This window comes from Pyrgilauda ruficollis, unplaced genomic scaffold (genome assembly GCF_017590135.1).
Source record: "Pyrgilauda ruficollis isolate IOZ18807 unplaced genomic scaffold, ASM1759013v1 scaffold39, whole genome shotgun sequence".
NCBI lineage: Eukaryota > Metazoa > Chordata > Aves > Passeriformes > Passeridae > Pyrgilauda > Pyrgilauda ruficollis.
The window spans coordinates 5,499,898-5,639,389 of NW_024525378.1; the positions used below are offsets into that span (position 1 = coordinate 5,499,898).

Here is a 139,492-nt window from a genome sequence, read left to right on the forward strand (position 1 = left end):
GTGCGTTTCTGGGACTGGGACCCTGGGCAGCTGCTTTGAGAGCCGCGTGGTGGTGGTGTGTGAGAAGATGATGAGTCGTGCGTGCTGGGCAAAGTCCAAACACTTGATCCACTCGAAGACTTTCCGAGGAATGACACTGCTCCATCTGGCTGCTGCCCAGGGCTATGCTACTCTCATCCAGACCCTCATCAAGTGGCGGTAAGACCCAGCCTGCTGGACTCTGGGCTGTCAGCACAGGCTTGGCAGGAGCATGTATAAACTCTGCTCAGTCCACACTGCTTGTACAAAGAGCCAAGTCCCTGGACTTGCTCCCATGCCCTGATCTGATGGGACCTGTCTCTTGAGAGCGAGTCCAGCTGCTGGATGTATCAAGCTCTTCATGTCTGTAGTGGGGGCACTGTCTGTAGTAAATACCTGTGTTGTGGGCATGTGTGTGGCCTCTTCTCTGTGGTACAGTGCTTTGGATAAATCTGTGCTTAGACAATGGTCCTGACATGGTTACAGAGCATCATTCCTTCTCTTGTTTCCCCTGCAGCACCAAACATGCAGACAGCATTGATCTGGAGCTGGAAGTTGACCCTTTGAATGTGGATCATTTCTCCTGCACTCCTCTGGTAAGAGCAGGGTCTGAAACTTCTGAGTCTTTGGGGAGTTGTTTCCGATGTGTCATTTTCCTAAAGTGTTTCACTCTCTGGAGAGTGCATGTTCCTGCTGCATACATGGTAAGATATGGTACTGTCAGCTTCCTGGCATTTTGTTGAGAGAGAGCAGATAGAACAAAAGTTTGTCATTGAGAAACATGAGGAAAGGGGACAGACAGATAGTTCTGGTTAGTGTCTAGTCCCCACAGAATCTAGTCTCCACTATCATGGTGTGAAAAGGACATTACATGCCTTCTTTCTCATTGTCCTCTGTGACTGTTTAACTGTAAATGTTGTAAAGTTATAAACTGTCTTGGTCACTGGAGTCATAAAATCATGACTGAGGACTTAGACAAGCAAAAAGCCAAAACAGATGGAGCCAGAACTGCCAGTTTACCACTCACAATGTATTGATTTTATGGTTTCCAACCTTTGGTCCTGTCTGCATATTTCTGACGTCAGAGATTCCTTTGTGTATGAAGCTGTTCTGTCTCTGCAGTGATGTCAATGTCACTAAAAAACCCGAAAACAGAAGAAACCAAACTTTCAGCTTTGTTTGTCAGTTGGAGGTTTCTCTGTTGTAGGAGAGAATAGCATGTATTCAGTCCCCTATGTTGGGTTGGGATGGTTTTCTTGGGTTAGGACATTTATAAATGTGATCTGTTTGCCTTGAGCATATCATGGTTTTGTTTATCAGAAGAGATTTTCCTTGAGCTGGGAGCAGATTCCACTGCATTAACAAAAAAGGAGAAGGCAGGTCTCCCAGTGGGTCAGTTACCTTTTCTTCTTTAGATGTGGGCCTGTGCCCTGGGCCACATGGATGCAGCTGTTGTGCTGTACAAGTGGGACCGCCGAGCCATCTCCATTCCGGACTCCCTCGGGAGATTGCCGCTGGCCATCGCTCGCTCTCGGGGCCACGTGAAGTTGGCAGAGTGCTTGGAGCAGCTACAGCGAGATGAGCAAACTCAACTTGGGCAAAACCCCAGGATTCAGTGCCCCTCGAGCACAGACTCCAACACAGAGAGCTGGGTGTCCCAGTGGCACAGTGAGCTTGTTGCCTCTCAGGAGCCTCAGAAGGGAGTCACAGTGATTTCCAGTACAAACACAGGTAAAGCGTCCTGGAGGGTGTGCTCTGCTTTGCTGACATTTAACATGTGAAAATGTGGGGGCGAGGAGCTCACCTGGGCAGCAGGTTCCACCTGTAGCCTTGCTGTCCATACTTAATTCTTTTCTTGTGCTAAGTACACTTGCCATAAGCATCAGGAAGAGGAGTGAATGCCTGCTTTGGAAAGACTTGTGTATCTTAGGTGTGGTTGAGACAGTATCCTCCCTGGGTGGTTGTTACTCCCTTTGCACATCCTGTCACGTGTCCACAGCCCAAACTTTGGCCTGAGGCAGAAGCTGTTGATGTTCCTGTAGCAGTTGTGAGCTGCATGTTTCGTTTTGACCATTGATCTGTTTGTTTACAGAGCTGAGGCGGCCAAGATCAGAACCTTCCAGCTATTACAGCAGTGAGACTCAGAAAGATTACCCTGCACCCAAAAAGCATAAGCTGAGCCCTGAGTATTTTCAAGCCCGGCAAGAGAAGCTGCTTTCCACTGCACTGAGCCTGGAACAGCCAAGCATTAGGAAGCAGAACTCCAGCTCCAAGCAATCCTCCACTGAGACAATCAGCCCCACTGAAGGGCTGAGGGACTATGGCCGGGAGCTCTCCCAGCACATCCCAGAAGTTACTGGGTACCGGGGCTCTGGCAGCCAAGCAGGCATCAAATGGAACCCAAAAGACATTTATATTGGTGTGTCTGCAGTGCAGGTGGCAGGGAGCCAGAAGGGCACTGCCCTGGGGAAGGAGGCTGTGGCCCATCGGCTCCGCCAGCGGGAGCAGATGAATGTGTTGATGATGGCCGACAGGGAGATGGTGGATGCAGAACTCTTGTCCTACAGGGACAGCGCAGGGGATGAGGACTGTTTACACCACATGGATGAGCTGCAGGTAAACACACCCACAGCACCAAGATCAGGATCCTGCACAGAGGATCCTGACCATGAAAAACTCCCATGGAGGCCTCTAGAGACTCTGAATTGTGCTTTGGGGAAGGAGGTGGTCACACAGTCAGTGTGTGACCCTTTCTTCCAATTTCAATGCAGATATAAAGGCTAATGGTTAGCATTTAGGGTTGTACACTTCAACAGCATACAGAATGCACAGAATTGTTTGCAGTTGTGCAAGGAAAAAGGAAAAAGCAGAGCCTGATCACAGCAGTGCATGTGACTCAGGTGGCCCAATAGTCCTGTGGGAACTGGGCAGCAGTCCCTGCAAAAACAGTGTGAGAGAGGTAGTGCTGTGGTTGCAGGCCAGGCCTCTGCACTTCAGAGGGAAGGAGGTAGGAAAGAGTGGAGAATGGAAGAGACAGTGGCTTTGGGGAAGGAAGAATCCCACTAGGTATGGAATAGAAGAAATAAAAATATAACAGAAGCAAGAGAGACATATGAAAAGTTATTACTCTGAAAAAGATACAGTGGTTGTCTGAGCAAATGGGTAATGGGAACACAGCCTTACCTGTTCTGCCTTGGCATCTCTGAATGTTCTCTGGCTGGTGTAACATGGGTGAAGCAGACCACTGCAAAACAAGAAGAGTTTTCTGTTCCCTGAGTTGAAAATTCCTGTGAAACTTGCTGAGCTCTGTGGTATACCATTCAGAAGGATTCCTGACAATGTTTTGTCCCAAGATTTTTAACTTCTCTTGATGTACCTTTATTGTCCTGTCGTGCTCTACTGCACGTCTCAGCAAAAGAGTGGCCAAGTCACTTTTCCTTTGGAAATAACATACTAGTGACAGCTGTAGAGGGAAGGCCCAGATACCTTTCTCCAGATCTCTTGGGCTCCCCATAAAGGGAAAAAAGAGGTCCAGGGAATATGAAACCCTGCCATGCTTGGTCTGAAGAATCAGAAAATCAAATGAGCACTTGTTAATGGGTTTCACTCCACTGTTGAAACAAACAGTAGACTCCACCTTACACAGGCTTGGGCAAAATGGGGAATTCTGTCTAAAGCTGGGCTGTAACGTGGAAGCACAAGGCACCTTTTTCCAGGCAGCTAAAGTTTGCTGTTGATTCCCCCTTGGCAGGTGAACATGATGACACTTGCAGAGCACATTATTGAAGCTACGCCTGACAGGATCAAGCGAGAGAATTTTGTGCCAATGGAGTCGCTGCTGGTGGAGAGGACAGACAGTGCTGCCATGAGCACCACCATGAGCTGGCTGGCCAGTTACCTTGCTGATGTCGATCACTTGCCCAGTGCTGCACAGATCAGGTCAGTGAGAGCTGTGAAGTTGCTCTGGGTTTTGGTGTGGTGTGAGTGCTGGGCAGCATGTTCTGACTCTTCAGCCTGCAGGTGCCAGTTCTCAGTGAGACTCAGTTCTGGTCTTGCTGTCCCAGGCACACTCTTGTGCTCAGATGTATTGTTTCCAGCACAGCCACAAATTCATGGAATGGGGTTTTCACTCCAGCACCACATCTGTGCAGTGCAGGACAGGCAGGCTCAGGGGTGTGGGATGTTGCTTGCAGTGAGAGACAGGAGCATAAACTTCTCTCTTGAACTCAGAAGTGTTGTTGTCCTTATCTGTGATGCCAGCCCAAGTGCTTTGTAAGCCAATAATTCCTACTGTGATTGGTATTTCAGAAGTCTGTATAGTGAACCCCTGACCCCTTCTTCGAACACCAGCTTGAGCCCTGCAGGCTCACCAATCAGTGAAATAGCTTTTGAGAAACCCAGCCTTCCCTCGGCAGCAGACTGGTCTGAATTTCTGAGTGCATCCACCAGCGAGAAGGTAGAAAATGAGTTTGCACAGTTAACTCTGTCTGATCATGAGCAGAGAGAACTCTATGAAGCTGCCAAACTCGTCCAGACAGTATTCAGGAAATACAAGGTATGTGGCTCAAATGTCCAGTGTCTTCCTTAATGGGTGTGTGAGCGAGAGTATAATTTGTTACAGACTGAAATGTGGGTAATATACACTCCAGGGACAAAAATATAGTTTCTATCATAACCTTTTCAATGCTTCTGACATGTGCTTGTTGATGTTTGCCCAACAAGTACTGTATAGGAAGTGCATGCCGTGCCATGCAGCACTCACAAAGCACATCCTCAAAATGTTCCCCAGAGGTTCTGCTTAGTTGCCCATTTGGTATAAAGATGCATTTTGAAGGTTTGTTCCTTTTGTGAGTTGACAGCAGAGGCATCTCCAGGAAATGCCTAGGCCTGAGTTGGACCAGGCAGCATTGACAGGAGAGGTTTGCCCTGCAAGCAGCTGAGAGCCAGGTCACCTGTCCTGGGTTTGGGTGCACGCTGCCTGATGCTGCTCCTTCCTTTGTCCACACAGGGTCGTCCTCTCCGGGAACAGCAGGAGGTGGCTGCTGCTGTTATTCAGCGTTGCTACCGAAAGTACAAACAGGTAATCAAGAAAGTGAAATTTCATGAAGCACATGTGAGTGCCATGAATGCAGCCTGTTGTAGTGGGCATTGTCCCACTGTTCCTCTCCTGTGCTTTTCAGCATGCAGTAGTGAAATACCTTGCTCAGGCAAAATTGAAAAGGGAAGAAGATTTGTGTTCTGAATCTTAGTTTTGGAGGGAATCCCTGCAATTAGTTTGTGATAATGCCTGTGGTTTTGCTGTGAGATGGAGGGCTGTGATGTATTCCATATTGGCCTTTATGCATGCTACAGCCTGAGGATTCTCTAACTAGTTGCTTGCCAAATTTCATTGTGAAATTGAAGTTGGTTTTGCCTTTGATTAAGGTGAAGATGAAAAATAGGTTGTTTTATTTTCCACATACTAAACTTCTAAACTATGGGAAGTCACATGTTATAGGTTGATGCAAGTTTTTCCAGGACTGAGACTGTTCTCCAGACTCTGGTTGGAGACATGTTTTCAGGCTGAGTTCTCAACCCCAGAAAAAGAAGATACCTTTCCTTTTATTTTTGGTTAGGTTTTTGTTGTTGTTGTTTTTTGGTGGTCTTTCATTTGGTTGGTTTGGATTTTTTTTGTTTTGTTTCATTTTGGGTTTTTTTTTTTGTTTGGTTTTGGGGTTTTTTTGGTGAGGACTAGAGCCCACATTCCTCTTCACACTTTACCCAGCTAGACACAGTCTGTCTAATGCCTGGCAGCATGGTAACAGAAAGTGAGGCAAGGCATCCATGCTCTTTTACAACCCTCAAAAACATTTATTTGGGAAGTCTTTCTAGTGTTAGGTGACTGCATTGTGGTTCACATCCAACCCATCACATGGCTTTCATTCTGGAGTGATGCTTCCTGTAGTAGGGAAGCTCAATTCCATTCAAAAATTGCTTGAAAACTGCTTTGCCTTGGATCCTGGAATCGCTTCTTTTTGAAAGAAGATTGTTTGGGTCTTTTGTTTTGTTTTGCATTCTTTATTTGCAGAACTAACATTAACTCTGTATTTTTCTGTTTCTTCCCAAGCTTACTTGGATAGCCTTGAAGGTAATACAAATACAAACACTATTTTGGAAACAGTTCCCTACGGGTCACTAATTTTCACACTCAGTATGAACAAGGAGAACTGGCATTTTGGAGAAACGTTTTAGTAGTATCCACTAATAAATGCCTGTGGTTGAGAAATCAGTGACAAACCAGACCTTCTGGGAGTTGTGTAGGGACTGCTGTGCCACAGTTGCCTCAGCTCCCATGAGCAGGGATGGGCTGAGCTGCTGGGAGGGTTTTGCAGCCAGTTTCCAGAGGACTGGCTTTAATGCTTCTGATCAGCTGTCACTTGGTGACCTTTGCCTTGGCATTTGGGGAGCACAGAACATTTATCCCACCTGTGAGCCAATGTCCTCTGCATTCTGCTTGCCTGCTGAAGTGTTTTGACTTTGAAGTATGTTCATCTTTGAAATACCTGTGTGCTGAGTTCCTAAGACCAACATCTCAGTACGTTGCTGCTCATGCTGGAGGCACAACTGTTGGTGCCACTCTTGAACTGTTCACAGTCAGTAATTCTCTGCTGGAAAGATGGGTTTCCCAGCTGTGCAACATCTTGATCTCATCAGATTCTAGAATTAGCTGAGCTTTTCTCAGGGCTATCGGGAGGCAAGGTGTGCTTTTCCTGGAGAGAATGTGTCCTTGGGGTGATATTCCATCCACAGCTTCCCCCTGCCCTGTGGTTTTGGGTTTTCAGGCTGGGAACTGTTCTGTCACTGCAGGTGGGCTGAGCTCTGGGACACTGAGCTCACCAAGGCTTTCCTCTTTGGGGAGGAGTTCAGGTGACATCTCCGCTTGATCCCCTTTCCAGAAATAAGAAAGGAACAAGAGGAGGACAGGCTGCAGCCACTCAGGTCTTAGAGCTGCATACAGACACAGTGGGGTCTGGTCTGTGCAGTGACTGCTAATTTCTCTTTCACATGCCTTATTCCTCTGATCTGTTACTGCACTGATCAGAGAAGGTTTGTGACTGGATTGGAACAGTCACAGCTCATGGCATGGTTTTGTATTTGAACCCTTCTGTTCAGGGGTTTGTAACTCAGCCACAGAAGTCCCATCTGGGCTAAAACTTTGAAGGAAAACCATTACTAGCTCATGAGTGGACTTGTTTAAAACAACAAATTTAAAATCACAATCTGATCCATTAATTTAAAAATGTTAAAAAAAAGAAGGAAACAAAAAAAACAATAGAAATTAATAATGGTAAAATATAACTGCTCCTAATGACTGCTTCAATTCCAAAAAGTGAAATTTGGTAAATGGTGGTCTGTGATGATATTGGAGGATCTTTTGCTTTGGGGTTATGTTGGGTGAGTTGTTTGTTTGCTTTTGGGGTTTTTGTTCCCAGTAGAGTGGAAAATACTGAGAAATGTTAGGACACTACCCTGTATGGGGCAGTAGCTGCTACTCATCTGTCTGATAAAGTGAGCAGAAAGCTGATAAAATATCCAGGAACAATAGACACATCAGTTTTGAAAGTATTAAAACTATTACAGCTTAGCAAAATGAGATCAGCAGACGCTGAAAACCTCTGTTATACTAGTATAAATGCAATTTCTATACGTTATTCTGTATTTCCATCTTAGAAAGGACTTAAAATATTCATGAATGCACATGGTTTCTGTTAATTGATCATCACCTTGCATGCTGTCAGAGGAAAAGGATGTAGAATAAAGATCTGATTTTTAAGAGTGTACACCTGCTTTACTGGGAATCACAGGACTAGAAATAATACAGTGCTAGATGGAATTTGGGAAGTGTGTGACTGCTCATGCAAATTTGTGAGTTCATTGGATGCTTGTTACAGATTTCTAATGAGATTTCATTTTGCCTGTGTCTTAGGCTCAGTATTAGACTTACAACTATTGTGGTTTTGGGGGTTTGTTAGGGTTTGGTTTTTAAGAAAGATGGGGACAGACTTTTGTTGCAATAGGACAAGTGGTAATGGTTTCAGACTAAAATAGAGTGAATTCAGATTAGATACAAGGAAGATTTTATAATGGGGCTGGTGAGTCACTGGCACAGATTGCCCAGAGATGTGGCAGATGCCCTATCGCTGGAAACATTCAAGAGCAGTCTGGATGGGGCTCTGAGCAGCCTCATCTCCTTGAGATGTCCCTCTTCATGCTGGGGGGGTTGGACTAGATGACCTTTAAAAATTCCTGCCAATGCAAACTATTTTATGATTCTATTAATCCAGTCAAACTATTCCACAGGCAGAAAAACAGATAGCCTGCATCAAGAAAACTGCTAAGTTCTGCCCCTAATCTTACAGTTGTTCCAGTTTGCTGTCACCATTTTCTTACACCATTCCCAGTCAGGGAATAGAGACTTCATTTACTTCTCATCACATCTTAGTGGCTCAGGAGTCTTTCACTGTAAGAACCTGCTTCTTACTGGTCCTACTGGGATGCCTCAGCTTCTCTTTGTTTCTGTTGTAGTATGCACTTTATAAAAAGATGACGCAAGCTGCCATTCTTATCCAGAGCAAATTCCGAAGTTACTATGAGCAGAAAAAATTCCAGCAGAGCCGGCGAGCCGCGATGCTGATCCAGCAGTACTACCGCAGCTACAAGGAGTGTGGCAAGAGGAGGCAAAACCGCCGGGCAGCCACCATCGTGCAGCAGAAACTCAGGTGAGCCCAGGCTGCTGGTGCTCTTGGGATCTTCATTTATGGTTTTTATGCTCTTCAAGGCTGTGCTGTGCTTCACAGACAAAGGCCAGTGGGAAAAGGACTGTGGTTCGTAGGATAATTATTCTTGCATTTAGTAGTATTCTCCCCAGTTTTGCCTGCACTTCAGTGTTGGGGTTTTTTGTGTTTAGAAGCAGTCTGCTTACCAAGAAGCAGGATCAAGCTGCTCGCAAGATTATGCGGTTTTTACGACGCTGCCGCCACAGGTATGACACTATCTTTTGGTATCTGCCCTTCCTTAGAGCAATGTGACAATATCCAGGTGTGTCTGCAATGAGTGCATTGTAAATATAATAGAACCAGCTGACTACAGATCTTTTAATCAAAGAGCAAAGCTGAGCTGTGTCCATGATGTGCTGTCAAAAATGAAATCTTTGATTTAGGACTGTTGCTGGAAGAGAATTGTGTACAGTTCCATTGCTTATAATGTAGAACAGCCCAGGTTGTTTGACTTTAAAAGCTGGACTTGAGGAAGTCTAAAAAAAAGCTTGTTAAATCATAACTACAGCTTCTGAGTGCCGCCCAAAGCATTCATGGTACATGGGAAAGTGCAAAAAGTGATGACAGCTGGTGTGTGCTGGAAATGCCTTTAGCTGGACACAGAATCATTTGGTTGGTTCTCCTCAAGTGTGTGTTCTCTTCAGTGTGGGTAGGTGGGATGTGTCAGAAGAGCAGCACAGGCTAGTTCATGTCAGCCACTCCACAGACATGAAGATGAAGCAGTGTGGGAACAGCACAGGCTTGCCAGAGTGCTCCCCTGTGGCAGCCAGCACTGCCGTACCAGCAGGGTGTTTGCTGTGGTTTTCAGCTGAAAGGATCCCCTATATGACCAAGTTGCAAACTGGGACTTTGCCTAGACAGTGGTGAATCCTGAATTTCTGACTCTGCCCCCTCCATCCTCACTGCCCATGCATTTCATCCACTCAGGAGCTGGTCACACCTGATGCATTTTGAAGCATGTTTAGTTCAGTCCAGTGACATTTAACAAGGAGAGCTCTTAGAGGCATGTGATAGACTCCTGATTTAAGAAACAGACTCAGTCCTTATTGCAGGATTTCAAAGCTTCACTTTGTAGGTCAGTGTGGCTCATGCTGTGGAAGTAGATGTTACCTGCAGGTTCAGTGGGAAGTAACATGTGTGGACAAGAAAGAGGGCTTTGTAGTTCCCAGGCTGATTCCAAGTGCTCTTGAAACAGCCACAGTCATTGATGAAGAGGCAGAAGTGGCTTCCCTCTTTCAGCAGGGCATAAGGAAGAGACCAAAGTTGTTGTTTTGTTGTGTTTGCTGTGCAGCATGTCCTGGAGGTTCAGAACTTCTGTGTCCTCTCAGATCTGCTTGAGATCCAGGCAGTCCCTGGGGGAAGCACGTGCCAAGTTTCCATCCATGGGGTCTCTGGGGTCAGCCTGAGAGGCTCTTAGAGCCAACTCAGACACAGGCCCAGGGAATGCCTCTGGTCTGGCTGTGTCCCTGGGTTCCCACCAACACCCAGGATGTGCCATGCACTCCAAACAGGGCTCAGTTAAGACTCCAGCTGTTGAGTAACACAGACTGTGCAGGGCTTAAATTGCCCACGATTCCGACAGTTCCTGACTTCAGCTTGTTGCCTTCCTCTTCCTCAGTGTCTCCTCTTCCCTTTGCAGAGAGACCCCGCTCATCTGCACCACTGAGGTTTGCAGGCCAGACCCAGGGTCAGTCTCCTCTCTCCAGCAGCACAGTCGCTGTTCTGGGCATCCCTGCAGGAGGGGTTTAGCTCTTGGGGAGTTCCAGACACAAATTCAGCAGCAGGGGGGATTCTCTGGCTCACATCACCTGTGCAGTGCTGGACCTTCTGCAGCAGTGCAATCCTGACCCATGTCCATGTTTATTACCCGTTGTGGTTGCTCAGGAATTCAGTCATGGCTCTTGGCTGGGATGCAACAAAAGGAAAAAGTGACTTGCCTTCACTGAAGATGTTAACAGTGCTTCAAAACTGCCTTGTTCTACCTTCTGCAATAGAAATGGTCACAGGGTTAGGGTTGTGTATTTTCTCCAAGCAATCATAAGATTTTAAAATTGTGTTAATGTAACTGTTATTAGTAATTGACAGATTTGAACAGGAGCATTGTGGCATTGGTAAATGCTAAAAGGGAAAGCAAGACTTAGCAAAATAACAAAACCAGCATTCAGAATCTGCTTGAAAAATACATAAATTTAGCAGATTCATAGAACTGCTTAGAAATGTGACGGGTTTGATTCTCATTCCCCATTTTCCTCCTGCTTGCTAAAAAATTCCAGCAGGCAGAAAGGCATTTTCCAACAGTGGGCACTTCATGCTCTGTACACTTGGGCTGCTTCTGTGTTCCTTTAGTGTCTCACAGACCCTCGGGCTCCTGTGGCTGCTGGACCCACACAGGAATCTGGTGCCTCTGCTCTCTGCAGTCGGTGACAAACACTGTGCAAATCAGGTTCTTAGAGCTTTATTACCACACAGGATTTTGAAGACAAATTAGAAGCCTTTTGCTTGTATAAACAACTGTAAAGGAAAATATAATCCTGGAAATTACACAGGTCGTCTATTCAATAGAACAGAGCTTCACTTGCTGCAGTATCTCAGCTGACTCAGACTGACCTGTTCATTTCTTTGCTCCCTGAGGGGCACATCCCAGCCCTTACCTGGCACAGCCATATCCTGGTGAGGGCACCCACCTCCATTCCTTCCCAAACCTGGCTCTGTAACCCTCTTTCTTAGCTGCCTTGTGGTGCAGGTACACTGGGGTACCAGGTGGAATTGCTTCCTTCTCACCTGCTCTTCCTCAAGCTTTCTGAATTTTCTTTGTGTCTCAGTAAGGACATTGTTCCTCTCTCCTTGGCTTTCCTTGCTTACCTCTTCCTAAGGAGAGAGCAATAAAGCTTAGGATGCTAAGTAAGTTTCAGATCACCTCTATGTAAGCTTCCTAATTATATCCCTTCAGTCTGCCATGTGACACTCAGGGTACAGCTGCTGAGGAAGGGGCTGGTGCTTGGGCTGAGCCCACACACTCTTTCTGCTTGTTGAAATCTCATTGCAATCTCCTCCTGTATTATTCCAAATTAGCACACTGCTGCTATAAACAAGAATTTAAGAAAGCCCCAGTCTTCAGAAAGAAACGCTTCAGCCATCCAAGCTCCTGAACATCCAGGGGTGAGCCATAACAGCTAGTACCTAATGTTAGCTAATGCTCTGTGGTTTAAAAATGGCACTGTGAAGCTACTTTTTAAACCACAGTGCCTTGTCAGTGCAAGGGATAGAAATGGCAACTATTTTTGGAAAATCTGAAGGAGTGAGAGAAAAGAGAGCATGCACAGGAATGTCAAACAAACAGGATCTTGTAACAGATTTCTGCTAGTTGATAGATCTGGGGGAAGAGGCTGCAAAAGCCAGTTGCAGTCTGTTGTAAGAGAGTGAGCTGAGTGAGAAGGCAGTAAATGCCTAAAGTTCAGAAATTCAACCTTTGAAAAATTGAATGGTGTAACCTAGGCTTTGGCCATGAGCAAATTCTGTTGCTGAGCCAAAAAAGTACTCTCAAGGAGTGAGATTTATTCAGGGTTTCCCCAGGCAACTGTCTGCTTGGTGGGTTTTTTTTCCTGTTTAAAGTTGATCAAAGTCTACTTTAAGCCAATTTTAAGAACTGTTTGTCTGTTTGCATTCAGAGCAGCTTAAATGGTCATCTTGTCCTATTTTGTTTAATAACTTTCTGGCACAAAGGCTTAATATCTCAAATGTGATTTTGATCCTCACCTTGAGGATCTGATCTCCTGTTTGTTGCCTAACCAGAAGGTATTTCAGGTGTTTTGGGAGAGTTAATGAGAGGTTCTGCAGTTGGAGCTCTTAGTAGAGGATGCATAGATGTTGATGGAAATCAGAAAATACATGAAAAATACATGAAAATCAGTAAGTTTTAGTTGAAAATATTCTTAGAGAAGATACTGGAGCTCTAGTAGCTGAATGTCATGGTGACAAAAGGGATCATTCATCAGCAGGAGTCATTCTGACCGTCAGACATGTATTGCTTCCTTTTGACTTTGAACAAAACTCCCCATATTTATCCATCTGTTGTCATATTCTCAAAAATCTGGTGGAAAACATGCATCAGCATAACATGGTATCAACATGATCTGTCACAGAAATGTTGTTTATTGAGAATGAAACAGAAACTTCCTGGCCTCCCAGGAGAGCTTCACCCATCTTCCCATGCCCAAGCCCAAAGCTTGCCCCTGACACCTCCTGTGAGCTGAGCTGCCTCCAGGCTCGCTGTCCTGAGGCAGAACCAAAGCTTTGCATAGTTAATAATTTTGGAAAGACTCCACCTACTTAGTGGTCCCCAGATGTGACACATCTAGAGCTGCAAGGAAATCCAGGAGCTCCGAATGGGTTTGGATTTGCTGAGCTCAATTCCTGTGTGGTACAGCCAGCTTGCACTGGGAAGGTAACCTCTATTTCCTGTTCTTTTTCTGATTTGTAGGAAAGTTTTACCCTTCTGGGGGATATCTAAGCCATTGCTGAGATGGAATTGTGATCTGCAGTGTTTTCTATGGAGTAGCATTTGGAGTGGGGTAGAAAAGAGGTGATGGCTGCCAGGGAAGGCAGGATGCAGCTAGAAATGCCACGGGAATGACAGTGTTGGGTTTTTTCTACTTGCTTATAACTTTCTGCCCTAAAGCACCTAAACACAGGACTGCCCTTCCCTGGTAAAGAGGAGTCCCTAGGCAGGAGTGGGAAGGGTTCTTTCTCTCCAGCCAAGCAGAAGTGCTGTCTCCTCCTCCCTGAAGTGGAGCTCTGGGTAAGGTACGGTTGTTGCCATGTGTGTCTAATGGCTCTTTGGTATTGTTTTGCACTCTAAAGCCCTCTGGTGGACCATAGGCTGTACAAAAGGGTGAGTGTAGCTGCCTGCTAGCCAGTTCCTCTCTTCCATTTTAAATATATTTGCTTTCTGCTTGCTTGCATGGGGCTGCGGCCGAGATATGCCAGTAAGTTTCACCTCCATTAATGATATGAAAGAATCTTTAATAAACTAACCCTACTGCAATGACTAACACTGCTGCTTTTGTACCAGGACAGAGCTCTGCAGTAGATGTTACCAGTGCATGAATGTGTGAAAAAGGACATGTATATTCATCATGGGCATGCTTAGATGGCATTGTTGGTGGGGTATTTTTTCAGTATCCAAAGTGGCTGTGAGTAGATGTTGGAATTTGACAGGGTCTGCACTCACACTCTCAGTGAACTCCATTGCCATGGACTGCAGCAGCATTCAGGGTAGATCATAGGAAGGTAGATCACCTGCACTGCAGGTGCAGCCTACTCTAAATGGGTATTAATTTCTGCCTGAGCCAGATGGAAGCAGAAGAGCTCCTCACACTGCTCTTTACTCCCAAAGGTGGTTAAACACCAGTGTTTATCTTCTATAAGTTGGTCTTTGGTAAGCTGCACGTCTGGTTGCGTTATAGGGCCAGCTTTTTGACAGCTGTTTACCTCATTTATTAATCCACATATTGGGAAGGAAAACGAAAAATGAAATGAAGATTCTGTAACTGTGTTATAGTAAGTGCCAAGAGAGCATCTGTTGGGAGTCTCATTCTCAGCATGAAGAGCCCACTCACCTGTGTGCTCAGTCATGTTAGTGGCTGGTTGGGTGTGAGACAGCAGGCTGGCAACAGGGGGGCTTGCCTGGAATCAAAAGAAAACTTTCCAAACAATATTAAGGGCTAATATATTAGAGAGCAGTTTTTAATGAAAGCATTCAAGTGCTGAAAACATAGGTAAGAGCATCTGTGGTATAGGATTTGTACAATTTTTATAAGGTTGATTAATTAGTGTAGTTAGCAGGTAAATCCAATAGTTTCACCCTTGGGCCTGCCCCTTGGAGTGTCTCCAGGAGGTTCTTTGCCTTGTATTTTGTTTTGACTCTCAAATGCTGGTGCAAAACAAGATGACCTTGTTCTTTTCTTGAAAATAAGACTAAATAGAATTTCAAGAGTGTGACATAATGTATTAAAAAGGGCTAGCTATTGAACAGCTAAGAAGGTGCTAGAAACTATAAAACTATATATTAGAAACCTACAAAGCAACAAATACGTGAAAAAGCTACAAATCTTTAGGTATCAGTGGGAGAATTCCTGTGACAGGTCTCTCAAGGCGTGTGCCTCAGCTGCCAGCAGGCTGCTCTGTTCCATCTCACACCTGAGAGGTTGTTAGGGCAGCAGGGTTTTTTGTAAAAAAAACTGCTGCCAGAAACTTCACCATTTGGGTGCTTATAGCTCCTGTTTTCAGTAAGAGAGGGGTGTCCTGGACCTTGCTTCCATGTAGTGTTGTAAAAAGAAAACTGCATTGTTGATGACGAAGTTTTATTGACTAGGAATTGCAAAGTTCATTTTCAAGACTCAAGAGTGAGAGCATGAATTGGGCCTGAGCCTGCTGGAGACACCATTATTTGTTTTACTATTTGGGCTAACAAAGGAGCAGCAGCTAATGACATTTGTTTCCAAATTATGACTTCTGTGCTGCCATTTTTTGTTGTATGTCCTTGTTTTTTTACAAGTTAAAATTTGGAGCTTTTATTAATAACAGGTGAAGTTGGAATTGGGTGAAGAGGGCAAAGGCCCAGATGTGCCCTGAGGGAAGGCTCTGCTGTCAGGTAATAACAGGTGAAGTTGGAATTGGGTGAAATGAGGGCAAAGGCCCAGATGAGCCCTGAGGGAAGCTCTGCTGTCAGCAGAGGCCAGTTGTCAGTGTTGGAGGAGAAATTATGCACTTTTAAGGCTTTGTGTATGTGACAGCATTTGAGAAATGTGCAGGAAGCAGATTCTGGATGTTAGGTAGCATTTGCAGGTTTTTTTTGCATCCCAGGCCTGGGATGACCAATGATGTGTGATGGATGGGGAAATGGGGCAGCTCTCTGTCTGGAAAAAGTGAACTGTGAGCTGTGTACTCAGTACATACTGGCTGGTGTTCTGCCAAAATAAGTCTGTCATGGCAAAATGTGCTGCTTTGCATTCTGATGACACCCTGTGTGTGTGCTCTGGAGTGCACAAACACCAGGAGTGTTCCCAGGCCTGCTGGTGTGCACAGGCTGGCACAGCCCCTCGTGCTCAGGGAGTGCCTGCAGAATGTCTGTAATTCACAAATTGGGTGTTTCCTGTCCACGTGCTGTTGGAGTGTGCAGAGAAATGATTGCAGCATTTGCTCCTGGGTTTCAGTTTTAAAATCTTTCCAAATTTAGTGATGTTTTCTGGATTTATTTGGGTGACATTACACTAGGATCAGTAAAGAGGAAGAGGCAGGAGATTTTACTGGATGACTCTTGTGAGATGAGACTCGGTATCCTTCTGCAGCAGAAATTAAAATACCTTTTAGGGGAAAAAAACCCCATCCAGTTGCTGTTGCCTTTAAGTAACAGTTTTCATCTCAAGGAAACTTGCTTCAGTAGAGGGATTTCAGCTGCTCACCATGCCCCCCTACACAAATGTTTGCCTTCATATTGGTCAGACCATCCTCTGTAGCCTCCTGCAAAGGAGAGCCTTGCTCCCAGTCCAGGTGTAGAGGTGAACAAACTGCACAGCTGCCTGCAGTGTGACCCTCTCTGCCCCACCCTTGGCAGGAGATGATCTGGGAGATATCACAAGGACTGAGTCTTTCCCATCTCAAGGGGATGACGAGTCAGGCACCTTCTGCCTGCAGCAAAACTTCTGTCCTCTCTGGGGCAGAACAAGTGCACTTGTTACCCATGATCATGAGTGATAAAAACTGCCTTCATTCAGCTTTAATGTACAAATAAGCCCCCTGACCCCACCATGTTCTCACAGTTTGATTAAATGCTGCTCTCCAGTTCTGGGGAGTTAAGTGTGTAGTATCTGAAGTAATTTCTCTGGTAAGTACAGCTGCATTTCATACCTGAATAAACAACATCTGCTGTGTTTTGTTGTTCTCTGCATACTCTTCCCTCTTTTGGCATTTTAGCAACAAACCTTTTCCTACTCCTCTGCATCTAGGACTTGTATTTTTAACATGGTTTTAATCTGTGCTGTGCAGCAGATATTGCATTGAGGTACCTGGTTTCTTGCCTCTCTTAGTAAGATAGAGAACAGGGTAAAATTTCAAGGGGTAGGAAAGTCCTGTTTGAGTTCAGGACAAAGTGTGAAAATGTCATACCGGGATATGCGTCACTGTACCTGCAACAAAAGTTTTCAAAGTAATTTCTTTTTTCATTTACCTCTTGCAGGGGCTGAATGTGTTTGGAGCTCAGATGTGTGTATTAAATTGCAGACTGCGTGCTCTGGGGTGTCGTTCTTATTGGGCCTTTCTGTCTTTTTTGTTTTGCTGCCTAAATGAGGTATCTGGAAAAAGGCAAGATCTCCCTTGTCTTAAATATCCCACAGGCCAGTTCAGCTCTCAGAGCAACAGGTAACTCGCCAGCCAGCCTTCTCTGGCTCTTGCACCCTGTCCTGTAAACTGATCTTCAGCATTTGGACTCATTCAGCATTTCCCTGGCTGGGCATTCCGGAGTCACTCTGGTGGAGCAGCTTTGTGTTATGCTTTACCCATGAAGCCATTGTTTGCTGTGACCTTTTCTGAGTAGGGCTGGTTCATCTGCTGACAGCTGTACAGGACTGGGGAGGGCTTGGGGAGAGGAGCTGCCACTCGCTGGGGCTGTTGCTTACTACATTGCTTCAGCACATACTGATGCACCCCCTGTACTCTGTCCAAGTGAGCAGCAAGGTGTGAGGGGCAGAAACTTTGACTGGCTGGAGCAGTTTGGGAGCCAGGATGTATCTCCCAAGAGTCAGGGTTCAAAGCTCATGTTTGAAATCATCTTCTCTTCCCTCTGTGTATGTCAGCATCACGGCTGTGATTTCAGACACCTTAGCAGTGGTCATCTCTATTGCACGTGCTTTTTCCTTCCATCTGCTCTTCAGCACTTGCAGAGGGAATAACTTTGTGCCTTAGAAGCGCTTACTGTCTGGAGAATATGTTATTTGGGGAGGTGTTTGTTCAAGGCTTCACCAGTGCAAAATCAGATGTACAATACTTGCAGTTTTGTGCATGGTTCCAGAGCTGTTGGCATAGGATGGTGCTTTTTGTTTGGAGACCTGCAAAAGTCAGGGCCTGTTTCCCATTCTGGGGTGCTCCACTCGCAGCTGGGCATCACTTGAGCTGTCCTCACTCCAGCCCTCATTCAGCTCAGGGAGGCACTCCCAGAAGTGATCCAAGCCAATGTGACAGTGCTTGTAGACTCCTGGAGAGGTTGCACACCATCCAGCAGCACCTGGCCTGCTGCTGTCACTTTCATTGCCCTCATTTCCTCTGTTGTTTAAAAAAAAAGTCTCCCTGCAAGTCTACCAAACTGGGTTGAAACATCTTCTCTAAGAACATTCTTTCTGCTGTTCAATTCTATAAATCCCAGTAGTGTTCTTTTCCTTGCAACAGTTTGTTAATGCTTGTAACTGCAAATGCTACACTTTGGTTCTCTTCCCTGCTCAGTTTAAGGCTGGAAAAACGTCAACCAAAGAAGATTGCCTTACAGCATGAAGGCAGTGCTATACTGTTCACTTAAAATCTCTCCTAGCAGCACTTACTCAAGGGATTTCTATTCTCAAGGGTCCTGATTTGTCCAAAATTCTTCCCTGGTCAACCTGTATTTTTTAACTGCAGTTGAAAATGTTGAGGGTTTATTACACTAAGTATTAATGAAGAGGAAATACCAGTCCCTGCCACTGTTGTAACCAAACCAAGTGCCACTGAGTGAGAAACTCAAGAAGAGTTAAGAAAGGACTGAAAGGACTTCTAAGACACAGCCTGCAGTGCAGGCTATCCAAGAAAGAAAAGCATTGGTTGAAGACAATTATTTTTAGGTTCTCTTGACAAAGCATTTCAGATAATGATTACCTTGGTGCATGCACTGGTTCTGGCACCTCCTGCTCATCATGGTTTGAGGAAGCAGCATGGGGTTCACAATAACACCTCAGAGCTTCCCCAGTGACACTCTGGCCTTGGGCTGGTTCCATTTTTGGTAACATTTGGAGGTATTTCAGTTCACTTGGCTGTGCCTGCTGCAGAGCCCGTGGTGAGCAGGGCTGCCCTGTACCAGCTGCCAAGGAGAAGGAAGAACTTCCCTGGCATCCCAGGGCCAGCTCTGGAGAGAGGAGGAGAGACTGACAGCTGCAGACTGCAAGTTTCCAAATCTACCAGGCAGTGTGTTAATGGAATAAAGGACTCACAGTACCTACCTGCACTCCCAGCTGCAGTGGGACACACACACTATTGCATTGAACAGAGACTGGTTAATAAAGAAAATATGGTAGCTTAGTGAATTTGGGTGGTTATCATCTTGAGGCCTAAGTGTGTAAATGCTGTGGAATGCAGGGTTTGTTTTAAGCCATTATATACTAAATAGCATCTTTCAGTAATGCACCTGTGGCAGATTTCAGTTCATACCCTTAGGGAAGTTCTGTACTCTTTTGTGTCTTTGTTATTAGTAGTAGTAGTAGTTATTACACCTGCATGTAAATGATGTTAATCCCACCTGACCAAGGAAAGCGTTGCAAATGCAAAGTGTTTGACACTGTCCTGTATGACATCCTTGTCTCTAAATTGGAGGGACGTGGTTTTGAGGATGGGTGGATGAAGAACTGGCTGGTTGGCCACATGCAAAGAGCTGTGGTCAGTGGTTTATGGTCCACGTGGAGGCCAGTGATGAGTGGGGTCAGCAGTGGGGCTGCTACTGTTCAACATCATGGGCAGGGGGATTGAGGGCACCCTCAGTGAGTTTGCTGACCTCACTGAGCTGTGTGGGAGGGAAGGGGTGGATCCAGAGGGACCTGCACAGGCTGGAGAGGTGGGACTGTGCAAACCTCAGGGACAAAGTAAAGTGCAAGGTCCTACACCTGGGTCTGGGGAATCCACATACACAGACAGGTTGGGTGGAGAAGTGATGGAAAACAGCCCCGTGGAGAAAAACTTGGGTTGTGGTTGATGAAAAACGCCCCATGAGCTGGCACTGAGTGCTCCCAGCCCAGAAACCAGTTGTGTCCTGGGCTGCATCCAGAGGAGCATGGCCAGCTGGGAAGGAGGGGATTCTCACCCTCTGCTCTTGTCAGTCCTGCACACAGTTCTGGTGTCCCCAGCAAAAGAAGGACATGGAACTGTTGGAGCAAGTCCAAAGGATGCCATGAAGTTGATAGGAGAGGACTGGAGCACCTCCCCTGCAAAGACAGGCTGAGAAAGTTGGGGCTGCTCAGCCTGGAGAAGAAGAGCTTGTGTGGAGACCTCACAGCACTTTCAGTGTGTGGAGGGTGCTACAGGGAACCTAGAAGGGACTTTTCATCCAGAACTGTAGTGATAGGGTGAGAGGTAATTTATACAAAATGAAAAAGGGGGATTTTAGTTTAGATATTAAGAAGAAATTTTTTTCTGTGAGGATTATGAGACACTGGAATAAGTTACCAGAGGAGCTGTGGCTGCCCCATCCCTGGAAATGTTCAAGGGCAGGTTGGATATGGCCTTGAGCACCCTGGCATAGTGGAAGGTGTCCCTGCCCATGGCAGGGGAGCTGGGGCTAGAAGATCTTCTAGGTCCCTTCCAACCCTTTATGTTCTATGATTCTGTGATTCTCTGTTTCTGAACCAGGACCTGTTTCAGTGCAAATGCTAAGTGCTGCAGTAATTAACTCCTGTTGGCATGTGTGTTCCAGGCAAACAGATGCAATAGTTGTGCACCAGTACAGATATTGCATGCTGTAGGTTGAAGTTTGCAGCAAAGCATGTCTTGCATTCTTCCAGTGAAAGTGCTTCGTTAGTGTAGCCCTTGCATGTGAAGTGCTAAAGTAAGGAATAGCATGTCTCAGTGAAAGAGCCACCAGCTTATTTAATGTGCATGTTCTCAGTGAGAGATCTGTAATAACAGGTTAATTTTACATTACAGTACTGAAGTGCAACAGAAAACACTTGGAAGTTGCACTGCAAATCATGCGTTAATTGATGGTACCTTAAACACAGCTAACCTAAGCTTTAAAATTTGTCCATTGCACAGAGGCACAACATCTTTTCTAGCACAGCACCAGGGATTCTGGCTCTCCTGCTTCTAAATGGTGCACTACTAGAAATGCTAATTAAAAATTCAAGGGAGAGGCTGCTTTTCTTCACCAAGAAAATAAAAGTAGATATACTGGATATGAGTAACTTGTCATTTGTCACTGTTTTGGCTTACTGTGTCAGCCCTCCTGTGTTTCCTGCAATGAAAAGGGGATCTGGCTGTACCCAGCATGAAGAACCCCAGTGAACTTAGAACTCTTAGAGAACAAACTTAGAGGCTTGTTGCTGCCTTCTGCGCCGTGCTGAAGCCTCCACTCTCTTGATGTCAACAGGCTCTTTTAGACACCAGCTTGTGTAGAGCCAAAATGTTCCTGTAGAAGATTCTCTGTAAAGCTGTAGCAGCAGTCAGGCTCAGCATGGCACTGTCCAGGCAGGAACTGAGAACCCCTGGTGCTGTTGGCTCCTTGTCCCTTCCTCAGCCTGGGACCAGAGCGCTGCTTGGCACCTGGGAGAGCCTGCTGGGCTCGGATTTCAGCAATGTCAGTGCCCTCAGACTCTGAACACACCGTGTGCACTTGGCTAGCAGAGCCCCCTGTCTTTCCATACATTATATTCTCCAGGATATTGAAATTAGGATAATTAACAAAGGTCTACCCTGCATACAGGTTAGTCTGATTTGGTCCCTGTTGGCCACATTTCACAAATACTGAGAATGCATTTGAGTGCTGGAGCCTTTGAGTCAGCTAAAACAAAAGTCAAAGCAGACAGCTCCCTTTTCACTGTGGTTCTGACTAATAGTACATGCAGAAAAATGAATAAATAAAATGGTGAAATGGAGGTGTATTTATAGAGATCCATTTATAGCCTTCATTCTGTCCTTACATTAGCAGGCTGGTGCAAGAGCCAAAAGATGTGTGGGTGTAAGTCTGTGCACAGTAGCTACAAACTGTCACTGCTGCTGCTCAGCTCTCCTGACATGTTTTCTTACTTTTATTTACTTGGGCTTTGTTACATTCTTTCACTTGTAGCTGGTTGCATTACGCAGACTTGCATCTCTGACACTATTTATTTTTTGTACTATACCTTTGTTACTTGTCATTTCAAGTTTTTGCAGCATCACATGAGCACTTGAGCTTATACACGCTTAGCTAAATCACTTTTTTTTTTTGCTGTAATCTGCTCCTTTTACAGGGGACTTCCCCTTGCAGGAGCAGAGGGAAGACACATGGAGGCAGGTGGGAAAGGGGTCTCACTGCAGAGGAACTCCCTGCAAGCGGAGGCAGAGCCAGCCCCAAGCACAGCTGGGCAGCACAGGAATGCCTTTGGATTTGGTCTGGCTCCTTTGCACTGCACACAGCCAGGTTCTCAGCCTGAGTACAAGGTTTCCTGCTGCCCCAGCTCCAGTGCAGAGCTCTGTTTCATTTGATGGGATTGAAATTATTCCCTTCTTTTCACCCTTTAATTTAATTTTTAACTCTTTCAGCTTTCAGTGATGGTTTAGTTCTTGAGTTGATGAGTTAGAGGAGGTAATGTATGGCGTGCCTTTTGGAAAGTTGAGAACTGGCCACATCTAGGAAGAGTGACTTCCACACTGTAGGTTCATCTCCCTTGGCACACAGCATCCAGCATCCTGCACTGCTGGGATGACACCAAACCTGCTGCCAACAGCATGATAAAACACAGGGGCACAGCAGCTGGAGTGCTCGTGAAACAAAGCGCCTTTCTTCACACCCATACCAGTTCTTGTGCTTGTACATAAACACTTTCTTCTGTGAGGCTCTCAATAAACTCCAGGCTTCCTTTCCAAGCTGGACAGGCTGATTTTCCCCCACTGTGCTGTCACTCCCTGAGCACTGTGTGGAGAAAAGGGTCAGCGCTGAGCAGCCCCTTTGGTGTGAGCAGCTGCAGGGTCAGGAGGGGACCAGCAGTCCAGGGAACCCCAAGCACTCAGGCTGACACCAGAAGGAAGCCCAGCTGTAGTTGCCAGTACTGGGAAAAGCAGTGGAACCAAGTGTGTCTCTCCAAAGGTGTTTGTCTGGGATCTCCAGTGGCCCGTTCTTGCGCTTCCAACTGTTTATGGTGTTGGGAAGGTGTTGCCTTCCTGTCGTGTCTCTGGGAGCTGCCTCTTCTGCACGGGAGGCTGGAGTGATGAATCCTTTTGATTGTTCTGTCTTCAAGAGATGTGGTGTAGAAGTGTTACATAGCTCCTCTTTGTTTTTTCAGAGTGAAAGAATTGAAAAAGGCCAAGGAACTTGAAGATACGCAGCAGCATCCCGTAGCAATGTGACATTGCTTTTCAGACTGTTTTCATTTTCTGTTTTTAGCAGAGACATGCAACAACAACAAAAATACCCACTGCAGTTCTGGAAATACCAGCTGCAGGATTTTAACAGTAATGTTTTGGTCATTGCATTTGCACTTTCATGGACAACTTTTAATTTGTTCAGCAAGACATCTTGGAACTCAATCTTCTGTTGGATCGTGGGGAAAACAAGACACCAGGAGGAAATTGTGAGTTGCTTCATTCTCCGAGGAGGAAGGAAGAAGCGATTAATTATCCTTTTCATATAGGGCTGTATTAAACAACATGTGGAACTGTACAAATATTATACCAAAAATATTGTTCAGAAAAGGTGGGAATGCACAAGCAACACAAGAATGCTGTTCCTGCACCTGTCAGTCATCTCCAAGAAACTGAAGCTTTGAGAGTCTCAGTGGAGGGGCTTAGATCAGTACATCTTTATTGGGTCCATGCATCCTCATTTCCTTCGCACTCCTGTCCTTTGTGTTTTATTTAAACCTCTACAGCACACTTAATGCAACTTTTTAAATCTGCAGGTTTTTAATACATCCCGTGGGAACTTACAGGAGGGGTTTGGTGTATGAGAGACACGGGTATTGCATGAGGAATGGAGAGAGCAGCTTAAGCAAGTTTTACACTTTTTTTTTTTTTGTATTTTTACTAGAACCTGCAAACATATCAACTGTCATGTACTTTCTCTCATATTCAGCACTTTATTTTCTAGCCTTACCTTCATGTACTATTGTTTTAATTAAGTTCTCAAATAATTTGTAAAACATGTAGCTTTTTCTCTTATGTACTTGTCAAACCTCTTGTCATTTTGCAGTCACGAACATATGTTGCCTGGACATTTTATGCCACCTAAAGATCAGTGGTGCTGCATTCTGGCCAGTAAATTTCTTATTTTGGCTACTTCATCAAAATCTGGGCAGTTTCTGTATATATAGAAGGTAGAAATGGAAAATGAGAAAAAAATATTTGAAAGGGAATATATTGATTAATTACTAAATATTTTATTCACAAAGGGTCAATAACTTGGCAAGATAAAATTATTATTTGTATAGTTTTGTCTGAATGAACGAGAAGAGTGTGGATGTATTGTTTGTACATATTGTATATATTAAAGAGATATGTGCATGAACTCAAGAAAAAGAAATGAACAAAGCAAAGCATTAGTGGCTATGGTCTGTAAAATGAAACAAAAACTTTATTTCACTATAAGAAACTTTATTTTAAATGTTCTTTAGAAGAACATTTTTGCTAAAGCATGACTAAATGGCAAAAAAGAGCTACTGTATTTAGACTTAGGAAAAAAAAGGCAGAGCAACATTACTTTAAAAAAAAAAAAAAAAAAAAGAAAAAAAGGATATGTTTACATTTGATTTTGGCTACCAGGAGTTTGGTTCAGTTGGGTTTAATTTATAAATTCCTTCCTTCTTTTTTTTTTACCCCCGTCTTTTTTTTTTTTTCTTTTTTTTTTTTTTGCCAATGGTGCCAAGTAATGTGAATGCTAATATTGCTTAAGAAAATTAAGTTACTTTTGCAAAGCAGATAATCATAAGAGTACAAAAACCGTATCTAGCTTAACACCATACACTCACTCCAATAAAGAACACTTAGAATGAACATAAAATGAAAAAAAATAAATAAATAGTACGAAAGTAGAAAATATGTTTCACATTTTCATATCTCCTGCTGGAAGTCAGAAAATGTAATAAAAATTGCACAAAAAATTTTAAAAAATTAAGTAAAACTTAAAAAAAAAAAAAAGATGCAAACTGATCCTGTAGGGGTGTCATGGTATATTGCTATTTCCACATAGTGAGGAGCCAAAGAAATTAGATTTTTTTAAAATTGAGCTACTAATTTAAAACTGTCACAGATTCTCAACAATGGGAACCAGTTCTGATCTTCATTACACAGGAATGTAAGGGAAGAAACTCCTGAAGTCCGTGTCATTACTTGTGGGTCACGTACATGTGTCTGAGATCAGAAACTGCTCCTGTCTGTTTGTCTCGCTCGTGGCAGTTTAAAATTTCTGAATGAACTTGTGTAAATTTGAGATTGTTAGTTTTGGAATAGTTGTTCTTGCTTGATCCCGGCCACCAACTGCAATGTTTAAACGCAAGGCTTGTTGTGAAGCCAAAAAATATTCACACATAGGAAGCTTTGAAACTGGTGTCTTTAAAAGAAGAGTAAAAACAAAGATTGTGGCAAAAAAACTGGGGTCAGTGCTCTTGGTGCCTTTTCTATAATTGTACCTGTTTTTAATTACTTCTTTTCACTGCCAGCATTGAATTACAGTAGATGTGCTATAGCTCATTATCAGAATTCTCTTGTACATTTCTGAACTGCTGCTTTATGACCTGATTCAATTTTAAAAAAAGGGAAAAAAAGCAAAACAAATGGCCTGGCGCTCGCACTGTGCCTGTGGGCAGCCTCGTAGCCTGATTTTCTGTCTGCAATTGGAACCTTGACCATTAGATTTTCCTCTCACGCCAAAACAGAACAGGAGACGCTGAAGAATCTCCTTTGGAACGAATTGGAAATGCTCTGTATTAGTACTGGAAGAACTCTTGACATTTTGAAACTGAAATATTGCACCCATTAACCAATACGTGACAATATAGAATTGATCTGTTCCTAACAAGAGTAGTGACCTCAGTGGAAACGTTTTAACTCCTTGTCTTTACAGCAAACGATTCAGTAATATACAGAGCTATTTCAAATTACTCTTCCAGATCCATGGGCCTGGTGGTGTATCTACTAATCCAGATCCTGCTTCAGCCAAACGTTTAAGGCTGTGCTGGCTGTGAAGCGTGCGGGCAGTTGTGCAGCACCGCTGCAGGACTCCTGGCACGCCTGCAGCCAGGGCAGCTCCCAAGTGCTTTGTTGTGTCGGGCCGTAACCCTTCAGTGTGTCCCTGCGGAGGGAGCAGCACTCCCCCGCAGTGAAGTGATTCTTCGAACCCTCTTCTTGGTTGTGGAACTTAACATTTTCACCTAAGATAAGTAAGTGCAGCTTTCTAGGAAAATTCAAATTCCCAAGTGCCAGGAGCCAGATCTTCTGTCTTCTGAGAATAGAATCGCTCCTTTGTGAAACACATTCGACAGCAGTAATACTGTGTGAAAGAAATACAGAATATAACATGAACCCCCTCTCTGGTTGCACGCTTATGGCAGTTCCACACAATAGCTGGTGCCCAATGGGGGGTCCCCAAGACTTGCATGTAAAACTAGTATAGATGTCTTCTCTTTTGTAAGTTTTATTTTTGTAACTGTGCATGTAAAGCATCACTGAATCAATGGATCTGTTGAAGAACTCAGCTGCTGGAACCATGCAAAATGTTTTGAATTGCCCTTAAAATATGGAAAATGTTTTCTGAATGCTTTATATTCTTTCTGCTGTAAATTAAAAAAGAAAATTTCCCCATACAAAGTGTCTGCCTTCTTCTGAACACGTCTCTCCTGAACACATCTCTTCCATCCTACTTTGAGAGCAAAGTAGTCCTTTAGTTACTCTAAGAAATCACAAAAAAAAGTTTCTACACAACCTGCTGGTAAGAATTCTGCATCTGATTTCTTAGGGGTTACGATGTGACAGTCCCCAGCCTGCCCGAGCAGGTGCAGCCCCCAGAGCTTTGTTTGCAGTTCCTCTTCAATGGGCAATCACTTCCAGGGTTTTTGGTGAGAAACCATATAGAGCTGGAATCAAAATGCTTAATCCTGCAGTGTACACGAGGCAGAGTCAAACGGCGGAATTCAAGAGGGCTGCTGATGCAGAAAACTCAGGTCACATTTGGTGATACAATTAACTGAGACACAGTAACTACTGCACTAATCAAATATGGCACTTACATGAGCTGGTCCTCGAGAACAAATCTTGGACCAGACTACATGGCCAGCCCAGCAGGCAAAACCTGAAAGCAGGTTTAATAATTAATAAATTAATCTGGTTATCAGAGACCGTGTTAGTGCCATTATGAGTAAGCTCTTCCGAAACCCAGCTCCACAACTGAGGACGAGATTTCAATAAGAGAGTTTCTTCTTGCAGAGAAAGTTAAATTATGTTTCTGTTTTAGAATAAATCAGCATTTAACTCTGCAAATTGCTCCCATTTTTCCATCTTACGTGGCTGTTAATTGCTGGGTCCTTCCCCGTCGTGGCAGGTTGACCCGGTGCTGAAGGAAGGCACCTCCTCCCTTATCCCGGGGCCTGGCGGGAGAGAACTGGAAGACCAAACATGAGGGGGAAAATGCCCGGGGTGAGATAAAGTTTAATAAGGGGGGAAAAGAAAAGATAACGCAGAGCACGTGGTGCAAAGGCCGCCGGTGCCTCCCTACCCCCGGTGCCCCGCCGGGGCCGGTGTTCCCTGGCGGAGCAGCCCCGGGCTCCTGCGGGTGACCGGCAGAGCGGCTGCTCCGGTCACCGACAGCACCGTGCGGCCGCCGGGGAGCAGCGAGCGGCTCCGGCCCCGCCGGGACCGGGCAGCGGGAGCGGGGATCCCGCCGGGCACCCCGGGAGCCAGGGCGGGAACAAGGACAAGGATAAACACAAGGACAATGACAAGGGCAATGCCAAGGACAAGGATAAAGACAAAGAGACAAGGACAATGATAAGGACAAGGACAAGCACACTCCCGCCCCCGTGCGCTGCACGGAGCGCGGGGACACGAGTGACAGCGCGACGGAATGCACGTGGCTGTGGCTGTGGCTGTGTGTGCGAGACTGCCCACGTCTGTCTGTCCGTGTGCGTGAGTCTCCGTGAGCCCGGGTGTCCGTGCCCGTGTCAGCGTGTCTGTCTGTCCGTATGTCTGTGTCCCCGTGTCTGTGTCCCCATGTCTGTGTCCGTGTGTCCGTGTGTCCGTGCTCGGCCGCTCTCTCCGTTCCCGTTCCCGGGCAGGGCCGACACAGCGCCCCCCAGCGGCCGCAGCCCCCGACCGCCGCCTGCGGGGGCACGGCCATGGCCCGGCCCCGCCCCAGGTCCCGCGCCGCGGCCCCGCTCTCGTCCCTCCGCCAGGATGTGAGTGCGGGCCGGGCGCGGGGATCTGGGGAGCGGGGCGGGCGCGGCGGCGGGAGCAGGGCCCGGCCCGGCCCGGCCCGTGGGGCCGCCCCGCCTGAGCCGCTGCTCGGGCCGGGAGCGGGCGCCGGCCGGGGCTGCGCAGGCCTGGCTGTCCCGCCAGCCCCGGGCGCGGCTCCGAGCGGGGCCCGCCCTGCCGGGACAGCCCTGCCGGGCACCGGGGCGTTGCTCCGTTTGGAAGCTCGCAGGAAGCGCTGTCATTTCCGAGGCTTTCACCTGGGACTGGCACTGAAGCGGCTCCGAAGGGTGGCGGCAGCGCCGAAACGGACACTGAGCCGTGCGGGGCCGGCTCTGAGCCTTGCCCTGGCTCCCGCCGTGTGCCTGTACTCGTTACGTGCAAGTTAGAATCCAATGTGTAAATGTGTACACACAGGAAACAGTCGGAGCTGGCTGTTTGGAGTGCCAGGATGCAAAAAACAAGCATCTGATGTGAAAGAAGCAAGAACATGGAAGAGGAAATTGAGTGCTGATAGTTCTAGAGATACACATTAAAAACTGGCTGGATGGTGAAAAGGTAGTGAGGAGTATTTACAGAAGCTGTTGTGTCCATTTTAAAAATGCAGAGTAGCTGATAAAAAGAACTCTGTTACAAATTCAAAGCTGACCAAAGGTAATACTTTTTCCTTCTGGTGCTTTCTCTTGGTCCATATCAACCATTTCAAAAGAATAGAGAAGCATCGCTGGAAAATCACATAGTTAGAATAAGTATTAATATTTTTATTTATTTTTTTGTAAACTACTGATCCCACACTGCTCACTCCTTGAGGCCTCTGGAGCACTGTTGGAGCTGGCCCTGCCTCATTGCCAGGCGTGGTGTTAGCAAGCCACTGCTGCCTCTTAGCACAGCAGCAATTTGTTGACAAGATGTTTGGGACACTGCATGACTTGCACCCACTGTCAGCTGCTAAAACACAATTTCTCCCATAAGAAACTGCCCTGTGTTTATTACAAGGATACAAGTTCCCAGTTTTCAGATGTGTAATGATGCCTTTCTTTCCTGCAGGTCGGCCAATGTCCCTGGAAGCTCAAACATGGCTGCTGGCAGCAACCGCCGGCTTCAGCAAACTCAGCACCAAGTAGATGAGGTAAAAGTCTGGTCTGGTAGTAGTGTCAACCTCTTCTTGCAGGAAACCTGTGCAGTTAGAAGGGATATTTTTTTCCAAAGCAGTTTTCCCTTCATTATGTGAAGGGGAAGCAAAGAGAGGTTGCCAGTATCCAAACATGAGCTGCAGTCTTGGTGCTTGAGGAGTAGGCATAAGTAAAGACAAAAACCTTTGTTTACAGAGAATAAGCTTTTTTCTCATCAGTAGCCATGAGAGCTGGCTACCAAATGTGATTTTTGTGGAATCCAAAAGCCAGGGTGGCTGGCAAGTATTTCTTGGCGTCATGTTTATATTCCTCAACTCCTTCTGAAACAAGTCAGGAATTATTTCCCAGGCTTGAAGGCATGCCAGCACTACTGACTTTTTAAAGTAGCCATTCAGGGCTTCTAGCCACAGGTGGATCTCATAGTTTTCTTTAAGCTTATGGCTGGATGTACTAAAAGGCAATAGCTCCTGCTTCTGAGAAAACGTGGAGTACCTTGTGGAGCTGTGTGCTGTCTGTGGTCGTGTTGCACTGTGTGGTCACTTACTGTGAGCACTGAATGCTGCAGGTTGTTGACATCATGAGGGTGAACGTGGACAAGGTCCTGGAGCGGGATCAGAAGCTGTCAGAGCTGGATGACCGAGCTGATGCCCTGCAAGCAGGGGCTTCCCAGTTCGAGACCAGCGCGGCCAAGCTGAAGAGGAAGTACTGGTGGAAGAACTGCAAGGTAACCTTGGCTTGTGTGCTTGCACTGTGCCTGGGACACTGTCACAGTTTGTGTCTCAGAAGGCAGAAAGCGTTTAGCCAATGGTTTTTAAGTCACAGCATCTAGTTTTTAAAGCATGGCGTCACTTTTTGAAGTAACAAGCAGCTGTGTTACTGGCCGTGCTGCCCCAGGCAGGATCTTATCTGATGATGGCCAGAGGGGAAGCATGTCAGTAATCTGAGGCTTTGAGAAACAAGAGGAAAAGGCTAAAAATGCATAGCTTGAATTAATGTGTGGGAAGCACTAGAAAGTGGAAGAAGCTCACCCAGACTCCTGTACTTGTAGCTGTTGCCAAAGGTTGGAATCATCTTTGGTGAGTAACAGAACAGCTTGTGCATTCACTTGGGACAGGCTTTATGGGGAGAAAACCATATTGCTGTGTTTGCCTGTGTGCATGGCCTGCCATCTCTGAGTGCTAGCAGTGGATTGAGCTTGCTGACTGAAGAACCTTTGCTTGCCACGTTAGATCTGACACACAGAGCTCAAAGTCCCTTGCAGGGGCTGTTTTCCTGTACCCTGAGGGGCACTTGGTGCTGTTGCATGGTGTGGAGTAAGTGTTGTATGCCTTCTTTTCACAGATGTGGGCAATATTGATAGGTGTTGTTGTCATTATCATCATCATCATTATTGGTAAGTTGGACCAAAACGGGGATTTCTGCTAGATTTGGAATTGACAGTGTTAATCTGCTGATTAATACAGTTTCAGCAAAGGCAGGGTGCTCAGATGGAAGTATATCCAACATGAATTTGAAACAGCAGTGATGGATTTAACAGCAATTGCATGCAGTGAGTGGCAGACTGTGATAACGTGGGAGCTCCAGTACTGGCATCTCCACCAGCAGTGAGGGTGACAAAGGTGAAAGTGAAAATAGCAAGGGCTTGGAAACCAGGAGCAGACCTGGGTTTATTTACAGCTGCCTGCTGCGGAAGTGTAACATGAGATTCCACACACTGTCCTTGTCTGAGAACTGTTATCGTCTGCCTTCTTCCTGCTTTTTTGTGGCAGTTAGGAGTGCACTGCCCTGCCCGGGAGGCTTTGAGCAGAGGTTTGGCTGCCGGGTGAAATGAGACTAACGTTGGATTAGGATAGAGAGCCAGGTGTGGGATGGCTCAGTCTTTGAGTCCTCAGGTAATGGCCAAGGGTTTAAGGGGAAGACAAAGTTTTTAAGTATGTGTTGTAACAGTAACAAACAGCAGTAACCAGTGACATCTGAGACACAGTCCTGGTGTGCAAGCACAAGGGAAAATACAACTAAGAACACCAACATGGGCAAATTCTTAGATTTAAGGCATTTAAGAGGGATTTATCTCTATTATCTCAAATTCCTAAAAGGCAGGATTGTTATGGTGAGGGGCTGAAGGACATCGTCCAACCTTTTTCTTCTTTTTGTAGTCTGGAGAGCATATTCATGAATTACAAGAAGAAACTCAATTCAACTGAAGGTGCCTTTGAGAATCTTCTTCAGCCTCTCCACTTCAAACCTGCTGCCTTCTCAGCCCGTTTACTGCTGTTTAAAGCAAACCTATTTTGATTATCGAGACGTTAACTAACTTTACTGGTCGCCTTAAGACACTCCTGTCATTAATTACTAACCAGCAGAGCTCTCCGCTCGCACGGTGCCTCCACGGCCCGGCCCGGGCCCCGCCCACTCGGCCCCGCCCCTCGCCCGACCACGCCCAGAGGCGTGGCCGGCGCCGCACGTGGCGGCGGGGCATGCGCGCGCACGGGGGCCGCGTGCATCGCCGCGTGAGGGGCGGGGCGGCGCCTCCGCCCGCGCGGGCCCCGCCCCCCGCGCGCGGTTTCCTCCAATAAAGCGGCTCCGACTCCGCCTCCGCCTCCTCCTCTGTCCGCGGGGCGCGGCGCACGTGGCGCGGGTGTGTGGGAGCGGGGCCGCCGCGTGCGCCGCGTTACGTAACGGCGCGGGGCGGGGGCGCGGCCCCTCAGGGCGCTCCCGGCCCGGAGCGGGGACAGCCTGGGGTCGGCGGGAGAGGCGCGGCCTCGGAGGGGCGGGAAGGCCGAGCGGAGGCCGCGGGGCCCTTTCGCGCTGGGCGGCTGCGAGCTGAGGGGGCGCGCGGCGGGGAGCGGCGCGGGAGCGCCCCGGTGCCCGCTCGGCTCGGTGGAAAGGGGGGGCACCGCTCCTCCCACCGTCCCGTGAGGCGGCGCGTGCTCTCCCTGCAGCACCGGCGCTCGTAGCGCAGGCCGAGGGTCCGGCCGTGCCCAGGTGCCGTGGCAGCCGATGCCCCCCGTGCTGCGGCGCTCAGCGGATCCGGGATGGACGCGAGCGAGCGCCGAGGCGGCAGCGCGGAGCACGGCGCGGCTCGGGCCTGGGCCGGGGCCGGGCGGGAGGCGGCGGCGGCGCCCGGGGGGGCTGCGGGCGCTCGGTGCGCGGCGTGCGCGGGAAGCGGCCCCGGCGGGACAGAGCTGCACAGCCCCGAGTCCGGCGGCGGCCCGGTCGCCGAAAAAGCCAACAGGTACTCGGGCAGCGGGCGGGATGCGCTCGGTGGGGAGCGGGCAGCCGGGGCGCCGCTCGGGCCCGGCCGCCGCGGGGCTCCGCGGTCACGGGCCGCGGCGGGTGCGGGTGCGGTGAGCTCCGGGGAGCTGTGCCTCCTCCTGAGAGCGGCTGAGCCGGGCGCGCCAGCGACCCTCGGGTAGCTGAGATGGGTGCTTCAGCTAAAGACTGTTTAGCAGTACCAAAACAGAAATTACCGAAATAACGTTTTTCGTGAGATTCGGAAATTTGCTAATTTATTTTTTTAATCTAATGAAGAGTTAAAGGGCTCTAATGTATGCAGCGTTGGACAGGCTTGTGAAGTTACCACGCAATACTTACACTTATGTAATGATTTATATAGTAAGAGTACGTTACTAATGACACTGTCGACTGGAAAAGTTACTAAGAAAATGGGGCTCATATTTCATCTGTAGGATTAGAATCTGTGATTTGAGGATATTGACTGCTTATTTTTCAGTCCGTGAAATAAGCAAATGTGAGGAGAGGGAGATTTTATCTGTTAACCGTTCTGCTGCTGTTGAAGTCAACAGCTAAAAAGTATGACGAGGACTCTGAAGTCACGAGGCATGACATCTTTGCATCAGGTGTATTTTGAGGACCTCATGGTTCCCTGAGATGCTTATAACCAGGTACAGCCTTCAAGGCTAGAAAACCTTAGCGAGATCCAGAATAAGCATTTATTAATTATTTTAATACCTGTGTTATTTAGCAAATCTAGAGTAAACATCATCTTATGTTTAGTTGCTAGGCATCTTAGCAAGCTGAGTGGTTTCAATATGACTTTGCCATCCATGACATGGAGTTGGGAAGGGGGAAGGTAGAGAAGAAGAACTTCAATTGCAAAGAAGTGAGAAAGATACAACAGGAAATTTAGTGAATGAGTATTAGGACATACCTGGATATTACATGACTCTGCAGCCATTCCCATAAAATGTTAGTTTAGGGAGTAATTTTAATTCGGTAGTAATAAAAAAAATGGACACCAGAATTCTCTGGTGAAGTTTAACCTCTGTTTTACAGTGAGCAGCTGAATTGGAGCCAGTCACACAGAGATATGATGATGATGATCCAAGAAATGAAAAGGTGTTTGCCTGAAGAGAAAAGGATTTCTAACAAGCCCAGTACCATCAGTGCTCTCAACTATGCCTTGCAGTGTGTCCAGCAGGTCCAAGGTACGTGTGGAGAAAGCCTGGCACAACAGCACGGTGTGCATAGATGTGTCTGGCAACAAGTAGCATTAAAAGAATGCATTCCAGTTACCCTGCAGAGTTGACTTTCTGAAGCACTGTAGTTTTGTTGCCAGTTTTGTTGTTAAACAACAGTGTTATCTCTTCTGTTGAGATACCCCCTACTGCTTCTCTTTTCTTCAGTCCCATAACTAAGAGGTGCCCAATAGTAACTTTATATTTTAAAAATGGTATTCCCATGCCACTTTGAAAAATTATTGGTTAGTTTGTGTTTTCCCACAGAACTAAGTAGCTAAAATTGTACTACTTGTTCATGCTTGTATTCTGTAACAAAATGGGATTACTCCAGTAGTATAATCAGTATTCCTTTTCCCTTTGTCACTACACAGACCTTCTCAACTCACCTTGGACTTCACCAAAAAGATGACAAAAGTACAAGGGCTGTAAGAAATATTTTCCAAGTAGTCTCCTTACTGACTTCCTTGTGTTTGTTTTGCTTTTTCTGTTTTGTTTTTTTTTTTTTTCAATTAGCAAACAATGACTTTTTCCAGGCTCTGAATGACCGAAGAGTGTTTCAGGCAGATGTGGTGACATACAGCATAGAAGAGTTGGTGGCAGTTGCATCTGAACACACTCCAAAAAACACTGTAAGAATTCAGGCACACTCAAGGAGTTCATTCAATTTCACTAAATTTAGCCTTCTGACATTGTTTTGTGGAAATAAAATGTGTAAAATTGAAAGGCCTTTAAATTTTAGCTAGACAGACCTTCAGGTTTTTAAAGATAAATCAAGATTACATCTTATCTGTGCTGTGTCAGTACCCAATGATAGTGAGTGAAGAAATACTAACTTTTTTATATTTTTTTTGGCCAGAAACAACAAGTACCTCTTTGAGAATTCATTTACAGCAGAGTAATGTCTTGAGATAGCAGCAAGTTTTTAAAACCAATCAGATTCACAGTTGTGAGGGACTTATGGTTTCTATTTGTACTCTGCATTTAATTTTTTTCATGTTTTGCAATAGATGTTATGCTTTCTGACTCTGCTTTAAAGAAGTGTTTCTTGAAATTCAGTACTGTTGGGTGCTGTGTCAAAAATATTGCTAATGTTGAAAAAGTACAAAAAATATTGGAAAGCTCTCAGAACGTTTCTGTGCATGGAATTGTGATGAATCCTCTGAAATTTGTGGAGGAGTGTGTGGAGTGATAACCAGTCATTCAGAGCAAAGACAAGCATTAATCTGTTTTGAGAAGACTAATGCAGTCTTACTAGCATTTGTAAATCTCGAGTACACTGCTGCAGCGCTGGAGAGAGTAGTAGATCACACACTACCCAAGACATTTTTGAACCTCAGTCTGAGGTTGTGGTGGTTTGGGGTTGGTAGGTTTGTTTTGGCGTTGTTTTCCTTTTTATCTTTACGTTATCACTGCCTTGTTTCAGGCAATGATTGCCTTTCATGTTTGTTTTCCAGGACACGTTTGTGGCTGTATTTTCTTTGCTGTCTGGACGCATAGTGCATATTTCTGAGCAGGCAGCATCTATTCTGAACTGTAAGAAGAAAGTGTTGGACTCCTCCCGGTTTGTGGAGTTGCTGGTCCCTCAGGATGTGAGTGTGTTCTACACACACACTGATCAGTCTCACCTGCCCCTTTGGAACATGGAAAGTCAGACAGGTGCGACATGGCAATGCTTCTAAATGCTCTGTGTGTCTTTCCTTGCAGAATGAGGACAGAGTAGTAGTTCATTTTAGATGCAATGTGCATCAGCCTCATTTGTTCCTTTCCACTTTGAAAACTGGAGTGGCTGTGGGACCAGTCCTAGCTAATCTCCTAAAGGCTTAACTCTTACTTGGGGTAAATAAAAGGCACATACTTCATAGTTTCATGTATCATCTTACTCATTCCAAATACTGCTGCTTTTTTGAAAAGAAAGTAAGTCTGATTGTGAGCTTGAAGTTGTTTAATCTACACCTTATGGTTGCTTAGGTGCTTTGTCTTTGTGGCCCCCTCACTGCCTGCTGTGAGCACAGCTCATGAAACCCAAGTTTTAAGCTGATTTGCTATTTAGTGCTGGATGTGTCTGAACTGAGACTTTTGAGTCCTGTGTTATTTGTGAGCAGCTCACGCGTAGCTTGCAGTCCAAGGCTGTGTCTTTTGCCCACCTTGACATGGGGCTGTTCTGGCATCAGTTCTGAGAAGTCCAAAGTCCTTAGTATCAAAGGATATGAGACATCTGGAGGTTTTGAATGCCAGGGATTCCACAACTTGGATGCCAGTGATGTGCCTACCCAGCAGAGCAGTGGCACCCCAGTGGAGTTGTGGTTTTCTTGTCTGTATAGAGTTTTTAGTACTTGGCTCATAAAGCCAGGAAATATTACCTTTCCTTTTCACAGTGGTGCACTGGAGGAAGTTTTTTTGGAACATTGATTGGTTGGTTGATTTGTTTGTTTCCTTTTTTTTTTTTTCTTATGCATTTCCTTTGAATTTAGTTCCAGGTCAGCAATTTCTCTAAGAGAGTGGACTCTCACTTTGAGAGAAAGGAGAGATAACATTTGAGGTGGGATCAGACTGTTGAACAGACAATTCAGTAGCTAATAAAGAGTAGGTTGTGAAACTTCAGTTTTGCTCAGAAAGTTTGGAGAACTGAAAGAGCAGAGTTTAACAGTTCTGATAGGTGTGACCTTTTGAAGGATATTAACTGATACTTTCAATGTGCTCATCTTATTAGCTTCTCCATATGAATATGCCCAGGTGAAATCCTTTTTCTGCAGGATCAGGTAAGTGCATTATTACAGCTTTATTTTTGTGAAGGCTGACAAGGGGTACAGTACTAGCAGAAACTGTTCTGTTGTTATAGCTGACCAGTGTGAGCTCATGAAACTCCATTACAAAATGGCCTTTCTGTGATTAATGCTGTCATCCAGTAGCACATTTTGAACATCTTGCCCAGAGTGATGCATAAGCTTGCACTGGGACAGAAGGAAAACTGTTTATATATTTTCCTCTTGGATCTTTGTTTTCCTTAAGTACTGTCATGTGGGAGAGTGATCTTGTGAAAAATTGCTGCTCCCCCTTTTACTGTTTGAGAGTGGAGGCAGAGAGTGTTTTGATTGAGATTGCTTGAGAGATTGGAGCAGAAGCCTTAGTGGAAACTCAAGTCACCTAAGTCCCATTGTGAAACCTGACTCCTGAGGCTTCTGAAGTCTGACTTGCTACTGCTGTAAATGCTGTTTGTTGCTTAGTACCTGACTAATCTTAGAGCTAAAAGAGGAAAAAAATTGAGACTGGCTTTCAACCTTCAGTGCGGTTCTGTCCCAGCCTCAGGTGATCTCTGGATTTCAGTAAGAACTGTTTGCTTCTGAGCAGATAGGACACTTACTCCATCTTTCAGTTGATCATTGATTCATTCATGTGTTTCAACAACCTTAGCTCTTAAACCACCTTTGTCTCTTGAATTGTGTAAGGGCACCTGAAGTGAATATAGAGCACAGATAGCAGTGTTAGGTTGGGGGTACTGTTCTTTGGATACATAAACATTTTGTAACGGTTCTTCTCCGTATTTTTGTACAACATCTGTCTCTGCTTCCCTTATGTAACAGGTCTTTTGATTATGTTTGCTTTATAAATAAAAATATTTTTTCACAAGCACACACTCTAGGCTTAAGTAAGAAAATAGTTTTTCATGAGTTAGACTTCTGCTGTATCTAGTTTCCATTTGTATCTTTTGTTTTCCCAAAGACAAACCTCAGAACTAGTTTTTATGACACTTGCTTCTCTCTAGAAACATTTTACAAAACTAAGTGTGTAATAAGAAAGTAACTTTTAGTGTAAATTATAATCTTAAAAAATGTAACTCACTTCTTTCTGTAAAAGCTGGGTACTACACTGAAATTATAACAGGTGGAAAAGCACTTGCAATAGAAAGTGCAAATTTTTACCACAGCTGTTGCAAAGCTGTGGTTAAGATGTCATCAAGAATGTTGTATGCTGCTACAGTTCAAAAACATTCTAGGAAGACAAATTCTTATGGAAGATAGTCAAAGAACAATAGTGCACCAAGTCTGGAGCAGTTTTTCTTACATGGGTTTGTGAAAACTAACCTTGAGGGAGACAGATATTTTAATTTTTTTTTTTCCCTAAAAATGGTACAGAATAAACAACAAGCAGAAAAGGAACTGTTTAGCTTGAAGGAAAGCACAAAACTGAATGAGTGGGTTTTGTGGATAGACCTGGACTGAGAATTAGAAGGTAGTCTTTAACCATTAGAGTAGGAGTATTTCTAAACAGTCTCTGAATGTAAGTGGTGGAGACAAAACATCTACTTGACTTCAGCAGGAGGGAGGTCAGTGTTGCTGAGTGTGTTGACCTTGCATCCCAAAGGACTGTGCATAGGACCTGATTATTTGGGTTTGTGCTCAGCATAACTTCTCTGGGCAGGGCTCTCGGCCCTGGCACACAGTATGTGAGCCTTGAAACCGTGGTGTTAATCCCTTTTGCTTTTCCTCAGGGGTGGGAAAGATCAAGAACAAGAAGCACGTTGTTACCCCTTCCGAATCACCCCATACTTGGTCCATGTGTGCACTTCTGTCCATGTGGATGCAGAGTCCTGCTGCTTAGCTTTGGCTGAGAAAATCCACTCTGGATATGAAGGCAAGTCAGGAGGTTCCAGTGGAAAAATATCCAAGCCAATAGAAAAATGCTGTGTATGAAAGTCTTCCTTTGTTTAGAACCTGTGCTTGGGTAGTCTCAGCTGTGTAAGTTGCAGCTTGTGTGTGTGTGCATGCATGCAAATCCAGAATATCTGTGCTGCCTTTGCCAGGCCTCAAAGCATTTGACCTCTACTTGTTGTTTTTATTTTTTAGAGAAGTCTGTAGTACCTAAAAATATGTAACGTTTCTCTGAGTTACTGGTTAGAAAGCAGCAAACAATTATAAAGTTTAGGAACCAGTAAATATCACGAGCAAAAGTAATGCCCAAGTTTTCTGTCTTAGTGCATATTTTGTTTCTATTAGCTCCTCGAATTCCTATGGATAAAAGAATATTCACCACCACACACACCCCTGGATGTGTTTTTCTGGACATAGATGACAGGTGAGAGATTTGAGTTTTTAAGACCTGTGAGGGATGTATGGAGAGGTAGAAAAAAATAATTTAGTGATGCAGCTGGAGACCCAAGTAAAGTGGCTGAACTGTGTGATTGGCAGTATGTAATGAAACAAAACAGTTTAGTGTAAGTCCTCTCATGGAAAACATCTCACACTACACAAATGTAATCTCTTTTGTTGATTTAAAACACATGTTAAACAGAACTGCAGTCAGTTTTCCTTATCCAGGGCAATAGGGAGCTGTGGTAGCATCAACAGTGGAAAACGAGCATAATTACTGATATTGTGCCCATGACCCATTGTCTTCAAGATACATTTTTTTTCTTCCCTTTACATGTAAACAAGCACAAAACTGCCTGAAAATGTGAATATCTGTTAAATCTCCAGGCACAGAAATGTTTGTCATGGGTATTTATGTGTCAGTATTACAGTGCAGGATTATGAGATAGGTTGGGAAATGTTCTGTTGCTTTAGTTAATTTCACTGTAGATTGTGCATGGGCACTTCACTGATCAGCACAGGGTTAAGGATGGAAATAGTCAAAATTATATTATAACCTGTGATAACATGTTTGGGTTTCAGAGCAGTGCCTTTGTTGGGTTACTTACCTCAGGATTTAATTGGAACATCCATACTGATGTATTTGCACCCGGAAGATCGTCCTTTGATGATCACTATTCACCGGAAAAGTAAGAGCTGCTTTTAGAGGAATTTCTGTTGGTTTTATGATTCTTTATCATCCCTTTATCATATTGCTTGACATGTGACTCATCTGCAATCTAGACAAAAATTAACTAATTAACTCATGCAGTCAGTTTGAGATCAAAGTAAATTCAGTCCCAAAGTTCTAAGAACCCCAGTCATTAGTATTTTTCCTTGCACTACTGTCACAATGTAACCTAAACCTTGTTTCTTGATTGTTTTTCTTCCAGTACTGAAATTTGCTGGCCAACCCCCTTTCGAACATTTACCTATTAGATTTTGTACTCAGAATGGGGATTATGTCATTCTGGACACCAGCTGGTCCAGTTTTGTGAATCCTTGGAGCAGGAAAGTTGTGTTCATCATTGGCCGACACAAAGTCCGGACGTAAGTCAGTGTGGAATTGATCAAATAAAGAGCTTTTCATTGATTACTCTGCAAAACAAAACAATCTAAGTACTGAACTAGGAACATAATTTGCTCTTGCTGATGTGACAACAGCCTAGCATCTGTCTTCAGACCATTCCTTCAGAACAGCATTAGTCTTGTTTACTAAGTGTGAAAATAAGTGAATTACTTTGGAGTAAAAGACAAAGCCAGCTTTTTATTTTAGCAGGTTTTTGCATATAGTTGATGTCCAAATCAAAGTACCAGTTTTAGATGAGCAAAAGCTAAAAAGCAGCATAAAATTAATCACTTGAACAAATAATTACCTAAAATTCATTCGTGCTCACCAGAAAAACCCAATAATTGACCTTCTTTTGGTATATTTACTTGATACAGCATTTAAATATTTACCAAGAGAAAGTCTTTTTAAAATGCAGTTAGTATTGAACACACAAATTAATTTTTCCAACGTTTCTCCTTAGTTTTCAAGAAATTTGAAAATATGATTGACTGCCTTTTTACCTGGTGTCTCTTAGAGAAAACAGCTTTTGTGAATGGCCTTCTGACTTTGCAAAAAGTGAACTTTTATATGAGATTTTGTCAGGTATGAGTTTGCCTTCTGAGTGAAGGAGACAGAGGGGTAGGTGCTTGTCAGCCTTACCTGGTGTCTCTGCTGGTGTATTGACTTCCTTGGAGCTTCCCTGCTCTCAGAGCAGCTCTGGGGACAGATGACATTCCTCTGTGTTGACTCAGCAGAACAGTCAAAATAATCAAAATCAATTAAGAATCTGTTCTAAGTGTTTGTAGCTATCTTTTCTTCATCAAATAAAAATGAACAGTGAAATACTGTTGGCTCTCTCCAGAAGCCCTCTGAATGAAGATGTCTTTGCCCCAAGAAGTAAAGAAACGAGCAGCGTGGAGAAAGAGATAAGAGAGTTACAAGGACAAATTTACAAACTGCTTCTGCAGGTAAAGAAGGCAAAAGAATTTCAGAACACAGGCTGGCCTTCTTAGTGAAGGCTAAAGAAACTTGGGTCTGATTAGTGGGCTCTTTTGAGGATGGTCTTTTAAAAGGTCTGAAAGGAAATTTCTACATGGATACAGGCCCACCTCATTACCCAAAAAGCCTCCAAAACTGCTTGACTTTTTTGCCAAGTCTTTATGTTGAAAGGTAAATCTGCATCTTGAAACAGTTTGAAGCACGGTAGAGAATTCTTCATAAGCAAGTGGTAGAGCCCAGACAAATACTGACTTTTCACTTGATTGTCTTTGTTTATTTGAAGTTCTGTGTTGCAAAGTATGTTGTTTCCTTCACTTTGTTCTCTCAGAGGATGATTTTTTTTTTTCCCTCTCATACAGCCGGTTCACAGCAATGTTTCCAGTGGTTATGGAAGCCTTGGAAGCAGTGGCTCTTATGAGCACTACATCAGCATAGCATCTTCAAGTGACTCCAATGGGAACTGTGCAGAGGAAACACAGGAACCAGTAAGTCTATAAATGTGTCACTGCCTGCAGAGTAGTGAAAATACACCTGTAAAAATGAAAATGTGTACTGTGTACATATGTGCTTCTCATCATGAATTTTACTGAAATGGGAAGAGTAAAGCCATGTCCAGGCTAAATTGGTTAATTACAGAATACTGGCTTTTGGTTTTTGCTCTTAATTTTGCTGACTGCTATAGAAGAGAGTGGAAGTAGTGCCGTCCTAAAACAAGCATTGCAAATACCTTATTTCCTTGTGAGGCTCTTAAGTCATCAGCTTATTCTCACTTTCAGTGTTTGGCATGAGTATGAAAACATTCAAATGCTGAGCTTTATTGTAGTTAATTTACTTAAGTTAACCATGATAATTGGATTAATTAAGTTTACAAATACCAGTAGATACCAGGCTTAGGCTGATGGTCTGCTCCCTTTCATTTGGAAGAATACAAGCACGCAAGTCAGCTCCTATGGCCTCTTTGTGCTCATTTTATTCTGACTTTGCATTTTTTGTGTGTCTCAAGATGACCTTGCAACAAGTTTGTGCAGATGTCAACCGAATAAAGAACCTGGGGCAGCAGCTGTACATTGCATCGAGGAGCAAGGCACAGAATGCAAGTGAGCAGGGTGTGAGCTCAGAAGCTTTGGGAGGTAAGTTAATGTAGTTATGATCCTTAAGGTAACATGAACTCCTGTAGATCTGTAGCCATGAGTTTGGCTACCTGGTGTTACACTGGAGAACTTTAGATAGCATTTTTTAGCGTGGCTTAGACATGAGAAGTGGTTTTGTTTAAAACTCAAACAAGTTCCCCACCTTGCCCCCAGTTCATCCCTAAAAATAACCTCAGCAGGTGAGAACTTTTTAACTCCTCCTTGAAATACGGAGGAACCTATCTGTCTCTAGGTTAACTAACTTCTCCTTTTTTGTACTCTAACATCTTCTGGTGAAAATGCACACATGCTTGTAGCAGGTAGTGTGGAAGCTCCCCTTGGTTATTTATATGTGAGCTCCTACAAATGATCATAGGCTGGACAGTATGGCCCTACTTCCCACTGAAGTAGGGGTTTAGTTACTGAGTGTGTAATGTTATATTAATGCATATAATTTGCAGTTTGTATGTAGCACAAATGTATGGAGAAACCTGGATGTATGGATGCTCCCTCAAATATCATAGGAATCTGTATTAAAACATTTTGCTCTGTAATGTTAACTGCTGGTGTCCTAGAGCACTGTGGTGTCAATATTGATAGGACTTCTGCCAGTGTATCCATGGTATACAAAACTGTGAATTACTGTTAAATAATGAGTTGGATTCTGTGGTGTATAAATTGAAAGAAGAATAATATTAATTGCAGCTTTATTTGCAACTTAAATGCAGGGGGTTTTATATGCTGTTTCCTTTGTGTTTGCTGTTTTAAATAGATGCTTAAGGTGGTGGTGGGGGGACTGACTTTTTTCAGGCATCTTTCCCCCTCTCCTTTCCATGCCTCAAAACACATAAATTGAGATAAAAATGCAGAATAACTTTGTAATGAGAGCTATGCTGTCATAGACCATAGGTCCTTGTATCATTATGTGGATTCCAGTATGTAATTACCTGTGTGTGTATATAAATATATCTGTGTGAGGGCAGTGTTTAGATGCCCTTGAGAGGAATATTTAAAGGTTTTCTTTGTTCCAGGGAGGAGGCACCCTGCTTCCTGTTTTCTTCAGACCCTGAGAGGGGATAGCACAGAACCAGGCAACACATTTTATGATGATCCAAAGAAGACTCCACATATTCCTTCCTATCAGCAGATCAATTGTGTTGATAGTATCATCAGGTAATAAACTATGAAACAAATTTAGTGATACAAGTTTAATTGGTAGAAAGTAAATATCCAATATGTGAGATAAATTTGGGATTGTTTGTAAAGTTTCTGCCTCTCTGAGCATTGGGATGGATTGCTCAGTCTGAATTATGCAGTAATGAAAAGTTTAGGACCGAAGATTCAGTTTGTAACTATTTGTTGACATCTGTCTTTGGTGCAATACAAATTTAAGTGAATTTTGGTGGTCCTAATATGTCTGTCTCTTCTCATTACACACTGTGAGAACATCCATATAAAACAGCTGATATAGTTTATAAAATGTCAGTATTTTTTAACTCAGTGGATAATGTAATCTTTTTTCTTTTCTTTTTTTTTTTTTCCCCTCAAAGAGTGATAGATTTTATTTAAAATACTCCTTGGAAAGCAGATACGTGTCCAGAACTTCCTGCAGTGAATTTAAAATACTAGTTAACAACCTCTGGATCTCCAGTTTGGCTTGTTCAAATGTTTGTCTCTCCAAATGGAGAAAAACACCCCCCAAAGTAGAGAGAGCTTCCTGTGATATGCTTTCATTTCAGATATCTAGAGAGCTGCAGTATTCCAGCGTTGAAAAGGAAATGTAAATCTTCTGCAAATACATCATCGTCATCTTCAGAAGATGACAAACAAGTCCAGCAAAGTCAGCAGGAAGTCAGGGCATTGGAAGGTAACACAAAGTGTACTGACCATCATATTAGAACCACAAAAACTGATTTGGGTTTTTTTATCTGTCACTTTTGTGTGTCCCAGAGTTTGTCCACTTTTCAAACTGTTGTGTTGCTAACAGTATTTTAGTAAATATTTAGTAAATATTTGCCTAATTGCCTAGATCTCCCATTTAAATGTAAGCTAAAATGTGAAGTCTCTGAATGCATCAAAAGAACTCTTGTTTGTTGTTGTTAAATGAACTTTCTGTTGCTCACTCATTTTATGCCACATTTAGTATGTGCTGACATTGCACTGGCATGTAAATACTTTTTTTAGTATATAAGACTGTCTTATTTAATAGTCTGCATAGTTACTGGTTATTTCTGAACCAGTGAGACTTGATGAATTGGGAGCACAGTGCTTGGAATGGAATTCCATGTAGAAACTTTGTCATTTGCCAATAGATACTGCTATGCTGTCAGCAGTTGAGTCCCACACGCCAATATCTGCTGGTCTGGAAGAGACGCTGAAAGACCAGACAACTGCAGGCATGGTGGGAGCTCCTCTGGCAGACCTGACCCTGTCCAACAAGGCTCCAAGTGTCATATCTGTCACCAGCCAGTGCAGCTACAGCAGCACTATAGTGCATGTCCCACACCCTGAATCAGGTACTGTTCACACTCACAAAACACTGACTGATGTTTGAATTTACACAATGTTTCCAGCCTGAAGTACACGGTGAGAAAGTTCTGTTCATTTGAGATACCTCCTCGATGAATGTGAATTCTGAAATATTCAAGTACTTCTCAGGGTGCTGTGAAGATAAACCTGAGCCTGGAAGTTTTTAGGGTATTTTAGTAAAATAATTTTAACAGACTACACTGTTTTCTTTTCCCTTGAACTTCATTACGTATGCCTCAAACACAACAATGTGCTTTTGGCCATTGAGGATTCAAATAAAAATTACTGTGGGGCCAATGTTACTTCATTTTAATGCAGAAAGAAGCAAAAAAAAAAAAAAAAAAAAAAGTATGTAGCTGCTGTTTTACTAAGAAAATATGAAGAAAGAAGTGCCTCTAACTGCAAAGTGAAGTTTTCCAGACCATGCAAAGTAATTTGCTCGGTTGATGTTAATTTAGCTATATTTGAGTTGAAAGGGTGTTTTCTCCCCATGCCTCTGCTCAGTAGCTCAGATGAGGTTGTTTTCTGTTTAACACTGGGTTTTGTGGTAGTTGACATCAGAAGGGCAGAGCAGAGAGTGATTTGTTTTCTTCCCTCTTCAAAGAAGTGACTACAATGGAGGATGCTGCTGTTGGAAGTGAACAAATTGAGCTGCCTCCTGTGAATGCTCAGAGTCTCACAGTGCTGCCTGAGGACTTCAAGCCCGTGGGGCTAACAAAGGAGACACTGTCAGCCCACACTCAAAAGGAGGAGCAGAACTATGTTGACAAGTTCCGACAGAGAGTCTTGCTCTCTCCATTTAGGACTTACCTTCAACAAGGAAGTGGAAGTAACAACAGACATTCCTGTGGCCAAGGTAGGCAGCAGCTTGGAGAAATAAAGACTTATTAGATGATTTACAAGACCAATCTGGCCATGAAGTCTGTTCTCCTTTATATAAGTTTAGTGTCTTATTGTGGCTGCTTACAGAATGCTTCCTTTGGAGTGCCAAGATTTGACAGCAGCAGTGCCCACACAGGTCTGCTCAGTGCTGGATCTTGCTGTCTTAGACTTTTCACAAAGCAGATAGTTAATTGCAATAAAGCCTGCAAATCCCAGGTAGTTTGTTGCCTCCCCTTGAAAGAACGTAAAAGATCTGACTGGGATAAGCCAGAGTGATCGATAAGAAAATTGATGACATGAAGAAAAATATTGTAGATATGTCAGCAAATCCATCACTGGTTTATGGAAGAATTGTCCAGAGGAAAGTCAGCTCTCTGACACTAAACTACACTTATTTATCTCAGTGTTTTTCTTTTTTTTTTTTTTTCTTCTTTTTTTTCTCTGGTTCTATCATAACAGTGAATGTTTATTTTTCTTCCTCAGGTGATTCCCCTTCAAAGCAGATGAGCCCAGCTAACTGTAAAAAAGGAAAACATGGGAAATTCAAGCGCCAGAAACCTCAGAGACAGTGCTCAGATGGCCACTCTTCTAGTAAAAATAGAAATAGTCTTCCATGTGAGAAGAGAACAAATCAGAAACAGTTGTTCTCTCCCTCAGAAGTGTCCTGTCTGAGCTCCTCCAGTCTGAATGTCCATCCTCCTGTGGGATTTCCTGCCTATTTGAATCCAGTGTCTACTTTTCCAGCCTCTTCTGGAGGAGAGCAGCTTGCCCTTCGCTCCTTACAGCCTCAGTCCATGTCCTCATCACAGCTATGCTGTGGAACACAGTCATACCCAGTCTTTTATCCCCCAAACATAGGCACATTTATGGCTGTATTTTTTCAGGGTTTCCCCATGTATGCTCAGATGCCTCAGCATGTCTTTCTCCCTAGCCCTCAGTGTGTTTATCCCCCCTCTTCATATCCATGCACCACGTTACCTCCAGCACCCCCTCCTTGTGCTCCATCACCAGTCGCACCACGCTCTGTGGATCAGCCCTTTCCAGCCTCTCCTCACTCATCTGTGGAGGACCAGCAAGAGGGCCAGTGTGACCAGGCCCTGCTGCTGAGCAGCTCAAGGAGCAGCTCCCCACTTCAGCTGAATTTGCTTCAAGAAGAGCTGCCAAAACCCATGGAGCTTTCCATTAGTGCTGATGTTAAGCCACATGCAGAAGATAAACGCGTAAGTAATGAAGGTTTTTCATGTAGAGGAGAAACTGACTTTCAGAGTGTTCTGTCACCAAAACAGTGGTGATGATCTGTGTGTCAGGGACACAGATTTTGTTAGCTGCTTTTTCTGTTGGCTGTGCTATGTAGGCTGCAGGTCACAAATAGCACAGGAGGTGGAGAAAGCAGTTTATACTTGTGCTTATGGGAACTTGTACCAGTACAGTGTGGGCACTTAGTAAATGACAGAAATGTGAGATCTTCTGGTCTAGGCTGCCACAAGCTGCTTCTGCTGAGCATTCTGGCAGCAGCCTTTTCAATGGAACTGTCAGCTAGAATTTGGGGTTTGGGGCTTTTATGCATGTGGAACTCGGTTAGTGCTGCGCAATTTGCATCCTTTTTCACCCAGTCCCACAGTCTCTGTGGAGAACCAAAACAAAGGGAAGATACTCTTCTAATTACTCCCTCTGTCTCCCAGGGATGCAGCTAATGAAAGAAGAACAGGGATCCGTGTGGGTCGGTTTCCATACATGGGCATAGAAAAGGCCTCTCCAACTTCCGCGGTAAACTCAGAGGCAGGAATCTGAGCTCTGCAGGCAAGGAAAAAAATGTTGCCTCCTGAATCCAGATTGGGCTGGAAAGGCTGGATCAGCTGAAACTGCAGGGTAGGGTCCTGAAAGGGGAGCTGGTGTACCTGGAGCTGCTGAAGCGGTTGCTTCGCATAGTGAATCAGGGGAAGACTCTCATTTTCCCTGTAGTGCACCTTTGCTTGATGTGTATGGCTGCTTCATGCCATCTGACACTATGTGAAGGGAACTGACTCCTCTCTTGTCAGCAGAAATTGTTAACTTTATGCAACCATACAATATCCTGACAAATTGGGGAAGAATCTACAGCAGAAACCAGTAAACTAGAGTTCAGATGCTTGTTGATTTTCACCCATGAAGAGTGTTATCCTGAGTTCTAAACCACCACTCATTTTCAGAGCTAAAACCTCCAAACCTGTTGAATTGATAGGAGAACTTGGTCAACATGTGACAAATGCAATAACTGCATGAATTTCCTTTTGCATACTTAAATGTAACTTCTGTGGATGTGTTGGATCTGCTTTTTGTCCCCAGGATAATGATCCAGAAGATAGTGGTAACAGTGCTGCTCTTGAATTTCCTGACCGCTCGTTGTACGAGGACTCACAGTTGGGTTCAGGCTCAGCAGCATCAGGTTCAGCTTTATCTGGTTCTTTAGGCTCTAGCTTCAACGAGACTTCTGGTCATGGCACAGGTAGGGAGGCCTAAGATTTAGACATTTGATGCTTGCTAACATATAATTAATAGCAGGATACTGTAGTGGGGATGGGAAATCCATGTAAGAAGATCCGTGGCCTTTACTTTTCACCAGCTTTCAGTGTCTGAAGCCAAGTTTGTTTCAGTCACTGTAGTTGGAAGTGTGAGTCCAAGAAGCTATTCCTTTAACCTGGAAGTCACTCTTCATTTGTCTCATTATCACTTTTCTGTGTTAGATACTGCTTTACATCTTACTTGACTAAAGGTGAGTCTGCCTAGAGCAGGACCTCTCAGAAGCAGAGAAGTTGAGCCAATTAATTTTGAGAAAAGTGAATAGAGCTTTGGAGATCTTGAATAATTTGAGAGAAAGCACTTTTTGTCTTTGAATTCTCAATAGGTAGTAGTTGCTAAAGCAATCATCTGGGAATACCTGTGTTTGTATTACAGAATTAACTTGCAAGAATACACTGGGGGTGTTGTACTTGTGCTGAATTACTGGGATTTTCCAGGCATCTGCTTTTTTTTTTTTTTTCCCTTCCATGGTCATTCTCAGCAGGTAGTGGGAAAAGCAGCAAGTATTTTGCCAGTAATTATTCTTCTGAAGCTTCCAAAGAAGAGGAGAATCAGGAAGCAGAAGAAAAAGGGACAGCTTGTAAATCGAACCATGAGTCAGCCTGGGTGATGATGGATGACACACCTGAGAGATTTCTAATGAATTACCAAATGCCAAACAGGTTGGAAAACATCAACAATTTCTGACATGTAGATTGGAATTGTGCATGGAACTATAGGATTAAAGTGAGACTGGAAACAGCATACATACCAATGAAACTTCAAGAAGGTGTCTTAGGTTTTTTTGTGAAGTTTAAGCCTGGCTGTTTATTTACTTTTATCTATTTTGTTCCCATTCCTTTATCTGTTAAAATAAGGTAACATGTAACCTTTTTTGCTGAAGTATTAATGGACAATTAATATTATTGTCCTGTACTTTGAATGCATAAAAGGGTAAAACTACAGGTTATTTGCAAGTTGCTTGTAATTAGCTTGCGTATATATATATAAAAATTGTAATTGAAGTCCACATTTTAAAAAGCACCACGTAAAGCCATAAAACAAAAAACAAAATCCACACCAAACAACCAAAAACTTCCAACAAAACCAACAGCAAACAAACCCCAGACTGTGAGCCCAGCCTTACAAAGCAAACAAGGTATGAGTACAGTTCCCTTTCAGCAGCTGATGCTGTCTAGGTTGTGGTGAAGAGACTCTCACCATGTCAGTGCCTGCCTTGCTTGTGTAGTACAGCTGTGCTCACAGGGGTCTCTTCCCTGCAGAATCAAAGAGGAGGTTCTAAAGCAGGATCTGGAGAAGCTGGCAGTCATGCAGAAGCAGCAGCCTTGGTTCACAGATGGGCAGAAGAAGGAGCTTGCAGAGGTGCATTCCTGGATCAGGACCCAGACTGTTCCCCTGCAGATCAGCACCCAGGTGAGCAGGGGGAAAGGAGCTGCAGGTCACCCTGCCCTGGTCAGCCCAGGCTTTTCCAGCCAGGGCCATCTAGTGTTGGCTTGTGGGTGTCATGATCTCCTGTGAGGCATCTAGAGTTGGTTTTTTTCTCTTGGTATTAAGTCTTTTGCTCTTTTTCTTGTAAAATTGTTGCTATAATTGAATAGCATATAATGCTGGGATATCAGTAAAAATTAGATCAGGCGTTAAGGAAGCTGAAAAATGCTCAGTCACAAAGGAGGGTCAGGTGTATTGTAAGAAGCACAAAAATAGCCAGATTTTGTAGGTGTGTTCATTCATTCAATCTTGAACTTCATTATTTTAGCTGGTATAACTCCTGTGCACTGCTGAACTGCTTCTGGTTTGCCTTGATATGTGTTAGAGAATGTCTTAATCAGTTTAAAGGGCTCCCAGGTGCTATGGAGAATGGCAAGACAGATCTAATCCCACAAAGACTTAGAGCTTCAGTGTTGAGTTGTACAGAAAATTTCAAGGCTGTGTTAATGTACTTGTGTACCAGAAAAATCTCTTGTCTGTTTTAGCACTGCATGTTTGGCTGGGGTTGTGAACTGTGGCTTCTCAGATGCGGTATTTAGTCTTAGAGAAGAAAAACTAAGACATGTATGTCCTTGGCTATGGAAAAAGACCAGAAAACTGGTCTTTGTTTTCTTAGTACCTCATTGATAACATGTGTCCTGTTGTGGTTAAGAACACTGTCTTTGATTCAGATAGCACAATTATGTCCAGTGATTGTGTTGAAAATTCTATTGAGTGTTTATAATCTCAAATGTTAAGAAATGTATTGCTATGCAAATACCACTATTTTCTATCTAAGGTCCTGAAACTGTTCCTAAGCAGAAAGCCATGTTTTCCAGTGCAGATAGTGATTTTGCAAACACAGCCAGGCTTCTGACAGTAGCAAGAAATACAGGACTTCTGTTTGGAGACTTTGTTTCAATATTCTACTGTTTCTCAAGAACAAGAAAAATATCAATACACTCAGGCATTCCAGCTGTTTATGTTGGTCAGTGTTGCTACTGTTCAGGCTGCAGTCCAAATCTTCAATAAGGAGTTTGCTTATAAAGCTGAATGATAAGAGCTTCAAATTCAAGAAAGTCACATGCTTTTTTTATCTCAAAGGTAGAACTGCATGTTCCACTAACCGAATTAACTGAGGCAAGGTAAATGGCAGGTGCAAGTATCTGCAGGATACCTGTATAATTAATCTCTGCTTTTAGAGAGGCCTCACCCCACTGGTGAGAGATTCCAAGAGATTGCAATGTATCATTCCATAGGATTTGACCCTTTGAAATATACTCATAAAAATAATTTAAACTACTGTTTCTTGCTCCTTTACCAAGGGCTGTGTTACGTGTGACAGCAGGGAAGCAAGCTGTGAGGCTGCAGTGGCTGATGACAGCATGGAGAACAAGGGAGAGCCACCTCCAGCCCTGCCACGCTGAGGGCATCAGCACCTGAGTCAGTGCAGCTGCTTGGTGTCATTCCCACCCTCTTCCCTCTGGCTTTGCTCCATGCCAGCAGTGAGGCTCCATGGCCACATGTACCAACATGAGCAGGCACACATGAAACTCCATCTTCCTCCATCACCCCTCCACTCCTGGCATGACTCTGAAGGCAATCTTTCAGTGGGAGGCTGTTTCACTTTCTGACCTCACAGACTTGACATGGAATGGGTTATGTTTGTAACCTTCAACTGCTCAATGATGGGCGAAACACAAAGATTTTTTTGGTTTGGGTGTTTGTTCTTTTGAAGTTAGCAAGTAAGTGTGAAAAGATGCAGTGTTTAACAACCTGTGGTGATGAACCTACTGATCAGAGCGTGTTTACTCTCCAAGGTGGATGTAGTGAAGCCAAGCTACACTACTCTTCATTTTTGTTCAATATTTAAAGGTCTAAACTAAAGATCCAAATATTCTGAGGCTCTGAAATTGATGTAGCTGGTTTGAGAATCCAGTAGGCTTTTTAAAGAGCAGCTGAAACTGGCTGGGTTGTTCAGCATCAAATGCCTTTTGCCAGCTTGTGCCCATCAAAAAGAAGTAAACTGAAGTGAAAAAAAGCAAATTATTCCCTATGTTTTTTGTGATGTGTGTTTTGGAGTCAAGGTGTTTTACAGCTCTTGATTTTAAAGCTGTTTTTATCAAGACAGATATATAAATTAATTAAGGATAACTGGTTTGCAAATACACCAGAGATGAAATTACATACAGCAATTAAAAAAAACCCAACCAACCCAAAAGTATCAGTCCACAGGCTCTGCTTTTTAAAAACAGACCCATGGAAAATTTTCTCTCTCAAGGCAAGTAGTTATCAATTAAAGTAGTTACATGCAATCTTTTATCTTATGTTGGTAGTGCTTGGGAAGATGGGTTTGTATCTAATGTTTTCTTTGTTGAGTGGTTAGAGGAGTTGGTCCAGACATAACAAATAAGAAATTATTTAAGCAGTTTCTCTGATTTGTTTTTGTTGTGGTGATGCCAAAACCAAAAAGAATTAATTTCATTTCTTCTGCTTTCAAAACTCACATGTTGTGGAGCTAAGCTTGAGCATCAAGCCACATATTCATTATTTCTTAGCACTGTTGACTTCCTGCATAAGATTTAACCTCTTTCACTGTAATGGAGTCTCTGGCTGTTGAAATCCATGGATGAAAAAGGAGTTTGTAATTCAGAACATGGTAACCACTTCCACTATGTAAAAGGACTTGTTCTTATTAATGTCTCAAAGTGCTCTTCAAACAGGACATGCTTGGCTGAAAACCTGGTAAATTTTGTCTGATTTCCCCTCTGTTTATCAAAAGCTGGATGTAATCAGATTTTCCTTGTGATGTTATTACTCACCTTTGCTTTCTCAGCAAAGAGTTTAGAATGTAACATGGTATTTACCCTTTCGTTCTGTGTAGTCCTTCTGCTGCTGTGTGAAATATTTTCATTTCTCTAGTTTCAGTTACTGGTAAGCTTCAAGTAAAATACTGGGATCTGCAGGTCATTGAAGGAAAACTATATTTATCTAAAGGTTTCTTTACTCGTAAACATCAATCCAGTGACAATCTTTCTTGTTAAAGTTTATTTTAAGGAAAGTTATTTTTACAGAATTTTGAGTTTTCAAGGCTAATTTGACTCAGGCAGCATTCTTTTTATGGATTTGGGGGTTTTTTCAGTGTTTTTGCCTGCTCTGTTTATACCTGTTGGTTTCTATTTATTCTTAAGCTATATTTCTTTGTCTTTCAGTTTCTTCAGCTTGAACTTGTTTTCTTTCTTGTGTTGTAAATCAGCAGAGGTCCACACATCCTCAGCATCCTCAGTACTGCTTGTGTTCAAACATCAAACACCTCTTAAAATAAGAGACTTCAGTAGGTGTTTGCATGTAGCAGGTCATGTATTCAAGTAGAAAGATGTGGGCAATATCTTACACCTTTCTTAGTCTTTTTACAGCATTTTCCAATCATGGTATTCTGCTTTGTAAGCACACTGCCTAAAATATTTGCTCTAAAACATGTAATCAGATACTTTGTATAAGGGTTCTTTTCTTGATTGGGAAGCTTCTTAATTAACTTATCTGTCAAATTAGACTTATTCACTAGAATCCATTCTACTTAGCTGTGCTTAAATTAAAATGATTGCTTCAATGCATTTTGAGATTTAGTGAAATAGATTAAATTGAATATTTCAGGTAAGGACAGCTGTCTCCTTCAAAACAGCTTGGAACCCTAAGCCAGAAGGAAAGTTATGGTAACAGTAGACTCTCTTGTGTACATTATTTTTATTTCCTGAGTTTGGAAGTTTTCTTTTTATTTCCCAAGTATGAAAATGAGCTGATTTGCAATGTCTTAGCAGGCAGACGTTTCATCTCTTTTGTGAAACAGTGAGACTTGGTTCAGGAGAATGGCAATATGTACCTATCACTTGAATAATGCTTTTGATCCATAGGTCCATGAGCATGTCAAAAAGATGACTTTTATTATCCCAGCTGTATAAAAAGAGGCAGAGACACAAAGGTGCATACCCACAGTTTATTCCAAACTCAGGAGTAAAATTTGGGAGTCTTCACTTGCTGTGTCCTGTGCTGTCTTTGCTACAAGTGATCAAGATTCTGTATGTGGAAAGCTGATCGTGTTTCTTGTTTGGAGATGTTAACCCTTCTTGTACCCCCCACTGCTGTGAATTTGTGCCCAGTAGAATCATTGAGCAACAGCCCAGACAGTTTTTGAATTGCTGTGAATACCACAGACCCTCTGGCCATATATAATGAAAATTCATGTGCCTGGGAGTTTGAATTCCACGTTTGTAATCCTGGCTAAATCTTAGGTGCAGGATCTCTTCTCTGGGGCTACACATTTCCTAGGTTATGGAAAAAATTATGGTGCAGGAGAATAATGTTAGAGGAATGAACAGATGAATCAGTTCCCTGTGTGATGATGAGACAATTATTTACCCAAAAATCAAACAGTCTTGGCTGCAAAATCAGCAGGTTTTATCCCCTTAGGATAAAAATCTCCCAGACTTTCCCAAGGTACTCTTTACCCTGCTAGAACCACAACTTCATCTTGCAATGAGATGCCTTATCAAGCCTTTGACCTCATTTCCATAAGTTTTCAGGAACTGGCAGTTTTTACTTCAGCTTGTACTAACCTTTCAGTCTCTGTAGTGTGCTGGAGTGATCACAGCAAGATGCACTTCTGATCAGAAAGGCCAGTGGAGTGAGTGCTGCAGCTGGATTTGCACCTGCTGTTTTGTTTCTGTGGCTTTGTTTTGCCTGGCAAAATGTTGCAGACAGTTTAGAGCTGCTTGGAAAATCACTTATTTAGTGGTCAGAGGGAAAACATGCTGGTACAGCACTGATGCAGTTACTGCCCCCTGTGGGGGTGTCAGCAGTTTGGAAACCCTCAGAGGATTTCGCTGGCAATTTTTTTTTTTGTTGTTGTTGTTGTATTCATAAATGTAGAATTATGTTTTTAAAAGATGAGTTGTTGTGCAGATATTTTCATGGCACTGCTATGAACAGAAGGGACCCTCATGTATTTTTACAGTGTGGTAAATACTTGCTGAATGAGTAATGTATTGGTAAGTTTATCTTCCAGCTGAATCGAGTTTTGAATCACAATTGAATGAATTTTTACATCAGTTGGTAGGAGTATTTTATTGAAACAATATTCAGCTGTGGTTGAATTTACAGTTGTGATTTTAACTGTACACTTTAAAGGAGCATCTGATTTTATAAATAAAACTGAAAAATATGCTGCAAAAAACTGTTCAAATGTGTGTTTATTTTGATCTTGGTAATGTGTAGAAAATACACTTTTAGCAGAACCCTCAATACCGTTTTTGCTTGTCCATGGGTTGGGATACAGTGAAAATGGCCATGTGACCATTTATGCTGTTTTATTGAGGGGTTTTGTGGTTGTTTGGTTTTTTCAGTCACACTCCACCTTGCCAGCTCCAGGATATGCTCTTTCTTTCCTAAGTGTATCCCACAAGGGCAACAAGCACTTTTTTGTGTGTGAAATATGTATCTGTATTTCTAAACTGCTGGGATTTGGCATGCAGGACTTAAAGCTTCTGTCTGCATGACTTTTCTAAAAAATTTTTGTTCTAGAGGAAGTACAGAGAAAAAATTCATAGGTTTAATCCATGAGCATGTCTCATAGAGCAAGGAAGTTCTTAACAAATTGCAAAGCAACAATTTGTTCATCTTTTTCTGCTTTAAGGGACTTAACAGAGAGATATGATTGATAGTGCTGAAAGAAGCCTGCAGGAGAAAGGCAAAATCACTGCAGGGAGCACAAGGTACAGAACAAAAGTAGCATCATACTGAAATTGGAAAGGAAAGAAGTCATCTTAGATGAGTAGGTAACTGAACTGCTTCTGATAAGGTGAGTGTTGCAGTGCCTTGAAATACAGACATCTTGCAAGTAACACTGGATGTATCATTGCTGAGGGTTTATTGATTTATTTTTTTAAAGGGTTATTTGGTCATTTTAAGCATTCTTAAAAATGTGAGTCAAATTATCTATCTATTCCAAAAAATGAGGATAAATGAATGGGCTTGTGAAATGAAAAAGGTTCAGGGTTGGATCTGTGTTTTTATTCAGAGATCAAGGCTCTTGCAGCCTATCCACATTTCTGGTTCTCAGTATCAGTGATCCTCCTGCCAGCTCAAGTCCTGGCTCCCAGCTGAAAACCTGCAGTTACACATTTGTGTGGATGTCAGAGGTGAGCTGCATGATGTACTGCTGCATTTTTGGCAGATGGTGAGAAATTGGACCTGTGATGCTTAATCATCCCATTCTCAGAAGTAATAGCCTGTATTTTCTGTAGCAGATTTGCTTCACAGCAGCCTGGTCCCTGTCAGGGTATCCATCACACACTGCTGTGAGCTCTGCCTGCTTGGCAGCTCCAGTTTGCCCTGTGCCAGCTCTGCCCATGGGTCAGAGTGCTGCTGCCTACACCAGCTGCACCTTCCCGTGGAAAGGCAAACCTGCCTGGCTTCCAGACTCTGCTCACTTCTCTGTGACAGTCCCAGCCCTGTCCGTGGCCTGCAGGAGTGAGGGAAAGCTCTGAGCTGAAGGCTGGCAGGAGCTGGATGTCTCAGTGGGATGGGGGAGAAGTGGAGTTTGTGCTCCTGTGTCACACCTGGCCAGGCTCTGCTCTTGGACCTGGACCTGAGTTTATCTGGCATCTGCCAGGAATCTCCTTTGGGAAGGAAGCACTTGGGTGCTCCACAGCATCTCAAAGAGTTCTCTTTGAGAGCCACAGTGGTGTCCAAAGACAGTCTGAACTCCTCCCTTTTCAGAGACAACGGCTGTGACTGACAGTTTCAGCCTCTGATGAAATTCTGGTATTTTAGAATTAGCTGAATTCCCCCTCAGCCCCTGCTGCTGTGAGCTGGCCTAGCTGGAATAATAAATTGAATTGGTATTGCTTCTTTAGATGGCATATATGTTAACAAGTATTTTGTAGTTTTAAAAGCTAAGGTTTCACTATTTATAGATCAATTACCTTGTCTTGACCCCATCTTCAACACCTGACAGCTCTTCATTTCCTTCCTCTCTTAGGTAGATGGCTAGTGAACTTTTTAATACTTGTAATATCTTTTCTATTATCATTCACTCTGGTTTCATTTATTTAGCTTTATGCTTGCAGTTTTTGGAAATATTTTCCCCCCAGTCTTTTTAGGCTCTACACTTCTCCCTGTCTATATGTCTGTCTTAGCTGGTTATTCATTTAGGTAAATTTGAAGTCTTTTCTGAGAAGTTTTTATTGGCTGATGAGGTAGCAGAAAAGGAGTAATTTCCAGAGATACACTGACTTGCTGCACTGCATAAGAGAAGGATAAATGTTCAGAAAATTTCAAATAGCTGCACAGGGCATCCCCCTGCTCTGACATTGAGGACATTTTTCCCTGTTACAGCTGGCATCATCTGTCTTATAATTTATGTGAAGTGAGCAAGCTGTTTTAAACCTGTAGGCTTTGTTTAAACAGCATAGTCAGAGATTTATGATGTGTGCTCTTGAGATCAATGTAGCCTGTGTATCACTGTTAGGTGTTTACTTCCAGCTTTCTGTGAGCCCTGACTGGAGTGAGGTTTGTGCAAGGTATGTATTGAGCAGGGGTTCACAGCTCAGACAGCTTGTGGATATTATCAAAAATGGCATCCCCTAAAGAAAATTCCTGCCTGTTTAGCTCTATTTCTTGCAGTTACTATCAGAAGCTAGGACTGATAGATTTGGAGATACTCTGCATGTAGAGGAGTCAGGCTAGCTTTTTGTAGCTTTTTGTTTTGTCCTCTCCTTTATTTGTGTTACATGCCAAGATGCAGCAACATTATCAGTGAGTGGTACCTTGAGTGTCCAAGCAGGAGGTGGCTTGCCCTGGAAACACAGATTAACTCTGTCCATGTCTCACCTTCCTGCAGCTGTGTGTGCAGGTCACAGCCACGGAATCTTTCACATGGTGTCTGTCATTCCTGCCTCCACTGACTGTCCAAATCTGGGTGTAAAGTCTTGACACTGTCAACCATGTTTACCTTCCATACCATTGATAATAATCACACAATTTTTCAAACCCATGGTATGCACAGGCAGCCCTGTCACAGGCAGCCTGGGGGCTGGGCAGGGAAATAATTTGTGGGTCTTTTTACAAGTGAGAGAGAAACAATCATCTCCAGCAGCAGAGGGAGTAGGTGCCTGATCCTGACTTGTGCTGATTGCTTTTGTGGTGCCTTGGGGATGGCAGAGGGGCTGGGCATTGCCATCCCCGACCTGCTCAACTTCTTCAGAGCATGCAGCAATGACCCTTCCCCAATCCACATCAAGTGACAAAGGAGAAAGTCCCTTTGCCTCTGGACTTTGACACAGTTGAGCTCTTCTGGGAGTTTTCACAGAACCCCATGGGAATTTTGCTTCCCCTGCCCAAGTTCTCTTTGTGCTGTGTATTTGTCTCTTTCTCCCATTACTTCCTTCCTGTTGTGCTGAGCTCTAAGAAATGACTACATTGCTCACAACATAATTGCAAAACATCAAGAATTTATTCATTTCCAAGTAGCATAGAGTCTGAAGTTAGGCGCTGCCTTCGTGTTTCTTCATTCTCATTTTAAATCAAGCTAATCTATATACATGTTTTCAGACATCTGTATAAATTATGCAGCCACTCAGGGAGTTCCCTGTTTACACACAATATTTCCAGAAGCACTCAGAAAGATTCCCACGTTTCTTGTACTGTTTCCTGTCCTTGGTCAAGAAGCGGCCCAGGAAAGCGTTCCGAGGATGATTCCCGTAGAAAGTCTGAAATCAAACAGTGGAGAGGTTCCTGGGGTGCTTCCCAGTGGGAAAGTACATCCTCCACCCTTCCCGACCAGCCAGCCCTGAGCTCTGACGGGGGAAGGAGGGGACTGCCCAGTGGAAGCTCTGCTTTGCATGTCCCACTAAACTCAGCCCTGTCTTCTGCATTTGTGTTTAATTCATCAGGAAGTGAACAGGGATGATGTTCTCCATGAACAGAATGGTTCATAACAAAGCTGGTAATGCTGTGTAACCTGTGCTGGGGGTGGTGCTGGTGCAAATACTGCTGCCTGGGCTGATGAAGCTGGAAATTGGCCTTTACTTAGCTGTTTTTCTAGGGGAAAAAAAATAAAATTAAAAAAAAAAATTAAAAAGTAAAAAATGGAGGGTTTAGTATTAAATGATCTGGATTATTTGCTCTCTTCTTTTTTCCCTTTTCCATTTTCCCTCCTCCCCTGCCTATCCAACTGCTAAGTGATTCCAGCTTCAAGAATACTGTGGCATACTACTTTAGTCCATACTGTTTGTGAAGTCTGTTGATCTGAAATGATTTCTTGGTTACAATACTGTGTAGTTTAGTCTTATTTTTCTTGTTTTAGTGACAGATGGTTATTTACTTACCTCTTTGATATTTTCCCCTGGGTTGTAGTTGCTGGGGGTGAGACCTGTTAAAGGGGAGACACAATGAAATGTTTTGTATTTAGAAATAATGAATTAGGCAAGACCCTCTCATGTGCCATAATGCTACAGCTGACAGAGGTCTCAGACTGGAATATCCAAGGCTAACATCTATTGCTTCCCAAACCATCCATTGCCACTGATTCTGCACTTTCTGCAAGTATTGATGTTTTGTAAGACTATTTTCTTCTGCCTGCCAGCTCCTCTTAGGCCAATCCTCTCCTTGCCCTGGTTTTGCTGTCTGGAAGTTTTGCAGCACTCATTTGGAGATTTGAGGTGGTGTTGAGCTGCAGGCATGGCTCCTCAGCAGCTTTCCCCAAAGTCCCACTTAACTGAATGCCAGCTCTTTGTTCCTTACCCATAACATTGTGTTTTAGCAAACACCTGGGAGCTGGGCTGTGGTATCTGTCATGATGGGACAGCTATGATGTGACAGATGTTACTCATTGAGTCAGGGGTACCTGTAAATGCAAATTACATTGTGGAAGGCTTGAGGAGATGCTGGCTTAGAGAGCCCAAGATTTTCAAAGCAGACTGGGGACTGCTGGTACCTGTAAACCAGCAGCACAGCTATTGCAAAGCAGGTAAGAACTGCCACTTTTTAAGAGCCAGCTTTGTGCAATAACTTCTGGGTTGGTTTGCCTGTTCTTTCAGAACTCATCTCAGAAAGTCTTCCAGGACCAGTCATTTCTGATGACAGCAACCTTCCACATTCTGCTGTGCATTTTTTCTCAGCCATTTCAAACTTTGAGCATCACTTTCTCAAGCAAAGATTTATTCTTTCCCTGAGCTGAGTGGAATCTGAATTCGTGCCAACAAACAGCATTCTCAATACACAGGAGCTGGGCTGTGCCACCCGTGGGACTGGAGGTGTGAACCACGGGCTGTGGTGAGTTCTCACCTGCTCTGCTGTCCTCGGCCAGGGTGCCCAGCAGCTCTGGCAGGAGCTGGAGCAGGGAGGAGCTTCCAAGGCTGCCCAGCCTCTCCAGGTTTAACCTGGAATCTTCATCAGCTGCCAAGGGAAGGTGACAGAAACAGGCACAGGGTGAGGCTTTTGTTTGCATCCCTGTTTGTCTGCCTCAGGGGATTCCTGAGCAGGTCTGCTGGCCCCACCTGTTGAAGATTTTCATGAAAGCACCAACCATCCATCCTTATTTAATTCTTCTAATAGGGGATAGTTGGTTTTGTATTCCTTTCCTTCCAAAGCTTTGAGAAATAGAAACCTTCCTGATGTTAATCTCAGATTCTCATTTCTCTGGTAGAAGTCTTGTTACAAAAGTTTTTGACCAAAAGCAGCCCCTCCTGTCACTTGAGGTACTCAACCTCACCCTTCCAGTACACAGCCAGACTTGTATGTAATTTTAAAAATTTTATTTTAGTTCATCTCTTTATCAACTAGTTCCTATGCTGAAGCTTTCCTGTGAATTTCCTGACAAAATTTCCTGCTCAAGACCTATTAACCTGCTCAGTCTTGCAATTACTAAATGCAGTAGAAGTTGTGGAAGGGCAGGAATAAAGGTAGGGAAACTTGCAACTTATTTTTGCACCAAAATTCTTGGTGCATTTCAGTCATCTCTCATTTAATGAGTGTACCAGTACAGATGTTACCAGTTTTTCCAACACAACAGCTTGCTGGTAGCTGATAGAGTTAATCTGTCTGTGCACAAAGAATTCAGAATTCTGTGCCAGCCTGTGCCCCAAGGCAGGTTGCCAACAGAAGCCCTTGGCAGTGCAATATTCCAGGTAACTTGGGTTTTTTGCAATCTGAGCAGTAAATTTAATCTTTGCTCATACATAGCAGACATCCAAAATTGTGGGCAACCAGAGGGTGTCATTATCAAACATTATTTGTGTAGATGAATATAATTTTGTAATTGTATTTGTAGGTGACCCTATGGAGTCTCAGTTGCTCTGACCTGCAGGGATGGGTGTGACTGTAGCTCCTCACATGGACATGTAAGAAAATAAACTGAAATAATCTCCCAACATTTCAAAAACTTGCACAAAGATCAGGAATTTGAAGACCTTGGACATGCCTGTTATTGGTTTATTCACTGCATAAAAGGACATTTGTAAAGAGCAGTGGAGATTTCATTATAGGACTCAAAATAAGAATACAAAAAATTCCCAGTGCTGTGTGGGGACAGTCTGTATCTCTGGCCATGGATTATTCTTTAAATCAGAGCAGTACTAGCAGGTAAATTTGCTTTGAGATTTAAAAAAGGAAAACCCCAACCCAAAACCAGCTCTCTTTAAGAGAGTTCCTCTTCTGTCTTCTCCTGCCAGACTCTTTATATTAGCAGGGAAGATCTGAGAGCACAGTGACTTGAACCTAATGCAATAATGCTTAGAGCCAGCTATGATGTGACAGATATTACTCATATTGAGTCAGGGGTACCTGTAAATGCAAATTACATTGTGGAAGGCTTGAGGAGATGCTGGCTTAGAGAGCCCAAGATTTTCAAAGCAGACTGGGGACTGCTGGTACCTGTAAACCAGCAGCACAGCTATTGCAAAGCAGGTAAGAACTGCCACTTTTTAAGAGCCAGCTTTGTGCAATAACTTCTGGGTTGGTTTGCCTGTTCTTTCAGAACTCATCTCAGAAAGTCTTCCAGGACCAGTCAGCTCTGATGACAGCAACCTTCCACATTCTGCTGTGCATTTTTTCTGAGCCATTTCAAACTTTGAGCATCACTTTCTCAAGCAAAGATTTATTCTTTCCCTGAGCTGAGTGGAATCTGAATTCGTGCAAACAAACAGCATTCTCAATACATAGGGGTCTAAGAGAGATTTGCCTGTTCTTGATGTTTGCAATAGGTTTCCCCCTTTTTAGACACTAAATAGCTTATTTAGAAGGGTGGAAACAGGAGAGACTGTGCAGCCAAGTTTCTTTAAGTTACCCAATGCCTATGAGTGAGCTGAAGGCCAGCTCCCATTCAGCACTGCAAGGCTCAGATACCTTTTTCTCCTCAATGCATACTTTTGTTTCCTGGATCTCAAAGCAGCAGGGGTGACAATTTAGGACGCCCAGCCTCCCCGTTGCACAAGACCAGCAGGCACTGCTGTGTCCCTTGTGTGCTGGTGTCCTGCTGTCCCTACAGCTGAGCAGCACAGACACAGGCCCCTTGGAGAGCACCTGCTGCTCTTACTGCCCCACGCCCGTGTGACAGCCACGAAAATCAAAATGCTCTTACCTGAGTGTTGATAAGACATCTCACTGGCATTGATGATGGGGAGAGACAGGAGAGGGCAGGAGAAGCTGATGATAATGAGACAGCAAAGTATCAGTTTATGCATCCTTGCTGTGTTGGACGTTCTGTCGTGTCCAGCCCTGTAACTCAGAGCTCCTGGCTCACTGTAGCCTCAGCTCCCAGTTTCTCCCATTATATAGCCACTCATGACCTCACAAACACCATCATGTTCTCTCCCCCCTTCAAAAAAAAAAATCCAATGAATTTATTGCCCATTGATTCTAAATGGAAATCACTTTGCATTGATGTAATTTTTCAAGGTAACAGTTCATAGACAATAAATTTACTGTCTTATAGCTTGGTGTACAAAATGGATATTATATCAAACCAAGCACAGTAAAGTTTATAAATCTGGCATTTAAAAAAAAGTAACTTTCAGTTATAAATCATGAGTTAACAAAGGGTCAGACGTTGGTTGAAATGACCAGGGCAATAGACAGCTGATTTATGAGCCTTAGCAGTCTTGACGCAAAGCATCTGATATGAAATGCACTTTTTTTTTTCCTCTCTCTTTTGTGAGATGGATGAATGTGTTGTGTTGTATTTGTTGTGCCAGAAAAAAAGTAAAAAATAGAGGGAGTTAAAAAAGCTTGTTAACTTACAAAGATAATACTAGGAGAATTCCATTTTTAAATTTGTTTTGCTCCCCCTTGCAGAATTTCACATTTATTTATTTGGGAAGACCTCATCCAATGGTGCCCTAGAGAATTGCCTTGGCAGAGAAAGTGCAGCTTCCATCTGGAGACTTCTTGGTACATATAAACTACTTTGGTTGATGTTAAACACAGGTCCCTCTGTAGACTGGAAGACCATTTTCCATTTCACTTATCTTCTCTTTCAGTTGGAACTAACTACTTAATTCTGAGAATGTTAGCAAGGTTTTTCCCCTGTTTGCCTATTGCTTTTGCCTAATGCCAGCACAGGAGTTGCCTTATGTCATCTCAACACTTTAGTCCTTGTTTCCCTCCTTCTAGCCTATTTTGTCTTCTTCACTTACAATTTGATTTATCACATCACAGAGCAAGGACTGACTGGACTGGTCCCTCACCTCCATTCTCTATGCAGTGTCATATCCAACTGTATAGAGCCTTGAAAATAACAAAAAAAAAAGCTAAGTTTATGGCAATATTCTTTCCTCTTAATGGTGAGAAGATAATGTTTGTTCGTAACAAATTGAGGTTTGTTACTTTTCTGCCTGTTTGTTACTTTTCAATGTTTTTGTCTTCAAATGCTCTTCAAAATACTGTGAAATCCAACTTATGTTACTAGAGTTGTTTCCTTATGCTGAACTTTGTGATAAGTTTAAGTTGCAAAAGGTGTGAACTTCCCTGCTTCTCATCTTTTTCCTTTATTAGCATTTCCTGCCGAAGATGAATTTTTGTATTGTGCATCCTGTGGCTCCTAAGACTAAGACAAACTGGCTACATCACTCATATAGAACAGAAGTATTTCTGCTGCAGGTCTAAACACCTGCATGGAGAGCAGGCCCCCCGTGGGTGGGCTAAAGGGCTCTGGAAGAGATTGAGGCTGGAAAGCACCTCTGGAAAGGTTTCATTTCATCCTCCAATTCCCCTGCTCCAAGCAGGGTCAGCCAGAACAGCTGGTCCAGGAGTGTGTCTAGCCAGGGCTGAATAGATCCAAGGATGGAATGGGACAGAATTTCAAAATTAAGCTTGATAATGCCCTTGGCATCCCTGTGTGTGTTCAATGCTGTGATCTGAGTGCACAGGTGGGTGTTGGAGAGGTGGGAAAGGACCAGCAGAGGTTCTGCCAGCCTGAACTTCTCTAAATTTCCCTGTGTACACAAAGAGGGTTGGTGTTTGACTTGCCTTGACTATTGAACATATGCTTCAGGTATCTGAACTACAAATCCTGTTTCTCTGCACTTCTCTTTGCTGAAGTGAATGTTTATGACAAAAGAATTTTTCTACAGAATTAACCTAATGTGTTTTATCCCCCTTTATCCTGTGCTTCCCTGTGAGAGAGGTAAGTAGCAAGAGAGGAATTCTCTCTCCTCATCTGAGTCATGCAGCTCTTCGTTCCAAAGCTGCAGACAGTAATTAGGTCTGATTTGATGCATGACCTCACTGTTGGTGCTGGATGCTCTGTACAAATGCTTCTCCTTCAGTGAACTATCAATGACAATGGTATTATCAATATTCACCCTAGGCATCCTCCAAGGAAAGCTAATGAAGCACTCTTACCAGCAGCTGCTGTCCTTTGCCTTTCCCCAAGGAAGACTCAGCCTCTTAGAGCCACCCTGGAGTGCGTCATGCCCAGCTCGGGCAACCTGCCCACAGCTTATTGCCTCTGAGCTTGTCACTTGGCCACTCTCCTCTGTCACTTAGCCACTCTTTCCTCTCCCAAGATGTCAAAGGCGTCCCCCTCGGGCGACAGCGCCAACGTCATCATGCCGAGCAAGGAAACAGCTCATCCTGAGCAAAGGCACACAGCCCTGCGTCCCTGGGAGAGGGAGTCACTGGGAATGGCACTTGGAAACTCGGAAATCGATGGGAAACTCTTCCGCAGTGTTTCGTGGGGGAAGTTTTCAAAGTTCTTCTTTATGCTTATTTAGTCTTTGAGGTGCCTCAGGGCAGCAGTAGATGGATAAAAATTAGATAAATTACAGTAGTAGGGTTAAATAAATTGCTGAGCAAATTCCAAGCAATAAATATATGTTAAACTATCCTAAAAGTTATCCTTCATTATCAGAAGAAGCAACAATTCCTACTTTAATATGATGGCTCATGAAGAACAAGTTGCTAGTATAGCCAAGACAACTTTGGAAAAAAAAAATAGACTCAATGAAACCAATCACAAACATCCCCAAACAATATCTACTTCTGTGTAAAACAGTATGGATGAAATGTAATCTATAATGCAACAGTTCTTTCCCCTGTTGCTAAGTGCTTTATGGCATGCAAGCATGAGTTGTTATTAGTCAAATATTGTGACAGTTGGCAAAACCAGGAATTCAAGGTGTGATTTACCAGTAGCATTTGTATGAGAGACTTCTTCAGAGGATGTAATTTCTGGTGTAAAACTTCGGCTTGAATTTAGTTTACAGGAAGAGAGGTGTGCAGTAGAATGATTTTCTATTGGCACTGTAATTGCAGGTGAGCTCGTTATTGTTATATTATTATCGAGTACCCATCTCTTCCTTGAATTTTACTACCATTTTTAACTTAACATATTGCTCCAATGAGTTATACATGTTGACTGGAAAAACATTTGCACTGTTATTAATTTTTCTGGTAGGGTCTATTGTACAGGGGTTTGGGGTCTTTTGCTTTTGCTGTCACTGCTGATACCTGTTCTCATTAACTAAATAAACTAAAAAGTTTATTTTCACTTAAAGTTTAAGATTTTAGCTAACTATTCAGCTACATAAGACGATTACTGGATTTATTTTGCATACTGAAATAGCTGCCTTGTGAGATCATATATGCAATAAGGTGGTTTTTTTCTGCTACTAAATTACTTTGCCCTATTTATACTATGCCTTTTAATGTGTGCTGGAAATAGCCTGTTTGGAGAATAAGGAAACCAAAGGAAAAAACTAACCATAACCTGCTGTTAACTTTCTTTTTGAAGGTGCTTCCTCTGTTCACTGTGTGTGAGCTGTAGGAGTATTTAATCTTCAGAATTTATTTCAATGTTCTGTAACAGCTCTGAGAGGTTCTGACCTAGGCTCTCTTGGTTTGAAGGTGTGTAGGTGAGTATGTGCTTGCCTGGACACACACCCCTGTGTGATGATGGGTCCTTAGACCTCTCTGAAGATATTTTATTTTGCGACAGAATTGGCAAGGTCTAAAAATTCTTGAGCACAGGATCACAGCTGCCAAAACACTGCTCCTCTGTAGTAGAATTTCCACCAGTTTGAGGGGAAAAAACTCTCTTGCTCCTTGGCCCTGCTGGGCTGGCCCACTGTGGTCTGGGTATATTCTCCAAGTGAAGCTTGACAGGCTGGTCCCTGCTTGCCCTGTCCTCCCAGCACTGCAGAATTACCAGCCTGTTTGATATGAAGGAAAGTAAATCTGGCATGACTGAGACGTGGAAATCCAGCACGTCAATATCTTATGGGAATTGAATTCTGGATAACGCAGACACAAACAGAGGAGCAGAAACCAGATCTTGAAATAGGGTTTCTTTCACCAAAAAAAAAAAAAGATGTAATGGAACTAGCTACGCAATTACAGTTTATTTTTAAAACTGAAATTATGACAGCAGAGTGTGTGAGGAAAGAGAGGAACATCTGCAGCAAGGCTGGAACTTTCTCTGTACCTTTCACCTCCTATCCCAAGGTATCCCAAATAATCTGTTCAACTCTAATAAGAAATTGTGATCTGGATAAAAGCAAAATAAAAACTTCTTTGTTACATATTTCTGGTCATGACACTGGTCATCAGAGAAAGCAGCAGGAAGGAGCCTTGCTGAAAGGCACGGGCTGTTTGTTAGCTCTGTCCATCCTCGTGTCATCAGTCCCAGCTGCAGGGCAAGCAGGAGCCTTGGGCTCATTTGGTGGAGGTGCACACGTTTCTGTCACAGCTGCACTTGGAACCGCTATCATTTTCCAGTTTGGGTTTCTTTGTCGCAGAGAACTCTGCTGCGAGACTTTACAAATATTGCAGTAGAGCAGGGTAGTCCAAATCAGCTCTGAGCAAGCCAGCACTCCAATCCTTTTTCCCTGAGGTGGGGACTAGGGGGGCAGAGAGGAATTGGGAAGAGCAGAGACAGGAGAGGGGGAGAACAGGGACAGGAGCTGGGAAGGGCAGGGACAGGAGATGGGAAGGGCAGGGACAGGAGAGGGGGAGAGCAGAGACAGGAGAGGGGAAGGGCAGGGACAGGAGCGGGAAGGAACAGGGACAGGAGAGGGGGAGAGCAGGGACAGGAGCTGGGAGGAGCAGGAACCGGGCCAGGCGAGCTCGGGGTCCCGCCGGGCTCCGTGCCCGGGCTCGGGGGGCGCTGCCCCGGGAGGGGGCGCTGCGGGTTTGGGCCGGGCTCGGGTTTGGGTTTGGGTTTGGGTTTGGGTTTGGGTTTGGGTTTGGGTTTGGGCTGGGCTCGGGTTTGGGTTTGGGTTAGGGCTGGGCTCGGGTTTGGGCTGGGCTCGGGCTGGGCTCGGGTTTGGGCTCGGGTTTGGGTTTGGGCTGGGCTCGGGTTTGGGTTTGGGTTTGAGAGGGTCCAGGGTCGGTGTGTGTTTGGCTGGGGATGTGCGTTTGGGTTTGGGGAGTCGCTGTGTTCGTGTGTGGGTTTTGTCTGGGCGCGTCGGTGTGTGTGTCTGCCTGGGTTTGGGGATTCAGCGTGTGTGCGGTGAGGTTGGGGTGTCGGTGTGTTCAGGTGTGTGTGGTTGGGTTTGGGGTGTTGGTGTGTTCATGTTTGGGGGTCAGTGTGTTTTGTGTGTGTGTTTGGGTTTGGGGAGTCGGTGTGTTCGTGTTTGGGGGTCAGTGTTCATGTGTGTGGTTGGGTTTGGGGGGTCAGAGGGTTTGGGTTTGGAGGTGTTGGGTGTTGGTTTGGGTGTGTTTGTCTTTGGGGAAGCATACAGGTTTGGGGGTGTTGGTGTGTTTGTTTTGGTGGGGGTCAGTGTTTGGGTGTGTGGTTGGGTTTGGAGGTGTTGGGTGTTGTTTTGGGTGTGTTTGTGTGGTTGCATTTGGGACAGTATCCAGGTTTGGAGGTGTTGGTGTGTTTGTAGTTTTGGGTCACTGTTCATGTGTGTGGTTGGGTTTGGAGGGTCAGTGGGTTTGAGTTTGGAGGTGTTGGTGTGTTTGGGTTTGGGGGTCAGTGTGGTTGGGGATGTTTGGTGTGTTTGGGTTTGGGGGTCAGTGTGGTTGGGTTTGGAGGTGTTGGGTGTTGTTTTGGGTGTGTTTGTGTGGTTGCATTTGGGGCAGTATCCAGGTTTGGGGGTGTTGGTGTGTTTGTTTTGGGGTCAGTGTGCTCGTGTCTGTGGCTGGATTTCGGGGGCAGGCAGGGATGTGTGTGTATTTGTGTGGGGGTGTCAGTGTGTGTGTTTGGGTTGGGTTTGTGAGGGGTCAGGGTGTGTTTGGGTTTGGGGATGTCGGGGTGTTTGTGTCTTTGGCTGGATTTTGGGGGTAGTATTTTTCTTTTTAAAACAGTAGCATAGTCTTCCTGAGGTTTAATTTGGTTTGTAATAAAAAATTATCAAGCTAATCCTGCTGCAGAGATAGCTGTGATTGCTGCATACTATGACATTTTTCGCTCTTGTTCTGTTCGTAAACTTACATAATTTTTTATTTTTTTTTAAAGTAGAGTATTGAGGGTTTTTCCAAACAAATTATTTCCTGGAAGCTGCCTACACAGACATCTATTCAGCTGAGGATTTAAAGGAATGAATTCCAGCTAAACATTTCTGTCTTCTAGGGCTACAAATGCAATTTTTTTGAAAACTGGTACTACTGATGTCAAAAAGGGAAGCAGCAATTGACTGCTGATTCTTTTCTTAGTAGTTTGGATGCTGGAGTGGGCAGGCCAGGCTGTTGTCTTGTACTTTCTCTGGCCCAAAGGGAGGAAATGCAGAAACAGTAAAGTAGTGCAAAGACTGCAAGAGATGGATGAGGCATAAGAATCACCTGAGACTACTTCATACTCTGTTAATTGCATGGTGCTCTGACTCATTAGTTTCTTACTACAAATCATTTAATTGGAAACTTAGTAATATTTTACTATCTGTTAATTGTTTTACTGTCTGCCCTGTTTAATTTTCTAAAAGAGCTAGAGGAAAAGGACTTTAATCTACAGTGGTGACAGAACAAAACAGTTTTGTCAGAGGTGTCCTTGTGCTTTTTTTTAAAAAAAAAATTCTATCTAGCTCTTCCCATTTGTTGTGCTCATGTTCTTCCTGTTTTTATCACAGAGGCTTAGGATTACTTATCACTCCAATATCCATAGCTGATATCAGAGGACAAATTTCAGGTAGTTCAGTGTGTGGGCAGGAGCCACTGACTAATTAAGAGGAATGCTAATAATCATTGGCATTTAGCTGTCGTCCACTTAGCGTAGGCAGTAAATGAATGGCACACAAAAGCAGACTTTAATTTTTTTACTTTGTTTTCTGGCTGCATAATCCCTTTAATCCTTTGCTATCAGAGTTTTTTATTAATTAAATGGAATCTCTGCAGGCTCAGTGATTCACATTTCAGGGCAAATACGTGTATTTAACGGGGGAGGGTTGGCATAGGTCTCACTGGGCAACTTGAGGTTTAAAGCAGTTCTTCCAAGGTTGTTTTGTAGATGAATGTGTTTTCCCTGGCAGTCAGCCGTGTAGGATCTTCACTGTTTAAGAGCTATTTTCCAGTTTAGCAAAGAATTCCTGCTGCAAGTGTTAACTGATTTCCTTGTGACCACTGACTGATCTTGTCTGGGGTAGAAAACTGTCCCTGGGAATGGGAGTGACCCACAGGAGCAGGAATTAACAGAGGTGAAGGAAGCAGATGTCAGATCTTTGTCTTTTGATGTGGCAAGCTGAATGTTTCTTGCTGTAATGGCATCAGAATCCTCTGTCCAATTCCCAAGGCATATTTATGATATAAGAGGGTTCTGAAGAGCAGTGAGTTTTAGTTGAATACCCTTTTTGGACTCTTTAGTTGGACTCTTATTCTTTTGCTATGTATGCATCTTTTATGAGTCAGGATTGTTGCTGACAGGACCAATTGACTTGGTTACTTCTGAGCAGAGTCTTGTACAGAAATTTGGAAACAAGGAAGATCCACCTGTGCTTGGGGTTAGGACCTGTATCTCCAGGAAAGGATATACCTGATGAGCTCGTTCTAGCACAGTCCTTTATTTTCTCTTTATGCTCCTGCTTCCTGCAGCCCTTGTCCTGTAATGTGCAGAAGAATTATGTTCTGGTGAAGGAGAAAAAATGCTGCAGGTCTTTGCAGTGAACAACACTCCAACTAGCTTTTCGTTGTCATTTATGATCTTAAAGGTCTTTTCAACCTAAATGATTCAGTGGTTCCTGCTCATGATATCCATATGTCCACCAGGGCTTGTGACAATCCTCCTTCCTGAAGCTGAAGAGGGTGATGGGGAAGTGTTTCTGGCTCTACTCTTGGCCTTTTCAGCTGAGGAAGTGAGTTGATTTTACAAAGCCCAGACCATGTTGTATCCCATCCCAGTGCCCATGTAGCTTTTCTAAAAATCCTCTACAAGACAATCAGGATTTATGCTTAGAAAGAAATAACCCATTGCCAACCACCATATGTGGAAATGGGATAGAGCAGGAAGCCTCCAAAGCTACTTTCATTTAGTGCTTGTTTCTGCCACCATATTAATGTTTCATTTATATGATGGCCTCTTTCTGTGTCCTTAGGAATGACTGGAAGAAGCTGCAGGAAGGTATATAAGGTCAGCTAACGAGCACTGCCACAGCACAGTAAATCTTTTTGCTGGTTTGTAATTCCCTGAGGCAGATTTAATCACTGTGGAAAAGCACACAGGGTTTGTTCCATGTTTCAGCCTCCCTGTTCCCTGTGAGAAGCGTTCTGCTCACAGCCCACCCTGCTGAGGAGGGCACAGTGGGATGCAGTGACAAGGGAACATGGCACTGTCACATCCACTGGGATCCTGATTTAAGGAGCCTGTTCAGCTCCTTAAACCTTTAACTCTCAAGCTGCAGAAGAGCAGCTTCCTTTTCTCACATTAGAACTCTTTTGAGGGAACCATCAAGAATCTCCTGTGCTTACCCTTGACATCTCTAAGGCAATCCATGTACTGAGGTGTGCCACAGCAAGTCAGAGTTCCATAATTAGGGATACCTGTAACACTCACAGTGTGGATGGGGGTGTGGGGGTTTGGATCTTTTTGCCCTTGTGATGAGATTGCAGCTTGATCTGACAACTGCAGTGCTACCCTGCAATGTGCAGCTTCTCTGGAGTCAGTAATGTGTTTTTCCCAGCACTCCTTTCAAATACCTGTTCGCTGTGTTTTCCATTCCAGTTTAAGAAAATAGATTTTGCTTTAGATACTCCAGTGAGCACTGGTTTGGGCATGCATGTACATCTGCGTTAGGATTGTGTTCTTTTTCAAAGTGGCTCTGAAGTTTGTATGAAGGTGACTAAAAGCAGTGTGCTACCCTGTTTTTTCTTTTTGTCTTTTTGCTTGCTTACAGGCCAGTTTAGTGAACTCTTCAGGTTAAATGGTTTATGCTTCTGAATGGACAGTACCAAAATATCAATGCTCTGAATACTAGAAGGATTTTTTTAATGTTTCTCAGGTCTAGTTTTGTAACTAAAGGTACATTGTCTCTTTTACCTCTCACACACCTTCCTCTCCTTTTATTTTTTTCCAAATTTGGTTTGTTTTAAACCTGCTCAAGTGTTTGTACGCAGGAGAAAAGTGAGGTGAAGTAACCTAAGATTTGTTTTAAAACTGACTTAAATGGGTAACTTGGATATTTTATTTCAGTTTTGAGTGGCTTGTTTCAGTTTGGGTTATGTAAACTGAGAGTAGGTGTAACAGGTTTAAGGTACACTAAGTGATAAGTCATCCTTAAATTGAAGTAGGTGTCTGTGTGTGCAATTTTCCATTTGCTAAATCAAATAAAATTTGATTTATTTTCTTAAAGCAAATAGATTAGAACAGGAGAGATCTTCCCTGGTTTCAGGATGTGTTCAGGTGGTGGTTTTTGTTAAAGTACAACCCACTTTGGTTCAGTATAGTCTGATGCTTGACCTGGCAGTACCCAGGATCCAGAAGGTGAAAGGAAACACAGTAGGTGATATCACAACAAACTTCTGCCAAATTGATGTTAGAGGGAAATTCCATTTTTGGTTGTAGATTGTATTAAAATTTCTTATTAGAGTGAGGGCAGGGACAGTATCCAGCAGCTGCTATGCTCAGCTAAGACAGAGCCTGTGGGGTGCAGAACCTCCTCCTCCCCTGAGGCTCCCTGTATTAGGGAAGGTTTGTTCCCAGCTGAGAGGAGCTGAGGTGACACTTGGTTATAAAATAAGACTGTAATTTTAAGAATTAAACTTACCTTGACTTTCAAACAGGTGACCAAAGTCAAGTGGAGTGGCAGCAGTTGCCTGTTGATGTCTCATTGGAATGGACCATCTCCCACAAAGGTTTTTGCATCCTCTGTGTTGGTACCAGAACAACTGTCAGAGAAGCTGTGCTTCTGTCCTGTGAAGGATCTGATAGAAAGACTGAAAATAAGAAATCATATTCTGCTTTAAGAAAATTACCTGAAGTGTGCATGTTTTAGAGGAGCCACTACAGCCTCAGTCTCTATCATCCAGAAGCATTAGGCACAGAAACCCCTGTTTCTACAGGAGGTGAGAAACAGAAACCCTTTTGCTGTGAACCTTTTACTTTCCTTAGCCACACAGCTCTTGCAAGAAATTACAAAGCCAAGGCATGTGATGAACATGATTTTAATTACTGATGCCACTGTGCCAGGAAAGGGTGCTGGTTCTGGAAGCAATAAAAAAGCAGCAGGTTCCTCTGCTTATACTTATCTTTAAAGAGACTTTTTCTCCTTCTTCCATGCTCTCAGAACTCTGCTGACATCACTTGGGCCTCTGTACTTGGTCTGGCTAAGAGGACACTTTCTGACTTCCAAGAAAAACAGATGGAAATTCAAAAAGCTTGCATCTGGCCTGTTACCTCATCCTCAGCCACCTGGGCTGCTTGGGAGTCGTCAGGGCATTCCCTGTTCCATTTTGCTTGCTATATAATAAATTAAATGACTGTCAAAAAAGAGACATGAACAGAAAGCAGAGAACACTTGAAACTCAGAGTTAGTTACCATGGAATTACAGAATGATTTGGACTGGGAGGGACTTATATAATAAATTAAATGACTGTCAAAAAAGAGACATGAACAGAAAGCAGAGAACACTTGAAACTCAAAGAATTACCATAGAATTACAGAATGATTTGGGCTGGGAGGGACCTTAAAGATCACCTGGTTCTACTCCCCTGCCTTGGGCAGGGATCTTATCAATAGATTAGGATGGTCCATGTCCAGTCTAACCTTGAGCAATTCCAGGGATGGGGCAGCCACATCTTCTCTGGGCAACCTCTCCCAGGGCCTCACCACTCTTTTAAGAATTTATGTCTTTATTTTTTTAAAGAATTTCTTTCTTTCTTAACATCTAATTGAAATTTCTTCTAGTTTAAAGCCATTCCCCCTTATCCTATCACTGTCAGTGTACAAAGTCCCTCTCCCTCTTCTTTATAACTTCCCTTTGAGTACTGAAAAGCCTCAGTCTCCCTGGAGCTTGGAAGGAACTAAACTCCAAATAAGCCACTCTTTTTCCCTCCCCCTTCCAGTGAAGGAGGGACAGTAAAGGAGAGATTATGGTTTGAAATAGCAATTTGCTAACACCAGAAAGCAGTGGAATAACAATAACAATAACAACAGCTGTATTAATAGCAAAAATACACAAAAGAGAAGGTGTTTCACCCACAAAAGGGTATTCACTACAGGGAACAAAAAAATCATGCTGGCATGTGCTTCCAGTTGATCCTGCCTTTGTCCTGACCATTCCTCTGCCCTGCTCTGTGTAGTATTTGGGAAACAAAGGCAATATGGGGAGGAGAGCTCCCATGGTGGATGTCCCCCCCCAAGCCTGAAAACAGCAAAAACCAGAGACAAACAACCCCCAGAAGCTCCTTGTTCAAATCAGAGTTGTGTGGCCGCTTCACTGAGCTTGGTTTTTCTGCAGATGCTTGTGCTGCCACCTCTGCACTCCTGGAGAGGAAAAATAAAATGTCCCTGCTGGGTGCTGGCCTGGTGCCACCGGGTCCTGCTGGCCCAGCAGCAGCTCAAAGCTCCAGCCCAGAGAAAAGGGGAGGGGGAAGCAGCAGAGGGGCTGAGGTCCCCAGAGTGATGTGCTGTAGAATAAACACACATATGGTCAGCCCCATGCAGTGCTAAACTCCACCTCCCTTCCCTGTTATCGGGGTTCGCTGCTGTTGTCTCTGCCCCGAGACAGGAAAATGTTCTGGGTGGCCGTGCTTCAAAGGACGAGTCTGGACTCGCAGGTTTTTCCGTCTTCAATCGTGTTTATTAATTCTCATCTACAATATTTTCTCTAACAACTCACACAACCTGTTCTTCAGGTATTGAACAGCCTGAGTGTTCAATAAAACTCCCTCTGAAGCCAAGATGCACATGGACTATCAACTATTTGTCATTGCCAAAAAAATACTTGTTTTTCACAGCTCTTCTTCTTATGGACAGCCAGACTTTACTGCTTCCTTCTGCTTTAATTACCAATAGTAAAAGATACAGTGCAGTTTTTTCCCATTCACCTTTCCTGGATAAAATATTTTTTACAGTGTCTTTTAAGAGACTTTTTTTTCCTGCTCCACATGCAGGCAGGAAGACTGCTATCCTCTGCTAAAAACCAGACAAATTCAGCCACAAATTCTATTCAGGAAAGCTAGTAGAGATTTAATTGTGATGGCAGTGTTTAATCTAGTCACTGAAGATCCCTAAATCCTACTATGTAGCACTTTGTAAAAGCAAAGAACAAAGTATTTTAAAACATTGCATGCTGACACCATTTCTGCTTCTGTGCTTTGCCTAGTAGCTCCATGTCATATTATCTACCTTTGACTGAAGTTTTACTACCTGCTATGGGCTTTCTTTCAGAAGACAAAAGGATAACTTAAAAAGGAAAAAAGGAAGGTACCAGTATGTGTCTTTTTAGCAGATGTGAGCTTCTTAACACTTAATAAACTTTACACTTCCTAAACTTAATTGATGAGTCTGCCTACTGCATTTTCATAGCATACTGCCACAAGTGGTTTTACAGCTGTCTGCTACAAGCATAACAAAGAGGAAGATTGAAGCAAGTTCTTTAGTACTTTTTTTATTAAATATCTGTTTATGAGGGGTCTAGAATGGGAGCAAGCTTCTAATAAGTTTGTTCTAAATGATCACAATGAAGGTAAATTACTCACCACACAAGAATGAATGATGTTCAAGGAAGTGCATGATTCTATGGTTGTAATCTGAATTTTTTATAGATGGCCACAATTCCTAGAATTTGAATATGGCATTAATCTGAAAATGGCTAACACTCCAACTATCTCAGTATTTGTAGTGGTGCTCTTGTTATCAGTTGGAATGTCCTGCTTGGGTGCTTGGTTGCAAAATAGATGAATTCACCTGTATTCATTTTCAGTTCTGTGAGCACCACATGAAATACAGCTCTGCTGCCAGTTTTTGGGGAGAGAGCAAGCACTGCACGCTGTCAAGTACTCTGATCTTTCCTTTGCAATTGCACCACAATTTATTTCACTTTCCAAAATGTGGTATCTTCCAGTCTTTCCTTGGTTCTTATTTATAAACATGTTTGCTTTTAAATGTATTTGAAGTATTTTACAGAAGCACAAATTAGCCAATCTCTTGTGCTGCTTCTGTGGCCAGGTGATGTGCATTGCTGTGAAATGGAAGTGTATCATCTGCACACATTTGACAACAGATGTGTGTGCCAACAAAATAATTTTATTTAGAATGTAGTTTCTGGTACTCTCAAATGACAGAAGTCACAGGTAAGATTATCCACATATTTATTTGATTGAAAGGAAGGTTGTTTCTAACATTTTATTTAGAATGTACTTTCTTCTGTGAATGACTATTCCCTGAAACAGTCCAGAGCCCCAGTTTTGGTGGAAATGTGTCCTCACTGGTCACTAAGCAGATTTATTTCTGCTTCAGGTATGGTATGGACAAGGAGAATAAGGGGTTTGCACTTTGTTTGAAGCATTTCAAAATATATTTCAAAATATATGCAGAATTTACTAGCAACATGTAAAATTCCAGTTGTTACCTCTTTTTTCCCAAGGAGAAAACACCAGATATTTTGAGTTACAGGATGTGTACATTAATTCTCTACCTTATGTTTGGACTAGAAATTAATGACAAGCAGAAATATTATTTTTATCTGTTTCTAAGATATAGTCAATGGTGACTAGGTATAGTCAATGATGCAAAGGTCACTCTTTGGTTTATAAATAGCTTTATAAATAGTTTGCTGGCTTTTCACGTGTCCTGTTCATGCCTTCAAGTTTGTGATTTTGACATAATAGTTCAGTAACCCAGTTCTCATGGCTGAAAGTACCAAGAGAGAGAAGACTTGAGCTGGGGATAAAAATAAAAACTTCACAAATTCAGGCTTTTTATGGCACTTATTTTCTCACTATATAAAACTTACTATTTTATATTTACTTGTACATAAGTTTATCAAAATGTGTAAGCGAGGCATGGTGAAAATAATCTGCTGTTGTAACCTGCTGAATGAAGAGATGGCTTGTCATTGTTCAAATGCAAAATAGTTTTCTCTTGCATTGATATCAGAGAGGGGAAAATCACCTTTAACTCACATATTGGTACTTTTTTCATTCTATTTTTTAATAGCATTTACTGAAGTAATAAAATATGTGAGGTTTGTAAATGGTTAAAAATGGTGTTGCAAATATGACTCAAACATGTATTTTCTTTTTTCTCAAGACCAAAGTTAACAGTGTTTGATCAGAGAGAGAGATAGAGTGTCTGATGTTAAAACCTTTCCAACCTCAGCTACAAAAATAGCACCACAAAGATATCACACTTACAGCTGCAATGTACATAAAGTTTACGTCACCCCAAATATCAAAGCTGAATGATGTAGGGCTGAAGGTGGAGCAGTCCAGCTGCAAAGTAACAGCTATTTCTAAGTTCAAGTCAACCACAGCTTCTCTCAGTGTTTCCACTGCCTCCCTCAAGCCAGCACAACAGCAGATGCTGCTGTGGAGAACTCTGCAGCTCCAGATCTTTGTGGCCTCCTTTCCCCTGCCCGTCAGGATGGTGCAGAGGGGAATCAGGGATCTGTGTCCAAGGGTGATGGGATCAAACGAGCTCCATCTGTACCTGCACACAAACCCCTGCTGGGTTTGAGCCAGACTTTGGGAGGAGCTCTGGAGCCAGACTCAAGAGGATGGCTGGGAGTAAGAGACTGTGATTGTCACCAGTGACTCTACAACATGATCTTCTTTTTAGCTTTTGGAATGCATGTAAATTATGGCTCAGGTAACATTAATGAGGGACCAGAGAACTATTCTGCACTTCTGTTAGAGCTTTTAAATGTAGTACTTCTTTCTACATGTAGATAAGAACCACTTCTTAGAAATAGCCTTACTCATAGAGGAAGAAAAACAGCAAACTGTTTTGGAGGGGTTTTTTATTATTTTTTTAAGAAATATAAAAAAACCACTTTTTCCCCAGTGGCTGGGCTATTTACTGCTCTAATACTCAGCTGTTGACCCCTGCTCTATTTACATAAACAGGTTCTTGTTCTGTATTCCAAAAGAAAACTCAAATGTGGCTGATTGGACAGTTCAATTTCTAGTTCACCAGAAGATCTCTCAATTCTGTGGATTTGCCAGGACTCTGATATTCACCTTGTTCTTCCTCAGGGAAATGGCAGCTGCAGGCATCATCTTCCTGAACTGACTGTTCAGGGGTGTGCACTGAAGAAAAAGAACAGATTCACAGAATCAGTTAGGTTGGAAAAGACCTCTGAGACCCCTTAGTCCAACCCCTGACCATTCACGCTGTAAACCAGACCAGAGCTCCGAGTGCCATGTGCAGTTGTTTCTTGAACACCTCCATGGACAGTGACTCCGTCACCTCCTGGGTAGCCCATTCCAATCTTTAACAACCCTTTTTGGGAAGAAATTCCCCCTCATCTCCAACCTGAACCTCCCCTGGTGCAGCTTAAGGCTGTGTCCTCTTGTCCTGTCACTGGCTGTCCGTGTGAAAAGGCTGATCCCATCTGGCTACAGCCACCTTTCAGGGAGGGCAAGGTCTCCCCTGATCCTTCTTTTCTCTTGCCTAACCCCATTTCCCTCAGCCACTCTGCAAATACTTCACCTTCTAGATTCTCCCCCAGCTTTGTTGCCCTTCTCTGGATTCACTCCAGCACCTCAATGTTTCTTGAAGTGAGGAGCCCAGAACTGGACAAATGTCCCCTTTCTCTTTCATTTATTCAGCCATCTTATTTCACCATCCCTCAGTCACAAATGCAGGATGTCAGGAAGAAAAAATAAATCTTCCAAGTAATTCTATAATCTGAAATTATTCCTCTACAGCATGTATATCTGATAAAATTAATTTATCACACTTTGTTCTCCCTAATTCAGCAGGGCCTCTGGTGCTCTGTTTGTCATGGCAATGAAAGGAAGACCAGCATGAGGGAAAAAACATTTTTGGACTGCTGTAGTCTTCTGCATTTAGAGTTACACTAGAAGATTCAGACCTTATCCTTAGAACAGGGGAAAAGAAGAGAAAGGGAGAGAGAACTCCCCAAAAAACCGAACAAACCAACTACAAACGACATTGAATGGAATCAGCTTCATCTTTGTGCTGAACTCTTGTGCTTGCCCAGGAGTTATCAGCTCTCAGCTGGACTCAGGCTGACTCTGCCCCCGTGTAGCAGCACACCCTGACTGATGTCCCCTCTCCTGGGGAGTGATGTCCCCTGTCCTGCTGCAGCCAGAGCTCCAAGACACTCCCTGCAGGCCGTGTGTCCTCTCTGGGAGCAGAGAGAGCTCCAAAGTGTTACAGCCACGCAGGTCAAGGATGATGCTTGGAAATCATCAACTGAAATGACCTTAAACTGGAGCAGCTGAGTTTTTTCATCTCTCACAAACAGTCCACTTCTAAGGATAAGAATGCACTTGACCTAACACCCACAGTGCTTTCTGCAATAAAAATTCCAAAACTGTTTCCCTTTCAGCTGCTTCTGACTTACAAGGCCAACAAACCCGAAGCTATTGCAAGTACCTTTGAAAGGCACTTAACCTGGATTCCTGACTTCTGTCTAGTTTCAAAAAGAAAAACTGAAGAGCATATTTATCTTACTTTTCTTGAAGACAGCGTGTAGTTTCTTTTTGTGCCAGACACTGAAGCAGATGCACAAAGGCAGCAGAAACACCAAGCACGACAGCCCAGCCACAGCGAGAGAAATCCTGATTGTGTCTGTCTGAACATCCTTCCCTAGGAAATAAATAACATTCTCTAAGAATATTAACAGAACAAGATTCTACTGCCCTTGAATTAGCTGAAAACTTTGTCTCCCATTCTGCTTCTGGGTCAGTCTGCAACACTGGAAATGCATACAAGAAAGGACTTTTGCTTGAAATGGAAGGTGAATGAGCTACAGTATGTTTAAGTAGGTCATAATTCTTTACCTCCATAAGCAATATTACACAATGACTCACCTGGCACAGTGATAGAAAATGGAATTTCGAGAGATGTTGTAGGTAGAGTAGTGACTAAAGTGGAATTAACTGAAGCATGTTTGCAAATGACATCTTTTGCGGGAGTTCCAGGCTCCAGGACTTCATTTCCAGAGCACCTGAAGGACATTTACAACAAAACAGGGAAAATTTTAAAAATTTTTAAATTCCAGTCAAGTGTAATAGCTGTAGCATTTTAATTTTTTTTCGTTTACTTACATTGTCCAGTTTTTACAAGAGCCATTGGGCTGATCATTAAAGGTTCCATAGCGGCAAGTCTGACAACCTTCAACGGACAAGGACAGGTAAAATTGTACAAGATAACATTTAAAGCACAACATATGAAACATTATTATATTTGTACAATGTCAGAATTACTACTTCATAAGCTGCTCTGAGTATGCAAGGCAAGTCTTTCCCTGTCAGCCACAGACCAATATAGAACTTGGCTAAAAAACCAGTTGATTTGGCACAAGATGCCACAAACCATGCCTAGCTCCAGAGTTGTTTCCCTCGTGCTGGCAGCCAAAGAGCTGCCATGCAAAGGGAACTAACTGCCGCATGACTTGAGCTGTGCTAGGGCTCAGTGCGGTGGGTTTCTCTGCTCCTGAGCTCACTCCGCACACCGTGCAAAGTGTTTAGCAGCAGCGGCAGCTTTTATCTCCCCAGGTCCTTCCTCTATCTGCTTCTGCACTGTGCAAGAGGCAGTGCAGTGTGTCTGCTGCAGGAAGCAGAGGGGCTTTCAAATGCTGGGCAAAGGCGATCCTACCATTCCTGGTGCTCTCCTGGCCCACGCCACAGCTTCGGGTGCAGTAGGTGCAGCCATCCCCGCCGCAGCGATAGCCCTCCTTGCACGTGCATTCCGCATCGCTTGCTGAGGAACACTTTTTCAAATACTCAAACAGTCCTGCAAGGGGGAGAACCACTTTTAGCTTACAGCGTGCCCAGCGGGGTGCAGCAAAGGCTGCACCTTTGCTCTCACAAGAACCGGGCTGGCGGCTTCGGCCTCGCAGCGTTATCCCCACCGGGCAGCTGCCAGCCCGTGCCAGTTGCCACGGGAGGTCACAGCAGGGCTGCTGGCGTCGCCGCCGGTACCTTCGCACCGCCGACACATTCTGCATCCGCCGCGTCCCGCCGCGCTGGAGAAGGTGCCGGCCGGGCAGGGCTGGCAGGACGCGCCCGCTCCCCGTCCGCAGCTGGCGCTCGCTACGAACGTACCTGCGGGGCGAGAGAGCGGTCACGGCGGGCCGAGACACCGCGGGCACCGCGCCCCGGCCCGGCCCTTACCCGCCGGGCAGTCAGCGCCGCACGGCAGCGCGGCCGCGGGTGCCGGGCTCAGCGCCAGCGCCAGCAGCGCCGCGGGCAGCAGCGCCCGGCCCGGAGCCATGGGTCGGAGCGGGGCGGAGCGGGGCGCTGCGGCCGGCGGGACTGCGCGCGGGACACCCGGCACCGGCCCTTAGCGAACGCCCCCGGGGGGCCTGGCTGCGTCATCCCGGGGGCGGCGGGGAAACCCCGGCCCGCGGGACTTTCCGGACCCTCCCAGAGGCGCGACCCCTCAGCTCTGCCGGGCAGCGCCCGCAGAGCTCTCTCAGCGATGCCGGTCAGCGGTCGCCCTTTTCACCACTGGGGCTTCCCGGTGAGTGCCGCGTGGAATCCCCAGGAGGTGAAAGGCGAGAGGCGGGGCCGGCAGGCCGCAGCCGTGCCGAGGATGCTGAAAGCACATGGGAACCACCGGGACGCACGGAACGGCGGAGCGCCCCCCGCCCGAGAGAGCCCGCACCGGCCGGCACGGGAACGGCGCGGCCCCGCCCCTGCGGCCCCTCGCAGCCAATCCCCGGGCCTGGCCCCGCCCCCTGCACCTCCCCGCAGCCAATCCCCGGGCGCTGAGCCGGGCCCGGAGTGCGGGCAGGAGCAGAGATGGTGAACGCTGCGGAGCGGGGTGCAGTTATAGTTGAGAAGCGAACGCACCGGCCGTGTGTGTGTGTGCGCCCGTGTGCCCGTGCCCGGTCGCCCTTTTCACCACTGGGGCTTCCCGGTGAGTGCCGCGTGGAATCCCCAGGAGGTGAAAGGCGAGAGGCGGGGCCGGCAGGCCGCAGCCGTGCCGAGGATGCTGAAAGCACATGGGAACCACCGGGACACGCACGGAACGGCGGAGCGCCCCCCGCCCGAGAGAGCCCGCACCGGCCGGCACGGGAACGGCGCGGCCCCGCCCCTGCGGCCCCTCGCAGCCAATCCCCGGGCCTGGCCCCGCCCCCTGCACCTCCCCGCAGCCAATCCCCGGGCGCTGAGCCGGGCCCGGAGTGCGGGCAGGAGCAGAGATGGTGAACGCTGCGGAGCGGGGTGCAGTTATAACTGAGAAGCGGAGAAGCGAACGTACCGGCCGTGTGTGTGTGTGTGTGTGTGTGTGTATGCCCGTGCCCGGCACACGGGCAGGCACAGCAAGGATCAGCCTGTGCAGGTTCTGAGCGGAGTCCGCTGTGGGCAGCACACAAAGCGCCCCGTACCGGGAGCTGAACCCCGCACCGACCCCAGCAGAGCCCTCAGCCGTCCTTCCCTGTGGCCGGCTCTCCTCCCCTGGACTTCAGCCGCTCTGCTGGAGCTCTCGTTCTCCCGGCAGCCAGGAGCCAGACCGGGCCTGCCAGCCCCTGCGAGCCGGCTTTTACACAGCAGGGCTTTGCAGTCCCAAAGGTCCCCGCCAACAGCTCTGTCTGTCCTTCAAAACACCGAAACTCCTTAAAACCAGGGGCAACACCATCCCTGAGTCACAGGCACTCCCCGTACACCGTGAGCCTGGGGAAAGAAGCGTCGGGCAGACGCTTCGGGCAGAGGGCGGAGAAGAGCAAGGCTCGGTTCTGCTCGGTCCGTGAGGGGCTGCCCGAGGAGCAGCAGCAGCTCGGCTTGCGGTCGCGCCGCCGTAGGACGTGACCCTTGGCTCGGTGGCGGGCAGCGGATCGCTCTCTGCGCTCCGAGAGACCGTGAGAACAGCGGAGCGTTCCGGCAGAGCGGGGCAGTGCCGGGGCGGGGCCGGGGCGGAGCGCCCCAGAGCCGCCCGCGGCCCCGCTGAGGTGAGTTGTGGCCGCCGCTGCTGCGGCCGCCGCGGGCCCGGCCCGGAGAGCCCTGGCGGGCGGGGGTGTCGGTGTGGGCGGAGGGTTCGGTGGCCGGGCGGGTTGCGGTGCCCAGGCGGCCGCAGTGTTGCAGGGCCCGAAGCCCCGCAGTGTTGTGTTTAGGGCCCGTGCCGTCCCTGCCGCGGGGAATGGCGCCGTGTCCCACACGAGGAGATGGAAACGCGGGGATGCGGCCTTGCCACCCGGGCTGGCCGAGCTGCTGCGCCTGCAGCCGTGCCCTGCCGGTGAATAATGCCTCTGTGGTCGGGACACTGGAGGGTGTGATTTTTTTAAAGCCACCCTTGTCAGAGTTTGTGATTCAACGCAAGTCACCATCCCCGGCAAGGCTCGTGTGCCCACGCAGGGCTGAACGCTTGGCTGAGGGGTTTGAGGCGGCCTTAGCTGCGCTGAGGAGCACATGGGAGACTGGCATTTACTGTGTGTAGGTAGCTTGTTAAATGACTTGTTAAATGAAGTTGCTGTGAGGTCTGTGTAACTTAGCTCTGCCTTCTCAAAAACTGTCTTTCCGTAGTAGTGGGACAGCTATTTACATATGCATCCGCATGAAGAACAGTACTAAGGCTCAAGAATTTGGCAGCGTTGTACAATAAATATCTACAGGCACTATGGAGAGACTGCATTTGGCAAAACTAGGAGAAAGAGTAAAGGTTGCAGGATCAGATGCCTGTTTTCATCTAAAGAATTAATGAAAGACAGGGATGCAAACTGTCAAATAGACTATTTTTCTTCAATAGAAAGCAAGTGCAGCATTTCTGCATGGTGGCTATTCAGGTAGTTTTTTGCTAATCAAATTCATACGAAAATTTTGCAGAATCAGTGTGTACCCTCAGGCTATTAAGAAGCTCTAGGTTGTCCTGAAGTTATTGCTAATACCTGTGATTTGGGTGTGCTTGATCAGTGGGCTTTGCATTGACAGTACCTAAGCTGCCCTAAAAGTAGGATTTGACACAGTGAATTTTTCTGCTTGGGCTGGTTCAGCATGCTGTGGGATGTTGTGCTGTATATTACTGCATCCTAGAAATAACATTCTAAAGCAGGCCACCAGTAGGGAGAAAACCTGAAAACAGATGAAGCTGAAGCAGGGTGAGGATGATTTTATTTTATGTAGGCACCTAAGCATGCATCACATTTTATGAAGAGCTCCCAGGTACTATGTGCAGTTCTAGATGGGAGGTTCCTGCACAGGACAGAAATCTCTGTCTTCCAGAGCAGTAACTCATGAAATGCCTCCTCACATCACAGATGCTTTCACTGGCTTCTCTCAGACCTCTTTGAGTTAGTGGGTATTTTACATGATGTAAAGTTATTTTAACTTAACCTTCAAATGGAAATCTGGCCATTCACCTCAACTTGAATTTAGAAGCTAAAAAAAAAAAATGTCTTAAGCCTGGTTTGTTCCATTTGCCAAGTCGTGTGGTCTGCTCCCCCATCACACATGTGCACATGTGTTTCTTCCCCCACAAAGTTGCAAAATAACCCAGAAAATCTGTTGGTGAGATTTTGCAGGGGCTCTGGTCGACTCACTGTTAAGTCACAGGAAACTCCTCATGCAGCATGCTGGGTGGAAACTGAAAACCAGACATGAGGTCAAAGCTCCTGCAAGCCCTTTTTGTAAGTGCTGGCCTGGGTAGGAGTCAGTTGTCTCGGAATGAGTGAGGGTGTGCAAATTGAAAACAGCTCTGCCACCCACCCTGAACCCCTCTCTGGCTGACACAGGTCATGATTAAGGTCTTGATTAGGCCAAGCTGCTGCTTCTGGTGCTGATGCTTGCCCAAGTGCCTTGATCTTTTAATATCATAATGCATTCTTTCTAAAAACTTAGTTAAACAGGATGGCTATGAATATTGATTTATGCCAGTGAATTTTGAAGTGGTTTAAATGAACATGCAAAAGTGCAAATTACTGTTCAGTTTCAACACAAGGATTTGTACGAGGGGATTTGCCTTCTAACCACATTGTCTTTTTATCCCACTCAGCCCCTTCCTTCACAAGCATCTCCCTAACAGCAGCTCCTCAAGACATGGCCTCCAAGAGAGCATTGGTGATTCTGGCTAAAGGGGCAGAGGAGATGGAAACTGTGATCCCCACTGATGTTATGAGAAGAGCTGGGGTGAGTATGCAGACAGTGAATAATCTTTGTGTGTGCATGGTCAAGGGGAAATCATTGCCTCAAGTTGATGTTCATTTCCAGGAATTCAGTGTGTGGTCTGTGAAATGAAAATTTACCCTCATCACCTTCCTGGTTAGCAAATATTTGTGTCATGCTCTTAAAGAGCATGCCTCACAACTTACATTTGTTGGTAACCTTTCAAAATACAAGTCTGATGTGGGCTAGAGCAAATATTTCAAGTAAATCCTACTCTGTGTCAGAAAACACAGCTACTTCCATGTGTAGTAACTGGAAGTGCCTCTTTTGTAGGGGTCTGAAAACCTCAGTACATTACAGCTCAGGACGTTGCTTAGCTTTTCTTGAGCTACTTTTGAAATTCAGTTATTAACTACAGTTCTGGCTGTTGGCATTCCTTACTCTGTTTGTTGCTCTTGCAGTTGTAGTAGTACACTGTTATCACATTAGGAATGAAAATAATACTTTAAATAAACACACCAGTTTCACTTATGTAGAAATGACTGAAATAAAAATTACCTTCTCCCACCACCTTTGTCATTCCATCACTGTGCTCCCCATTTTGGCTGTCATAAGAGGAGCAAGCTCTCAGTACAGCTTTGTTTGTTCAGTGTACTGCTTAAGAGCTAACATATAAGAAAAATGCCCTAAATTCTTGTTTTGTAATAATAAATTTGTTCTCCTGTTAGATCAAGGTGACTGTTGCAGGCCTAACAGGAAAAGAACCAGTGCAGTGCAGTCGAGATGTCTTCATTTGTCCTGATGCCAGTCTTGAAGATGCCAGAAAAGAGGTTGGTCAGCACCCTTCTCTGATATAATGGACAGAATAGTCTCTCACACTTTCTGAGGTGAATTTTATGCATTACCTTCAGACATACGTTGCATGTTGTGTAAACTCTGTGCAGCAGTGAATTACAGAACTGTGCATCCCACTGTGCCTCCCTTCAGTGACATCCTGCCTCACAGCCTGCTACCTTCAGACAGATTTCTTAATTCTGCCCAGGTATTTGATTTTGCAAAGGGCCAATCACAGAGCTGTATTTTTCCTGTTAGTTGGCTTGACAAAATACTGTGATTTGGGCCAACTTCAAAGTTCTGATGGGAAGCTAAATAATGTCATAGTTAGACCTGTACAATAAGGTTGGAGCAAAACCACTTGTCTTTACAACACAAGAGCTGTCACTTGCTTGCTGAAGCTTTTAAGTGCACTAGGCTTAAAAGTCAGTTTTCTGAGAGACTGAATTTATAACAGGCTTTTCCTAGAACAGGAAATAGTATTTTTGTCATAATTGGAACTGGTTTTCTGATCATAAGGTGTTGTTCAGTGAAAGAAAAAGTAGATTTCTTTGCTTGCCACTTGAATCAGCTGCGGTGGTCTTCAAACAGGGTAATGTATTTAAAGAGTCTAATGTATGTGTCAGCCTCTATTCAACAGAGCAGTTTTATCTTTGTTTAGGGGCCTTATGATGTTGTGGTCCTGCCTGGAGGGAACCTTGGGGCTCAAAACTTGTCTGAGGTAAAGTTCTGGCATTTTAAAAATTCATGGGCATTCTCATGAGTACTGGGGTGGTCAGCACTTGTTTGGTAATCCTGCATATTCAGTTCAGCATCTAAAAATTCTCTTCTGACTAAATCAGTAAACTAATTGTTAATGGTCTTAAGCCTTCTTGTGATTTTATAGGTGGGACAGCTGGTAGATTCTTGGCCATGAGTACCTAGTAAAACAGAATAAAAATGGAGAGGTGTTGTGCTTTATGGGGAGGATCTCTGTTCACATTCATATGAAGATGAAACAGTTGAAAATGAAGATTTGTTGCTGAGACACAAAACTGTCCAAACCCAAGGGACTCTTTTCCCTTGCAGAATTCTGTCTCTGGGTGGTATGAATTCCTTGTGGAAGGCAAGCAGGCAAACAAATTGATCTATCAGATAGGGTTTAGGTGGTATCACAGAGTTTGTAAGCCATGGATATGAGACAAATATCCCATATAAATCTTCTTAAGAATGATGGAGACTGTCTGGAGGTATCTTATGAATAGTATTTTCTGTTGGTCCTGTATTTTCAAACAACTTTTTATGGCCATGGGTCAACCAGCTTTCATGTGGGTCAAGTACTTCCTTGCACTTGCTTCTGATTTCCTTCCTCTTTCCTTCTGAGGCAAGTATGTCTTGCTTTCAGTTTTATTCCTTCTGTTCTCATTGCCCTCTGTCCTGGGGCAGGGAGAAAAATTCCAGTTGGTTTTCTGTGCAAAACATGTTTATGAAATTTCAATGAAAACTGTGCTTCAAGTAACCAACTCCAGACAATGACTTGTGATGTTTCTTCACACAGTCTGCTGCTGTGAAAGACATTTTGAAGGACCAGGAAAGCAGAAAAGGCCTGATTGCTGCAATATGTGCAGGTGGGTTAACAAAGCATCTTGCTTTGTAAAGCATTTGGATATTTTGAAGGCACATGAAGAGTTTTCTGTCTTAGAAATCTGTGTTCCTGTAATTTAGTACCAGGAATTTGTGCCTGAATATATTTATATCTTTCTAAATTTTTTTGTAAATTTAATAGCAGAGAAATCTCTAAAATAATTGTGAACATTTATCCTGCAAGTTCTGGTTGTTACCTAGTTCCTTCCAACCAGTTGTATTACTGTCTTTAAAATAAAAAGTGAAATGCAGTTTGCTAAGATTTTTTTAAAGTATGTGCTTATTCTGGTGATCTTTCTACAAGTGTACAGCACTGGCAGAATGTCATTGCTGTAAATTTATCTCACATAACCACTCCTGCCCTTTAGCTTCAGAAAGAAGGCCAGAAATATAGAATTACAGTCTCACCCTTCCTGAGCTGCAGCAAAAAATGGACTTGGTTTGAGGAGAGGGTTGTCTGCTTACCTATTCTGCACAGCTTGGTATCCAGATCATGAACTTTGTGAGATTTGTGTTTTAAAAAACAAGGTGAAAAATTGCCAGTACTGAAATTGCCAGTACTGCAGCTGAAGGCTGGTCTAGGGAGCTGAACTGAGAGTGAGGAGAGAGATGATGAATACATAAAAGGCAGTCAGAGTGTGTTCCAGGAGAGGATTTTCACTTTTGCATTTCGGTACATTGCTGGAGGGGTTTTCTGCTTTTCTTCCTCATTTAGGTGCTAGGCACACAGAGCTGTGAACATCCCTCAGGCTGGCAATAATGCTCTTCTGCTGCTTTACCTGTGTCTCTTGCAGAACAATCCAAATTCACATCTGCCCAGTAGAGGCCTTTTCTTGTAAGCAGGATGATTCTTAGAGCTCATTCCAACTGAACACAAAAGAGGTTATTTCCTGTACTAAATCCAGAATTAAACAAATGAACAGAAATTAACCTCATGTCAGACAAATCCTGCCTTCAGTTTCTTTTGGAATTCCCATAAGGATTTCCTGTCTGATGACTTAGCACTTCTTGACACAAATTCTTTACTCAATTCAGGCTAAGGAGGAAGTATGAAAAGAAAAGAGAAACTCTTGAAACCAAAAACTGAACAGTTAGTCCATGATCTGTACAAAATACTGCTTGGCACACAACTGCGGCATGTAGACACTTGCTCAAATGAAATCCTATCTGTTAAGTCTTAATTCAAAGTTTAACAAGGTTGTAAAGTAATTGTAGGTAATTAATGTTCAGATTGAAACGCAGACCTTTTGTTTCTTAATATCAAGCATTTTAATTTTAAATTAATTTTAAATAAAATGTCTGGAAGTGAGTTGTTCACTCCTTCAAAGGCAGCACAGTCATGGGTGGGACATCAGTGTGAGCTGTAATGTGAGAGCTTTTTGCTTCAGAGATAGGGCTGGCATCAGTGTTTATAAAAAGTAGTCTGTCCACAGTGGGCTTTGACCCTGGGGGTCCTAGTGCCCAAATGTCTGTTCTTGTAAGTGCAGCAGAAGGCAATTCCTCACTGGTGCAACTTTGTGTTCTTTGTGCTCTTACAGGTCCTACTGCCCTTCTGGCCCATGGGATAGGGTATGGAAGCAAAGTCACAACACATCCTCTGGCCAAAGACAAAATGATGAATGGAGGTATGTTTCTGTCCAAACTCTTCTCAGATATTCTTTTTTTTACCTGAACCCACAATTTAAAAAAGGAGAAGAGCCTTTTTTTCCTTGTTTTTCTCTGAATTGAGTCTATATCACTGGAAAATAGAGGCCTGTACTAACATTCTGACCCTTGGGGGAATCCTGCTGCTGCTATCATATTATGAGTATTTATAGGAGTATTTCTTGAGGCTGAGCCATCTCTTACCCCTTTGGTTCTTTGCCTCAGTGATCCCAACAGCAAACTCTGGGAGCACCTTTCGTGCTCTCCTGTGAGTAGTGCTTTGTTTCTGTGGCAGCTGATGGCTCCACACTTCTTTCTCCAGCCTAAGGGAAGGGATGGTGAAATGGAGGGTCATTCTGTGGCATTAATGAGGCTGAAGGGGAGCAGATGGGTTCCCCCAATATCTTCTGCATGCATTTGGAAAAACCAAATTTGTGAACAGCTCCACAAAAGCAGTCTGACTTCCAGAAGTAACCTCATGGCAGCTGACAGGCTCAGTGAGAGCTTTTTGAGGAGCTTTTAGAATCAGAGGGGCATTCCTACACCTTGGGAATGAGCTCCCTGTTCCTCCCTGAGGACAGCAGGCAGGGATGAGCTGCTCAGAGGCAGTGCTGGGCTCCTTGTGCCCTCTGTGGAGGACACAGTGCTGGACACTGACCCTGTTGCTGTTGTGTTCCCCCAAGCACACTACTCCTACTCGGAGAGCCGCGTGGAGAAGGACGGGAACATCCTCACCAGCCGTGGGCCTGGCACCAGCTTTGAGTTTGGCTTGGCCATTGTGGAAACACTGCTGGGCAAGGAAGTGGCTGAACAGGTGAAGGCACCTCTAATACTGAAAGATTGAAATCCTGGTGTGGGAGAGGCACTAGGAGAAATTTAGATAGTCTTATCCTTTGTAGAATAACTGTAATGTGCACTGTTGTAAATACACTTTAATTGTGGGTGAAATTAGTAACTGTACTTACCTGAACTGGGATACCTTAAGAAACCAAAGGTCTTCATTTCTGGAAAAAGATCCTGTTAGCAAAAAGCTTCATCACAAAAAAACAGCCAGCATCTGGTAATCCTAGTTAGTTCTTGGATGGCATTTAAAAATCACATGGAAAAATGTTTGCTGAGTAAATAAAAATAGAGCATCCCTACTGGTGTGTTGTTCCTTTCTGTGTTCTCTCCCAACCCAGACCCATGAAACCTTTTTACCACCATGTACTATTTAAAACAACATCTGTTTAGATTCTCACCCAGTTCTTCTGGAGTCTGAGCTGGAAGGGGAAGGTGGCCAAGCTCTGGAACAAGCTCCCTGGGGAGGTGACCCCAGGCCTGCTAGCATTCACAATGTGTTTGGACAGCACTTCTCACAGCACTTCTCTTGGCTGAATGGGTTAACTTAGGTTACCCAATGTGGAGTCAGGAGTAGGTTTTGATGACCTTCATGAGTCTCTTCCAGCTCAGGATATTCTCTGATTTCATGACATAGATTATTAAGTTGTAACCTAGAATTAGTTAAAAAAAATGTTCAATTTCTTGTGTACAAACAAATAAGGCAAACAATTAGTATTAATTTTCCAGAGGATATTCTCTGATTTCATGACATAGATTATTAAGTTGTAACCTAGAATTAGTTTAAAAAAATGTTCAATTTCTTGTGTACAAATAAGGCAAACAATTAGTATTCATTTTCCAACAGTGTTGGAACTAAATTAAAAGTGTGAATATTCATACCTTGTCAAGAACCCCAGAGTTCCCGCAGGTTGAACATGATACCTTGAAATTTGTCTTCTGCATTAAATGATTGCAGATCCATTGAGCTGTTTGGGCAGTTAATAATTAGTATAAAGCATGAAGTTTGGATTTGGTAGAATGCCACCAGTAGCAGTGCTTGTTTCTGCTTACTAAAAATTGGAAGTTGCTACAAGCCTGGCTTAAGTGAGCCTTTGTCAGTTTGGAGGAGTTGCAGGACAGGTCTCTGGAGGAAGTAATGGAGCTGTATTCCCATGAGAATTAAGAACTTGGCATCAATTTCCGTCTTTGCTACCTTCCACTCACCAAATCACTCTGGTGTTACCTGGCTCTGTCAGCAGTCATGCCTAAGGATGGCACCTCACTGGACTCCAGCATCTGGAGATCTGGTTCTGCATACATCTGAAGTGCATAGTCTGAACTTTAGAAAATTACTGCACAGGAGCCTTTATGATTGCTTATTTTAATGGGAAACAAGTTCATTCTCAATTACTGCATTTTCGTAATGAAATACATGGATACTTTTGCAAATTTAGAATTAAGAAATGTCTGTGTTGTTAATAACTACTGGAAGAACTGCTTCAACTCTATGCTCTGTCTCTTAATTTGTTTAGGAAATATTTCATATGTTTCTCTAGCTTTGAAATATGCTCAAGATATGCAAAAGTTGTAATCTATGTAAGATTTTACAAGTTTGTGTGGTAAATCTGCACATCTAACTGGTATTGCCATGCAAATGTAAACCAAATGATGGAAAGAGTCTTTGTCCTAGAATCTGGAATAATTACTTGGTTTGTAAATGGGCATGATTCAGAATACAGGAAAAGCTCTGCATTCCTGGGTGGCAGCACTGCTTTGTAACATTAGAAGGAAAATATTTCCATGCTTGCATTGTTTTTAGTCTTGCAGAAATATTTGAATACAAAGCATTAGCAAAGTGGCCATAAATTTGATTATAATTTTTTTTTCTCCAAGGCTGAGGGAGTTCAACTTAGAGAAATGAGGTTTTCAGTGTGTATATTTGGGCTTTCCCACTCCCATTAAAATGGTAATAGGAAAAACACTCAGAAAAATGAGCCTAGAGCCCATGGATGTATCTGCTTAACTTGCAGATTCTTCCACTGTGTTCAGCAAAAGACTTGGTAAATAAAATATTGTAGTGCTGCTTGCATCACAGTTACCTTCATACAGCTGACCCTGTTCTCAACCTTTTACATTGCAGATGTCCAGCAAACATGAATTTACTTGGGTTCTCTTTCTGTGTCATTATAACTTTCAGTTAGGGTAAGTAAGTGTATGAACTAAGATTAGCTAATTTTCCTCTTAGGCTAAGTGTTACAAAGGAATTTGCTGGTTTTAGGGAAAAAAAGTTGCCTTCCAGTTAGCAAAATGCTTTTTTATTTTTGGACATTTCAGTATCTCTTTTCATAAAATCTTCTTTTACTTGCTGCTGAAAGATGAGCTCAGGTACTTTTCTGCTCATTGTTTCACGTACACTTGAAACTTTTTGCCTTTTCATTGTTTGCAAGCTTTGGTGTTGGAACCTGTGGTAATTGGGTATCTGCTGCCACTGAGCTCAGCTGAAGCTGAAGGGAATGCATCCACTCTTCTCTAACATTTAGCATTTTGTTCCCTGGCAGCTGGAGGGTTTGGGGGTTGGGTGTTTTCCTGATGAGAAGGCTGCCAGTTGGCATCTGCTCTATGCCTCGGATCATCTCTCAAGAATAATGTGAGTTTTTTTCTCTTGATTCTGGTTGTTCTGTGGGCTTGAATGCTTCATTGAGAGTGAGTTCTCTTAGGGAATTGAGAAGTATTATATGGCTTAGGAGCAGGAATGCACAAGAGGGCATAGATGCTGGAGCCATCAGTGAATACTTGCAGTGATGGGAAATATTTTCATTCAGACTGACGAGCTTCTAACTGAAGAAGAAGCAGAAGAAATGTGGAGAGTGAACAGTCTGGTTTTGTTGCAGTTCTTTGCAAGTTTCTTTCCAGAAGGGGAAGGTGAGGTGCACAGCACTGTACTGTGAGCAGGAGCAAATCCTATCTCAGGAATATGTCCCTCTCAGCAACAGAGAAGGGATGCTTTTGTAGAGAGACAAAGGTTTTACTTTTAGAATGGGTGGAGACAAACAGAACCATAATGGATACAAATCAGCCTGCACACTAGTACTTAAAGCTGTAAAAGCACACAAGGCAATATGCTTCATCCAATAATTACAAGCCTTGGGCAGCTTGCTGGCCATTTATGTATATGCTTACCATTTGGTATGAAGCCCACAGTGACTGTCAGAGCAAAAAATGGGTACTTAGTCTGATTGTTTGGTTTGTTCTTTCAACAAAAAGATACATCATGATGCAAACCTAAGCAGTGATCCCAAAATGATAAAAAGCAGCCTGGATGACCCTGAAAGGGTTGGAAAGAGAAGTATGTGACAGAGAAGTAGGAAGGTGTCAACTACAGAAATAATCCCTGGCACTGCATCCATGCTGTCATTCATGTTCTCATACTCTACCTTCAGAAGAGAGGATGTGTTGCTGTTATATGGAGACTGCATTTTATTAGGGCATGGAATGCAACATTTGAAGCTTGAAAAAGAAGCAACAAAACACTGAGTGAATTAATTAATTGTTGCCCAAAAATTGTAGATAATCTTTCAGCATGTTTAGAACGTGGTCTTGCATGTGGTATGGAAAGAAAGGAAAAATATATAAAATGGGAGCAGATGTGCCTCTCTGCTGCTCTGGTTTGTCAGCTGACAGCCCAGCTCTGACAACACTCCCTGCTCTGATCTTCCATGGATATTCTACAGTTCTTGCAGCATCATCACTTGGCAGGAAATCAAAAGCTTTCTGGGAAGAACAGCAAAAAGGACAGGCTGTCCTTGCTGACACAATTTATCTGGCCTTCAGCCTCTTCCTGCCACTTGAGAAGCATCCAGGGAAGGGCAGGGGCAAGGAGCAGTTTGTGGGAATCCCTGCAGTGGTGCTGCCTCAGACAGTGGCCCAGCTCCTTCACTCAGCACGTGTTCTGTGTGGAAGGCATCACAGGGCAGACCTCACCCTTGTCTTCCAGGAGCATCTGTGGACACTTGGCAGAGCTCTGTGTGCAGAGCAGGCCCAGCCACACAGCCCACTTGGGAGGGAATTGAGCCCAGGTCTGTATCCTGAGTGCACCCACAGTACATTATTATTTAAGGGACTAGGCAGCATTTCTGGCTTGTATTTTTGTAGCCATGCTTTGGGAAGCAGTGCTAACACAAGTGATAGGCTCCAGAACTGAGTCCAGCCTTGGGAAAACCAGGATCCTGTGATTTAGGTAACACAACTCTTCCATGCTGATGAGGTGTAACTGAGGCTACTCTGGGTGGTGCAGCAGTCAGGGGTTGCAGTGCTCTGTGTCACACTCAGTCTCTGAGGCTCTAGGAGCCTTTCTGCTCTCTACAAGATTGTTCTGTGTGCTAGAAGGCATCACAGATTGAGAGGAAGCTTTTACACTTGGGCTTGTTCGTTTGCTTTACTTCATTCAACAGCTTCTAATTATACCCTTTGAACAACCCTAAATAATTCCTCCCTACATAGGGTTTATGGCCCTCCAAGTCATGTAGATACTTCTGTACTCTTACACTTTAATTCAAGGCCATTCCACGAATGGTAGAGGGAGGAAGAAGAAAAGTTGTCTGAGGATCTCATGCAAGCACTTACATTCTAAAGAGCAGAGTTGGGTTTAGTGAGACTTGTGTAACATTCATAACACTAAAGCCTTCCACAGCTGATGGAAGTTTCCCAGCAGAACTGGGGACATTTCTGTGCAAATCCTTCTGATTTCTGAATATTGATGGTGTAATTATTTTTACAGCTTACAGTGGGAGCACCTCTGAGCCACAGACAGAACTTGCCTGCAGTTCTGCTGCTGTTGCTTCCTGAAAGCCAGTCCCACTGTATTTACTCATGGAAAATGTGGGGTTTGGTGCTGGGCAATACAGCATCATCTTCTGGCTCTAAACCTGGCAACAAGGATAATTTCTGCACTGTAGTTTAGTTGGAATGACTTTGGTTCTTAAAGGCTCTGTCCAGGGCTTTTGCTGCTAGAATTTAGGATTTTCAGAATTTCTGTACTATGAGGAGGCATCTTTGTGTTGAGGTTCTTACAGTTACAGCTCTTCTCTAAGCCAGGTGTTTGGTTTCTCTATGCTGTTAAGTTCCATTGAGTTATGCTGTCAGAATGGTCTCTATGTCATTTCAGAACCACTTTTTCAAGTTGCACACATTCTACTCTAAGTAGTGCCAACTCTGGGAGCAGCCTACTTCTGTGCATTGAAATACTTTCAGGTTTTAATGAGTTCTCCTAAGAAACACACTGCTACTCCCACGTACATGCAGCTCTAGTCTCAGACCCAGACCTTCTCCTGTGTTATTTTGTATATGATGTGGAAAAAGCACTCTCACACTGGAGTCACCAGCTAGGCATGGCAGTGACTGGCACACAGGGAGGAAGTAAGCTGCTGCCTCGGGTGGTGATGAGTCTGATCCCTGATGGGCACAGCACATCGTTTGCATTTTTCACAGGAAATCTGCCCTTGGGTGGGAAATTGCAGTCTCTGAGAGAACTAGCAACAGATGATGCATTTATCTGTGCTGACTTTTCTCGTGACTACATGTGATACACTACTCAGTTGTTCTTCCATGGTGTTTTGCAAAGGAGTACTTTACCTTCCTTTCAATCATGTAGACAGTAAATGAATGCTTGTACTAGGAAATTAGAAATAATGAAGCTCTAAGCTCCTGGATGGGCTCACAGAGCTTTGCTGGCAACTTTCGAATAAATCCCCTGCAGCAAATTTTTTTTTCCTCCCTCATCTTTGGAAAACTACAGAGCATTAACAACTTTAATAATCATTTCAAAAAGAAAGGAAGGGCACTTAGGGTGACATTCCCTGGCTGGTGCCCAGTGATGGTTTTGTCCCAATCACCCGTAATGAGGAGAGCAGATGAAGCCTCCCCTGCCCTGCTCTTGCTGCCCACAGGCATTTCCACAGGTCATGAAGAAGAGTTGGAGGCTTTGGCCTCTCTAGCTTTGGGTCTTGGCCACTTGTGGGTCACTTTGCACAGAGCCTCTCAGGGGAATGTTCAGTCTCATGGAATCCTCCAGGGCTGCAGCCAGCGAGCCTGCCTGCCTCTCGTGCTGCTGGAGAAAGTCAGGGTTCTGCAGCTGTGCTGCACTGGCTGCTCCCTGCAGGAGACTGCCTGGCCCAGCATAAAGCTCAGGTGTTAAATTGTGAACTGAAGTGCTTGTAAAACAGCTGCCTTACTCATCGTGCTGCTCCAGGGCATGCAATAGCATCCTGTCTTATCGTGGAGACTGCTTTTGATCAAGTTGGTCCAATTAAGCTCAGATGACAGCAGAAGTGTGGCCTGCGAGAGGCAGCATGTCCAGGGCACCCTGCAATGGCCTGTGAGGTGTCAGCAGCTGAGAGGCTGAGCAGTCTGCAGCTCTCCTGTGCACTCTGCTATGTCACCTCCTGCTCAGCTTGGACTGCTGGCCGTGCCTGCTGTCTCTGTCTTACTGCAGAGGGCTGCTTCTCCACTGGAAATATTCCCTGTGGAGTGATATGGTCCTTGGCTTTTCCCAGCTGTGTACTGCATCCAGCACTGGCCACGATATGATTGACTGTAGAAGAAAATGTCCTCACATGGTCACCTCACCTTTCACAATATGTATGTTTAGCCTGTTAGCCTTTAACAAAACAATAGCACTAAACCATGTAACTTGAATTCAAGAACTAACCAGTTCATCCTTGCTTCAGGCAAGCCCTTCTTCATCAGAGCCTCATGACAGTTCTCCCTCAGCCTCTGTGTAAAGAGGAGCTTACTGATACTCACCTTGCTGGCATCCATTTTTAAAGGTGTCTCAGGTGGGGCTGTGTGTCCCCGTGGCTTTTAATGAAGCAGTCACTTTCATTCATTGGTTTTTTCACCATGATGAGAAGTTACTCTGAAAAGACAACGCTTCCTCTCACTAGCAATTGAATCCCATGAGCAACAGAATGTGTCAGAGTGTGTAATCTCACCTCTGCCCTGTGTTACTGGTGGCCTCTGCACTGCCACGTGCCTGTTGCTGTGCTGGTGCTGTGTAGATTCTGCATCACAGCAGCCCAGTCCCAATTCCAGCTGCTGAAGCTCTAAGTGCTGGGGTGTGCAACTGAGGTGCAGGAAAACTTTTCTTGAATAACTTCTCAACATGACATGGGGCCAGTGAAATCACCAAGTGCAGCCTCATATGGTTCTTTCCTCTGGACCTTGCTTAACAGCCAGTAGATGCCAATTCAGGCATTGCAAGGCTATCCTGCCAGAGTAACCTGTCAGAGGCCACTTGCTATTCACTGGTGTCTCCCTTGGTGGCACCTTGCCATGGAGCAGCTGGACTCAACGTGGCATGAGCTGATGTGGTCCTTTGTGTGAACTTCCTTGAAGCTGATGAGTTCCTGGAGAGTCTGGCACCTCACCACTGCAAAGTTTACAGGGTTGGTTGTGTGTTCCAGTTGCCTTCCACAGGGCACCCAGTAGTGCTGACCCTGTCCTTGAAGTGGTTGTGAAAAGAATAAACACATTAACAAAGGTAAAATAAATATTATAGGTAACAGGAATGTGTCTCTTGGTCACCTGGGTCGGTGGTGGGCAGGGGAAGCTCTTCTGTGTCAGGCCTGATGACCCCATGCTTGATCCAGAGACCTGGTGCATGGAGGGCCTCTTAGTATGTTATGAGAGCTCAATGTGATTAGTAATTAGCATCCTTAAGCAGATTCAGGGTGGGTATGGTGGGATTATCTGGCATGGTTTTCCTTCTGGTGTTTCATGGCAGTGTATTTGCACTTTTCTAACTTTGTGCCTTTCACATGTTAATAATGTGTGGATGGCAGTTTTAATCTTCAGAAAGAAGCATCTCTTCCTCTGAATCACTTTGTAAGGAAATGAATAGCAGTCATGGTTCCCATGTTTCAGTGGCATGCCACTTAAAATTTGGAATACCTAACACCTTTTCCAAAATTAACCACAACTGGGATCAAGGTGCACACCAATATATAAATAATATAGCAACAGTATATGAGCAATCACGGGTGTGGCTTCCATGTATGATTCAGACAAAATAATGAGCTCTGTGGATGAAAATAGGCATTTGGGTGGGGATTATGCAAGGCCTGAATTACGATGCAGGATGGGTGGGGGTAACACCTCTTTCAGTTTACAAATGCTAATCACAAGCTCAGCAGCCAGAAATTTCTGCAGTGCTATTTAACGAATATTAATAAGTATAATTAAACGTTGTGTGCTAGATTTTCAGTGCCAGGAAGCTGTGTGAAACAGAACATTGGCTGTATGTTTTCAGTTTTAAATGAATACAAACTGTTCTGAAAAGCAAGCTGACAGGAAATGGTAAGATTAGCCTACTTCACAAACAAAAGTTTACCCTAGGAACATTGAGTACACCCAAAGAAAATCAATAGGTTACCTAACTGCAGAGTGCCTACAAGCAGATAAAATGAGGGTTTACCTTCATCTCCAATTTCCTTCTTGACATAATCCACTGAGTATGTATTTAACATACAGCTTGTAATATTAAAAGTGTTTATAAGGGCCACAGTCTGTAATCATGAGTTTGAAGGCTGGGAATTCCACCATGACTGATCTGGCCATCATCTTAACCCTGAATTCTTGACAAGACTTGGTTTGAACACCATCAGCAACTACTCTGCTGTAGTAACTGCCCTTGCAAAATTGGTGTCTTTGTCCTGGACTAGAAGAATGCTTTCTTTATTCATGTCAAACTTAACACTTCACTCAAAATGTTTAAAAACAAAACCAAGGCTGCAGCAGGAGCACATGTGATGTTGCTGGGTGCTCCTCTGCAGTTTCAGGATGGCAGTAATTGTGCCTGCTGCAGTCTGGGAGTGAATGGAAAACTCTTAATGACAGCAACAACAATCAGTGCATTTAAATGACTGCAGATTTTAATGATGTCGTCAATCAGCATACTTCCGAATCAGGTTTACTTTCTGGTTTATCTCTTGTGATGCAAAAGAAGCTGATGATCAGCTACAGCTCTGTGTTATTTACTGACTTTATCTGTTTAACAGCAAGTTAATATGGTGAAGTTTAGCTAATGGGTTTTTCAAGTCACCTAGTACTAGCACTGCCTCTTCTTTTCAGGAAAAAGTGAGGCAAACATCCTTTCCTTTAGGTACCAGCCAGACTCAGCTCCTCTGGGTTGATTTGCCAGTCAAACTCACCAAGTAAAGGGCGTTCTGCAAACAGGGTGAATATGACAGATGCCTTTTGCTGTCAGTTGTTACTCATCGTGCTTTTGCTGGTGCTGTCAATGGTTTTGAGCCTGGGGGAGAGGGCACCCAGCACCCTCCTCCCATTCTCAGCAGCCTTGCTGCCAGACACATCCCAACGATCCTGGGCTCCCCGTAGGGCTGTGCTGGATCCAGTATTGTGGTACACCCCCTTTGCCCCGGCATAGTTGCTGCCTCCTGCCACCCAGGAGTCCTCCCTGGCGTGGCTGGGTGGTCACAACAGGAATCCTGAGGCAAGGAGAGTGCTGAGGGCAGGGGAGCAGTGTGGGCAACCTGCTCCTGCAGTCAGGGGGCTGTGAGCAGCACTGCCCTTCCACACACACACATCTTCTTTCCCTGCTTTAACACAAATTCCTGGACCCTCCAAACTTCAGTTTATCAAGTTGTAACTGCTTTGAAGTGTGATTATTCCAGTCAAATCTAGCTCTCAGAGGCAAGCTGTCAGGCCTTGCTCAAGTAAGTCCAAACTCTAAATATTCAAACATGTGATCAGGCTGTTGCAAAAGCATGTTGTGTCCTGACAAGTCTTATCATGTGCCAGGGGATGAGCAGAGAAATGTCTTCTGGCCAGAACTTGCAAAGCTTCCCCCACAGCTCTACAGCCTTAATTACTCACTTGGAAAACGAAATAGTTTTTGGATCATGCAGCCTGATTCCCAAAGCACAGGAATCTGGTGTCTAAGAATACGTGCAAGGCTTCCACCTGCTTTTGTCAGTGACCCCTTCACAAAAAGAACCACTGAATTGTGGACCAAGTTGTCAGTGAGACCTCTTTACTACAGAATTTTAAAGATAAAACAGTCAAGTTCGTTTTACACTGTAAGACTTGCCTGTTAGTTACTTTCCTTGTACTCAAGAAGCATGTGAGCTCTGTAACCTGTTTGAATGTCTTGCTCATGGCCAAGCAGTTCCTTGCTTGATTTCTGAAATGTTAACTTCTTAACATTGTGCTGTAATTCAGCTGACACAGCTCCAAGTAGGAAAGTTAACATCACTATAGTGACTTTTTTTTTTTTAAATACTCAGGACTGTGTGGCCAATACCAAATACCCTCAGCAAAGCAGTATGCAATTTTTTTTTCCCTAGGAGAAAAACACATGGAGGTTAGGTTAAATGTTTCTTAAATGTTTCAGGAATTTCAGAAAAGGTTATGTAAGACCATTCAAAAGCACAAGTTTTATAATGGTTTTAAGTTTTTCAGCACTATAAATATGATAATAGCTTGTACACAGAAGCAGCTCAAGTAAAAAACCTGCTGCTACATTAGCTGTTTTTTTAGGGCACCTCTACTGCTAACAGAAGTGAAAATACATGCTGGAATGCAGGGCTGGAGGTACTGTAACAAATACCCTATTTTATACCAGATATGTTTAAGGAAAAAAATGTGGAGTATGGGGAATGGAGTGGGACCCAGAGGCAAAGGCCAGGAGAGATTTGTAGGGCAGTTACTTGGGTTTAGAGGGAGTTCTACTGGAATGACAACTCCTGAGTCTGTGCCAGCTCTAACAGTCTGTGAGGGAGAGCTGCAGCTTGGCAGGGTCAATCTGTTTGCTGCAGCAGTGTGGTGGAACTCAGAGTTTACATTATTTTGGGGTCCTAGAGCTGCAGCCTTCCCCTTAAATACAAGCACTTTTAAGCATAGATTTGACCTTTTCATCTTATGAAAATCCAGGGGTGGAGGGAAAGCAGAGCTTTCAGTAGGCTGAATATGAGTTGAAAGCCTTGCACAGGATTAGGTAACTTGTTTATGTTTTGAAGCCTATCATCTGCATGGGCTCTTACTGCTATGGCACAGCAGTAGGTGTTCCAGCACCTTCCTAAATCTCAGCAACCCTCCAAGGTGTAAGAGCCAAGGGATTGGGCATTACTGAAAAACTGCATCTGACATTTTTCACAATGTCAGTACAATTCCAAGGCTGGTACCCTGTTTTATTCTAAAATAAGCCCACTGACAGAAACATCCACACTGCCAGATCAAGGCAAGTGTTTGCCTGCATACACAGCCAGAGGATCAAAGTTATGTGATGCTTTGTATCTTCAGTAACCTCATCCAGGCCTTGCATACTGTGGTGAAATACACTTGCTTTGTGATAAGTATTCACAGTTTCTTTCCCCTCTGCACAATTATAAGTATTTCTTTCCCCTCTTAATCATGCTGTTTTTCACCAGGTGAGAAATTGAAGACAGGAACACTACTGCCCTTTCCTTTCTGTACACTGGTGGCTAACGTGCTATAGGTGACTCTAAAAAAACCAAAATCATTAATAATGTTAGGCCAGATAACTTAATCTTACAGGATGTTTTATTGTCAGCACAAAACTATAGATACCATGCTACCAGTTAGTAGGGTGGAATTGAAATTAATGGTGTGCAATGTGACTTACTGAACACTTCTGCAGAAATCTTGAATTAAATGCAAGCTGAATTCAACATCTGTTGCACATTTAACATTACTAACTTTGAACTTTCCAGTAAATGCAGAACTAAAATGCAATTGCATGCACTATTCAATAAAACAAAAAACCAAAATGTATCATAAATAAGTATTTTATAACTTTATTAAACTCAAGACATGACAATATTCAAAATACAAAGTGAATTATTTTTTATTCAATACTGTACACAATGCAGAAATATCAGTGCATTTCTATAGCATGTATTTCACCTTCATTTAGTTTGTACTAAAACAAATAAAAAGTAAGCTTAAAATAGCTCAAACATCTCATTCAGCAGTTTAAACTGTAAACACCTTGTTTACTTCTGTTAGGAGGAACACATTCATCTTCTGCACCCCTGTTAATGAGCACCCTTTCTCTTGTGCTTATCTGTGAGAGGATAAATGTAACCAAACTGAGCACAAGAAACTGCTAAGGTGGCACCTCAGTGAACTTCAGTGAATGGCTGAGGCACAGTGAGGAAAAACAGCAAGAAGCAGCATCTGAAGCAGCAAGAGATGGGACTGACACTGTTCATAAATGGAATCATGTTTTTTCCTCACACCCCCCTCCTCCTCCCCTAAAATACTGAACAGAAACCAGAACACAAGACCAGCTTGTGCTGTGTTTCTGTATTTAATACAGTCATAATTTCTGACTCTAGGTGAGCACAAAGTTGTTACTGCCTACCTAATAGCAACCCTGTGGCTGCTCAGGACACATTCACACATTTCTAGGATCCAGCAGGAAAAGAGCAGCAGCAGAGGCTTAGCAATAGCTGGTCCAAGTCTCTTCTAGGAAAAACTGCAAAATTGAGCCAAGTGTGTCTAGCAATTGAATTCACAAAATCTAACTCACTTTAAAAGTCTATTAGCATCAAATTAATTTGTAAGATAGATTAATCTTTCAAAATGCACTTCCAATATGCCTGCCAAGTCTTGAAGTGGGTATCATATCTCACATTTACCTTGTTATAAGACATATCCTAGTAAAAGAGGACAGTCTGTTCTCAGTAGAATTACTGTGTAAAAGAAATTTTGGAAAATAGCTATTACAAAAACTGTACTGCATTACTTGGTCTGTTGTCTGCTTTATAAGTGACTCTTAAGCAAAGATCAATTTTTAAAATTTTTTTTTAAATAATGCTGACTACCAAACATGTTCATCTGGGTAGCATACAACTGGCCAACTGTGACTACTATCCCTCCATGTTTCTGCAGAATCTTTATAGGTTTTCAGCTTACATACCAAGACAAGAAAAGTCTTAAGAAACATATTGAATATATGCAGCATAAGAGGACTTTACCATCCACTTGTCAGTTCTCAGAGGACAAACTGCTCCTACTTCATTATCTGTGAACCATAAGAACTTTGTAACATGATAAAGTTCAGCTCCATCCCAAGCAACTGAGCTGAGCCTGTGCTCCCAGACACTACGGGGAAACCACGTAGGACAGGTGTTTTCGTTTCAGGGGACCACCTATGTCCATTCTGGGCTTTGAGTCCAGTTTTATTGGGGCTGAGGTGGCTGTGCAGTCACCAGACCAGGACTGAACCTCAGTGTTAGAGCTCCTCTCCTCTGCTTCTCTGAAGAATTTCTCATACTTGTCCAAATATGGAGGTCTCTCTGGTAGCAGATAGTAGTGTGTTGAACTGGCCTTCTTACCATTTTCAATAATTGGAAGAATGCAAGGGACCCTGTTGGAAGATCCTTCACTGTTTTGTCTTTGTAGAGCTTTGCTGCTGACATACTTAGGATCAGGTGCAAAGCTCTGGGTGGGGGGCATAACCCCATTGAGGTATGATGGGAGGCTTTTGGGGCTGGGGGTGCGGGAATTGCTGCGTGACAAAGGCTCTCGAGGGGGCACTTTGGGAGGCCTGTCTTCATCACTGTACGCACTGGAAGCAACTTCTGCTGACCACCTCCTGTAGTCTGGCTTGAGAGCCCGTGGGGGTATAGGAACCCTTGGTGGAATCTCTGGTTTATCTTCATCAGAAGTTGGAGATGCCCTGTTTAAGTGTCCAGTTAGTCTCACTATGGGTTTATTGAGAGATCCAGCTGGCCCGGAATGGGACCTTCGCAGGCGTCGATGCAGCTGCTGTGGGGGAGGATAAATACTGGATATGTACACATTTAGGCTTTGTGTAGGGTTGGCATCTTCTGGTTTTGGTCCTGTTGGAGCATCGAAATAGGCATAGTTGATTTGTCCACAGCCCCTAAAGCTCCGACGGCTTGGAGCGCTGGATTTAAAAGGAGGAAGTTCATAATCTTCTAACAAAAAGTCAGTATCTGAGCTAGTCAGGAATTCTACCTCTTTGTCAACCTCATCTGGAGTAAAGTCTTCAGATATAGGCAGAGGGGGTAGTGGCCTGCAGCTGCGGTCATTAGCAGATGCAGACAGAAATGGAATTGGTCCATTTTTTATTGGCATGTGAGGAGGTGTTTCTTCAGAAACACAGCCCATGGTTAATGACAGTTTACTAAAGCCAGGAACGAGATGGTCGTCGTACCTTGAAATTGGCTGTTCATTTTTGGGACTTAAAGGAGGTGGACTGGATTTCTGAGACGGGACTGGGATGCAGCTTCCAGCAACGTGGTCATTCATGGAAGGCTGGTTGGAAGAGTGCCCTAAAAAGGTGAGAAATTCTTAGAGACACTTTTCTAAGTAACATTCCAGCACATCACTCTGTCACTGCATATTTAATTCCTTCTAATGCAACAGCAAGTAATGTCTGCTTAATGTCTCCAGGTAGTGAAATGCAGGTATTACAGATCATGTCTGGTCATGGATTTAGGCATTAGTTAATATAGTAGCAGATTATCTTATTGTTTTAGACCAGTGCTCCAGTTAAGAGGTAGTTCAAGAGACCCCAAGCATAAACCAGAGAGCTACAAAGATCCCAGCATAAGACTACAACAGAACAAGTGCTTTTTTTACCAAATATTTTTTCCATCAAAAGTGTAATGGCAACTCAGAGGCCTCCTGTACAAGGCGAATGGGAGGGGTGTGTGTTTTTGTTTAACTCGATCCTGTGTGTTATTTAGAAGTGGTTTTGTCGGCTTCCTGAGCTGCCAGCAGGGAGCGCGCCGGTGCCAGCGGGGCCCGCAGGGTTCTCCCGAGACAAATCCCTGACATTTCCTACCGCGGCTGCGGCAACTCGTACTCACCGATGGATGGCAAATGCTGCTCGGTTGATGGGTTTAAATTATATGTCACTGCTATAGGGTCCACATTGAAGAAAGTACTAAAAAAAAAAAAGAAAAAAAAAGCCTTCACTGTAAATGAACCATAGGTCTGTACTGGCACAAGTATTCATAACACCCATTTCATAGACTTGAAGACGCAATAGATAAATTTCAGCCTCACTCACTTTTCAAATCCACTGTGGGTACCCCAGCAGGTTTTCAGACTGCCCATGCCTTGACTGGTGTGAAGAAATCCGGTTTTTAAGGGGACTCTCATCTCCTGAGCAGCAACTCCTGCAGTTGACATTGTGCCGTGTTCTCTGAGGATGTCTCACAACCCTTGATATTCAGGACTTGGCAGGTTTCCTGCAGTTTTCATTCCCTTCAAGAGGGAGAACACAAAGATCAGAAATGCAAACGTGATGTTGTTCCATGTCTCATCTGAAATTTCAGTATTCAAGGAATTAAATAGCTCTGTAGAAAGGCCTCCTGTCCTAATACTTGCCAACTGGAAAACTTGACCAAGCTTCTTGTTTTGAGTCTGATTGCAAAATTAAAGTACAAAACAGGTAAGTTATCTTAAAGAACTATACCACATAGAAAAAAAGGAAAAATATGTTAAGGTATTGATATATGGCAGTTGTGTATCCCACAACTTCAGTTCTTGAACATAAACTACTAGTTACTCATGAAAAAAAAAGGTTTTTAAAACGTTTTCTAGAACAATCTAAACTTCCAGTAGCTGCCTTCAGTTCTATCTTTCTGCTAAAGATTTTAGCTTCCAGTGTAACCAATGTGTAACAGCCTGCTCTGCTGTTAAGTATTATCTTCCACAGCCTTTGCTCTAATAAACAGAATTATTGACTACTTGAATTAGAATTCTAAAACTTCTTTTACATAAAACAGTAACTACTTTTAACTAACTTAAACATTAAGATACTTTAAAACAGCCTCAAGCCTTCTAGCGATTTCAAACAAATTGAAAATCCAGTGATTTGAAATAATCTCAGCTGAAACTGTTGTGCTGCATTCAAATCTATGTTGAATGTGTGAAGAATGCTTTATCTGGCCCATTTATGGCAGAAAAAATATGTTGGCAATTGCTTTATATTGAGTAAGTAATCAGTCTACAGAACAAATTGACTCACAGGACTTTGTTTAAGAAATTCATCAGGGAGGGGAAGGGGAAATGTAAAATTAGTCAGCATTCTGAAGGCAGGAGAAATTAAGTCCAAGACTACAAAAAATATGTTCTCTGGGTCTCTGCCTTCATCTAACACAAATATCCTACATTCAGCAAGTGCAATGTAGTCTGTTTAAAAAAACATGAAAAATCTACCAACCCAAACCCCAAGCAAAACAGTTTAATTTGTATCTCTCTTGAGAATCAATACTATGAACATATAATATTAATGTGAGTTTGTCCAATCCCTCCACCAAAAGATTCCATCTAAAGAAAAATCAACCAACAGCTGAGGGCTGGCTATATCAGGGCTCAGCAAACAAGGCAAGAAAAGCCCTTCACAGTGTGGTACTGCAAGAAAATGTGGTACAGACACAGGTAGTAGCTTATGCTCATGGTAAATCTGCCCAAAACCAAGCATTCTCTGCAGATGTGTAATCTTCCTTTTCCTTTAGGAGAAAAGATCCATTATACTTGTCTGCAGTGTGAGGGATGGGCAAACTCCCAAGCAGGACTTAGGACAGTAAAGCAGGTTTAGTTTGCAATCCAGCATCACTATTTGCAATTTCTGAACAACTGTTTGAGAAAGAGTGCAGCAGAGTTGTTCTTTCTATTTTGAATTGGGTCAGTATTGATCATCTTAAGAAAACAAGTAGCTTCTGTATGTCTATGGTGTGAGACCTAATCCCATTCTCTTCAGGAGCGTGATGGTTTTCTCAATCCTGACTGTCTGCATCAACAGAAGTGGGACTGTTTTACTCACTGCCAGATACCCAATATATTTTAGGCAGGCATTTCAGAATAACTCTAGAAGGGAATGAGGGCCAAACCAGTGTTCTATGTATTGCAGCACAGACTGCTTCATTCAGCCCTCCTGATTTTAGTAAAGACCATCCTCTATCCTCCATTCTCTAACCTCCTTATAAAGCTAGCTTAACCCTGGAAATTTTTGCATAACACAGTTCAGTTGGACCCTTCCCACTAACAGGAACTGCAGATATTTCATAGCAAAATTAAATAAAAATACAGAGCCCCGGGAAGCAATAACACAGTCCTGTAAGTGCAAGCAGAACCACTCTCTTCAGGGGAGCAAACACTAGAGATACCCATTTGTCAAAATGACTTAAGCATTTATTAATGACTTAAGCATACAGTACACATATAGCACCAATTCTAAAATTGCTTCATATCAACGTAATTTCCAAATAAAGCATCCATCTTATCAGCTCACACTGTATTGAACAGGGATTTTTTTTTGTGCCTCACAGATCCTATCCTATTAGCAACAAATCTACAAAAGAAAGAAAATTAATTAAGAGAGCTTAAGACTAATGCCTACTATCCATTTCAATATTTCTGAAGTCAAATGCAAGTCACAAATTAAAAAAATGCTGGTATAGAACACTGATTAGTCAGCAAATGATTGTACTCCACCTCAGTGTGTGTACAAGATCTGACAGGACCATGAGACATTGATTATGATATAAAATATGAGGGGGGGAACAACTGCTGTAGTTTGAGAGCACATGTAACCTGCTAGCTGTGATAACATACAACCCTTGCAGGGCTTGTTAAGCCCAACCTCCACCAAATCCCACGCCTAAACCACTACTAGTAATTACTGTGTCAGCTTTCTGAATGCTGTCTAAATCTCAGCTCTCAAGACTGATAGTTGCACAATCACTCTCTGAAATCTCTCTGGAATGCTAAGCTCAACATCTGAAACAGACTTAAATATTTACATACTCTAGGAAAAGGTAATTTTCACTTGTTTCAGTCTTGATTTTTTAAAAAGAAAGCGCAATTTATATAGCCATAAAGCTTGCCTCATTTATCAATGACCTCTTTGCGAATTCACAGGTGATCTGCCTTGACATTTCAGAGAGTTATGAAACTGTCCTCTGTGCCTTGAGCTAGGATATCAAGAGAGGTAGTGCTTTCACTAAACCACCCAGTTACTTTTTCAGTGGAGTCTAGAGAAATGGTGCTTCTATTTTAAAACATGCATAAGCTTGTTTGAAGACAGTATCTTAAGAGGGAGACATGAGAGCAGTAATTGAATACAAATTTTGTATTTTAGACAGCATGCTCTTACTAAAGCTGAGTAGTATATATTATATTGTAGGAATTGGCATTAAAAAAAATACAAAAGTCAGCCATGAAGATATAAACATCAACAGTTTTCACTGTTAACTGCTGTCCCAATTTTGCCTCCTTATAAGTTTAAGGATCTAAACTTAGCCATAAATAACATCAAACTATATTAGCCAAAGAAAATGGACACTGCACAGTCATGAAGCATTCCTGATCTCCCGTTTGTGTGCTGCTCATTTGCACAGAATGGGCTTTCAGTTACTGTGCTTGTCTGACCTACTTATGCAGTTTATGGCATTTAGGAAGATCGAAGCACTTTTGAAGATAGTACAGTTTGTGTTATTCAAGAGAAATGGAGTACAAACTGGCTGGCTGGTAATTTCTACAGGGCATTTACAAGCCAAGGCAATTGGAAGATTTGCTGGTGCATTAGGAAGCTGCTGACACCCTTCCCTGTAAGGCATGGTAACAGTGCAAAGGAGGTGCTTGTAATCATCCAGCTCTGCTTGTATTAACAAATCTCAATAACAACAAGTATTGGGGAGGAGACTGATTTTTAATTTATTTTTTTTTACAAAGCCAAATATACCTTCAGACTTCAACAGGAGGGCTATGTGTAAGCCAAAAAAGTCAAATGTCCACAAACAGCAGTGTATCTACACAGTGAGAACTGTGGACAGCTTTTTGTGGTAAGTTGAATTATGGCAAATACCCCAAATACACTGTTTTCATACAGATACATATTAATAAATACTTGTGTTATAACAACAGGAACCCTCTGTTTAGAAACTAAGAAGCATTAGCATATATATTTAGCTCAACCTATTACCTATCACCGATCACACACAGAATCTTATTACTCTGTTCCCTGTTCTCCCAGCCCCAACGCAACCAAGTATTTGAGGCAAGCTCAGTTCATAACAAAGAAAACCTTTCTGGTACGCACAGTAGACCAAAGCATGCTCTAAATGTTTCACTTAATGGGAATGGAACACAGCAACTTGCTGTACAGATTCTGAATGCCTGTACAAACTTTCGACAGGTTGTATAAAGGCAGCACTCTTGACAAGGAGCTTATAATACTTCTTGTAAGAAATGGGAGAGAGGGAAAAAATAAGACCTGCTTCCCCCTTTTGGGAGGGGAAGAAACGTGTCTACCTTAAATCCACAACCTATTTTTGCTCACCTTGCCACCACATTATCTTTAACAAATCTCAGAAGCAATTCACAGGAGGAGGGGCACATTTTTGCACTACAAGTCATCTACTCCAGCTAGCTGTTCCTTATTTGACAATGTGATGTAATTTCCTTTTTCTCCTCTGACTTTCTATTTAACGTAAGTACCTGAGATAGAGCCACCCCTTTTCATGTTTAAGTATTTCAGACTTCCAAGTATTGGACTTTAAAAATCTAAGTGCTGTTAATATACTTTCTGGAAATCCAAATACTTTTTAAAAATATTAAAAATTCTGTTTCTCTAGTTCTTATCCTTGAAGTACTTCTGTCTTTGCAGCTAGATGAATGCTGAGTGACCAACTTAGCAGAAACTGCCTCATGAGAAGGTTAGTTTAAATCTATTCACTTAATAAATAATTAAATCTTCTTTACTATACACCAAACCTCCACAGTACAGTTCAGTGTTCCTGAGTCACAGGCCAAAGCATGCTCAGATACAGGCCTCAGAAGGTATTTCCATTTACAGGAATTATATTCTTTACAGTTATTGTATAAATGAATTACATTCTTAACTTTGAGGTATTTTTCTACACATTCTGCCAACCAGAAATGGACCACTCTGTGGTAAAGAATTAAAGACTCTGATCACTAAACAGTCAAATCATGGGTGCTTGCAAATAAAACTAATCCTATGGGTATACAACAGACCAATCACCTGAACAGCAGACAAACTCTGTATTTAGATTGTAACAGTCAGCTGTTTGGAATATATTCCAAGAACCACAGTTCACCAAGGAGTTTAAGTTCAGTTAAAATTTGGGCTACCATTTCACAGTCCTACAGAACAAATGGGAGTAACCTTTAAATTGCCAGTAGAAAACTAATAATTAAATAGCAAGACAATTGCCTTGCCTCTGCTTGTCAGATTTCAGATGCATGCTTAAGGTATGGTACTTCACCCTCCTGAAAATTTTAATGTGAATATAGACAGCTTACATTCAGGAAATAAAAATTCCTTTCCAGCTGACTCAGACTCATAACCATAGTGTTAGACACACTGTGATAAGTTTTAATTCTCTTTTCTACTACAGAGAACTGGAACTGTTTTTCTCTAAAATAAGTCCTGTACTGGAGAGCATGGCAGACACAGGGCTTCACCAAGAACATATGCCCACCAACTCAACAGGTAGGTTGATATTAAAAAAAAATTCAGAAAATTATCCCATATAGGTAGATTACTAAGGGAAGACAGCTGAGCTTGTGCATAAAGTAAATTGAGTGAATAATACAGACGAATTGAACAGTTTAACAGCTAGTAAGTGCAATTCACAAATGCATTTGTGATGCAGAGGCATCATTCACCTGCCATTCCAGTACAACAAAGATCCAGGTTTTCCCAAAAGGACCGAAGACACCTTGCCCCCAGAGCCTCTCCCATCCAGTTACTATGTAAAGAGGTACTGTTATCTTTGGATATCAAGCACGGTACATTTTTTGCTTATTCAGAATGCTGCAGAGGGCCCTCGGTCGGTGCTGCAGTGACAGCAGAGCACTGAGCTCTCCCTCGAGCCCCGGCCTGCTCGCTGCGCTGTCAGTGCTGAAGGATACAGCGATGTCTCCAGATTTAACCACCACAGACTGGCTATTTTAGAAAATCGAGCATAAGTGCGTAATGAGGTATTAAGTCACAAAGAAATGTTTATTCTAAATTAAGCCAGCCTAAATTAGAGTGCGAAGCGCAGAGCCTGAGCCCACAGTGCGGTCTCTTGTTTACTCACGGGAGCGAGAGGAGCAGCTCGGAAGGAGGGAGAGAGCACAGATACTGTTTCGGGTCAGGAAGAAAACGCGTGGCACGCCACGTTGATTTTCAAGAATGTAGCTGCGGGCTCCGCTGACCCCGGGCGGGTCCCGTCCCCCTCACGGGGATTCCGGCCGCGGCGAGCGGGGCGAATGTGGCACCGGGATCGCCCGGGGGGAGCGGAGCCGCAGCGGCGCCGGCCCTGCTGCCCCCCGCCCCCTCAGCACAGCAGCACCCAGCGCGCTCCCGGCTCCTCCCGGCCGCCGCCGCCGGCCCTCACGCCCGCCGGCGGGAACCACACCGCGGCTCCGAGCCCCGCGCTCGGCCAGCCTCGGCTCCACGGCCCGACCCACTCGCGTGTGCCGCCGGATCCGCCGGCCCCCGCTTCCCTCCCCAGCGGCGCGGCAGGGACGCGCTGGGCCCGAGCGGCGGGCGGGCAGCCCCGGTGCGCCGGGCGGGCCCGGGGGCCGCCATGGCGGCCAGGGGCGCGGGAGGTGCCGCGGGGCCGTCACTCACCCCGACAGTGTCGCGCAGCTCCGCGCGGCCGCCGGCGCCACACGCATGCGCCGCCCCAGCGCCGGTCACTGCCGCAGCGCGCGCCGGCCGCCGCTCTTATGGAGGGGGGCGGGACCGCGCGTGGCCCCGCCCCGCCCCGCGCGGCGCGTTCGTCACGGGAGGCCTTAAAGGGGCGGGGGCGCGCGCGCCCGCCCGTGAGGGTGCTGTGGCGGCTTCCGGTTCCGCCGGGCGCGGGGGCCGCGGCGCTTCCCGGCGGGGGCCTGGGCGCAGGCGGTGCCGCTGCTGCTGCTGCTCCGCGCCCGCCGGCGGGAACGGCCCCCGGGGCGCCCTCTGGGCAATGCCGCCTCCGCCTTGGCACCCCTTCCGCCCCGGCCTGCGGGACCGGCCGCCTCCGGGCTCAGGGAGAGCGGTGTTTGGCAGGCGGGGGTGAAGAAGCGCGGCGAGCTGAGGAGCTGGCGCTCACAGCGGCGGGCAGGCAGCGCCCGCCCGGGGATGCTGAGGCGGTGCCGCTCGGTTCTCCAGCTCTCGCTGTCCTGCCCGGGCCCTCTGGCTTGCCCTGGCCGCTGTGCTGGTCCCTCAGGGGGCTGCCTGCTGCTGCTCCCCTTCTCCCGTCCCCGCGCTCCGTTTCCTGGGGCGGCAGTCCCTCGTTCTGTTCCCTCCGGCCGATCGCCGTCCTGTCCCCGCCGCTGTCAGGGCACCGCACTGCCCCTCTCTGCGGGGAGTTTCCCTCCGCCTTCCCCGGGCTCGGAGCCGTCCCCGCGGGCAGCAGGGAGCGCTCGCTCTCCCGGCCCGGTCCCGAGCGAGCGGGCGCGGGGCCCGGGCCAGGAGGAGGCGGCGGCCGTGGCTCCCCGTGTTTCCCTTCTCCCCGTGTTTCTCCCCATCGGTGCCTCATGATTTTCTCTCGTAAAAGGGTCCGGGCGCTGAGGTGGGGCCCGTCCTTGCCCACGCGTGTTGGTGACCAAGTGTTGTGCAGTCACGGGGAATCCCTGTCCTTTAGTTTTACTGGAAGGAGGGAAAACACCAAACCTTTCACTGTTGTAGGAGTTGGACCTGTGAATGTCAGTTTTCTTGAAATAGGAATATTTGTGTTGAAATAAATCCATCTTCATGTGTAATGATTTATTTGGCATCTTGAGAAAATATGGGTGGGCTCTCACAGATTTTACAGTATTTTGTTTTTAGACATAGATTTGTGGTGGTAAATAAACCACAGTGGTCAGAAAAGAAGGATTCGTGGTGAAAGCTGCTGTTTAAAGACTTGAGAACATTTACAAGTGATGCTGTTCATTACAGCATAATCAATAAGAATCAGGCTTTTGATCCGTTTTGCTCTGCAGTGCAGTAATTTCTTTGTTGGAGAAAGAAAGACCAGTGAAACTCCCAGCACTGAGAGGTGCTAACAATAGGATCAACAAAATGTATCTTCTATCTATACTCTTTGAGCTACAATAGTTAGTGATACTTTAAGAAAGAAGAATTCTTGATTTCAATGCATGATGTGATTCATGTCTGCAGTTGGCTTCTCCTCTTTTCTCTTTGGGGTTTCTTTTGACCTCTGGTGAAAGTCCCCCCATTCACCCTTGTTCTTAGGGACAATAAGATCTCCTACTTATGTATTTTTGTCGTAAGATCTGTTGTACTGCTGTGAAAATGCAGGTGCTGTGAGAGAAAAAAGGGCAGGGTTGTAACCTAGCAGAGATTTCCAGTGTGAAAAATGATGAAGAGGTCCTCTGAAGTTGACTGGATATGTTATGCAGGTGAGAGAAAGTGAAAAGAATATAAGAGGAAGTAGAAGGCATCGAAAGAAAGAAGGGGAGGAGAGTGGGGGTTTGTGATTTTGATGAATTGGGGTGCACTTAACAGAGACTGCAGGATGTTTGTGTTCTGGTGGCAGTGGTTTGTGCTGAACTGTACGTGCTCAGAGACTGCTTCCAAGTGTTTGCTGTACTTCTATTGTTCTGGACTTGAAGACCGTGACTAATGATTTCTGTGGATAAGCTGGCCCTGCAACATTAGTTATCTCAAGTTTAAATTGTCCTGGTTGCATGAGGAGAAAGTAATTTCTTTTTCTTTTCTTTTTTTCCCCCTCTTTTTATTTTTTAAATTCTGGTGTGTTGATGTACATAATGACCGATATGCAAACAGCCCTAAATGGATACAAAGGACAAACTTGTCTTTGAAATATTTTTCACAGAGTGTTGACATGACTTCAGTAGGACAAACTCATGTATTGCCTCTGTAGTGGAACATGAGGAATAATAGATGTTTGGCTTCTTTGTTTGTTTGTACCTGAGAATCTTTGATCCAGGAAAAATTCTTTGTGGTGTTCCCTACAGGTGTTACCCTGTGGCCTCTGTACTTCTATCAGCAGGCCTTGTTTTATTTTGTTAGATAATTTTGGAGTTAGTTTATGTGCATGTAATTGTATGGAATTTTTGTCTCTTACTGTTAAATAAGTTTACCTATGGCCTTTGTTCACTAAAACTCTATGCCTTAAATTTCTGATTGTCCTACTGAATAAAAACATTTAGTAATTGTGTCACTTGCAGTAGTTTCTGTGCTGACTTGAGGACAGAGGAAATTGAATTCTGCAGCAACAGTTACATTCCCATTTCTCTCCCTTCTTTGCAACCACCTCATAGTTCTGTAGGCATGTGTAAACCACATTTTGTAATTTGCTAAGTGCCCTGAAGAGTAACTCCTAAGTAGTCTTCAGCACCATGGGTCATCAATACTAATAACAAGTCTGCTAAAAACAACAGCTCAGTATTATGAGAGGCCTTCAGCCTCTCCTGTAGCAGGTTTGGAGATGGATAGCAGACTTTTCTGTATTTAATAAATGAACTGTCTGAATTCTGTGATAAAATAATGGCATGGACTTTCATTCATGATGCTACCTTTCATTTGAGGCTTGTCTTTGCAGAGAGGATCCCAGAGATACTCAATGTCCTTTGGTCTGTTGTCATGTTTCTAGCTTGCTTTGCAGCCTCTACCTTTCCAATGATCAGTCCCCTTCACATTTCCTGTTTTCAACACTTGAAATTTTCAGTTGCTCTTTCTGTTTGTTTTGAGAGGAGAAAGGCATGCATGTAAAGCAACAGCTGGAGAAGCAAAAGGCAAAATCTTTGTAGGAAGCTAGAAAATTACAAAAAACTTAATACTGAAAGACTTAATGGAAAATAATAGGTACATATTTTAATATAGATACTAGAGATAAAGCTCCTCTTAGATAAAGCTCCTGTACACTCATTCTTTAGATTGTTGTGATTTTTTTAAAGCCTCCTTCCATAAACAACAACTTTGTTTTACAGTAGCTGCTGCTGTATTATTGCTTAATCGTACTTATTTGTGGTAGATGCTCTTGAGCAGGAAGCTTGGGGTTTTTTTTTCCATGCTCTCTGGTAAGCATGCCTCCTGTCTGGTTGCCTGAAAGGGAATGAGTAGCTTAGACACTTTTCTTCTTGGCCTTGTTAATGACTAGAAAAAGTAATTGTGGTCAGTCATCAGAGAGGAAAAGCTTTCCTGAAGAGAGGTAAACAAAGTGCAAGTTGGATGCTGTGGTGTTAGTTTTTGCATGACTAGTTATGTGAGTGAGGGTGGTGTGGATACGTTTCTGTTGCACCTCCAGAGGTGCTTCTGCAGAGCCAAGATCATGTGTCACAAGTTAGTTCAAATGCAGCCTTTCTGAACCCTTTAGTAAGACATTGCCCTGGACAAGCAAACCTAGCAAAATGCAGTACCGAAGGTGGTTTATGAAAATGTCTTTCCATCATGAGAAGTCCTGAATTCTGTCATTGTTCAACAGTTTAAAATTCAAGACCTTTGCCTTGGCTTGGATGCTGGCTTCCAAAAGAAATGAGTTATCATGTGGCTCTTACCTCTTTCTTAAAAATCACACCCTTTGCCTCAAGCAGAACCAGGATGTGCACAGTAGGAGTTAAACTATGCAATCCTTGTGTAGCTGCATTTTATCTTATTCAGGTACTTATCTTCTGTTCTATTCTGTGGTAATCTGGTTGAGTGGATCTACATATGAACGTTGAGGTTAAGGACCCTGGTGGTACTCTCTGACATGAAAATGTAAACAAACTATGGAGATAATAAAATTCTTAGTTACCTAAGTTTTGAACGTGTACCACCCTGAACTGAGGAAAAGCAACTTAAGCATGTTTATTCCAGGGGGAAAAAACAATACATATGGGACACATTAGAATTGCTGTAGTCTCACTGAACTGAGAAGTCAGAGACTGGTGCAGTGGCTGTAAACTGATGTGCTGGTACATGAATGGAGGAATATCTCCCAAATTACAAGCAGTTAACCTTTATACTTCTATTCTTACTGTACAGGGCATGCTGCATGGTGTCGTGTGGTGCTTCCTGTGGGATAGAGGAATGTAGGGAAGGGGCAGAGACAATGAGTTTAAGGCATTCACAGATCAGCAGTGCAGACTCTCACATAACAAGGGTAAACTAGGTGCAACTGTACAGACCTGATGCTGAAATTCAGCTTTGAACAGGGGCCATTACTCAGTCTTTGTTTAAATTGTCCCTATACAAGACTTTAAAGCAATTGGATAATGCTAATTTGTCTCTTAAGCCATCTGTAGAAGCTGACACAGATAGCAAATCTTTTATGCTTCAGGCATGTGGAAGTGGTTTGTGATGCAAACATACTATCTAAAAGTGGAAATACAGCATGGCTTTTGTGAGTTCTTGTCTGTGTACCTTGATTACATCTCTGTCTCAGTGCTGCAAATACCAGAAGTTTTACTTGCTTCAAAAACTAGTCACAGAAAGCCTGATGAAAGAAAAATCCATTAAGGCTCTAGGGAAAGTGCCTTGTATCAGACTGCTGGGAACTGGGAGGGGAAGCTGCCCACTGCCCTAAACATTTGTTTCCTTTTTTTAACCCATGCTAGGGCAATGCTGAATTAGGTGGACCTTGGGATTTGGGGCAGCGCAGCTGCTGTTGGAATGCATCTGTATTTTTGATTCCCATTTTATATTTCAGCCAGACTTTTCCATAATTTTCTGTTTACATAACTGGGTATACAACGATTTATTTCTGCTTACAAGATTCAGCTCAGGCCCTTGTCTGTGGAGTTGTATCCTGAATCCTTTCAGGAAAGGACTGTGCTGTTCTAGTCTAGAGACCAGGAAGAAGGGAACAGCTTTAGAAGAGTGCAACAAAACCTTTTCAGAGTAAGGATTCCTTGTTGCTGTGAATGAGGAACATGTGCATACTTCACTGGTCAGATTTGTATGAATGCAGTTGCACCAGCCAGGTGTAGGGCAGAATGAGTGTCTTGCATTTCCAGTTTAGCCAGAAGACCCACAGAAGGGAGGAAACTCATGGGTCAGTAAAGGAGGGCTAAATTAGAGGTTAGCATATTCAAGTGTCTAGACAGCGAATACAGACATACTGCAAAATTCAGTCTGTCAGGGAGTGGAGAGTCTAGATTAAAAAGCCATTTCAAAGGCACGTTGCCTGAATGGGGTAATCATGTGCTCAGACTTTTTCAGCACATAAGCATAAGCTGAGTGAGGGAAGAGATCAAAAAAGGACACAAATATTGACACAGTCTGTAGCAGCTTAGACTGGAATGGAACTCGATAAATTAAAAATAGCTGGTTGTTCACACTTGTGTTTCCCAGAAATGGCCACAGCCCCATCTGTTTTTTGCCATCCATTCTGTAATACTTGAACAACTCGCAAGAAGTGTTACCTCCTTCCTCTTGCTGTAGAGACATGGTTACACAGTCCTCCCAAACTGACTTCATTCTTGCTCTCGGGCATGTAAACCGTGCATGTAAACTGGTCATCAGGAAGCTGAGCTTTAGTCTGGTGAAATACCCGGAGCTCACTAAATCCGTTAAGATTATGTGCTTTTAGGGCATTGTGTGCTTTTAGGGCAGTGTCCAGAGATGTTCCACTGGAGCAGTATGCTGGGCGCATCAGCAGAGGAGCTGACTCAAATCCCAGTTTAACTACTCTGGTGCATCCCATCTCCTTCTTTGCAGAGCCAGAGGACTTGTTGTCAGCTGACGGGCTCAGTTGTGTTTTTATGCCCTTTAGGCACGGTATTTCACACAACTGTAGTGTTGTGCATGATGACAGTTTGGGGGAAGTTCCAGGAATCCACCTATGTGCAGTGTTAGGGTCTGCAGCACCACTGAAGTTTCTTTTCAGCCTTCACAAGAACATGTTGTATTCTGTTACCTTTGTCTTCTACACTATTTCTTTTTCAGTGTGTTTTTTTTCTTTTTGTCATGGTCATCTCACTGCACTCAGGACACAGATATTGTCTTTGTGGCAAAGCTAAGTGGCCTGACAACTATTGGGTGCATTCACACACAGTATTTTGCAGGTAGAGGTGTCTCTCCTTCAAAACAACGAGAGTCTTGTTTTCAGGACCAAACAGGAACTCTTGAAAAATTCCTAAATACTGCTAGATTCTGTAACTGTTGTGTATTTGTATTGGCAAGCCTAGAAGTCATGTCTTTTACAGTCATAGTTAGACAGCGAGCTTCACTGGGACTGGCAGTAATGATAGAAGTCAGCTCTTTGTTTCTCTGTGCCTTGTTCTATCATTTTTAGCTATTAAAGATAAAATGCCATAGCCCATTCTCTGGATAAAATAGTTTATTTATAGCATATGTTAAGGAAATGTCCCTGTCTGGCAGTCACACTTGCACCACCTGAGCAGGGACCGAAGCCCCTGTGCAGCTACACCCACATTTCCACAGTCACACCAGGTTTCCTATCACAGACATCCTGATCCGTGGAATAATTTAATCTTGGCTAAATAACTAAATAACAGCTTGAGATGGTGCCTCTGAGAAGGGACCCCAAACAAAGGGGCTTTTATATCTTTGCAGTCTCAGCATGCAAAAGTCAAGGGGTTGTGCTGCTGTCTCTGTGTCCCTCCCCAGGCCCTTTGCTGTGCTAAGGGTCAGCAGTTCAGGACCTCTGGCTTGGTGCTCTAGCCACCCAGAACTCTACCTGAACTGTAGCTGCACCCTGAGCTACCTGCAATGAATGGATTCCCCCAAATATATCATCAATATCCATCCTTGTGATCTCTGCAGAAGAAAGAGTAGGCAAAAGTGACAGCCTCTAGAAGTATAGCAGACTGTTAAAAAAACCATCACCCAGGGAAGCTGGAGATGCCTTTTGTATCACACGGGTATTTTTGAGACCTCTGAAAGCAGGGTAAGGAGATTCCACAGATTTTGCAAGATTTGAAGGTGGAATAGTGAGTGGCTTTGGTGAGTCAGGGAGGTAGGAGCAGACTGAGCAGGAAGGACAGTGGGAGTAGAGCTCATCTGGTTCTCATTCTGAACCAGTAATTTCAGTGGAAAAGCTGTATATATAGAAGCAGTATTTGGAAACAGTTCTAAGTGTATCATTGTAGAAATTAATAGTTTGGTAACTTGATTCCCAAGTAGTGTAAAGTTAATTTTACTCTTATTTAAGATTCTGCCTATGTGGGGCATGTGGAAGGGGACACAACTGTCTGCCAGGCATTTGTATTTTGAGATGTGTGTTTGTATTTGCACTACTCATCCTGTACCACAGACACCCCCAGCAAATTGAGGCAGTGCTGGTGAACTTGCTTCTGGGGGTTTTTTTGGCATGTCAAAATCTGACATGTGTTTTAATGTCTATTTATGACTGGCATCTTTAATTCCAGAGCCTAATGCTCACCTGAGTGGATTTGTGCCTACTAATAAAAGACAAATTTTCTGAGAAGTGAATCTCTACAGAACCTAATGATTATGCTGGGAAAATAGGTTGATCAACATATCTGAATTTTGGCTCTTAGAATTAAATAGTTGAGAGCTATTTTAAATATTTATTTGGAAGTATTTAAAATGTTGTCTCTCAATTATAAAAATACAAATAAAGAGAACAATCCAATTCTGTATGTTTCTCCACTCCTACCCTCAGCCCCTCCCAAAAACTCCACCTAAAAATACTTCTTCCTCCTTTAATTACCACATTGAACTATATAAATTGTGGGGGTTTTTTTTCCAGATACTGAAGTCACTTCTGCATTAAAATTTAAGAAATATATGAGGGATAATTAATTTATGAAATTTCTTGGGTTTAAGTACATTACAAAATAATTAATAGGAATTTTGAGCAACTAAACTTGAGTTTTTAGCACATATTCAATTTAAATCATATGGCATTTATGCTGTCTTATCACCTTTTAATTGTTAATCAAATGGTGTGAGTACATTAGTTGAATATATAATCCTTAGTCAGTTTGGAAGCATCTGGTGTTTATATTTTTAGTAAGGATTTGTGGTAATGAGATGGAGATGTTGAAAGTAGGTATGAAGAATAAAGTATGATTGAACTGAATTTGCTGTTGAGCTTAAAATATGGAGAGGAGAAAAATATTCCTGTTGCATGGCTGGAAATAGCTCTGCAGGGTCTGGATGGTGAGGCTGCACCTGCATGGCCAAAGCCCTGCATCCACAAGTCTAGAAATTTCTGTTGTCTTCAGCCTGCATTCTCTGCCATCCTCTGTGGGGTCACTGCAGTTTTGGGAGCTGGAATTTGTTGATGGAAGCCTCTTCTCCTCCTGGGATCTGCTGAATGTCTTTATGGGTTCAGGGCAGAGCAGCATCTCTTGTGACCAACTTGAGCAGAGTTTGCTGGGCAGGAGCTGCAAGGTGGGGGTGACAGTGGTGGTGGCCTTGGCATGGAAACTCTTGTCCTGTTCCTGGGTTTTTCTGTGTTTTGTTCTCCCTCCATTGCCTGTGCTTCCTCCTTTGCCATTCCTACGTGCTTATGAACAGAGGAAGAATAATTTTATTTCTAATATAGCACCTGGGAATCCTATCCCAGATAAACTTTAGCATTTCCAGGAAGTCATAGGTACTTCTCTTTAAAACATCATTAGTTTGTCTTTGTTTTCTCCTTCTCTAATTGGCACTTTCCATTCTAATAAACCAACACCCACAAACTGTGCAGCCACATGATCTTTTCAGTTAATACAAATCGTCATTTCCAGTCCAATAGACTCAGTTAATTGTGCAAACCTGCAACACACCCATAAAGTGGCTATCAGGTTTGTTATGCAACGATGACTCATGAAGGAAATGTGGAGTGTAATTAAATACAGTGATGCAAAGATAGTAGTATGAAGCCAAAATCAAAGTATAAGTGATAATCATCTGTATTAAATGTTTGTTTCTGCATGTTGTTTTCAGAAATTACTTAAATTATAAGTTATCTGGCTGCTGCACACATGCCTGGCATATGCTTGGACAAGTTAAAAAGTGACCTGCAAACCTGTAAATAAGCTGAACTAAGCCTGCTATCAAAATAGTCTTTTGAGGAAGGAAAGGTATGTAGCTCAATCTCAGACGTGTCACGCAGGCACTTTCTAATTCTGGTGTGATCTCCCAGGTTTTCTGGTCTTGTGAGAAGCAATAGTTTCAAAGTAAAGCCTCCATGAAGTTTTTGCTATTAAATAATTTCTAGTAATACATGTCTATTCTCCAAGTTTCTTTATTATTTCCACTCTCTAGCAGGGAAAGATGCTGTCTGTGTATCAATGGAGAATTTTGAGCTTTTTGCAGAGGACAGATTTTTTGCTGATGGGTTGATTTCTCTTAAATATTCTTTTTATAACTTTGAAATTAAGCTTCCCATATAGAATGCAGGAGGATGGTTGCACAGTACTCTGCAATTATGTTTTTGTTAGCTTTTCCCAAGCTGATTGCTGTATAAGAGAGCACCTTCTTGTTTAACACACAACTAACACTGGTGCTAACCTCTGGCACGTTCATGGTAAGTAAGTTAAGAATTGTTTTTCTTGTCTGTCAGATGGTATTGTGTTCCAGTGCAGCAGCTGACAGCAGCTCAGCAGCATTGTCTCCTGAAGGCAGCTGGCTGACTCCCAAAAGACAGCCCACATTTCAATGGAAAAAAAAGATAATCCAGAAATATGTGTAATGAAAGTAACATCCATTCAGGATCTTCTGGGTGTGTGTGAATACCAAAACAGTGCACTAATTGAAGTTCTGAATTTCAGTCTTCTGCTTGGCTTTGGATCCAATAAAAGCCAAGAGATTTGTGTGGGGGAATAAATGTAACATGAGACATGCCCTAATGGGTCAGACCCACAGTCCATCTAGGCCAGGAATTGAACCCTGTGGGAGCAATAGCAAAGGCTGCTTTGAGAAAAGCTTACAAGCCTGGATGCTTTTGTGGTCCAGTCCTCCTGCACTCTCTCAGGGGCCTTGGCTGTCCCTGTCTGGTCCTGTATTTGCTGGTTACAGATCAGTTTTTCCATGTCTTTGGTCCCATTTTGAACCTGCTGAGTGCAGTCACCTCCACAGCTTCTGCTGGTAGCAGGATCTGTGTTTCTTGCTCACAGTGTAAAAAAGTGTTTTATCTGCTCTAACCCAGTTTGCTGCCAGTTTCTGCAGGAACCCCTGCTCCTACAGTTCTAGGCTTTGGCAAATTACACATGGTGAGAGCTGCATATTCAACTTGTTTATTGCCTTTATGAGTTTTGTTAACCTGTGTTGTAATCCCTCCAATCTCTTGTACCCTATCTCTGCTCCTGATGGAAATCTCAGCCCCACTGGTCTCCCCTCATAGCTCCTGTTCCTTCCATCATTGTAGTTACCTTTCTCTCTGCATTGTCCTTGTGCAGAGATCAGAGCCACTGTGTCCTTCTGCTTTTTGTTGTCTGTTTTTGTCAGCTGCCCCTGTTTGAACCCCTGGTTTTGGAGGGCTGTTGGGCTGACTCACTGAACTGCCAGTTCATCGTTTAGCATTGCATAGGCCTGGCTCACACTGGTTTTCCATAGATTAGTTTACATAACCTGCACTGAAGCTCCTCTGCTTCCTAAGGCAAGCAGAGGGCATGGGGGTTACCTCCTCTGCACTGGAGAGTAGTCCATAGTCAAAATATTGACTTTAAAATACTACATTTCCATCAAGTTTATGTACATTGATGGTTTTAATGCACTTACACAATTTTGGTCCTGCAGAAATTTCTCTGAGAAATGGCAACAGCCATTGCTTGTTTGTGATCACTCTGTTACTGGTTGGGAGGAAAGAAACTTAATTTGTTTACTTTCTTTAGTTCCACTCCAAGTATAAAAGTGTGTGCTTATGTTAGTGGGAGCAGCCATCTCATGACTCTGAGTACAGTGGGTCAGGATGCTGCTCCTGCTGCTGCACTGGGGCAGCAGCCCCAGCTGAGTGCTGAGCAGGAACACAAGCAGATTTCAGCAGTCAGATGTTTTCAGGCTTTTTAGTTTTCTTTCTGGGCATTTTTCTAGGAGTTAGTGGAAGGTATGCTTTATGATTTAAGGTGGTTCTTGAAGTTCTTGATTCAGTTTGTAGAATGAGTTGGTTATGGGCTATTTTAAAACAGTCTAAGGAACACGTGGCTCTAAGCAGTGTGTGTTTCAGTGTCAGAGTCACCAGCAAAGGTGCCCCTTTGGGGCAGGGTGAGCTCATGGTGGCTGAGGGGCTGCTCCAGCATGTCTTTGTGTCCAAGAAAGGAGCAGGAAGCCAACCATCAGCTTATAATTTGTGACAGGTCTCTAGAGCCAGCTGCTGAATCCCTAACAGGCAATGGACAAAAATTGAAGGTTCCTCTGCCCCATTTCTAACATGTTTTTCTTTCATGTTTATTGGTGGCTTCTGTTGGAAGTAGAATGTAGGGATGGAGTTGAGTAATGTGTTATGTGTTATATAAAACAAATCATGCTTGGTGTAAAATAAAATTTACAGTGGAGTATTGAACACGTTGCCAGGGAGGGATAAACAGATTTTTGACTAAGCAACCCCACTGTGGTATCCTCAAGAGGAAAAGTATTGCCTGTTGTCCCAGGGATAGCACCTTCCTTACCTGTTGTTTGGTCAGTAACTGCTGTGTGGTAGCTGAGTGTGGGGGTTGACCCTGGCTGGATGCCAGGCACCCACCAGAGCCTCTCTACCACTGCCCTCCACACCTGGACAGGGGAGAGGAAATATAAGGAGGGATTCATGACTTATGGATCAGGAGATATCAGTCACCCAGTAGAGTCCCAGGCAAAACAGGCTTGAGTTAAAGACATTAATTTATTACTAACAAAATGAAGAGCAGGATAATGAGAAGTAAAATAAAACCTTAAAAACACCTTCCTGCCACTCGTCCCTCCTTCTCAACTCTACCACCACCCCAGTGGTGCAAGGAGGCAGGGAATGGGGTTATGGTCAGTTCATTATTTTTTTCACTCCGCTCAGAGAGAGGGAGTCCTTCCTCTGCTGCAAAATGGAGATGCCTAAGAATATTCTATGCCTTAAAAGTTATATAAAAGAAGAGATCAACAAGGTTGTTTGGCAAGCAAGTGAACAGGAAGAAGTGTCACGAGCATCATTATTTCTTGGTGTCAGAGTGAAAGGGTTGATTTGATAATTTGTCCTGATAGCTGAGTAACCCTGAGTCACTCGAAGTAAGACTTGACTGCTCAAGTCAGATTTAAGGTAGCTGGGATATCCCAGTCTGTAATCTTTTTTGTTGCTGTTGAAATCCTTTTCCCCTTGGGTGGGGAAGCAATCTGTCAGGATTTTCCTCATGCTACTATTCACCTGGAATTCCTTCAGGGATGGTTTACACAGCTGGATCACATCTGCCATCTGCCTGAAGTTCTGTAGAAGTTAGCACATGGCACAGGAGCCCTGATAGTATTGTCTCACAGTGGAAGTTGTGGCTTCATCTGCACTGCTGTGTCTGGTGGTGCCCAGGGCAGGAGCTCAAGGCAAAGCAGTTGCTGTTCATCGTGTCTGCTCATGAGGGATTTTTTGTGACACCATGGGGAATGCTTTCGAATAAGGAAGGAGAGACTCCAGTAGATGCAGTTACCTGCAGAGTGGAAAAGTTCTGGGCATCCTTCATCTTGCACTGAGGAATTCAAGCAGAAAAGGCAGCATGGGATCTTTCTTTGCATGCACCTGCAGGCGTTCTTATTGCTGAGAAGATTTAATGGATAAACTCATGAGAGGACAAGAGCAAGAAATCCCAGCACCATTTCTAAGCAAGAGGAAGGTGTGGGGAATGCTGTGGTGAAAGTGAAAAGTCAAGGCTGAGCAAAAGGAATGAGGGGGCAAGGAGGAGTGAGATGAGAGCAGGGATGTGAGTATGTTTCTATGACAGCTATGAAAGTAAGGGAGGAAATTGCCAGAAGAAGAATTTCTGTACTTGAACAGACACATTTCTGTGTGTGTATGTAAGGGGGGGACTTTCTCACAGTGAAGCATTGGAACAGGTAGCTCAGAGGGGCTGTGCAGTCTCTGCCCATGGAGGGTTTCAAGATCAGACTGAATCAAGCCCTGAGCATCTTGGTCTGACCTAATAACTGGTGATCCTGCCTGGAGAAGGATGTTGGAACCGAGACCTCCCAAGGTCTCTCCCACTATAAATTGTCATACAATCCAGTGTGCACTAAGCACAAGAAAAGAGAAAGCTTTAGAAGCACCTTTGTCCAGCTTGCCAAAATTCTGTTTTTCCAAATGTGACCCTACCCAGAATCCATGTGCATTGTTTGTTTTCATGATATTTCAAACCAACACAATGTTTAAATTCAGAAAAGTAGCCTTCTTAAAATGCTAGCATGAGGAATTACATTTATTACTGTAAAGGTTTTTTTAATGGCAAATAAAGCCTTGTTAAAATTGCTTTCTGAATATGGGAAGAAAATGTTTTCCCCAATAAGCAGCTAAGTACAGAAACTCCCCAACTGCTGCTGTGTTTGAAGACAATGGGTTTCACAACTGTTGATGTGTCCCAGGAATTTATTTGATTTAGTTTAGCTTTTTTTTTTTTTTTTTCAGTCAAGTAGCTGTGGCATGGCTGAAGAAATGTTTATAAACACCTTGCAATGAAGTTGCAGGATTCTCTGAAAATAAATCTGTTCAAAGAACCTGGATTCTCTTTGTGCCCAGTCCTACAAACTCCTATTTGGACAAACAGTAAGAAAAGGACGTTGTTCCCCTGGCTGTTCTTTGAGGCTGAGTCAGGAAGGGTGGAACAGAGTGAGCAGCTGGCCAAAGGTGAGGGTGCTGCTGAGCCCCTCCCCAGCACAGCCTGGAGGCACTTGGCACAGCAGCCTCTGGCCCTGGGGCCTCTGGGGAGACTGAGCCCTGCAAGACACAGCCTCTGACTCAGAGCTTGGAAGGGACTGCACTGAGCGGGTGGCTGCAGAGCGCTGCATTAGGCATGCTCAAATGGAAAGTGAAATAAAAAGCTGTATATGAAGTGATCTTTGTTGCTAGGATGTCAAAATAGCTGAAATACGTGCTGGCAATTTGGGAGGGAAAAGGTTAAGTGAAGGTATTGCATGTAGTGTCACAGTTACAGCCTCACCTGGGCCTCTGGCCAACAAATCCAGTATTTCAGGTTGGATAGGATTCAGAAGAGGCTACTCCTCTTAAGTATGTTAGATCTGGCTGCTGTGTCTGAAGAAACTAGACTACAAAACAGAAATGAGAGAAAAGCTGAGCCAAAGTGTCACTTTCAGTGCTGCTTTTCTATGGAAACTGGGAAAATGCTGTTGTACTTCATCTGTGTTTAACTGAGTGAGAAAGATTGTGCCGTGTGGATTCTTCAAGGCTGCTGCAAACTTGGCTTAGATGGGTTCCAGGGCACTGCCAGCCTTCTGAGGACCCTCACTGACTCCTGGGAGATGTGTCAGAGGGGACAGTCCACAAGTGCTTGCTGTTGGTAGGAGTGTGCCCATAGTCCTTTCCAAAGGATTACACCTGTGACTAGAAATTCTTACTTTTATTTGGCTAGGCTCTTGCAGTACTGTGTATTTAAAGCACCATTGCAACTAGCCAGCAGAATTCTTGGAGAAATTTCCTTCAGAGCAGGTAACCCTTGTGGATAGGAGGCAGCTTGCTGAGCCATAGATCCCACTTGTATCTTGCCTGCAGCTGAGAGAGGCTGTTCTCTAAGCCCCACATGAGAGAATTTATTTAGGATTGAAATCTCCACTTTTGATTAATCTTGTCTCACCAGCAGTCCCCTCCTGTGTTCACCTGTTTATTCTCCTTGCTGAAGGATTCATTTTTCCTGGTTGTAAAACTACTAGCTCAGATATTGGCCAAGGTTATGAAGTGGGAGCTGGATCTTTAAGAAGCTCTGGTGTAAGCAGTGGCAGTGATTTTTCACATCAGAGAGAGGCATTGGAGCCAGGGGGATCACTGAGAGAACAGTGGGTGTTGGCCTTTTTGGCTGAAAGTGATGGGGAATTGCACAAAAGAAATTTGATAACCAGGTTAGCTCTCTCTCTCTAAGGAAAGCTATTACCTGTAGGGCTTTTTTTTTTTTTTAAATCTATCCTTTTTTTAAGGAAGTTGGTGTTGGGACCGACCTCCCTTAGGCAAGACACAGAATTAGATGGATCCTTTTTTTTTTTGGTCCAGAATATCTTCTCCTATATTGCTACTAGCAATGGAGAGACTCCCTCTTTCTGTTCTTGGGCAATTACTGCCATTATTCATTGTTAGGAAGTTAGAGCAGTTATTTGCATAGGGCTCAGCAAAAAGCTTCTGGAGTTGTCACAGCAGGCAGTTCAAGTTTACTTTGCAGCTTTTCCTTGCTGTGATGAATGTGTTAACTTCAGGAATGTCCTCACCTCGTGGCCTCTTTTGTAGTTTGTCTTCTGTAGAACTAATTAGAGCGATTTCCATCTCTCCAGCCTCTGCTTGCCAGATGTTTCCTATCGTACCAAAATATGTGCAGTGCTTGCCATGTGCAGACTTTCGTATGAGTGTGTTATTTAGAGGAAAGGAAAAAACCCTCTGTGGCTGATTCCTCTGCTTGGAATGCTGAGTGGGAAAGCTGGAATGCTTACTGAGCCACTAGTGGTTCTGGCAGCAAACCATTTCTGCTGCTTGCTGAGCAAAGAGACCAAGGGAAAGGAGAAGTTCTGTAAGGAACAGTTAGCGTGGGTTAATGAGCATCTGTTTTGTTGAAAGTTGGCATGGCAAGGTGTACTTCTAATATTTGCCTTCTCCACTGCTTTCTAAAATGAGGTCATGCCCATAAAGGACCAGCAGGGCAAAGATCCTGGGCTGATTTTCATGAAGCTGAAAGACTATCAGGGTACCTGAATATTTAAGGGTAAGGAAATGGAAGTCCCCAAAGCTGCTGTTGAAAAAGAGGAATTGGCTAATACAAGGCAAAAACTGGAGATGCTCAGTGATGGAGAGCCTGGATTTTTCCTGTCTGAGCAGGAGGTGATGCAAATGGCCCAGTGTGTGTGGATCAGAGGAGAATTCATTGCTCAGCTCTTTGCCTTTCTCCCTTGTTAGTCTGCTCCCACAGCCCTGTTGCAAGCACCGGATACTGGGGATGTGCAGGAGCTGTAGCTTCACTTGTGACTCAGAGGATGTTGGGAACCATGGATGTGTCAGCCAAGATGTCACTGCCTGCTTACAAAGGGCACATGCAGTTAGTGAGGGTGCTTTATTCAGCAGTGTAAGAAACTGACATTTTTACTCTTTAATATTTGTTCTTTTTTTCATTTAAGCTCATTGACCACTCTGATGTAACTGTATAAATTGTAGAAGCTAGAGAAGCATTAACCCAGGTCTGCTGTCCAAATACACACAAATTCCCAGCTGCATAGATCACAGCAGGTTCTTTTTCTTAATTGAACATGCTAATTCCTTTTAATTCCACCTCAGATTTAAGAAATCAGGGCCTGTGTTGTTGAGAAGGTAACACTCTGGGCTTACTGGAGCTGGTGAGTAAAACAGCACAGCTTGCCCTGCATCCTGGTCTTGTCAGCTTCCAAGTACTTAGCTTTAAAATAAGTAAATGCTTTTTTATGTTAGAATTCAGCAAATACTAAGATGTTTTCTGCCAGGCATCTTTTATGAAAGCTGTTTGCAATTTTGAGTTGAATTCTTAGTAATTAGAAGTTTAAAATCTCTTGATTTTTGTATCAAGAAAAAATAAGTAAATGCTTTTTTATGTTAGAATTCAGCAAATACTAAGATGTTTCTGCCAGGCATCTTTTATGAAAGATGTTTGCAATTTTGAGTTGAATTTTTAGTAATTAGAAGTCTAAAATCTCTTGATTTTTGTATAGAGAGGAAAAGAAGAGTGTTCTTGGAAGTTCTTTCTACTTAAGTGCTTTTTGCACAGTATTACCTCACATAAACTTGCCTGTTGGGACTATTGTGGGATTGCTGCAGTTTCAGTCTTTTTTTTTTTTTTCCTTGTCTTGATGATCCATGCAGACTTTTACAGCATCAGAAAACCAGGAAGGATGTCAAACCTTTGCTTCTGTGCTTTGTGTAGAGAAGATTAAGCTATAAATCTATAAAGCTTTATGCCTGTCATTAAGATCTACTGTTTGTAGTCACTGAGACAAAAACCAGCTTGAAGAGTGCTGCATTAGCAAGAGGAAAATATCTGTTCTAGCTGGCATTTTTTGTTTGAAAGATGCTAGCTCTCTTATGCTCAACTCTTGGACCATTTCTGTTTTTATTAAAGAAAACCCAAACAACAAAGGCCAAACCAAATTTTCCTCATCTTTTCAGTCCTTACCAGTGATACATTCAACTAAATCCATTTCAGTCTGCAGTTAAATACAATGGGCCATCCTACCTTACCTTTCTTGATACTAACTATGCCTCCCTTTCCTGGGCACTGCCAGATGTCTCTAGACTACATTTAGTACTTGTATTAAGTAAGTGAAAAGCTTTCAAAAGGTGCTTTTGGCAATTTCTGCAAGGAAAGATCTGTAAGAGACAATTTGGTGAATGTTTGGTGTTGACAGATATGCAGATATTTTGAGTAGGTCTGGTGCAAGCCTACTGCTTCAAGGAGCAACTTTCAGAAACCTCTCTTAAGGTGGTAGGTTTTGAAGTTTGCCTCTTTACAGAAGGGTTGTCTAAGCTAGTGAAGACTACAGCACTGGGAAAGTGCTGTTTGTAATTCAGTGGATTTCATGAGAAATTATAACTCTGCAGACCCAAAACTCCTACAGGAAGCGTAAGGCTGGACTGCTTAGCCACTCACATTGTCTTCAGGTGAAGGTTAGCTGGATAAATATCCAAGGCAGAATGCACCTTTTTATTGGCTAGGTGTATGTAAACACAGAGGAGCAGAGAGCAGGAGCTCTGGTGGATTGGGGCACATGAATGAGTCACTGGCAGGATCCAGCAGGGATGTAGCCAGCATCACAGATGTGCTCGTGTTACGTGCCCAGTTTGGGAAACATTGGCTTGTCATGGAAGAACACGAGGAGGAGGGTAACACAAACCTGTGGCAGATGCCAAGTTTTTTTTGTTCGTGACTCACCAAGGCAGCAGCAAACTGTACCTGCTGCTCCCTGACTAATGCAGAGGTTATTCCAGAGCATTCAAAGAATATTGGAGGTTACTAGTTCAAAGTTTTTATGCATTACATCATTTTGTTGCAATGACTGACTCATTTGGTCAGTTTAGTTGGTAAGCAGGCAGTGGTAAGAGGGAAGTGTTGGAGAAGGAACTCTAACAGAATATATCTGCCTTGGCTCAGCTGACAGAGTTTGCTCTCTGTCCTAATTACTTCTTGATAAGATTTATCACCTTTCCCAGAGGCAGAATGAGGACAGCAGTACCTGCAGGCAGTCTATGAGTCTCAAACAGAAAACAAGTCAGGGGGTGTGTTCGGGGTGTGGTATTTATTTTGTACGTTTAAAAAAATCCATTATTTCCTGAAATACCATTTACATGGCTTTGTGTACGTGAAGCAGTATTTCTTACCTGTAAAGCACAGTGCTGTTGGCTGTATGGAAAGGGAAAAGATCAACCTAGAAGAATTAGTCTTTAGGTGTAATACACACATTCTGAGGCACATTTGTGCCTAAAAATCTAAATTTTTTTGGAGAGCAAAGTAAGCATAGCCTTGTCCAACAAAGGCAGTTAACAGCAGTTGTAATGTCTTGTTTTCCCCTAGCTTTTTGTGGGTCTGTCAATCAGTAGCATCAGGAACAGAGTGTTGCCTGTAGTATTAAGGAACACTTGCATCATCAGGGTGACAATTACCTGGATATTTATTTGCTAAGAGATAGGATTCTCATATTGGAAGGCATGCCTGAGAAAGTAGGAGAATGATACTCAGTTGTATTCCTCCAAATAAATTATAGATATATTCACCTTCTTGTATATTTTATTTACCTATCATATAAAAACTCAGAATGATGAAACGGAAGATCTGCAGATTTTCAGTAAGACTTTAAAAGAAATATAACATAAGTACATAAGGATATAATGCAGAATGCTTTTTTTCTGCCTTTGGCAGAGCTCTTTATGTAGAATACAGGCCCCAGGTTTTGAGTTTGTCCTGCATCCCTACATAGGTGACAGCAGGCTGTAAAATAAACAAAACCTTATTGAAAGGATTTTTGTTTATTTATTTATGTAATTTTAAGCTTGCCCATGATGATACCACCAGTGTTTGAGTCGTGGCAGATCTCAAAGGATTCAAGACACAGGACAGATAGGTATCTATCTTCCATACTCCATGTGTTAAATCAAGAGGAATACTCTCTATTCTGAAGCAAAAAAACCCTGTCTTAAGTTTCATCAGGACATAACTGAATTTGATCTCAACACATAAAAATATTCTAAATGGAAGATCTGTTTACTATATTCTTGTGTAAATTACTTGGCATGTTTCTGTAGGTTAGAATGAAAACATCATCTCTCAGCAAAGCAACTGCAGTTTGGAAGCTGCTGTACTGGTGGGATAGAATGTAACATAATATACTTTCTAAAAGAGTTATCCTTTTTAACAGAGTTTATGCTAATAAGCTGGAGTACGTTTAACTGGTGTGGTCTTTTCAGTCAGAAGTGTTTGTAAAACCCACCAAAGTGACCATGACTTTTCCCACACAGTGACATTTGGTATGAGTGAATCTATGTTCAAACTTGCCCATCTTTGCCAGTCCTGCCCCTGCCCTGTGTTGTGCAGACCTGCACTTGTTCAGGTGTCCCTGCTGTGGGCACACGTTCTCATGTCACTTTTGGTGTTGTCTGGTCATGAGGTTATGGATGCTCTCAGCGTCTGCAGCAGAAAGTTTCAATCTGGCAGGGTTTGCAAATTGAGCATGGTGTGTTTATCACGTGGAGGAATGATGTCAGTGGAGTTAGGCTGTGATGGAAGGACAGCGTAGAGAGAAGACTGACAATCTAGGGTATGTCTGTGGGTCACCTGTCAGTGAAAAGTCAGGCAAATAGCTTCCTTCAGCAGGAATGAGGTATTAGGACTATTTTAATGTGGATTATTAGAGGAACTGATGTGGTTTGAATTGATGCTGTTAAGGAGCTGAAAGACCGTGGGCATTTAAAAGGGCTTATCTCTACTTGCCCCAGGACCTGCCATGCCTTTTGTTGTGTGCCCATTAGCTGCAGTAGTCAAAGTCCCGGAACTCCTTGATTTGTGGCTTAGAAGGTGGTTTAGAAAGCTACTTTCCCTGCATGATTTTTGCTTTTATCAGACACAGCATCTGTCTCTCAATGTGGAGAGAAATGTTGTTACAGCTGGAGCCCAAGACTGATTCCTATACATTTATCTGTCTTTTACACTCTGAAATCTTTTGGCACAAGCAAGATTCTCCTGCTACAGTTTGCCCAACACCTACCCAAGGTCTTCTAAAAAAATACCCTCTGTAGTAACAGTTACTTATTGCTAGGATTTGAATGTAGGTAATGTTTCCTTTTATGACAGGAAAGCCCTCCCAGTTGCAAGAGCTGAGTGAAATGACTGGGACTTTTAGAGGAAGGAGTATTGAAGGCTCTGTGGACAGTATTGGACATTAGCAAATTCACAGAAGCATGCACACTGATCCTGCCTTTGTGGTAACAACCATAATGAAATGGGAGACTGTAAAGACTCTGTGTTCACCTAAAGTGAAAATCTGTGTCCTGCTCTTCCAATGAACTGTGAGAACATCCTGAAGTTTTCACTAAAACCTATGGCAAACATTAAGTCGAGTGCTGATTTTTTTATTCATCTCCTCTTCCTTTGTCAGTTGTGTGAATACAAATACAATAACCCTCATAGTTAAGGACGTAATCTTTGCTGCCTAGTTTTCTCTCATTCAAGATTGGCAGGAGCTGTGGGGACCAGTAGAGAAGTGTGCTGATGACTTAGGATGTGGAGATTTCAGTGAGAATAGGGAACAGTGCAGAGAAGCATCTCCGTTGGATGTGCAGCACAGATGAGATGGTGTGTCCAGATTAAGGAGCAGACACTTCAAGATCCTGCTTCTCCAGTCATCCAGGTCAGGTACCTAAAGCAGAGCATGCCCTGTCTACCTGCTGTGTGCATGCTCCTCTTCTGTCCATGGAAATGGAGCAGAGGTGAAAAATGAATTGTTAGCACACACCAAACTCTTAGTTCTCTCTAGAGTCAAGTCATGGCTGGAGTAAACATTGGAGACTTTGAGTATCACAGATTCTGCTTAAACAGAGTTGAAAGTAAGACTATCTTGTAGACAGCATGGGAAGGAAAAGAAGATATTAATACTTGTGAAAAAGGTTTTGTGAATGTTTTGTCTTTTGCGTATTCTTGTCTTTATTGCCTAGATGTCTGAGCAGGAAAAGGGAATTCACTGTTAACTTGATCGGGCACATTGCATAAGTGTATCAGGGAACAATTTGTGGCCTTTTCAATTGTTTGTTGTGTCTGCTTATAACGTGGGAATGCTTGAATTATCTGCTTTCTCCTTAAAGGGACCTTTGAGCTTTTTCTTCCATTAGCAAAGAGATTACAAGGCTAGTGGAGTGGAATTTTAGTGTAGGTAATTTTATTTCCTCAAAAAAAAAAAAATAATAATAAAAAAAAATCATTGTTAAGCACCCAGTGTGCTTGAAGAGTGGGAGGAAAAGCAGATGAAAAGCAGATTTGGTTTGGGTCACTCTCTATCTGAGTTTACTCCTTAACTTATTTTATCAGAGACATGTTCCCAAAAGCTCAGAGTCTAACCAGACTCAGTGATGCAGAGGTGGGCATTGTTGTTTCACAAGGCTGTGATTTTTGATGAACAAATATTTCTTGCCTAAAAGGAAGACAAAACATAACCTAAACATGAGGCACTTTCTTAGCAATTTTGCATTATGCTTTTGTCACTAGTACAGGAAGTGCCTGAGGGGAAGACAAGGCTGCTCCTGGACTTTCCCGTTTTGTGCTTCCTGTGGTCAACTTAAAATACAGTGCCAAATTATGTTTAGAAAGTTTTTAAAGAGGCAAGGTTAGCAAGAAATTACTTTGAACTTTACATAGGTAGTTGAGAATCACCCTCTATATTTCTGTGTTATTGCTACCTCAGTGAAACTCCAGGCTTCTTTTTGGGAGCAGGGAGTTTCATTGTAAAGAGCAAGCTGATAAACATTATTGTTGGACAGAGCCTAAAAGCTTTAGTCCAAGGTTGTAGTTAGATCAAACAGGCAGTGCCCTGTGACACTTGTGCCAACCTTTTCCTAGAGCTGGTGTGGCGTGGCTGTGAGCTGGCAGCTTGCAGAGCTGCCCATACTGTTGAACCTGGGTGCTGGGAAAGAAAAGCACAGGGTGGATGGAATTTGTGTTCTTGTGCACCTTTTGTATATCCCTGCAGTTCTTGCTTTTGAGCTTGTGCAGGTGGTGTGAGAATGTGTAACACAGCCCTGTATGGGTGTAGATGCCAGCCTGGCCAGGGAGAGAGAAACAACAATTTCTCACAGCGGCTTGTGAGAATTTTTCAGGAGTTGTAAGAATCTGATAACTTGTTAGTATACACAATTTGTTTTTCTACTTTGTCTTTCTGTTTTTCTCAAAGACAGTGTGTGAGAAAGATGTTTTTATTTAAAGATGTTTTATTTAACTACCCAATCAAGCAGAATGTATGGTATCAGTCTATATAAGCTGAAGAATCCTTTGTATTAAAGCTTCTTTTTTTTTTTCCTCTTGCAATTCAATCTCTCATCTGTTTTTGTGTCATTCTTGGCTCCTATGGGCACAGAGCTGACGGGATGGGCAGTGCAGAGTGAGCCATCAGGTGCCTTTCTCAGGTAAAGATGAGGGCAGCGTGGGTGAGCAGGCTGTGCTCCAGACCTGCTGCACGGGCTGCAGACTCATCGGAGAGCAGACCCAGCCAGTCCTGGTCTCTAGCACCGCACTGTGGTGTGCAGGACTCAGCATGTCAGAGCTGCTTCTCTTTCCTGCTTATTCATTGTCAGCCGAATGCTTTGGGCTATTGCTTGCTGCAAACCACAAATGCTAAGAGACAGCTCTTCTAGAATCTGTTTCATGTCTGAAGAGCTGATTGACAAGATGGTTGGTATTTTCTATGTCACAATGTGTACTCTAGCTCACATTGCTTATTTTCAGTTCAGTCTGCCTTGAGTTGCAAGCACACCTATTGAGAGTATGAAGGTACATTTCAAAGGCATGCCTAATCTCTCAATATAGCTGTAATTGTAGAAGCTGCTTTATAAAACAGGCATTCTTTGGCAATTCATGCCAAAAATGTAACCAGAGTTGGCTATTATTCTGTTAAACACCAGGGTTTCTTAATCAATCTGGTCACAGTTTACTGCCATCATGCTGTTGTTACTAAAGAGAAGTAAAAGCACATTATGTATAGTAGTGTTGTAGTATGATCCTAGATTCCACAAACTTCAGAATTTGGAGCACTACGTTCTACCTCTGGCTCCTAACCATCTTTTTGCAATCAGAAAAATTCATTTGAAAGTAGTTTTACTCTGATTTCATCACAACAAGGGTGAATGGCCCCTTGATGATTTCTGACAGATCAATAAAGCTTTGCCTTCCTGCTGATGGGAAATGATCCCCATATGAAAACAAGGACAGAATGTGTTTTGTAGATGTGCCCATGTCCTTCTGGCCTCTTCTGGGAATGCATGAATAATAAAATTAACTTCTCAGCATGCAGCATAGCTATGATTGTGGAACAGCCTTTCATTTCCTGATTCCACCTACATGCTATCATGAGCCACTTGGTAAAAAGAAGAGGCATTAAAGACTGGACAGGAATAAAGCTCTAGGAAAAATGAAGTTTACTTTTCACTTGCTTAGAGTGTGCACTGCAGTATATGTCTGTGGCATATGGATAGGAATTATATCCTGTTGGGGTGATGTTTACTTTATTAGCTGAATTTGGTATCCAGAAAGAGATTTAACACTGATATGCCTTTATTAGTACTCACTTAAGTTTCTGAGGGGGAAAAATCAACCCAGAGAAAAAACAATCTAAGTTGCCTGGAAGACCTTTACAGACCTCAGTCTCTTGGCTAACACAGGATTTAAACAGCAGCACCCACAGTGGTTTTTAGAACACACCAGCATATGTTGGTATATACCAACACAGGTGTTTTAAAATGTTTCACTGTATTCATTCCTAGGTGTTACCAAATGGTAGATAATATTAATCTTTGTAATCAATAGTTTTGAGTATATATGCTTGTAATCATAACAGTGTGGGGGTTTATTTGCTGTCACAACATCAGCTAACTGTTGTTTGCATTCAGTTGTGTGGCAATAGGCTGGTGGAAATATGTCCACCATGTATGTGTAAAAGTAAATATGGCTGGTGAAACTGTGTATGTTTGTCCTCAGTAGCCTGAGCCTCACCTCTCTCCTTCTTACAGTATCTTTTTAATCAGCTGACAACAGAGTTTGTGTCATAAAGCAATCAGTCTCAGAAATAGTTTTGGTCTTGTAGGAATCCTGACAAAAGTCTGCGATGTCCACACAGATGGTCTGGAAAACGAGTCACTTGCTAGTTCTCTTGCTAGACTCACCCCACAGAGGAACAATTCTGTAACTCATAAATAATTGTGAATCATGTGGAGGGCTGTAAAGGGAGATTTATGGCACTCATTTTCATGCCAGTGCTTTTCCCTGACTCCAGTAGGAGTTTAGTGAATGGTAGTCAAAGGAGAAGAGCACTTTCATCAACATCTGCAGGAGCACTGGGATCTCACAGAGAGTAGAAGTGGCACAAAACATGACATTTCTTTGCTCTCTCTTTCTTGTTGGATTTTTTTTTTTTTGGCTTTGTGTTACCTTTTCATGTCAGTATTTCTTCCCTTAATCTAATCATTGGACTGTTATTCACATCTTGATTACTACACTTTGTCCATGATTTTACCTTGTAAGGCTTGTACACTGTCTTATATTTTAGCAGCAGTCTCAGCACAACAGAGTTGAGGTTGCACAGCCAGGCTTTGGATCACAGCCTAAATCACTGTGCTGAGTCTTACAGAAAGCTCAAGTGTGTCCCCACCATCCTCTTCATTTTAATGGGGTCTGCACTGTGGGATGAGCAGCAGATATCCATGCTCTACGGAGGTGAGTTTTCTTCAGGCTCTTTGCAAAATATATTTGATGTTTGTTCTGTGCTGCTGCTCCTCTATGCTCTCAAATTTCCCTTCTGAGAAGATTCAAAAGATGTGGGGCAGTGTCCTAACAGAGCACAGCTCATTTCTGTCTCTGACGTTCTACTCTGCCCACTTGTTTGCATGGGAGCATGAGCCACTACCCTTTATTTGGTGTCATCAAACTGTAATGATTCAGCTCTGAAAAGCTGGATTTACAGTCAGCCAAATGAAACACACAAGTACATGTAAGTTTGTAAAGCAGAGGGCTTGTCCTTGTGGTTTTTAGAATAAAATATGCTGGTATGTTCTAAAAGCCACTGTGGGTGTTGATGTTTAAACTGTGTGTTAGCCAAGAGACTGAGATACATGGAATTCTTGAGTAATATGGCAGATACCCACTGTTACAAGAAATCCCACTGACATACTTTTTTATTGTGTCATGGTCTTTTCTGAGTAATTGTGAAAAAAATGAAATCTCTTCACTTTGTACATGATCTAATGAGCAAAATTCTAATTCTGCTTGCATTATTTCTGTGACCTGAGGTCAGTACTTCTTTTACATAATATGAATTTATGAATGCAGTACTGTAATAGCCCTTTCACATCTCAGTTTCAAAATGTAACATGAAGTGATTTGGTGGAATTAGAATGGAGTAATCTTGCAGTAATATTGTTAAAGCACTCTGTATCATATTACCCATTTGCAAGTTTACAGTGGTGGTGTTTCAGTCTTCAAACATAGCTTAAAATGCTGTTTGACCAGGATAGTATGTGACAGAAGATAGTTTGTATAGGAAACTACTTTCTTTGCTAATGTAACAGTATTGACTTGGGAGAGAAAAGTCTGCTTACTTGACAAAATATATCCATAGTCATATGTGAACTTGAAGACTTCTGATCACTTTGAAGTGAAGAGCCTGATCTGTAAAAACCTGATTCTTGCCTGTCTCCTAGAGAAGTCAGGGCTCTACAGTTAGGGGTTGCTGGGAATGATAAAATTCTTTTCCAGTGGTGAGGACAGTACTTGCAGCCACAATATCTGGCCCAGGAACGTTTCCATCACCTTTGTGAGGAAGACTTTTGAGTCATGTCCAGGGATTTTCTGTGCATCACTGACATATGTGCCTGACTGTTTATAGACTGACCATTTTAAAGAAATCTGCGTTGTCCAGTCAGTTCCTGATGCCACCTTAGGTCAACAAGGGACTTTTTAGCTTCTTTACTGAGAAGAAACTTCTTTTTAGCTTCTTTAATCTGGGAATCAGATACATGCTTGCCATCTCAGAAGGGGGCACAGGTTACTCGCCAGTTTGAATGGGGCTCACATGCTTTTAACCAGCTATGGAACAAGTACTGCTTAATTTGTGTAAGCAGCTCCAAAGGTGGAAGGTTTGGATAATTCACAGCTGCTCAGTCAGCTGTGGTTGTGATTTTTGTTGTCCACTGTCATCTCCAAAGCCCTCCCTGCACTCCCAGGTTGGGATTCCCCAGTGTATGCTGGAAATGGTATGAGATTGTGTCTTTGAGGTTATGGTCTTTCAGAAAGATGAGATCTCCCAGGCTCTGCAGGCACAGCAGTCTCTTCAGGTCCTAGGGTATTGTTTAATCTGTGAACAGCATGTTTAGCTCAGGAAGAAACAAAGCAGGGAGGACTTGCCTGTTCAAATACAGACTTTTGATCTGGAGCTGGTTATCTCGGTTTCCTCGGTAGCCAGTGGAAAGAGGCAGGTGTTGCTGGGATGTGACTCATCCCATCCAAAGCAGGGTCCCAACAACCATCTGGCCACTCAGACCATCACAAACAATGTAGTACAAGTTTCATCAGAGCAAGACTTATTCATGCCAGGAGTAAATAATCCACATTTCCTTTACAGGCTCAGAGCATCTTTGCCATTAGTTGAGAATTACATTATGCTTATTTAACCCATGGATATTTCAATAATCCACATTTCCTTTACAGGCTCAGAGCATCTTTGCCATTATTTAACCCATGCATATTTCACTTCACAATAATGGTTTGATTACTGTTGTGATGGGTTTTCATTGTATAATCTCTGTTCCTTATATTAATTTAACAGAGAAAGAAATATGCACAGGTTAAGGAAGATTTTGGCTATTTTTAATGGAATAGATGTCCAAGTGTCTGTCCATGTGCATTCATGCTTCATCAACTGAGTGTGAAACTGTAGGTTTTCCATTCATAGCAAGTCAAGAAAAACAGTCTCATTCTTGTTAAACAGTTGTTCTTATTTTACCCCTTTGCTGGCAAAAGCAGCTTCTGAAGACTGAATTTGAATAGGGTCTCCACTACTTCAAGCAAGAGAAATTTTGTGTCACAGGAAACTGCATGCTTATGGCTCTATCTCATTTTCAAGTGTGCCAAAAAGGATGGCATTCATGGGTAGCCTAAAGAGATTAACCTTTCTCTGTTAGCCAGTCTTGGTGAGCAAATCCTGGAAATATTCCTCTTTCAGAACCTTTGCAGAATACTTTGACATCTAATGTTTCTTTTAGAATATGAAACCAGTCTGGTAGAATTGCTAGAGTGTTAATTTACTACATGGTGTCTGTCTCCTGGAGGAAGAGGGAAAAAACTGGAAAGCAGAAGTCTCCCACTGGAATCTTGGCTTGAGGTGAATAGATGAATGACAAAATCTTTGTTCTGCAGTAGGGCCTGTCTGACCTTTCCTTTCCTGTTGAGTTGTGAAACAACAAAGTAAACATTTAACTGAATGTGGCAGCCTGAGACAATTGGCCCTATTGTAGAAGGAAGCCAGTCCCTT

The 139,492-nt window shown here is 43.6% G+C and overlaps 7 protein-coding genes across 17 annotated transcripts in view; 4 read left to right on the forward strand and 3 right to left on the reverse strand.

Annotated features, from left to right (window-relative positions):
• Positions 1–26,612, forward strand: part of CAMTA1 (calmodulin binding transcription activator 1) — a 238,540-nt gene extending 211,928 nt beyond the window's left edge. Inside the window, exons 12-22 of the mRNA XM_041476559.1 lie at positions 2–198; positions 536–614; positions 1,434–1,749; positions 2,111–2,634; positions 3,770–3,957; positions 4,327–4,573; positions 5,027–5,098; positions 8,584–8,777; positions 8,966–9,040; positions 13,695–13,725; positions 23,102–26,612. Coding sequence (XP_041332493.1) covers positions 2–198; positions 536–614; positions 1,434–1,749; positions 2,111–2,634; positions 3,770–3,957; positions 4,327–4,573; positions 5,027–5,098; positions 8,584–8,777; positions 8,966–9,040; positions 13,695–13,725; positions 23,102–23,134 — 1,956 coding nt within the window. The 3' untranslated portion in view covers positions 23,135–26,612. The remainder of the gene's footprint in view (position 1; positions 199–535; positions 615–1,433; positions 1,750–2,110; positions 2,635–3,769; positions 3,958–4,326; positions 4,574–5,026; positions 5,099–8,583; positions 8,778–8,965; positions 9,041–13,694; positions 13,726–23,101) is intronic.
• Positions 26,613–28,001: 1,389 nt separating this feature from the next.
• VAMP3 (vesicle associated membrane protein 3) lies at positions 28,002–31,704 on the forward strand. 3 transcript variants are annotated; one of them, XM_041476629.1, is made up of 6 exons: positions 28,002–28,201; positions 29,262–29,343; positions 29,913–30,071; positions 30,396–30,423; positions 30,689–30,740; positions 31,504–31,704. In XM_041476629.1, the coding sequence occupies exons 1-6, from the start codon at positions 28,017–28,019 to the stop codon at positions 31,640–31,642; spliced, it is 645 nt and encodes a 214-aa protein (XP_041332563.1). In that variant the 5' UTR covers positions 28,002–28,016; the 3' UTR covers positions 31,643–31,704. The 3 variants fall into 3 exon arrangements, with proteins under 3 accessions (XP_041332563.1, XP_041332564.1, XP_041332565.1); XM_041476631.1 differs by lacking the exon at positions 28,002–28,201 and adding an exon at positions 28,652–28,772; XM_041476630.1 differs by lacking the exon at positions 30,396–30,423.
• Positions 31,705–32,003: 299 nt separating this feature from the next.
• PER3 (period circadian regulator 3) lies at positions 32,004–54,799 on the forward strand. Of its 7 annotated transcripts, none has more exons than XM_041476614.1 (21): positions 32,004–32,582; positions 33,644–33,795; positions 34,342–34,457; positions 35,283–35,484; positions 36,539–36,587; positions 38,318–38,460; positions 38,823–38,901; positions 39,498–39,604; positions 39,848–40,004; positions 40,868–40,973; positions 41,364–41,489; positions 42,008–42,134; positions 43,166–43,307; positions 43,874–44,001; positions 44,447–44,650; positions 45,268–45,519; positions 46,029–46,765; positions 47,871–48,030; positions 48,586–48,766; positions 49,367–49,517; positions 50,897–54,799. In XM_041476614.1, the coding sequence occupies exons 1-21, from the start codon at positions 32,383–32,385 to the stop codon at positions 50,996–50,998; spliced, it is 3,621 nt and encodes a 1,206-aa protein (XP_041332548.1). In that variant the 5' UTR covers positions 32,004–32,382; the 3' UTR covers positions 50,999–54,799. The 7 variants fall into 7 exon arrangements, 6 of the variants coding, with proteins under 6 accessions (XP_041332548.1, XP_041332549.1, XP_041332550.1 ...); XM_041476615.1 differs by having other exon boundaries at positions 48,589–48,766; XM_041476616.1 differs by having other exon boundaries at positions 45,271–45,519.
• Positions 54,800–58,097: 3,298 nt separating this feature from the next.
• On the reverse strand, positions 58,098–62,331 carry UTS2 (urotensin 2). The gene is made up of 4 exons (XM_041476660.1): positions 62,206–62,331; positions 59,913–60,023; positions 58,955–58,998; positions 58,098–58,336 (listed from the first exon to the last, which is right to left on the reverse strand). The coding sequence occupies exons 1-4, from the start codon at positions 62,306–62,308 to the stop codon at positions 58,220–58,222; spliced, it is 375 nt and encodes a 124-aa protein (XP_041332594.1). The 5' UTR covers positions 62,309–62,331; the 3' UTR covers positions 58,098–58,219.
• A 15,105-nt stretch (positions 62,332–77,436) lies between these two features.
• Positions 77,437–81,265, reverse strand: TNFRSF9 (TNF receptor superfamily member 9). 2 transcript variants are annotated; one of them, XM_041476664.1, is made up of 7 exons: positions 80,800–81,265; positions 80,608–80,730; positions 80,282–80,419; positions 79,732–79,798; positions 79,495–79,631; positions 79,136–79,265; positions 77,437–77,742 (listed from the first exon to the last, which is right to left on the reverse strand). In XM_041476664.1, the coding sequence occupies exons 1-7, from the start codon at positions 80,897–80,899 to the stop codon at positions 77,730–77,732; spliced, it is 708 nt and encodes a 235-aa protein (XP_041332598.1). In that variant the 5' UTR covers positions 80,900–81,265; the 3' UTR covers positions 77,437–77,729. The 2 variants fall into 2 exon arrangements, with proteins under 2 accessions (XP_041332598.1, XP_041332597.1); XM_041476663.1 differs by having other exon boundaries at positions 79,136–79,270.
• Positions 81,266–82,442: 1,177 nt separating this feature from the next.
• On the forward strand, positions 82,443–89,966 carry PARK7 (Parkinsonism associated deglycase). Its single transcript, XM_041476665.1, has 7 exons — positions 82,443–82,577; positions 84,614–84,747; positions 85,452–85,553; positions 86,219–86,278; positions 87,095–87,164; positions 88,719–88,805; positions 89,508–89,966. Exons 2-7 carry the CDS (start codon positions 84,658–84,660, stop codon positions 89,666–89,668), a joined length of 570 nt encoding a protein of 189 aa, XP_041332599.1. The 5' UTR covers positions 82,443–82,577; positions 84,614–84,657; the 3' UTR covers positions 89,669–89,966.
• Positions 89,967–101,454: 11,488 nt separating this feature from the next.
• Positions 101,455–111,430, reverse strand: ERRFI1 (ERBB receptor feedback inhibitor 1). Of its 2 annotated transcripts, none has more exons than XM_041476593.1 (4): positions 111,311–111,430; positions 104,729–104,925; positions 104,526–104,602; positions 101,455–103,985 (listed from the first exon to the last, which is right to left on the reverse strand). In XM_041476593.1, exons 2-4 carry the CDS (start codon positions 104,848–104,850, stop codon positions 102,790–102,792), a joined length of 1,395 nt encoding a protein of 464 aa, XP_041332527.1. In that variant the 5' UTR covers positions 104,851–104,925; positions 111,311–111,430; the 3' UTR covers positions 101,455–102,789. The 2 variants fall into 2 exon arrangements, with proteins under 2 accessions (XP_041332527.1, XP_041332528.1); XM_041476594.1 differs by lacking the exon at positions 111,311–111,430 and adding an exon at positions 110,775–111,302.
• Positions 111,431–139,492: the final 28,062 nt, after the last annotated feature.

Excerpts from the sequence above, each read along its gene's own strand:
- TNFRSF9 (XM_041476663.1), bottom strand. The coding sequence starts at position 80,899 with ATGGCTCCGGGCCGGGCGCTGCTGCCCGCGGCGCTGCTGGCGCTGGCG. Across the intron at positions 79,799-80,281 it reads CCAGGAGAGCACCAGGAATG|GTTGTCAGACTTGCCGCTAT; the intron begins GTAGGATCGCCT and ends TGTCCGTTGAAG. Across the intron at positions 79,632-79,731 it reads TCTTGTAAAAACTGGACAAT|GTGCTCTGGAAATGAAGTCC; the intron begins GTAAGTAAACGA and ends AATGTCCTTCAG.
- VAMP3 (XM_041476629.1), top strand. The coding sequence starts at position 28,017 with ATGTCTGTGTCCGTGTGTCCGTGTGTCCGTGCTCGGCCGCTCTCTCCG. Across the intron at positions 30,072-30,395 it reads ACTGGTGGAAGAACTGCAAG|CTGTTGCCAAAGGTTGGAAT; the intron begins GTAACCTTGGCT and ends CTGTACTTGTAG. Across the intron at positions 30,424-30,688 it reads AAAGGTTGGAATCATCTTTG|ATGTGGGCAATATTGATAGG; the intron begins GTGAGTAACAGA and ends TTCTTTTCACAG.
- ERRFI1 (XM_041476593.1), bottom strand. The coding sequence starts at position 104,850 with ATGTCAACTGCAGGAGTTGCTGCTCAGGAGATGAGAGTCCCCTTAAAA. Across the intron at positions 104,603-104,728 it reads ACCCACAGTGGATTTGAAAA|TACTTTCTTCAATGTGGACC; the intron begins GTGAGTGAGGCT and ends TTTTTTTTTTAG. Across the intron at positions 103,986-104,525 it reads GCAGCATTTGCCATCCATCG|GGCACTCTTCCAACCAGCCT; the intron begins GTGAGTACGAGT and ends TCACCTTTTTAG.
- PER3 (XM_041476614.1), top strand. The coding sequence starts at position 32,383 with ATGGACGCGAGCGAGCGCCGAGGCGGCAGCGCGGAGCACGGCGCGGCT. Across the intron at positions 35,485-36,538 it reads GAACATGGAAAGTCAGACAG|CTTCTCCATATGAATATGCC; the intron begins GTGCGACATGGC and ends TCATCTTATTAG. Across the intron at positions 48,031-48,585 it reads GACTTCTGGTCATGGCACAG|CAGGTAGTGGGAAAAGCAGC; the intron begins GTAGGGAGGCCT and ends GGTCATTCTCAG.
- UTS2 (XM_041476660.1), bottom strand. The coding sequence starts at position 62,308 with ATGCATAAACTGATACTTTGCTGTCTCATTATCATCAGCTTCTCCTGC. Across the intron at positions 60,024-62,205 it reads GATGTCTTATCAACACTCAG|CTGATGAAGATTCCAGGTTA; the intron begins GTAAGAGCATTT and ends TTCCCTTGGCAG. Across the intron at positions 58,999-59,912 it reads GGCCGAGGACAGCAGAGCAG|GTCTCACCCCCAGCAACTAC; the intron begins GTGAGAACTCAC and ends CCCCTTTAACAG.
- PARK7 (XM_041476665.1), top strand. The coding sequence starts at position 84,658 with ATGGCCTCCAAGAGAGCATTGGTGATTCTGGCTAAAGGGGCAGAGGAG. Across the intron at positions 86,279-87,094 it reads GGGCTCAAAACTTGTCTGAG|TCTGCTGCTGTGAAAGACAT; the intron begins GTAAAGTTCTGG and ends TTCTTCACACAG. Across the intron at positions 88,806-89,507 it reads AGACAAAATGATGAATGGAG|CACACTACTCCTACTCGGAG; the intron begins GTATGTTTCTGT and ends TGTTCCCCCAAG.